The sequence below is a fragment of the Hemiscyllium ocellatum genome, chromosome 18, assembly GCF_020745735.1.
Source record: "Hemiscyllium ocellatum isolate sHemOce1 chromosome 18, sHemOce1.pat.X.cur, whole genome shotgun sequence".
Classification (NCBI taxonomy): domain Eukaryota; kingdom Metazoa; phylum Chordata; class Chondrichthyes; order Orectolobiformes; family Hemiscylliidae; genus Hemiscyllium; species Hemiscyllium ocellatum.
The window spans coordinates 15,898,033-16,019,928 of record NC_083418.1 but is presented as its reverse complement, the minus strand read 5'-3'; the positions used below and the strand labels follow the sequence as shown (position 1 = coordinate 16,019,928).

Below are 121,896 nucleotides of genomic sequence, written 5' to 3'. Positions count from 1 at the left end.
CTTTTTTAAAAAATTAACCTGTTTTTCTAATCAGCCTGTTCAGACATGTTATTATAGACCTCTGGAGTAGGTGAGACTTGAACCTGGGTCTGTCAGTCCAGGGGTGCGGACACTACTGCTGCACCACAAAAGTGCCCCATAATCTGCTCCTTGTTCAGGTGATGATTGCCACCTGACTTCTAATTTAGTTTTCAGCTGCTCATAATTCCTCCAAGAACACTTTCCTCGAATTATCTATGCCATTAGTACCCATGTGGATCATGATAATGAAATCCTCCCCCTCCCACTCCAACTTCCTCTCCAACCCAGAAGAGATGCCCTGAACCTTGGCACTAGGTAGGTATCAAAGCCTTTTGTACCCTTGACTTTTGCTGCAGACAACAATACCATTCTCCTAACTATGTGATCCCTGATTGCATTGATAATTTATTCAGCATATGGCGCTCTGAATCTCGACAGGTTATTCAGTCATTTTCCCTTCAGTCTGTGACCTCGTTCACACCCAAGAACAAGAACCTCATATCTATTTTAAAAGGATACTGCCTGTACTGCCCCAAAGCTAAATTCTGGATCCTCATACCTGCCATATTCCTAGTTGCAGCCTCCTATCCCTGACCACAGACCAAATTTAATGCAATTTATCTCAGGGGTGTGGCCCTTCCTGAAACAATGTCCTTAATGTGCCACTGTGTTCTCAAGATGCACTTACACTCATCATTGGGATATCTGGTCAGCATGGACTGAATGGTCTGTTTCCATGCTGTACATCTCTATGATTCTATGACTATGATGTTGCTCAGGCAGCCAATGTTTGTTGCACTGTGGTCCCTGTTAATTGCACCAATGTCCACCCTATCTCATGCACTGCAAATGCAACACATCACATGCCCAGCCATCTCCATTCTATTTATTTAATTAATTAGTTAAGTATCTTATAAATCAATTTCTTGACTGTACTGTTCCACTTAATAATGTCTCCTGATTTAAACAATTTGGCCAATCGAAGGAGATGGAACAAATATCCAGAAATCACCCATCTGCTTTCTTGTGATTTCACATTTAATCTCTGACAGATAGAAGCAGGTTGGATGCGCTCTATGCTGCTTATTTTTGTCACTGACAGCTGCTGTTCTTCTCACACGAGTCTCATCTTCAACTTGAAGCTGTCTCTTACACTGTTTCACAGCTGCAGAACCTGTTCTGCCTCCTGCTCTAATGAAGCTACTCTGTCAATTCCTTGTGAATCTTCTATTCCTGCTCTCACTCACTGCTCTGTTTTGTTGAAAAAGATATATCTGGAATTACATTATACTCCAGGATTAGAATAAAGAGCCCAAAAAGTCCGGAGTAACTTAAGAACCAACAGTTGTTGAAATAGTTGAAGTTTAGGAATAATTTGGATGAAGGATCTAAAACCAAATAATAAGGAATAGGATGGGCACGGGTTAAAAGATGTATTGTAGTTCATTCTCTTCATTGGGCATAAATTCCAACTTAGCAGCACATTCTGCAAAATAATTACTTTGGTACTTTGTCACTAGTATAACCACTGATAGTTACTTTGACCAGCATACATCCTTATTGACCTCTTCTGGAATTGAGCAGCAATGTAATGTTGCTGGAATTACCAATCCTGCCAAGGCCACCTACTTCCATTATATTTAGATCAGGCCATAAAGCTGTGGATAAGAATTATATGAAATCATCTGTTCAGTGTTTTTAAACGATCTCATAAATTGCAAAGGGACACAATATCGCAAATGTAAGATTGTAGGTTCGGCTAGAAATATCAAATTGCACTGTGGACCTGCCCTCAATATTTCATTAAGACCCATTAAATATGTTGTCCTGAGATAGCAATAAAGAAATGTGCATGAGCAGCAGTATAGCTTGTATGAAAACCAAAACCATAGAGTTCAGACAAGGCCAGACTTGAATAAAAGCAAAACTCTGTAGATGTTGAGTATTCTGTTTTTTTTTGTGATGAACATATTTGAACTCAGGTATATGAAATTGGCAGGATGAGGCTAATAATTCTTCCAAAATCAAAACTTGAACCTTTCATGTCCTGAAGTGCATGATAAACCCATTCATTAAATCAGAGCAAAAATAATGAGAATGGACCCTACAAAGTCATTGTTTGAATAGCATTTTTACTCCATTCATATCAGTTGCTTATTTATCCTTAGGCAGTTGATTAAGTACTCATCATTTTTTTGACAATTTGTTTCATTTTTCGACTGATTTCTTGGAACAGTTGTGCTGTGGTTCATCTTTTCTCGCTCCAGTCAGTTCTGAAGAAGAGTATCTAAACCTGAAATGTTAACTCTGCTTTCTCTCCGTATATGCAGCCAGAGATAGAATCCCTATAGTGTCGATGCAGGCCATTTGGCCCATTTGGTCCACACAAATCCTCCGAAGAGCATCGCACTCAGAACCACACCCCCATCTTATCCCTTTCACCCTGCAATTTCCAAAGCCAATCCACATAACCTGCACATCTTTGGATGGTGGGAGGTAACCAGAGTATCCTGAGGAAGCACGTGCAGACACTGGAAGAATGCACAAATTCCACACAGACAGCCCCTGAGGCTGGGACTGAACTCATGACCCTGGTGCCACAACCACTGTGCTGCCCTAATTTAGTGAGTTTATCCAGCACTTTATTTCAGATTTCTAGCATCTGTTGTATTTTCCTTTTATGATATACTAGAACCAGCGTAGAAAACAGAAGTTGCAGGTCTAGCATCATCTATGGAGAAAGAAACAAACACTATGAGTCTGCTATTATTTCTTTAGAACTGGTAATATGTTCTAGTCTAGTTCGAGAGGAGGAGCAGTGAAAAATAAAAGAGAGCAGTGGCGACTGAGAGGAGAGTGCATGTATGCCCTACTCAATGTAGTTCTCTTCAGTCAACTTTGATATGGAGTAATTTGCTCCAACAAAACTGAAGAAGTTTGATACCATCCAGAACAAAACAATCTGATTGGTAGGCATCAGGTCTACAAGCATCCACTGCCTCCACAGACGGATGCTCAGTAGCAACAATGTGAAGCATCGATAAAATGTACTGTAGAAATTCACCAAGACTTTTGAAACACCTTCCAAACCTGCAGCCTCTTGCATCCAGAAGGATAAGATCATGACCTGAAAGTTACATTCCAAGCAGCGCTTCATCCTCATTTAAAGTAAAAAATACTTTAAAACCTAGATGTTTTAAATTTTGAATAAGTGACATCAGTGCTTCTGAAGGGTTCAGCAATTAACTTGTAAATAGTTTTTCAGTTATAATGATTTCTTTGAAAATAACTTGTTAGAGATGAGTTTTCCAGAACTGATAGGTGGTTGTTTACATTCAGAGAATTCATTAGTGAGCAAGGTATATAGAGTAATACCCTAAGCTTTTTGATGGCGGTTTCTGGATTTGCTTTTCCAAGCTTGGGGGGAAACACCCATCCTGAAAATAAAAATGATTTAGTTTTAGCTTCATTTTGAGGTAAAAGTCATGGATAAAGAAAGCAGTACACCTGAGAAAGAGAAAATATAGTAAAACTAGATTGCTGGAGAATAAGAAGTTTAGTTGTTCCATTTCAGGAATATTTGGATAAAATCCTGATGATGGAGTGGGGGGGTTCACTTGAAGTCAAGAATATTTGAACTCAGGTGTATGAAATTGGCAGGATGAGGCTATCAGATTTTTCGGACTAGGAGTAGAAGTCACAATTAAATAAGGCAACAGAGATGTCTGAGAAGTGATTTTAGTTACACACAGGTGCTATCAATTCTAGAAGGAATGTAGACAAGTCCTGTGAGCCGGATGGGATTTATCTGAGGATTCTCTGGGAAGCTAGGGAGGAGATAGCAGAGACTTTGACTTTGATATTTGAGTCGTCATTGTCTACAGGTTTAGTACCTGAGGACTGGACGATTACAAATATTGTGCCCTTGTTCAAAAAGGGCAGCAGTGATGACTCAGGTATTTATAGACCAGTGAGCCTTACTTCTGTTGTAGGAAAGGTTTTGGAAAGGATTATGAGAGATAACATTTATAATCATCTAGCAAGCAACAATTTGACTTCAGATAGTCAACATGGTTTTGGCAACGGCAGGTCGTTTCTCACAAACCTCATTGAATTTTTTGAGAAGGTGACCAAGCATGTAGATGAGGGTAGGGCAGTTGATGTGGTATACTTGGACTTCAGTAAAGCCTTTGATAAGGTTCCACATGTAGGCTGATGGAGAAAATGCAGAGGCATGGAATTAAGGGTGATTGAACAGTTTGGATTAGAAACTGGCTTTCTGGAAGAAGGCAGCGAGTGGTGGTTGATGGAAAATATTCAGCCTGGACTCCAGTTACTAGTATGCCACAGGGATCTGTTTTGGGACCACTGCTGTTTGTCATTTTTATAAATGACTTAGACGCAGGCATAGGTGGATGGATTAGTAAATTTGCAGGCGACACTAAAGTTGGTGGAGTAGCGGACAGTTTGGAAGAATGTTACAGTTTGCAGGGGGACTTGGATAAACTGCAGAATTGGGCTGAGAGGTGGCAAATGGAGTTCAATGCAGCTAAATGTGAGGTGATGCACTTTGGGAAGAATAACAGGATGGCAGAGTACTTGGTTAATGGAAAGATTCTTGATAGTGTGGATGTGCAGTGGGATCTTGGAGTCCATGTGCATAGATCCCTGAAAGTTGCCACCCAGTTGGGTAGTGCTGTTAAGAAGGCATACGGTGTGTTAGGTTTCATTGGTAGAGGGATTGAGTTTGTAACCGCAATCATATGCTGCAACTATACAAAACATTGGAATATGGTGTAAGTTCTGGTCACCCCATTACAGAAAGGATATGGAAGCATTGGAAAAGGTGCAGAGGAGATTTACCAGGATGTTGCCTAGTCTGGAGGGAAGGTCTTATGAGGAAAGGCTGAGAGACTTGGGTCTGTTCTCATTGGAAAGAAGAAGGCTAAGGGAGATTCGATAGAGACATACAAGATGATCAGAGGATTAGATAGGGTAGTCAGAGAAAGACTTTTTCCTAGGTTGACGACGTCAGCTTGTACGAGAGGGCACAACTACAAATTGAGGGGTGATAGATTTAAGACAAAATTCAGAGGCAAGTTTTTTACGCAAAGAGTCGTCAGGCATGGAATGCCCTACCTGCTAAGGTAGTCAACTCAGTCACATTAGGGAGATTTAAACAATCCTTACATGGATGATTTTGGGATAGTGTAGGGGGACGAGCTGAGAATAGTTCACAGGTCAGCACAACATCAAGGGCCGAAGGGCCTGTTCTGCACTGTATTGTTCTATGTTCTCTGGTATGAGTACTGTACAAGGATGCTTTTGGAAAAGGGATATGTAAAGGGCTGTTTTGGGATTACAGAATCATATTCAAAATCTTTTGAGTTTCTACATTATTTAAATATGCAAAGAGTTGTTTGTTTTATTTTATCTTAATTTCTTTTGCTAAATAAACTTCTGTTTTGGTGTTAAATCTGCAGCATTGTGTGCATGTGTTTCAGCGAGAGACCACTGAGTTAAAAGCAAAAGGAACAAAATATGATTCATCAAACCAAGTTTCATTCGGGGATCAGACTTGTCCAGTAATAGCATCAGCTATGACTATATCAATATATAATTAAGCAGAGAATTATTATGCTCATAAATCAATGCCTAAACCATTAGAGGAGAAAACTGTAGACTTGCATTGGATTATTTCCCAGGACCATAGCACTTGAGATGAATGGCTATTGAGTTTCCATTGAAAATACTTTAAATGTTCTTGATATATAATCTTGGACTGCCTGGGCCTTGAAAAATTGGCTCTAAATCTACTGCAATTGCTGGATCATTCCAACCTTATTGTTGTTTGGTTTTGCGCTTGCAGACACTCATTCTGGTTCTGAGAGATGACAATAAATAATTCTCGTAACACCAGGGGTACTTCCCTGGGACCCCCCCTCACATTATTTGTACAGTTAAATCTGAAAACAGCGTGCAGGATTGCTGAAATTTATTTGGAGACCCCATCAATCCTGTCAGATTTTCTGGTGGCAAGAGAGAGGAAAAAAGAAAAATGAAGCATATGTAAGGTTTAGCAAAGTAAAGTCAGGCAAGGACCTTGAGAATATAAAGGAAGCTGAAAATAACTTATACAAGGAATTAAGAGGGCTAAAAGATACCATAAAATGTCTTTTGCAAGTAGGATGTATTAGAAGCAACAAAGCAATGTGAACTGTGTGTGTTGGAGATGTCAAATGGCCTGCTTATTTGTGGGCCAGTTGAGGTCCCTCAGTGGGCAACCAACCAGAAACATAGGAGGCCCAGACCAGATGTAAAGCCTGGCAGTAGAGATTAGCAGGGGGCGGGGGTCATGGCAAGGATGTGTTCGTTTGTTTTGCACTCCCTTCCAAATCGCTCACTATGGTGTCACTGCTAGGAGCAGAGAGCTATCAGTGTGGGGAACCAATTGACCTGAAACCAATTCCTTTTCCTTCAAAAGTTAATTCCTTGCCTGAGTGCCAAAGGGTCAGGGACCTCCCACCCAGTCCATTGTGCGCAACAGCCTCTAAAGAAAATCGCAGCATAAGTGTAGACTATGTAACCTTCATTTATCACATTCGTGAGGTAATGCTATTTCCTCATTCAAATAAGGTGGCTATTTTGTCAAACAAACATCAATCATGTGAGTACTGAACTGAAAAAAAGTAGCTAGGGAAAGGATAAGTCCACTCAACAATGTAAGGAGAAAATTTTTGTGTAGCCAGAAAATGTAGGTGGGGTTTTAACAAGTGCTCCACATCGGTATTCACCAAGGAGAAGGACGTGGAGGATTGTAAGGTTCAGGGAAGTATTTTTTAATATAGTCTGGGGGCCCTGGCTGACATTTTTGCATCATTGTTGGCAATGGGTGAGGTCTCGGAAGACTGGAAGGTAAAGACTGTTGTGCCCTTATTCAAGAAGAGCTGCAAAGAAAAACATGGGAATTATAGATCAGTAAGCCTAATACCTGTGATAGGTAAGTTACTTGAGAAGATTCCGAGAGATAAAATATCCATGCATTTGGAAAGACAGGGTTGGATTCAGAGTAGTCAGCATGATTTTATGTGTGGGAGATCATGCCTCACAAGTTTGTTCACGTTCTTTGATGAAGTGACCAGCAGGTTGATGAAGGCAGGGTGCTAGACAGATTGCATATGAATTTCAGTCAGACCGTTGAAAAACTTCACATGGTTGGTTGCTCTGAAAGATTACATCACATGGAATTGAGAGGGAACTGGCAAATTGGATACAAAATTGATTTGACGGTAGGAAGCAGAGGATAATAGTGGAAGGATGCTTCCTGTATATACTTCTAACTATGTTGTCTATACCTGACAGATGTTTCCTTCCTTTTCTTAACCAAACCTTCAATTTCTTTAGTCATTCAGTATTCCCTATGCCTACCAGCCTTTCCTTTCACACTAAGAGGAATATACTTTCTCTGGATTCTCGTTATTTTATTTCTGAAGGCTTCCCATTTTCCAGCCTTCCCTTTACCTGTGATCATCTGTCCCCAGTCAGCTTTTGAAAGTTCTTGCCTAATACCGTAAAAATTGGCCTTCCTCCAATTCAGAACTTCAACTTTTAGATCTGGTCTATCCTTTTCCATCACTATTTTAAATCTAATAGAGTTATGGTCGCTGGCCCCAAAGTGCACCCCAAAGTGCTCCCCCACTGACACCTCAGTCACCTGCCCTGCCTTATTTCCCAAGAGTAGGTCAGGCTTTGCACCTTCTGTAGTAGGTACATCCACATACTGAATCAGAAAATTTTCTTGTACACACTAAACAAATTTTTCTCCATCTAAACCCTTAACACTATGGCAGTCCCAGTCTGTGTTTGAAAAGTTAAAATCCCCCACCATAACCATCCTATTATTCTTACAGATAGCTGAGATCTCCTTACAAATTTGTTTCTAAATTTCCCTCTGACTATTAGGGGGTCTATAATACAATCCCAATAAGGTGATCATCCCTTTCTTATTTCTCAGTTCCACCCAAATAACTTCCCAGGATCTATGTCTGGGAATATCCTCCCTCAGTACAGCTGTAATGCTATCCCTTATCAAAAATGCAACTCCCCCTCCTCTTTGCCTCCCTTTCTATCCTTCCTGTAGCATTTGTATCCTGGAACATTAAGCTGCCAGTTTGGTCTATCCCTGAGCCATGTTTCAGTAATTGCAATGATATCCCAGTCCCATGTTTGTAACCATGCCCTGAGTTCATCTGCCTTCCCTGTTAGGCCCCTTGCATTGAAATAAATGCAGTTTTATTTATCAGTCCCACCTTGTTCTCTGCTATGTCCCTGCCTGCCCTGACTGTTTGACTTGCTTCTGTTCTCATCTGTTCCAGTCTCAAATTGATCTCTTTCCTCACTATCTCCCTGGATCCCCCCCCCCGCCACTTTCCTAGTTTAAATCCTCCCGAACAACTTGAGCTAATCTCTCTGCCAGTAAATTCATCCCCTTCAAATTTAGGTGCTATCCATCCTTCTTATACAGGTCACTTCTATCCCAAAAGAGATTCCAGTGATCCAAAATGTGAATCCTTCTCCCATACACCAGTTCTTCAGCCATGTATTCATCTGCTCTGTCCTCCTATTCCTGCCCTCACTAGCTCCTAGCACCAGGAGTAATCTAGATATTACTACTCTCGAGGACCTCCTTTTTAGATTCCTGCCTAACTCTCTGTAATCTCCCTTCAGAATCTCAACCTTTTCCCTTCCTATGTCATTGGTTCCAATGTAGACAATGACCTCTTGTTGGCCCCTCTCCCCCTTGAGAACATACTGCCCCCTCTCTGAGACATCCTTGATCCTGCCACCAGGGAAGCAACACACCATTCTGCTTTTTCGCAGCTGGCCACAGAAACGTCTGTCTGTACCTCGGACTAGAGAGTCCCCTAACACAATTGATCTCTTGGATCCCGACGTACCTCTCGTTGCATTAGAGCCAGTCTCGACAGCAAAAACTTGGCTGTTTATGCTATGTTTCCCTGTGAATCGATCACCCCCTACATTTTCCAAAACAGCATACTTGTTTGAAATGGGGATAGCCACAGGAGACTCCTGCAATAATTGCCCAACTCTCTTACCTTTCCTGGAGATAATCCCTCTATGTGACTGTATCTGCGACTTTTCCCCCTTCCGATAATTGCCATCCATCACATACTGTAGCTGTTGCAAATTCCTCATTACCTGTAATTGTCTCTCCAACCAATCCATTCGATCTGATAGGATTCGCAACCAACAGCATTTATTGCAGACATAATCCACAGAAACCCTTAAACTCTCAAAAAACGAGGGAAAGAAGCGGGATCCTTAATCAATGAGGCTGTCTCCATGTGGAACCGCAGGATTTGGGGAGATACTAACTCAATATTTTGTGTCAGTATTTACTGTGGAGAAGGATGTGGAAGATAGGGAACTTGGGAACTGAGTAGTGATGTCTTGGAAAGTGCTCATATTACAGAAGAGGTAGTGCTTAAAACACAAAAGTAGATAAATCCCCAAAATCTGATCAAGTATGGTCTAGAACTTCGTGGGAAACTAGGGAATAGATTGTTGGGCCCCATGCTGAGATATTTGTATCATTGATAAACATGGATGACGTGTCAGATGACTGGAGGGTGGCTAACATGGTGCCATTATTTAGGAAGGGTGGTAAGGAACAGCCAGGGAACTATAGACTGGTGAGCCTGATGTATGTGGTGGGTAAGTTCTTGGAGAGGATTCTGCAGGACAAGCTATACATACATTTGGAAAGGCAACATGACTTTGTGTGTGGGAAATCATTTCTCACGAACTTGATTAAGTTTTTTGCAGAGGTGACAAGATTGATGAGGGTAAAGCAAAGGATATTGTCTATCTAGACTTTAGTAAGGCACTTGACAAGGTTCTGCATGTTCGCAAAGTTAGATCGCATGGAATCCAGGGGTAGTGAACCAATTTGATGCAAAAACTGGTTTGAAGGTAAGAGTCAAAGGGTGGTGGTAGAGCATTGTTTTTTGAAGTGGAGGCCTGTGACCAGTGGTGTGGCTCAAGGATCAGTGATGCGTCCCTTGCTTCGTCATATAAATTATTTGGAATATGAATATAGGAAGTATGGTTAGTATATTTGTAGAAGACACCAAAATTGATGGTGTAGTGGACCGTGAAGAGGGTTAACTCAGATAAATGTATGATGTTGCATTTTGGCAAAGCAACCCAGGACAGGACTTGTATGGTTGGACACTGGGGAGTATTGAAAAGTGTGGTGTTGGAAAAGCACAGCAGGTCAGATAGCATCTGACGAGCAGGAGAGTTGAAAATTCAGGTATAAGCCTTTCAACAGTAATGCAGGGATGGGAAGGGGGCTGAGAGATAAATAGGAGGGTGGGTGTGGGGCTGAAGTGGGGGTAAAGGTAGCTGGGAACGTGGGGAGAGTGAAGCAGATGGGTGGGAGGGAGGATGGACAGGTGAAGAGGGTGGTGCCGATTGGGAGGGTTGGATCTGGGATGAGCTGGGGGGGGGTGGATATTTCAAAGTACTAGTTTGATGTCATGTCGTTGAGGGGTTCCAAGGTGGAAGATGAGGCGTTCTTTCTCCAGTTGTCAGGTGACTTGCATTTGGACATGGAGAAGGCCTAGGACTTGCATATCTTTGGTGGAATGGAAGAGGAGTTGAAGTCATCAGCCACATAGCAGTGGAGTTGTTTGGTGCACTCATCAATTTTACCTTCAGCAGTGGAGTGTGGTTAGCCACCATCAGGGCCACTACACAGGAAGTGAAAATACCTAGCATCATTCCCTGTAACTAATCCGTCTCCTTGATCTCACTTGGTCTTTTAGACTACAGGGGTTGTCACAACTTCACCTTTGCCAAATAATTTCCCGGGACTGTATCAAACCTGTCACAGGCAAACTATGGACAATCCCTATAACTATTCATCTGTTCCACTCCAGGCTTACGCAGTGCAATTGCTATATACTCCTTGCTGATACTTTTCAGTAATACCTTAGCATTAACTGCACTTGGCGAAAAAGCCATGCTTCCCACTAACCAAAGATTTTGGGTGGGCCTTGTATCCCTAAGTCTGACTATGGGTTTATCTTATTCACTGCTTTGCTTGATGTGCTGTTAATTAGCCACTTTCGGCACTGACTTGATTTTTTTCAGTAAATGCGAGGACAAATATTCTTTTGAACAACCAGCCTGAAGGTGTTCCATCTTGTTGCAATGGAATCGTTCAGACTTCTGGGCATTGCTCCAACTCTCAGCTCATTCCTTTCACCCTTCCATGTTGTATCATTGATTGATGGGAGAAGAGTTTCTCTGCAGTGAGAGCTTGTGGATAAGCTTTTAGTTATCAGCCACCTCAGGTGATTGTCTAGCTGTTGAATCATTGATTCTCCATTTGGTATCTTACTCATGTAAGGAGCAAAGTTTTAAGTTCCTTGAAGAGAATTACTTTCCTGAGCTTACTGTAAATGACAATATTCATTGATCAAGCTCAACTGTTTTACCTCGGTTCCCCTGGAGATTTTATCATTTCTGCCTGTAAGCCTTCAGGATTACTGTTGTATTGTCTTGGAATAGTTTCAGCATGATGAATTGTTTTGCTTATGATACTGTTTTGCTTAATGCCTTTTACCTGGCAACATGTCATTTATTTTAAAATTTAAGATATGTCTGTATGAGTCCACATAACTTAAAAGAAATAATATTTGGCTCACATATCTTCATCTTTCAATGCCTGAAAACAGATATAAACATTTTAAGATCTGCTTGTTTCATTGTATTCACGTTACTCAATCTGGATAAGGTACACTATATTCAAAAATAAACGGTCTGCTTGCAACCAATTCAGCAATCTTCAAATAGATTACTGTAGGCTACTAGAAAGGCAATTTGCTTATATAAAAATGTACACGAATGCAGAACTTACTGTTCTAGATCAAAAGTTGTTTGTGGCAAATCAGACCCCTCATCTACTTTGCCTCTTCCCCTCCTGGCTGACACTTTGATCCTCCCCTCTTGCCACTGAATGCATACGCCTGATTTCTCTCTTTCTGGCTGTTCCCATTTTTCCAATTCATCAGGTTCTAAATGCATTTCACCCTCTTTTAATCACACCCAATTCATAACAAGGGGAGGTCACGTTGACCCCTTTGATGAAATCTGATGGACACACTGGGCTTTTTCATCTTACAGGAAGCTGCTTGAGGATAGTGCTTGAAGTTCAAATCCTCTTTGCATCATGTTACTAGGGGTTTCTTAACTGGTGTCCATTGTTCATCATTACAATGCCTGTCATTTGCAGGAAAGAAAAACCTTGTTCTTTTTGGAACATTAGATTTTGACATGGGCTTTGGTTTAAGATTTCATTAGAAATATTTGATAGTGCAACACATTATTTCTGTAGAAGTTTGTAACACAAGCTGTGCATTGCTTCAAACAGGAAGCTGAATTTCATTTTTGTAAATTCTCTTGTATATTTTGAATATTTGTCATGATTATGATAGTGCTCTTAAATTAAATACATGATTGCTTTGTTTTGTTCTTTAATTGTAGATGAACAACAGAGACAACGAATATGGAAAGCTCTGCATGAAATTAGTTCTTTAACATGTGTAAAGTTTTATTATAGGCGAAATGAAGAAACTGCCTATATTAATGTTAGGTCAAAAGGCGGGTAAGTTGACAGGTGTGTAACTAATTTAATATTTCATTGAATGCACTCATACCTGTGATAGTTTAAAATGGCATATGTTTAGTTCAGCTGTATGGTAGGGCTAGAATATAAAGGGAAAATAAAACTAAATAGAGAATTTATTTGCTGATATCCAATGAATCAATACCTCCTTTCAACAGTGCAACAGGCATCAAATATAAAGCATTCTGGATATATCAAAAAGTTGAATGGATGAGCAACAATTGCTTTTTAATATGGAAATGTAGAATAATAAAACTAAGTAAGGAAAGTAATGATTGGCAATTTTTCCAACGTGGCTGTGTGGCACATGAACAGTCTGAGAAAATTAGTGAAAAGTGCATTGAGTTCAACAACACATTGTATGACAGTTCTAAATTATAGGTAGAGGGTGGCATTATGGCTCAGTGGTTAGCACTGCTGCCTCATTGTACGAGAGACTCGGGTTTAATTCCACTTTCAGGCTGGGTGGAGTTTGCACATTTTGCCAGAGTCTGCATAGGTTTCCTCCGGGTGCTTTTTCCTCGGCCAGTCCAAAGATGTGCAGGTTAGGAGGATTGGCCACGCTAAATTGTCCATAGTGTCCAGGGATGTGCAGACTAGGTGGGTTAAATGCATGGTTATGGGAATAGGGAAGGGGGGATAGGTCTGGATGGAATGTTCAGAGGTTGGTGTAGACTAGATGGGCTGAATGGCCTGCTTCTACACTACAAGGATTCTATGAACTAACCAGAGGGATGCATGAAATATCTAAAGATGTGATAAAAGTAATTTTGACATCTTGTATTTGTGTAAACATATGCTAGTCAATCAACAATCCATCTTGCCTTTCTTGTGGTCAAATAGCAGTTGAACTGAAGTTAAAAAAAGTTCCAAAACACTTGAGCTAAAGGCAGGTATCTGAAGTTATGCCACAAATCAGCTATGATCTCATTTAAAGGTGGAGCAGGGTCAAGGGACTGAATGACTTACTCTTGTTCGTATCTTCTAGTGGGTTGCAAATGGCATGAAAGAGTTACCAATCTTGAGGAATTTCACATCTGTTAGTTGCATGGACAGTGCAACATATTGAAGCAAAGAGTGAACAGTGGCAGCAGCATACATACCTGCAAGACACTGCCGCAATTGACAAAAGCTTCCACAGTAGGACCTTCCAAACATGAATTATCTAGAAGAGAATGACATAAGATCCATGGGAACATCTACAAGTTCCTCTCCAAGCCGCACACTATCCGACATTGGACCTCAGTTTATTTACTGTCCCTGTGTCAAAATCCAGGACCTCTGTCTAAACACTGGGTTTTCATACATTCCAATCACTGCAGTGGTTTGAGATATAATTTCACCACCACCTTTTTAGGGATGGGTAGTAAATACTGGCCTAGCCAATGATGTCCATTTCCCATGAGCAAGTAAAGAAAAATGCTGAGTGGACTCGCTCATAGTGTCTTAGTTGTATTTTTGTTAATATGGTAATTTATAATCAAGGTCAACCATGGATTATCTGTCAGTATGTGTTTAGTTTATTCTCATTTTGGTTTAATTGTATTGGAATAATCATTGGGACTTAACCAATAAAACCAAACAAATTTGTTCAGTAGCATTTAGCAGGATTCAGATTTCAGATAATTATTTTAAATCAGAGTATTTCTTCTATACTATTTTAAATAAAATCAGCAATTGCACGTTATTTCATGCTACAAGCGCACCTTTTAGTGTAAATAATTGTAACATCAAACACCAAAGTGGCTTACGGTTCTTTGTTCTTAAAACCGTTTTTAAACGCTAGCATGTAGTTTGGTATTGATTAGTTCTTCCAGTAACAATGCTTGAAGTTTCCAATGGCCAGATAATGATTTCTGCAGAATCCCCTTTAAAGGAAACATTGAAGGAATTTCCTGGGAAATTTCCTGGAATCTTTTAAAGTCGCCATTTAAATCAACATTGAGGCTCTGCTGAAATTATAAATAATTACTTAGGAAAAAGTTACACCTTATTTATTCAATGATTTAATTGATCCTGAGATTGTCAAGTTCGATAAACTACCTAAAGAAAATTCATGTCATCCGGCAGCATCAAAGACTGCGTAATCCCAATTTTGCTTTTACTCATTCATGGGATACGGAGGTTTATTGCCCATCCCTAATTGTCTTAGTTCATCACCTTTATCTTCTTGAACCTCTGCAGTCATTAGGGTATTGTTCAGAAGGTAGGTCCAGAATTTTGACTCAGTGGTGAAAGACAAGAGATTGAATGTGATTTGGAGGGATCCTTGCACTGAGTGGTGCTTCCATGCACAGGATCTCCTTACCTTTCCAGATAGTGGTTTCAGGTTTAGAAGATGCTTTTGAAGGAGCCTTAGAAGTAGCTTCAATGTATCTTGTGAATAGTACCACACTTCTGTATGGTGTTGAAGGGATCAAATGTTGAATGTGGTAGATGGGGTGCCAATCAAGATGGTTGCTTTGTTCTCATGTTGGTGGACAATTACATGGAAAAGTTTAGAAGGTTAAGGGCCAGGTGCACGGAAATAGGATTAATGTGGATGGACATTTTGATCGATATGGACCAGTTTGGGTAAAGGGCCTGTCTACATGCTGTAGGATTCTATGACTCACAGTTTCCTCTGCAAAGCAGCATGCTGAATATTTTTACTGTTATAAAAGTCATTTTTACTGTTATTGCTTCCAAAACAGACGACTTCAAATTTATCAACATTGTACTCCATCTGCCAGACCTTTGCCCACTTTTTAAATCTATCTATGTCCCCTTGCAAACTTTGAGTCCTGTGCACACTTTGCTCTACCACTTAGAGTCATCTGCAAACTTTGACACCCTACACATGGTCCCCAACTCCAAATTATCTATGTAAATTGTAAATGTTTGCAGTCCCAACACTGATCCTGAGGCACACCACTAGTCACTGATAGCCAACTAGAAAAGCACTCACTTATCCCCACTTTGCTTGGAATGTCTTATCTTTCCTGTTGTCACCTTTCTCAATAGAGCTAGATTTATTTTCATTTTCAAAATTCCTGTCTCTCCAACTATTCAGGAAGTTTCCAAATGGGGGCCTGTTACTCATGTTTGTTGTTCAAGTAATAACCAACTGCCAATACTGAGGCTTCCTTTGTTTTGAGAATTTTGTGATCATCCACGTGAGATTTTATTCTCAAAGGGACACTACTGTGAATTCATCCATCAGAATATCCCTATGGTGATCAAAATGTTTTCCACTTTTCATTGCCCAGCAACGCCATTTCCACTTCTAAAATTCCACATAGATTGGCCTTGTTTCCTTTTCAAATTTCTGTCTGTAGGCCTTTAGTACCACCCTATTGGCATTGAGAACAACAATTCACTGTGTCGTAGTCAGCTGATTGTTCATAGAGTCATAGAAATCTGTAGCACAGAAAAAGGCCCTTCGGTCTATTGTGCCCACACTAGAGTAATAGACCTGTGCAGCATGGAAACAGACTCTTCAGTCCAATTCCTCCATGCCAACCAGATATCCTAAACTAATCTAGTCCCATTTGCTAGCATTTGGCCCATATCCCTCTAAACCCTTCTAATTCATATACCCATCCAGATGTCATTAAACGGTGTCATTGTACCAACCTCCACCACTTCCTCTGGCAGCTCATTCCATACATGCACCACCCGTCTAGTTTTGGACTCCACTATCTGAGGAAGAGACCTTGGATATTCATCCTATTCATGCCCTTCATGATTTTATAAATTTCTATAAGGTCAGCCCTCAGCCTCTGACACTCCATGGAAAATCGCTGCAATCTATTCAGCCTCTGCCTGTGGCTGAAGCCCTCCAACCTTGGCAACATTCTTGTCTGTCTTTTCTGAACAGCCTTCCTAGAGCAAGGAGACCAGAATTGCACATAGTCTTCCAAACATGGCCTGAACAATGTCCTGTACAGCTACAACGTGACCTCCCAAATCCTATACCTTTATGCTGTGACCAATAAAGGAAAACATACCAAACACCTGTGATTCTATTTTCAAGAAGCTATTAACCTGCACTGCAAGGTTTTTGTTCAGCAACACTCGCCAGGACCTTACCATTATGTGATAAGTCGTGCCCTGATTTGCCTTTCCAAAATGCAGCATCTCACATTTATGTCAATTAACCTCCATCTGCCACTCCTCAGTCCATTTGATCAAGGTCTTGTTGGACTTGAGGTAGCCTTCTACTACACCTCCAGTTTATGTAATCTGCAAACTTACTAACCATACCTTTAATGTTCAAATCCAAATCATTTATATAAAGAATATCAGAACTGGTCTCTCCACCTATCAATTGCAACAGTCTGATCCTCATAGCTATGTAACATATGGCAAGGAGAAGTACCTGATTCCTCATTACTTTCTGTCACTCATTTTGAATTCTGCAAATTTGTAATCCATATAAAGCAACCTTGAAGAATATACCTGAATGGGCTTGTACCCATACTGGAAAAAATATTCATTTACCAATAACTTTTCTTAGGGTCCTTTATACCCCTCTCATTTGCAATAAAATATGTCTGTAAAATATGATTGCAATTGATTTCCAATAACATTATGTATTAAGTGTCCCAATTGTGTGAATTGCAAATGCATCAATTTTCCAAGTAGACTAGCTGTGTTATTTTTAATGCCAGTTTCATGGCATTTTTTTTTCTGTCATTGGCCTACTTACCTATATTCTGCTAGATACTACATTGTGCTAATAAAATGATTCTTGTTATTTTATAGAGGAATGATTGCTCTTTTCAAGGTGCTATCATCCCACAAATCTGAAACTGGTGAAACTTAAACTCCTGAATTCTCTTATGATCCTTATTTAGAAACCAGGATGCATTTTAGCCAGTCTATGCCTTATCTACAGTTTGAGGAATTCATCCACTGTAATACCATACAATTGAAAGATTCTAGCACAATACATTCCTCACAGGACTTAATGTCCTTTCTTTGATCCATTTTCTTTTTTATCTGAGTTTGTTGGTCAAAGTATTTGAAAAGTATTTGGGACAGTTCATGGCACACTGGCATTTTGAGTCACATCTGAAATATTGTATTCTGGATTACAAATAATTCAGTTCTACCCCACACAAACAAAATGTGAATGATCACCTAAGTACTGTAACTTCGTGTGCCACCCACAATATCTCCCAATCATATCTGAGTCGTATCACAATTTAACAAACAGTCATTCTTTGGGAGTTGGAGGTTCAGACTCACCACTTCTGTTACAGAATTCAGTTTTTAATGCAAAAACATTTTGGAAATCCTTCAGCCTTAGCCTTAGTGTGAACTGTCTGTGCTAACTTCTCTAGATCTACTTCCAGAGCCTGAGTTAAGGAAGACATGTTAAACCCTTCTTTTGGGCTGTTTTAATTTTTAAAATTGTTTCAGTTGCCCTAACTCCCACTTGTGGGAATACTGTGATCTCTCGTGATGGACTTTATTTAGCCATGGCTCTGTCAGTACACAGTGTAAAAATATCCAGAATCAATTTCTGCAACTATTGTCTCTCTAATATAAACTGCACTTTACATTCAATTATAGGTGTATCTATGACTTTCACTTCTGCAAAATAATTCCCTTAAAATAAAACTTTCCCAATTACTACTAGTCCAGACAAATCACACTGCAGTGAAATTTATACCTTTTAACTGGGATATACTCTCCATTTTTCCAATGTACCAACACTGGTTTTCATTGAAAAGTGCAGGGAAAACTGAATCCTTCTCAGAGAGAGTTTGAGTAATTGCTGTATCTCTTGGAATAGTTGTGAGTTTTGAAGCAAGAAAGTGTTATCTTCCCTTTTTGTAAAAGTTGTTGATCTCAACCACTTTGTATATTTGTCCTGCACTCAGTACTGTACCTCCAGTCTGTTATTTGTAGTAAAAGCTACAATCTGAACTTAACTTCCCTTTCCATACTCATTTATGCTTGCAATTAAAGGCATTCTCAAGTCAGATGTTCAGAAAATCAAAAATCTCTGTACTGGCTAAAAGAAATTTACAAACACACTTCAACGGAGTGTTTAGTTCTTACAGAAGATTTACAGCAGTGTGTTTTTAAATTCTAAGAGAATAATCTCAAATTTTCAAATGATCATATCCACCTGCCAAAATTATCTTCTTTCATTCTCTTGAATTTGATACAGGGGTTTTCTGATCTGCAAGTGTCTGACTTATGAACCTAATCTCATATCTTTAAAGATCCGATATTTCCTTTGTATACGAATGGTTACTTTATTGTTTGGCATGGTGTTTCACCTTCCATATGAAATAACTAGAGGCTGGTATCCTACCACCAAGTCACACTTTACTTATACATGAATAGGAATGGTTTGGAGAAATATGGGCTGGGTGCTGGCAGGTGTGACTAGATTGGGTTGGGATATCTGGTAGGCATGGACGGGTTGGACTGAAGGGTCTGTTTCCATGCTGTACATCTCTATGACTCTATGACTTGTCCTTGACTCTGATACTGCTTGTTCAGAGTCAGTTCTCAGAAAGCCATAATCTCAGACATTGCTCTTATTGTCAGCTAGCCCAGGCTGTCTGATTGGGGCTGTTAATCTTGTCCAATCAGGGGACTTATTTTCTGTGATATCCACCTGGATGACCTCATTGCAATCACTACATATCTCTCGAGTCTGAGGGCATAGACTGGCCCTTTTCTTGGAATCACTCCTGGGTAAATGTATTATTGGGTCAGGTTCCTCTGATTTGGCATCCACTATGGGACTGTGCAACACACAGGAGCTTGCCTCTTTTAAGAAGCACCTTTTCTAGCAGAGAAGACATTGTGGCATATACATATGTCATGTTGATGTTTGATTCAGAGGGCCAGTCAACACTGACAGCATGAACCCATGGCCTCTAGCAGCCTTTCCAAATGTTCCAAGAAACCAGGACACATTTTGCTCTCACACTGTTTGCAAATTTGCAGCTTTCAATATGGTTCACATGCTTGTTGAGGACCAATCACACTTACCCAAACTATGCATCACTGGTCCTGACCTTGCATTGACCATAGCTATTACAATTTCAGTGATTGATAAACCAAACTTCATTACTGTATCAAACTGTCTCTTGCTGGAGTCTAGTGTCTGGCATTGGCATTCCTGATTCTGTTTCGACCTCTCCACCAAGCCTGGAAAGATCAGAGTTAACCCAGTGCGGAATGTTATCCTATTAGCAAATTTGCCAGTGCTATCCCTGTACATAGGAACCTCAATTATCCAAGTAACACAGGCAGACGGTATTTTGTTTGGTTAATCAAATTCCGGATAATCAAATGCCAGATAACGTGGTTTAGCCGGGCGTTGGGACCTTATGATCTTGCCGGATAATCCGATATTCGGATAATCAAATGCAGGATAATCAAGGTTCCTCTGTAGTTACATGTGGGATGGACCTATAATCAAATAAGAACCATGACAGCTTGGTATTAGTTGGTATGTAGTATCAAGGCTATTCTGCAAGTCAGCCTTCAAAGTTTAGACTGCTCTTTTTGCCAGACCATTGGATGATGTGTGGTGTTGAGCTATCCTTATGTTGAATCCCATTCAACTTTGGTAAATATCCAAATTTTCTGCTGTAAATAATGGCCAGTTATCTGTGACTAAAACTTCCAGGACTCAGTATATTGAAAAAGACACAGGCAGTTTTTTTATCATCTCTGTGTTTTACAAACAAATTCTGTGCTCATCCAATCACCTTGAGTGAATGTCTACAGTGACTAAGAATATTCATTCCATGAAAGGACCCTCATAGTTGACGTGCAACCAAATCCATGGTTAGCTCACAGATGTGGGAGAGCTGTTGGTGGTATTTGTTGGCACCCTGAGCACTGCCACACCATGAATATGTCTGCATCCAGGTCTGGCCAGACTTAACCTCTCAATATCTTCATTTTGGAGAACCCTGAATGGCACTGGTGAGCCAGTAGTTGGAGGCAACCTTTGCTCAGGCCAATTATTCTGGCTTCCTGTAACAATATAGACGGACAGGAGGCTAGAAGAACACAGCAGGCCAGGCAGCGTCACGACATGGGGAAATCCTTATTTTTGGTATAACCTTTCTTCAAGAATGGAGGTGGGGGTAGGGGGGCTGCAGGTAAAGTTGGTGGGTTGGGTTATGGGTGGGGAGAGGAGTGGAATTGTGAGCTAGTGCTGGGTGAATACAGATGGTGGTATGGCCTGGTTGGTCGATGGGAGGAGTAAATCTGGTTGGTAACTGGAAGAAAGGGTCAGTAAAAGGAATGGATGGGAGATAGCAGGGCTGGAAAGGGTGCTGAAGGAGGGTTGGAAAGATTATTTGAAATTGGGGAATTCTGTATGAGGTCATCTGGACTGTAGGCTGCCCAGGCGTGAGATATGGTGTTGTTCCTCCAGTTTGCCATCTGACTCACTATGGCAATGGAGGAAGCCAGGAATAGACATGTCAGAGGGTGTGGGAAGGGAAATTGAGATGAGCGTTGACTGGGAAGTCAGACTGGCCCTTACAGGTCTGGCTGAGATGCTCAGCAAAATGTCCCTTTAGTTTACATTTGGTTTCGCCAGTGGAGCGAAGATCATATCAGGATGCAGTAAACTATGTTGGAGGAGAGGCACGTGAACTTGTTTCACCTGGATGGCAGTTTGGGGCCCTGAATGGAGATGAGGGAGGTGGTGTGGCTACAGGTTTTGCATCTTCTATAGTCGCAGGGGATTCCAGTAACCAACTGGATTCATTCCACCATTGACTAATCAGGTTGAACCCACACCTGAATGCACCTATCACTACCTCACTATTCTGCTCCTCTCCCTACTCAACCCTTGCACCCCTCCCCCTTTTACTGCAGCTCTCCCTTCCCACACCTCCATTCCTGGCAGAGAGTTACACCTGAAATGTTGACTTCGCCACCTCCTGATGCTGCTTGGCTTGCTGTGTTAATCCAGCCTCCTGCTTGTTTTCTTTGGAGTCCAGCATCTGGGGTTTGTCTCCTGTAATAATATGCTGTCCTCTGTGAGCTGGTCTGTCTGGGTCCAAGAAGATTTCAGTTCTAGTTGTGACTGCCCTTTGGTTTCCCCAACACCATCTTTTTCAGTTTTGACAGAAATGGATTTTTCTGCGTCCAAAATCTAATATTGTCAACTGTGACTGGGAGTGGGTCCAGAAAATTTAATACCATTATAGACTGTTCCATCAAGGATACCACCTACTATATCTGCTAATGGGAGGTGGTTCAATGCATCCATGTTCTTTACTTGGCCTCTGGATAGTGTTCTAACCTGTAACAATAAGCACTTAGTATTAGTGCCCACTGCTGAATGTGGCCCAAACCCATGGGCAGCACTGACCTGTCTTTTTTCAGTATGCCATAAAGGGTTTTCTGGTGTTGTGGTTCTGTTCGCCGAGCTGGGAATTTGTGTTGCAGACATTTCGTCCCCAGTCTAGGTGACATCTTTAGTGCTTGGGAGCCTCCTGTGAAGCGCCACTGTGATGTTTCCTCTGGCATTTATAATGATTTGTATCTGCCGCTTCCGGTTGTCAGTTCCAGCTGTCCGCTGCAGTGGCCTGTATATTGAGTCCAGGTCGATGTGCTTATTGATTGAATCTGTGGATGAGTGCCATGCCTCTAGGAATTCCCTGGTTGTTCTCTGTTTGGCTTGTCCTATAATAGTAGTGTTGTCCCAGTCGAATTCATGTTGCTTGTCATCTGAGTGTGTGGCTACTAAGGATAACTGGTCGTGTCGTTTCATGGATAGTTGGTGTTCATGGATGCGGATCGTTAGCTGTCTTTCTGTTTGTCCTATGTAGTGTTTTGTGCAGTCCTTGCATGGGATTTTGTACACTACATTGGTTTTGCTCATGCTGGGTATTGGGTCCTTTGTCCTCGTGAGTTGTTGTCTGAGAGTGACTGTTGGTTTGTGTGCTGTTGTGAGTCCCAGTAGTCTGGCTGTCAGTCCAGAAATGTTTTTGATGTATGGTAGTGTGGCTAGTCCTTTGGGTTGTGGCATGTCCTCATTCCGTTGTCTTTCTCTTAGGCATCTATTGATGAAATTGCGGGGGTATCCGTTTTTGGCGAATACGTTGTATAGGTGTTCTTCTTCCTCTTCTTGCAGTTCTGGTGTACTGCAGTGTGTTGTGGCCCTTTTGAATTGTGTCTTGATGCAACTTCTTTTGTGTGTTGAGGTGGTTGCTTTCGTAGGTCTTGGTCTGTGTGTGTGGCTTTCCTGCACGCCTTTGTGGTGAATTCTCCGTTCGGTGTTCTCTGTACCATCACGTCTAGGAATGGGAGTTGGTTGTCCTTTTCATCCTCTCTAGTGAATTGGATTCCTGTGAGTGTGGCGTTGATAATCCGGTGTGTGTTCTCTATTTTGATTTATTTGAAATCAAAGGCAAATCAATCCACTGGGTTTCGAAAAAATGTAGTATGACCAGTGCTGACTGTTCCACAAGTTGGACTGGTTTGAGGATTCCTTCATTTTCCAGCCATCTGTCTCTATTTTTGCCTACAAGGTAAATGGCATTGGGCAGGTCTTGCAAAATCATGGAACTGCTTCCTGGTCAACCTTGGCTCCTTTGGTAGTGCCTTGACCTTCCTGGAAGACTTCCAGGAATTAGTTAGGACTCCACTCAGGCAGCCATTGCCTCTTTGAAAAATACTGAGCCAATCTAGGTGAATTTCTCAATCAATTTCATCCCCTCAAGCTTGGACCTGAGCCTTTCACTACATCACTGGTAACTCAACCAGCTGCTTTTCAAATGAGACTTGAACCGAAATTGTACTCTTAATCTGTAGAGGTTCCCTGGTGTTGGTTCTCAGCCTTGCCAAAGTCTTGCACAAACTTGAGGACTTGGATCCAGAGCAAGTTTTGCTAAAACTAGTGCTACAATCAATGATACAATTGTGCTGGTATTTATTTCCATTAGAACCGCTGACCATTTAACTGTTCCAAGCCAGATGTAGGTGGATTTTCAAAGGAAGAACAAAGAACATTACAGCACCATTTCAGGCCCTTCAGCCTCCAAGCCTGCACCAGTCCAGATCTTCTATTTAAACCTGTTGCTGATTTTCCAATGATCTGTATCCCTCTTCTCCCTGCCCGTTCATGTATCTGTCTAGGTACATCTAAAATGACTTGGAGGTGCCAATGTTGGACTGGGATGTACAAAGTTAAAAATCATATAACAACAGGTCATAGACCAACAGGTTTATTTGGAAGCACTAGCTTTCGGAGCGCTGCGCCTTCAGTAGGTGTATAACATCATAGGACACAGAATTTATAGCAAAAGTTTACAGTGTGATGTAATTGAAATTATATATTGAAAAAGACATGGATTGTTTGTTAAGTCTGATATCTTTTAGAATGGACATGTTGGTTTCAGTTCTTTCATATGTAAATTCCAGAACCTCCTCTGCACCCTTTCCAAAGCATCCACATCCTTCTGGTAATGTCGCGACCAGAATTCCAAATGTGGCCGAATCAAAGTCCTCTACAACTAAAATTCTCAAATGAACTTCAACAATAGGTGCCATATTCGCCCAGATAATGCATTGAAGGTGTGAGGTGCCCTGTGTGAGGTTGTCTGTGCCCCAATGTTCAGACTGATTCTAATCTATGAAAGGGATTTACAGAATCGTACATGGATTCATGCAGTTTTTGAGCAAAATAAAATGTAATTCTGCAAGTACAAATTCACCCCCCAAACTTGTATGTGTGAATGTGAGTGGGTGTGCGATGGGGAGAGGGGTATCAGTGTCTGTGAGAGAGTGTGTGTGTGAGTGTAAAAGGCTATAAGTCTGAGAGGCGCATATGTGAGTGTGGGAGTCTTTGTGTGAGCGTATGAAAGAGAGCTTGTGTATGAGAGACGGTATGTGTGTGTGTGTGCGCACCTATGTCTATGTCTTAAGTGAGGCTATCATGAATGCCTCTACCACCTCCAGTGGCAATGCTTACCAGATATCCATACCGTCTGCATAAAGAACTTTCCACATATTTCCCTTGAACTTTTCACCACTCACCTTGATCTCATGACACTTAGTAATTGAGCCCCCTACTCTGGGGAAAAAGCTTCTTGCTATCCACCCTGTCTGCTTCTCATGATTTTGTAGACCTCAATCAGGTCACCCCCTCAATCTCCATCTTTCTAACAAAAATAGTCCTAATCTACTCAACCTCTTCATAGCTCCATACCAGACATCCGAGTGAACCTTCTCTGCACCCTTTCCAAAACATCCACATCCTTCTGGTAATGTCGTGGACCAGAACTGTACACAGTATTCCAAATGTGGCTGAATCAAAGTCCTCTACAACTAACATTACTTGCTAACTCTTGTACTCAATACCCTGTCCGATGATGGAAAGCATGTAGTATGCCTTTTTGACCACCCTATCAACCTGCATTGCCACCTTCAGTGTACAATGGATCTCTGTACAGTTTTCCCCAGGGCTTTTCCATTTACCATATAGTTCACGCTCAAATCAGCTCTTTCAAAATACATCACTTTTCATTTGCCCAGATTGAATTCCATCTGCCATTTCTCCGCCCAGATCTCCAATCTAGGTTCTGCATTCTCTGACAGTCCCCTCAGGCTATCTGCTACTCCATCAATCTTAGTGTCATTGGCAAATGTGCTAATCAGACCACCTATACCTTCCTCTAGATCATGTATTTCACAAGCAGTGGTCCTAGCACAGATCCCTACGCAACACCACTGGTCAATTCTCCAAGACTGACAAAGTATTCATTAAGAGTCTCGCCCATTTTCTCTGACTCCACAACTAACTGTGAGGGTAACTTTCCTCCTTTGTCGTTGAGTGGGCCAATGCTTTCTCTAGTTACCCTCTTGCTCCTTATATACAAATAAAAGAGCTTTGGAATTTTTCTTAATCCTGTTTGCTAAAGATATTTCATGACCGCTTTTAGTTCCTTGTTTGATTGGTCCTACTTCCCCAATATTCTTCCAAAGTTTCATCTGTTTTCAGTCACCTCGACCTTATATATGCTTCCTTTTCCCTCTTAGGTAATTTCAGCTGTCATCCATGGTTCCCTAATCTTGCCATTTCTATCCCTCATTTTCACAGGGACATGTCTGTCCTGCACTCTAATCAACCTCTCTTTAAAAGCCTCCTACATAACAAGTGTGGATTTACCCTGAAACATCTGCTCCCAATCCACATTCCCCAATTACTGCCAAATTTTGGTATAGTTGGCCTTCCCTCAATTTAGCATTCTTCCTTTAAGACCAGTCTCATTTTTGTCCATGAGTATCCTAAAACTTGTAGAATTGTGATCACTATTCCCAAAGTAATCTCCTCCTGAAACTCATTCTCCAATGCCAAGTCCAATATGTCCCCTTCCCCTTACATACACGTGTATAAAACCTTACAAATTCTGCTCTATCCAAACCTCCCAATACTAAGCAAATCCCAGTCAATATTGGGAGAATTAAATTTTGGGAGAATTAAAACCTTCCATCATTACCACTCTGTTGCTCCTACATCTTTCCATAATCTGTTTACATATTTGTACCTCTGTCTCACGCTCACTGTTGGGAGGCCTGTAGTACAGCCCCAATATTGTTGCTGTACCCTTCCTATTTCTGAGCTCTACCCATATTACCTCACGGCTCGAGTCCTCCATAGTACCCTCCTTCAGCACAGCTGTAATATCCTCTGACCAGTAATGCAACTCATCCACCCCTTTTACCTCCCTCTCTATCCCACCTGAAGCATCTATATCCTGGCATATAGAGTTTCCAATCTTGCCCTTCCCTCAACCAAGTTTCAGTCATAGCAATATCATACTCCTTCTTACTAATCCAACTCCTAAGCTCATCTGCCTTACCTACACTTCTTGCATTAAAACCAATGCACCTCAGACCTCCTGTCCCTTTGCGTTCATCATGTGCTCTCTGCCTACTCTTCCCCGAGTCACACTGACTTCATTATCTAGTTCCTTACAGTCTTTAGTTACTACCTGTTTACTGTCCACTAAGTTTGTTTGATTCCCAGCCCCTACCTAAGTAGTTTAAACCCTCCCCAACAGAATTAGCAAAAGAACCCCTAGAACATTGGTTCAGGGTATCCTGGATACCAGCCCATGCGTTTTACTCAATTTAGGTCTACAGGTGTCTCACGTCTGCATACTGGTAGCAGCCAGCCAGGATGTTGAAAACAATTTTAACCGATTCTCTCCTTATTTTTATTTGCTGTTTAGAATTCCAGCTCCATATCTTCTTATGCTCCAGCTGTTTCAATTTTAACATAATATCACTTGTTTCTGACTATTTGAAGTATTCAGACTCCTCTATATTTCCTCTGAACCCAAATGCTATGCGAGTACCTTAATTATTTCTGTTTTTATAGCTCTGCCATGCAATGTTCTCTCCAGTTTAGTCACCATAGCAATAATCTTGGAAACATTTAATCCTGCTGGAGCATCTCTGTCACTTGCACAAGCATCTCTGTCACTTGTGGGCGGCACGGTGGCACAGTGGTTAGCACTGCTGCCTCACAGCGCCTGAGACCCGGGTTCAGTTCCTGACTCAGGCGACAGACTGTGTGGAGTTTGCACGTTCTCCCCGTGTCTGCGTGGGTTTCCTCCGGGTGCTCCAGTTTCCTCCCACAGTCCAAAGATGTGCGGGTCAGGTGAATTGCCCGTAGTGTTAGGTATGGGGTAAATGTAGGTGTATGGGTGGGTTGCGCTTCGGCGGGTCGGTGTGGACTTGTTGGGCCGAAGGGCCTGTTTCCACACTGTAAGTAATCTAATCTAAAAAAAAATCTGAATTGCAGAAGCATACTGTAAGTGCATTGAAGATTAGACATGAGGATGCAGAGAAGATGGTACAAGTCTTATATGGATGTGCGGTGCATACAGTTGCTGACCATTGAGCATGCACTGAGATGCCGTTGCCAGTATCAAAGTTCGGAAGAGGAACCTATGAAATTAAGTGATAATAAGGTCTATAATAAGTGTTAGAGGTCTCATGCCATCACTAAAGTAAATTTCACCTGGCATCCAAAACTTAGTTGGAAGATGTGACTTTTTGGTTCTGATTTTGAGGAAAACATTACTTGACTCATCACATGATTCTCCCAAATTTCATGTCATTCAAGATTTTTGTTTGCTCCTCTAGTGACTTTCTGAACTTTGCTAAAAATGCCACTTTCAAAAAACTGAAAACCAGAATCTATTTTCCTCCATTTTCAAATTTAACTCCCCAAATTAAAATATTCAAAAAATCTACAACTTAGAATATTAATTTTCATGTTTATTTCATTTCATTTTCCTTTGTTGGATATGAGCATCATTAGTAAAATAGCCTTAGAAAGGTGGTAGTGAGTCCAAATACAGTACAATAAAAATAATTTGTAAGGGAGCGCTATAGTCTTTTGCTTCATTTTACAGGAAAATAATCCAGCAAGGTAAAGTTTTGTCATTAGTGTGAAATTCATCCAGTGTTACATTCACAAGCTTTGCTGAATGCTGAAATGTTGAGATTACTTTTGTACTTGACACAAATATATTGGTCATAGTCTTAATGGTCATTGAAGGGAAAGCTAATATTTCTACCTTTTTGAAGTGGCCTGGCAACATTTCTATTCAATACAAACCGTTAAGTGCGTTATTACATGATTTATTGTCACAAAAACTATCTTTTTGTCTTCAGTCACTTTCATCCCTGGAGGTGCCTTCACCACATGGTATGCAACAGTTTGTGATGGTCAACAAATGCTGCCTTTTACATTGATAGTCAGACAACATTACTGAATTTAAAAAACTTAGATGTTTACTATAGGAGCTATGAAAGGAGGTTGGTTCTAAGCACCACTAATTGTGCTGTGAAACACCTGCTGCCAACCTATCTATCTTAATAAGACACCAACTGGATGTACCAGTTTATTCATTGGTTCCTATAATTAATAGATGACATAAGGATATGTAGGGTGTAGGTTTGCTCGCTGAGCTGTAGGTTTGATATCCAAAAGTTTCATTACCTGGCTAGGTAACATAATCAGTGGCGACCTCCAAGTGAAGCGAAGCTGTTGTCTCCTGCTTTCTATTTATATCTTTCTCCTGGATGGGGTTCCTGGGGTTTGTGGTGATGTCATTTCCTGTTCATTTTCTGAGGGGTTGATAGATGGCATCTAGATCTATGTGCTTGTTTAATGGCGTTGTGGTTGGAGTGCCAAACCTCTAGAAATTCTCTGGCATGTCTTTGCTTAGCCTGTCCCAGGATATATGTGTTGTCCCAGTTGAAATGGTGGCTTTTTTTTCATTCATGTGTAGGGCTATGAGGGAGAAGGGGTCGTGCCTTTTTGTGGCTAGCTGGTGCTCATGTATCCTGGTGGCTAACTTTCTTCCTGTTTGTCCTACATAGTGTTTGGGGCAGTCCTTGCATGGAATTTTATAGATGACGTTGGTTTTGTCCATGAGTCGTACTGGGTCTTTTAAGTTTGTTAGTTTTTGTTTGAGAGTGTTGGTGAGTTTGTGTGCTGCTAGGACTCCGAGGGGTCTCTGGCTGTCATTTCTGAAACTTCTTTGATATATGGTAAGTTGGTCAGGGTTTCTGGCTGTGTTTTGTCTGCTTGTCGTGGTTTGTTCTTGAGGAATCTGCGCATTGTGTTTTTTGAGTATCCGTTCTTCTTGAATACGTCGTATAGATGGTTCTCCTCTGATTTTCGAAGTTCATCTGTGCTGCAGTGTGTGGTGGCTCATTCGAATAGTGTTCTGATACAGCTTTGTTTGTGTTTGTTGGGATGGTTGCTGGTGTAGTTGAGTATTTGGTCAGTGTTTGTCGGTTTTCTTTGTACGCAGATTTGTAATTCTCCCTTGTCCTTTCTTTCTACTGTGACGTCCAGAAATGCGAGTTTGTTGTCAGTTTCTTCCTCCTTGGTGAACTTTATGCTTGTGAGGGTGTTGTGGAATGCTTCGAGAGCTAATCAGTGACGCCCACCACAGACTCCGAAAATACAACCAGGAAATTGCGCGCCAAAACCGGTATTCAAACAAGCAACAAATCAAGAATGGACAGACGCAATAGAACCAGCCATAAATACCAAACAACGACAAACACAGATAAAGAAAAATCGGGACCTGAAGAAAAAACTTGACAAACTCACAAAGACAAATCCGATTACTCAGGGGCATGAATAAAGAACTTATCAGACCGGACCCTATCAGACACAGAAGAAGCGGTACTAGTCAAAGGATTACATTTCAATTACCGAGACGCTGACAAGAAGGATTTCCTAGCAGCATTAGAAACCACATTGAAGGACAACAATCTCACGGAAGAAACACAACAAACTATCAGACAGTTGCACCTACTCTGAGCTGAAAAAGGGAAGGAAACAAACTGAACACACAAGAAAAGAAAGCCCTAGAAAACCTCAAAAAAGACAAAAACATCGTTATATTACCTGCAGACAAAGGTCGGCTCACAGTCATCCTGAACAGAAGGGACTACATAGAGAAAGCCAATGCACTACTCGCAGACACCAACACCTACCAAAAGGTGGCGCAAGACCCGACCCCATAATTAGGAAACAAAAATATCTCCTAAGAAAATTACACAATTCCGGATAATTAAACAAGATGGAATTCCAGAAAATGAAACCCGACGGGACCAACACCCCACGATTCTACAGACTACCAAAAATCCGTAAATCAGGAGCCCCCCTCAGACCTATAGTCTCACTACCCGGGACACCAACTTACAGACTGGCCAAAGAACTACACGCGAGACTGAAGTACCTAGTAGAAGAGTCACAGCACTCCATCCACTCCACCCAGGAATTCCTAAAAATCATCAAAAACAACAAAATAGAGGAAGACGAAGCAATGATCTCATTCGATGTAACAGCACTGTTCACCTCCATCAACATCGACCTAGCAAAGGAAACACTCGCCACACTTTTAGAACAGACCATCATACACACACCAACCACCATCAATCACATTACCAACGAAAACATCATGAAGCTAGTGGACCTGTGCCTCACCACCCACTTCACTTTCAACAACATAGTCTACAAACCAATGGCACACCCATGGGATCTCCGCTATCAGGATTCATAGCAGAAGCGGTAATGCAAAGACTAGAACAAACAGCCCAACCAATCATCAAACCAAAAATCTGGGTTCGCTACGTAGATGACACCTTTGTCATCACAAAACGAAACAAGATAGAAGAGACATTTAACATCATCAACAACACCCTCACAGGCATAAAGTTCACCATGGAGGAAGAAACTGACAACAAACTCACATTTCTGGATGTCACAGTAGATAGAAAGAACAAGGGAGAATTACAAACCCGCGTACACAGAAAACCGACAAAGACTGACCAAATACTCAACTACACCAGCAACTATCCCAGCACACACAAACAAAGCTGTATCAGAACACTATTCCAACGAGCCACCACACACTGCAGCACAGACGAACTTCGAAAATCAGAGGAGAACCACCAATACGACGTATTCAAAAAGAACGGATACTCAAAAAACACAGTGCGCAGATTCCTCAAGAACAAACCACAACAAGCAGACAAAACACAGCCAGAAACCCTAACCACCTTACCATATAACAAAGAAGTTTCAGAAATGACAGCCCTCGGAGAGACTGAGACCCCTCGGAATCCTAGCAGCACACAAACCCACCAACACTCTCAAACAAAAACTAACAAACTTAAAAGACCCAATACAACCCATGGACAAAACCAAAGTCATCTATAAAATTCCATGCCCCAAACACTACGTAGGACAAACAGGAAGAAAGTTAGCCACCAGGATACATGAACACCAGCTAGCCACAAAAAGGCATGACCCCCTCTCCTTCATAGCCCTACAAACGGATGAAAAAAAGCCACCATTTCGACTGGGACAATACATCTATCCTGGGACAGGCTAAGCAAAGACATGCCAGAGAATTCCTAGAGGCCTGGCACTCCAACCACAACACCATAAACAAGCACATAGATTTAGATGCCATCTATCAACCCCTCAGAAAACAAACAGGAAATGACATCACCACAAACCCCAGGAACCCCATCCAGGAGAAAGATATAAATAGAAAGCAGGAGACAACAGCTTCGCTTCACTTGGAGGTCGCCACTGATGATGTTACCTAGCCAGGTAATGAAACGTCTGGATATCAAACCTACAGCTCAGCGAGCAAATCTGCATCCTAAACCTCATCCTGAGCTACAAACCTTCACCAAACCTTGCGTAAGGATATGTTCTCAGGAGAGATATGTTACCCTGAGAGTCTTCCTCTGAGGGTTAGGGTTCATGATGTATATTTGAGGTCCATAGGAAAAAGAAGAAATAGTGAACATTAGTTCTGACTGTAAAAAAATACAAACATCAATGAGAAGCACTTTGCTGTACTAATTGGTATATTGAAGTGAGCTGAATGAACTACTCTATATTTGAGTAGAGTGCAAGGTTAAGGACTTGGTGTGTGTGCTTCATGATTTTTTTTCTTTGGATTTTAGCAATTAATTCACTAATGTTTTAATTTCTCATATAGGAAAATGCATTTATTTCATTAACTCTTCATTTTCTTAGGTGCTTTTCAAATGTAGGGTACGGAAATAATGCAAGGCTATTATCACTGAAAATACCCCATTGTCTGCATTTTGGTGTGATAACACATGAATTTCTACATGCAATTGGTTTTCAGCATGAGCAATGCCGAAGTGATCGTGATAAATATATCAAGATTTTATGGGAAAATATTTCACCAAGTAAGTATGTTGAACATTTAATCATGACTGAAATGTTACTAACAATTTTATGTATGTTAAATTTCTTTTGAGTTACTCCCGATTTGTTCAATACAGGTGTTCTTTTGTTTTTGGCTGTTCTTTTCCTCTGTTTTTCCTCTGGACTTAATAAATTTGCACTGATTAATGAGAAATCAATCTGTGAAGCCAGGAGATAATGGGGAGTTTTAGCCTTGATGGCATCCTGGTTTATAGGGAGTTCAGATTTAAAGGGCAGATGAACAGTATTTTTATATTATATCATGTCTTTCCTGATAAAATCAAGTGTCAGAGTAGTGCCCTTGGCCCAGCTATCTTCTGCAGTTTCATGAGTGATTTTCCCAACATCATAAGGGGATGTTTGCTGATGACCGTCTAATGTTCAGCATGATTTGAGACTCTCAGATATTGAAGCAGTGCTATCCCTAATCCATTAAGAACACAACAACATCCAGGTTTGGGATGACAAACAACAAGAAACATTTGTGACGCATACATCCCAAGCAATGACCATTTCCAGCAAGAGATAATCTAACTATCACCACTATCAACATCCTGGGTATTACCATTGACCAGAAACTGAATTGGACACAAAAGTACTTTGGTTGTAACAGCAGGTGAGATCTAGGAATAGTGCAGTGAATAACTCACTTATTGACTCTCCAAAGGTTGTCCATCATCCACTAGGCACAAGTCAGGAGTGTGACAGAATATTCCCAACTTGCCTGGGAAAGTGTAACTCCAGAAGCCCACAAGAAACTTGACACCATTCAGGCATACTGGCCCACTTCGTTTCCATCACATCCACAAACGCTCACTCCCTCTACCACCAGTGCTCAATAGCAGCAGTATGTACCATGTACAAGATGCACATAGAAATTCACCATAGTTTCTTAGACAGCACCTCCCAAACTCCCGGTGACTACCATGTAGGTGGACAAGGGCATCACCTGCAAGTTCCCCTTCATGCCATTCACCACCTTGACTTGGAAAGATATTATTGTTCCTTCAGTCTCACTGGGTCAGAATCCTGGAACTCCTTCCCGAATGGCATTGTGGGTGCACCTACGCCAAATGGGCTGCAGCAGTTCAGGCAAGCAACTCACCATCACCTTTTCAAGGGCAACTAGGGATAGGTAATAAGTGCTAGCCCAACCAGTGATGCTGACATCCTATAAGTGAAAATTTTTTTTTTAAATATGGAGGGTGACTAAGAGATTCTGGTTTAATTTAAGTTTTCAATACACATTAATGCATAGATGATCATGGGGTGTTCCTCTTGCACTCTTTATTTAAAAGTCACATTTCTGACTTTACTAAGAATCAATTTGGTCTTGTGGCGAGAGCAAAATCCCAATTTGAAGCTTTTGGTTGTGGAGCTCCAGATGGCAATAGTGTCAAGGATTTCAGAGGACGCTTAAGAGACATCCACATTTCTGTAGGTCTGGAGTCATCTGTGGATGACACCAAGTGAGGACAACAGATTTGCTTCTCGAAAGAACATTGGTTATCATGATCTTGGATCTTAACCCCAGATCATCTATGGACATATTGACCTTTAAATACAGTGTATTCTTTTTAAGATAAAAGACTTGCAGACAGTAGTTGGCTGAAAATATAGTATATGCATATAGGGAAATGTTCCAGAATGTCACATCTGATGAGATGTCAAAGAAACTTCAAAGGAAGAAAATGCACTGCAAACTGTAATCTGACCTGAACTATAATCTCTTGGAATGATCTCAGACTATGACTTTGATGGTTAGAAAAAAACAGTCAGATTTGCAGTTTACCTTATTCAATAATACAATAGAATGGGGTTAACCCAGTTTAAACATGATCTCATTTACTTATGGAGAAAGTGAGGACTGCAGATGCTGGAGATCAGAGCTGAAAACGTGTTGCTGGAAAAGCACAGAAGGGCTTATGCCCGAAACGTCGAATCTCCTGTTCCTTGGATGCTGCCTGACCTGCTGCGCTTTTCCAGCAACACATTTTCAGCTCATGTACTTATGCCCAAACCTCCAATTAGTGTGTGGACTGGGGTTCTGTGAGGATTATAGTTTTGAGAACAACCTTTAAAAAATCACTGAAAGGGAAAAGACCCTTTCTCGCTCTGAGTTGCCAATCAGCCACTGCTGAAAGGCATTGGGACAAAAGAATTCCAAACAACCTACATAGCCAAGAATCTCAAAATCAATGTTTCAACTACCAAGATTAATGCTACTGGTAATGTAAACTACATTGTCCAACTATCCACTCTTAACCAACAATTCAGAGACTGATCTGAATATTTCATTTTAAACTCTCACATCTTTGGACTGAATTATACACACACAAACATATGTGTTCCGTTACTATTTTTTCGTGTTGTAATGAATGAATTCAGTCTGTTTGTTGCCTCAAGCAAATGTGGTCAATTTGGCTCCTTTTGTAATATATATTCATTTGAGTCTGGGAGAAGATTATCCACAAGTGAAGGAATTCTTTTAGAAATCAAAGAGCCAGGTGAATAACCAGGGAAATTGTGTTCACCCCTCCTCACTCAGGGGAGATATTCCATCTGGAACCATAAGAATTGGGCAACTGTTCTAAGGGACAAGTCTTAACATAGCAAACTAGATGGGTTTTTACAACATCAATGGTTGTTTCTTAGCACAATTATTGGAAGTAATTTTCAAATCTGAATGTTTTTTAACTCAAATTCAATAAGCTGTTTTAAACCTTTGTCCCCTGTGCATTAGCTTCTAGTTTACCAGTCCAATGAGAATTCCACTATACCTCTATCTCCCCAGTTGATTGCCCACTTGAGGGGCTGAACTGGTCAGAAAAGTTATACAAGAGCCTTACCTCCATGGTCTTGATGGAGGCAAAAATATGGGGACAGAGCTTGGTGGGGAGCAGTCAGTTCCCAACCACCAACCTGCCAGCTCAATGAAAGCCCAGAACCACCAAATTTGCCAATTGGGGAGAGCACACTAGTCTTCTTCCATCTATTGTCAGTTATTGTAGTTTTCTAGGTTGACATTTATGGATCAATGCAGAAAAGTTTTAATTAAATTAATTCTGGCAATGGTATTTTTACAGGATTAAAATATAATTTTAATCTCCTAAATACAAATAATCTGAACATGACATATGATTATGGCTCAATCATGCAGTATGGCAGGTGAGTCTGAGATTATTGTTTATAAATAATGCATTCATCATCCATCCATTTGATGGATGCAGATAATTTAATTTGTAAATCTTGGATTGAGCAATATAATTGTCATTTGTCTATTGGTTTTCAGGGGCTAATTCCCATGCTCTCTTCCAGTGACCATGTGCAGGCAGTTATCTAGGCCAGATTCCTTCCATGACTTGGAACAGATGAGCAAATTCAGTCATAAGCGATATTCAAGATTTCAAACCAGGTTTAAAATTCCCATTATGGACTTCATAGAATTTTTTTTTAATCCGCAAAAATACCTTCTAATGAATGGTTGAGGACCCTTAAGTTTGATGTCATTTTATTCATAATGAATGCAGACAGACTTGCCCAAGACCACACAGCGTTGCTCTGGACCTGTTTCCTACAAGCCTAATGTGGCATCTAGCTAGAATTTTACACAGCATCAGGAGGGCGCTAGCAGGAGGGGACACTGTGCCTTTTGCTCTCCATCTGTGCAGAAACTTTACCAGAGTTCTGCTTATTTGTCTGCATTGGGCACTCAAGGGCCCCTGATTTATCACTGACACTTTACCAGCAGAGGTGTTCGTCCATGCTATGTAATGAGTGCCAGTTAAACTGTGGTGACAAATCTACCAGTTCACTCAGAAATCAGCTCACTTACTCTTTGCTGATAGAGACATCCACCCCAGTGCCACAACCACAGGATAGGTCTCGGCTGAACACTCCACCTCTGCCCCCAAGCTGCAATCCCAACAGTGGTCGTAGTTCTCAGTGGCAATGTTGGAACTGAAGAACTGTCAGCCATCTAATTGGCAAGAAAGACATCCACATTGTATGGAAACAATTATCTTGATCTTCACAACAATTGTCAAATCTAGTTATGAATTTCTGGGGCAGTGGAGACAGGCTTGCAGCCAACTGTCCAGCTCGTGAGCAGGATCATCACCTCTGCATGTTATGAACTCAGCTAATGGTAATATTGGACAAGTTAGATCCCAGAATGAGACCAGACTGGATGAACCATTGTTTTATTTCTCTTGTTGAAGCTTTTCATCATGCATTCTTTGAACAATTTGCAAGAGTGAGTATGTCAAGAATTCTGTCAGCAACCAAATTAGGATTGATAGTCAGGCTTGCATTGTGAGAGACTTATATGTACTGGAGTCTATATATATATATATATATATATATATAGTCAGGCTATGCTCTTTGTAGACAGAGAGAGTATGTACAGGCACTGTGCCTGTTTCAATGCGACAAAATAGGTGGCAGCCATTCACTGTGTATTGGTTGACCAATCAGAGTCAACCTGCCTAGTTTAAAATATAGAGCTGAAAATGTGTTGCTGGTTAAAGCACAGCAGGTCAGGCAGCATCCAAGGAACAGGAAATTCGACGTTTCGGGCCAGAGCCCTTCATCAGGAATGAGGAGAGTGTGCCAGGCAGGCTAAGATAAAAGGTAGGGAGGAAGGACTTGGGGGAGGGGCGATGGAGATGTGATAGGTGGAAGGAGGTCAAGGTGAGGGTGATAGACCGGAGTGGGGTGGGGGCGGAGAGGTCAGGAAGAAGATTGCAGGTTAGGAGGGCGGTGCTGAGTTCGAGGGAATCGATTGAGACAAGGTGGGGGGAGGGGAAATGAGGAAACTGGAGAAATCTGAGTTCATCCCTTGTGGTTGGAGGGTTCCCAGGCGGAAGATGAGGCGCTCTTCTTCCAACCGTCGTGTTGTTATGTTCTGGCGATGGAGGAGTCCAAGGACCTGCATGTCTTCGGTGGAGTGGGAGGGAGAGTTAAAGTGTTGAGCCATGGGGTGGTTGGGTTGGTTGGTCCGGGCGTCCCAGAGGTGTTCCCTGAAGTGTTCTGCAAGTAGGCGGCCCATCTCCCCAATATAGAGGAGGCCACATCGGGTGCAGCGGATGCAATAGATGATGTGTGTGGAGGTGCAGGTGAATTTGTGGCGAATATGGAAGGATCCCTTGGGGCCTTGGAGAGAAGTAAGGGAGGAGGTGTGGGCACAAGTTTTACATTTCCTGCGGTTGCAGGGGAAGGTGCTGGGAGTGGAAGTTGGGTTGGTGGTGGGTGTGGACCTGACGAGGGAGTCACGAAGGGAGTGGTCTTTGCGGAACGCTGATAGGGGAGGGGAGGGAAATATATCTCTGGTGGTGGGATCCGTTTGGAGGTGGTGGAAATGACGGCGGATGATACTACTAGTTTAAAATATAAACCAAACCTGGCATCTGTCAGTCATCGTTAACGGGTTTATTTTCCATGGCACCACCTGTACCAATCAGAATCTGTCCAGGCAATAATCATACCTTACAGACAATGGTCCAGGCACCACCATCACTATCCCTGAATATGTCCAGACTCATTGGCAGGAGAGACCCAGCAGAGGTAGCAGCTCAGTGGTATACAGTTGGGAAGGAGTTGTTCTGGGAGTACCTAATATTGACTTTAGATCCATTGAAGTCTCATGGTTTCAGGTTAAACGTAGGCAAGAAAACCTCCTGATTACCACTCCCTGTCCTACCTCAGCTGATGAATCCGTATTTCTCCGCATTGAATATCACTTAGAGGAAGCACTGAAGATGGCAAGGGCACAAGATGGATGGGGGTATTTTAGTGTCCACCATGAAGAGTGGCTCGGCAGCAGTACTACTGGTTGAGTTGCTTAGGTCCTAAAGGACATAGCTACTAGACTGGGTCTCCAGCAGGTGGTGAGGGAATCAACAAGAGGGAAAAACATTGACCTTATCCTTACCAATTTGCTGACTGCAAATGTATCTGTCCATGACAATATTGGTAAGAGTGATCACTGCACAGTCCTGTGGCAACGAAGTCACACCTTCACATTGAGAAGAAAGTTCTTCGTGTACAAAGTTAAAAAATCACACAACACCAGGTTATAGTCCAACAGGTTTAATTGGAAGCACACTAGCTTTCGGAGCGACGCTCCTTCATCAGATGATAATGGAGGGCTCAATCCTAACACACAGAATTTATAGCAAAATTTACAGTATGATGTAACTGAAATTATACATTGAAAAATCGATTGTCTGTTATGCCTTTCATCTTTTAGTTTAACTTCTTTCATGTGTAAATCACAAAACCATTTTTTTAAAAAAGTTGCATTCTCGGGTTAGCTGTTAACAATGGTGATAGCTAGACAATATGTTGAAGGTGTTGGTCCCTGTGTTCTCTGTCTATGCCATGATGTTTAGGTTGATTCTAATCTAAAAAGTGAGATAGCAGAGTTTTACATAAATTCATGCAGTTTTTGAGCTGAGTCCTACATGAATACATGCAGTTTTTGAGCAAATTACAATGTAACCCTGCAAGTACAAATTCACCCCACAAAATATATGTGTGCATGTGGGTCTTTGTCTGTCTGTGCGTGTGTGTCTGTCTGGGTTGGGGATTGTGAGTGTGAGAAAGTGTATATTTGTGTGTGTACTGAGTGCAGAATGTCTTAAGTTTGTGAGGGGGTGCATGTGGGAGTGTGTGTGTCTGTAAGGGCGTATATGGGTGTCTGTGTGTGCGTCTGTGTGTATGTGTGCTCGTACACGGGGTGACAGCAGTCGGGACGGCCTACCCACCCTCCAGCTTCACTAACCACCCTCAGCACCTTTCGACCTCTGGTGCAGCCTGTCCCGGTACCTGCCCGGGGTGACAGCAGTCGGGATGACCTACCCACCTAGAGACTCCTGTTTATATTTGTACTGGGATTCCTACAGTTCCACTCAGTGCAAGATTAATCTTATTGATAAACTGGTGAATACATACCTAGACATCCATTCTCCATAAAAGTGTGATGCCAGACGCCTGTTTATAATATTTTATTAAATAAATTACAAAACAATCTACAAAAAACAGTTAACATTTACAGCTGTATACAACAGCAATTTTACAAGGGAGAGAAGTAGCAAAGCCAGACCCCAAACCCTACTGTTCAACCAGTTTACAGGGAGATGAGGACAAACCTCAAATCCCAGTTTCACTTATAAAAGACAGTGACAATGACATTTATACATAAAAGGACAATCCAGTTACATAAACAGTGCATACAATACAGATCCAGCAAGCCCCTGTCCCTCCCACCTTCCGGCCACTCTAAGGCAGCCCGCCCCACGCACCTTCCGGCTCTCAGTCCACCCCATGCCCCTTCCAGTTCTCGGTTCACCCAGACACACCTTTCGACCACCTCTAGGACAACCCGTCCCAGTACCGCCCGGGGTGACAACAGGCAGGACGGCCTACCCACCTTCCAGCTTCACTAACCACCCTCAGAACCTTTGAACCACCTCTGGGGCAGCCCGCCCTGGTACCTGCCCGGGGTGACAGCAGTCAGGATGACCTACCCACCTAGAGACTCCTGTTTATGATATTTGTATTGGGATTCCTACAGTTCCACTCAGTGCAAGATTAATCTTATTGATAACCTGGTGAATACATACCTAGACATCCATTCTCCATATAAGTATGATGCCAGACTCCTGTTTATTTTTTTTTATTTTATTAAACAGTTTACAAAAATCATTTACAGCTGTACAAGAGACAGCAATTTTACAAGGGAGAGAAGCAGCAAAGCTAGGCCCCAAACCCTACCGTTCAACCATTTTACAGGGAGATGAGGACAAACCTCAAATCCCAGTTCCACATATGACAAGACGGTGACAATTACACTTGTACATTAAACAATACTGTTACATACAAAAGTGCAGACAACACAGACCCAGCAAGCCTCCATCCCTCCCACCTTCCGACCACTCTAAGGCAGCCCACCCCTACCCACCTTCCAGCTCTCGGTCCAGCCCATGCACCTTCCAGTTCTCGGTCCACCCTGACACACCTTTCGACCACCTCTAGGACAGCCCACCCCGCTACCCGCCCGGGGTGACAGCGGTCAGGACGGCCTAGCCACCTAGAGACTCCTGTTTATATTTGTACTGGGATTCCTACAGTTCCTCTCAGTACAAGATTAATCTTATTGATAACCTGGTGAATAGATACCTAGACATCCATTCTCCATATAAGTGTGAGGACAGACTCCTGTTTATTTTTTTTTCCCCTGTTTATAATATTTTATTAAACAAATTACAAAACACAGTTAACATTTACAGCTGTATACAACAGCAATTTTACAAGGGAGAGGAGCAGCAAAGCCAGACCCCAAACCCTACCGTTCAACCAGTTTACAGGGAGATGCGGACAAACCTCCAATCCCGAATCCCCTGTTTGTTTATTTTTTTTTATTTTATTAAACAAATTACAAAACAGTTTACAATGAACATTTACAGCTGTACAAGAGACAGCAATTTTACAAGGGAGAGGAGCAGCAAAGCTAGGCCCCAAACCCTACCGTTTGACCATTTTACAGGGAGATGAGGACAACCCTCAAATCCCAGTTCCACATTTAACAAGACAGTGACAATGACATTTGTACATTAAACAATACGGTTACATACAGAAGTGCAGACAATACAGACCCAGCAAGCCCCCACCCTTCCCACCTTTCGACCACTCTAAGGCAGCCCGCCCCTACCCACCTTCTGGCTCTCGGTCCACCCCGTGCCCCTTCCAGTTCTCGGTCCGCCCTCACACACCTTTCGACCACCTCTAGGGCAGCCCGCCCCACTACCCGCCTGGGGTGACAGCGGTCAGGACGGCCTAGCCACCTAGAGACTCCTGTTTATGATATTTGTACTGGGATTCCTACAGTTCCACTCAGTACAAGATTAATCTTATTGATAACCTGGTGAATAGATACCTAGACATCCATTCTCCATATAAGTGTGAGGACAGACTCCTGTTTATTTTTTTTTTAAACTGAGGAGATTCTCATCTCCTGGTTATATTTTTTTTATTTTAAACAAATTACAAAACAGTTTACAATAAACATTAACAGCTGTACAAGAGACAGCAGTTTTACAAGGGAGAGGAGCAGCAAAGCTAGGCCCCAAACCCTACCGTTCAAACATTTTACAGGGAGATGAGGACAACCCTCAAATCCCAGTTCCACATTTATCAAGACAGTGACAATGACATTTGTACATTAAACAATACGGTTACATACAGAAGTGCAGACAATACAGACCCAGCAAGCCCCCACCCTTCCCACCTTTCGACCACTCTAAGGCAGCCCGCCCCTACCCACCTTCTGGCTCTCGGTCCACCCCGTGCCCCTTCCAGTTCTCGGTCCGCCCTCACACACCTTTCGACCACCTCTAGGGCAGCCCGCCCGGCGTGACAGCGGTCAGGACGGCCTAGCCACCTAGAGACTCCTGTTTATGATATTTGTACTGGGATTCCTACAGTTCCACTCAGTACAAGATTAATCTTATTGATAACCTGGTGAATAGATACCTAGACATCCATTCTCCATATAAGTGTGAGGACAGACTCCTGTTTATAGCTGACAGCCAGAGCTCGATGATTGGCCCAGGTTAACAGCCCCAGTTAGGGACATCATATTCAATGAGATCCACTTGGCCAATCTTATTCCAATCACAACATTCCTCCCCCTCGAAGTGCAGGCCTATTCTTTCTCTTGTAGATTCTCTGAGGATATTTTCATCCCAGATCCAGTTCCTTAATTCTGACGTGGACATGACTGTAGCATCTTGTACCTGGAGCATCTCAGGAGAAATTCCTCCTCTTATCGGTATCAAGATTACATTCATCTTAAAATCTGAAGTTTCTTTGACACTAGACAGAGGAGGAGAACCCCAGATTTATGACAGTCTTTCTGGCTGTTCTGAGGGGCCAGAAATGTTTTGCTCCAGGACCCCACCTCACCTAACCGAATATGTCCCAGGGCCTGACCTCACCTTGACCTTGCCTCATACCGACGCAGCACCACTTTTATGATGTTGAACCTCATACCCTGCGACTTGGAGGTGCTTCAAGGCATTCACATTTACCGCAATGTTCTCCTAGCTGATGTTCCAACTAGGGTGTTCCAACTGTAATTCTACGCACTGACAATAAGGGACCATAACTGAATTTGACCAGAAGCTATGGGCAGTACAGCCTTGTCTTCTTTAAGTAGCCCTAACAGGACTTTGTGAACCATTACTATTACAATATCTGTCTGTAATGATGTGGTGGAACTTTCTCACACCAAATCTTCCTTCTTTATCTGGGTGTATTTGCATTCAGCATCAGCCAAAGTCTGGGGAGCATATGCTATCTGATGTTCCTCTCCGTTGGAGCACCGGTGAGCCAACACTATCCCAATACCGTATGGGGATGCATCATATGTAAGCATCGCCTCTTGCTCAGAATGGTAATGGGCCAACACCTTGGATGACATTTATGCTATTTCACTTGCTTACAGGCTACATGACTAATTCCAAGGTGGCCCTTTTAGAAAAGCAGATGTAAGAATGCCAAAATGCAGACCAGATTATGTATGAATTTATCGTAATAATTCGCCAACCCAAAGCAAGATCTAAGTTCCAGTACAAATGTGGGAGCTGGGGCACCTTTGATCACCCTCACTTTATATTCCAATGGGTATAACCCAGTCTTATCAACTCATAGGTCACTTGGGGTTCTTAGAGCACATAAGTTTCTCTTCAAAGGTGTCTGCCTGCCTGGGACAAACGTTAAAGCACGATGTCCAAGTTTTCCAAGTTCTTTTTATTGGTTTTTCCTATTATTAACATGTCATCCAGGGAAATGCCAACCCGGAGCAGATCTTATAAAATGACCTTTGCATTATCTGCTGGAGAAGGGCACAGGCTGATGGCATACTGTTGGATTCCTCATCTAGTAGCAATTGCAAGTATACATGGCTCATGCCCAGCTTTGTGAAGGACAAACCCTCAATACCCCCCCCAGTTTTACGTACAAGTCCTCTGGATTGGGTATTTATCCAGCTGTGAGAAGCAGTTTACTGTTTGCTTAAAATCCCCAGAAAAGCTGAAGGATTTTGGGTAATCCAAGATGGAGGATTGGAAAAATTTCTGGCTGTAACAGCTGCTCCTTTTTTGAGGTATTTTAGATGTTGGAGGTGATTTCCTTGAATTCCATGAGCAGCAATTGCAGTTTTATATGTTGTTTCATTATTTTGGAACTTTGGAAAAAAAATCAAAACAACAACAGTTGTAAAATGGAGAAGAACGAACAAAGGAAGCACATGTTGAGGTCAGCGTAGGAGAGAGAGAGAGAAAGAATCTGACACCACAGTGAACCTGCACAGTTATTGCCTTTGCTGTTTGAATTCATGTATCACTGAACATCGGAATGCATCTGTGAAAATTAACATACAGTGAAATTCACAACTGATCTTGGAGGAACTGTGTGGGTGAAGTCACAGCACAGGCACAGCTAAGTGAATTGTTTTAAATGTGGTCTACAGAAAGTCTGCAGTAGTGAGCAGAGTGGGTTCTTCCTTGACTATATGCTTTTTGAGATATGTCTTCTGATTAAACTTAAAATATAAGCCATAACTATTAATTTAACCTGGGGCAGTGTTTTGTAGAGGAGTAAGACTGTTATTTTCTGGGTCTATAGATTGTGAAGGACCAAAAATGTAGAGTAGAGTGACTTGCGCTTCTTGTCAGATGTGAGAGTTTAAAGAGAGTTTAAGGGTTACTGTGTATTATATCTACAATAAATGCTGTTGGTTGTGAGTCCTATCAGCTCGAATGGATCGTTTGGAGGGACAGTTAGAGGCAATGAGGAAGCATATGTCAGATATAGACAGGATAGATTGAGTAAATCCTTAGGAGATTATAAAAGCACTAGGAGTATCCTCAAGAGGGAAATTGGGAGGGCAAAAAGGGGACATGAGATAGCTTTGGCAAATAGAATTAAGGAGAATCCAAAGGGTTTTTACAAATACATTAAGGACAAAAGGATAACTAGGGAGAGAATACGGCCCCTCAAAGATCAGCAAGGCAGCCTTTGTGTGGAACTTCAGAAAATGGGGGAGATACTAAACGAGTATTTTGCATCAGTGTTTACTGTGGAAAAGGATATGGACAATATAGAATATAGGGAAATAGATGGTGACATTTTTAAAAAATGTCCACATTACAGAGAAGAAAGTGCGGGATGTCTTGAAACGCATAAAAGTGGATAAATCCCCAGGACTTGATCAGGTACCGAAGAACTAACTCTGTGGGAAGCTAGGGAAGTGATTGCTGAGCCTCTTGCTGAGATACTTGTATCATCAATAGTCACAGGTGAGGTGCCGGAAGACTGGAAGTTGGCTAACGCGGTGCTACTGTTTAAGAAGGGTGGTAAGGACAAGCCAGGGAACTATAGACCAGTGAGCCTGATGTCGATGATGGGCAGGTTGTTGGAGGGAATCCTGAGGGACAGGATGTACATGTATTTGGAAAGGGAAGGACTGATGACAGATGGTCAACATGGCTTTGTGCATGGAAAATCATGTGTCACAAACTTGATTGAGGTTTTTGAAGAAATAACAAAGAGGATTGATGAGGGCAGAGTGGTGGATATGATCTGCATGGACTTCAAGAAGGTGTTCAACAAGGTTCCCCATGGGAGACTGGTTGCAAGGTTAGTTGTCATGGAATAAAGGGAGAACTAGTCATTTGGATACGGAACTGGCTCAAAGGTAGAAGACAGGGTGGTGGTGGAGGGTTGTTTTTCAGACTGGAGGCCTGTGACCAGTGGAGTGCCGCAAGGATTGGTGCTGGGCCCTCTACTTTTTGTCATTTATATAAATGATTTTATATAAATAAAAGCATTATTTATATGATAAGAGGTATAAGAGATACAGTTAGTAAGTTTGCAGATGACACCAAAATTGAAGGTGTGGTGGACAGCGAAGAAGGTTACCTCAGATTACAACAGGATCTTGATCAGATGGGCCAATGGGCTGAGAAGTGCCAGATGGAGTTTAATTCGGATAAATGCGAGGTGCTGCATTTTGGGAAAGCAAATCAGAGCAGGACATATACACTTAATAGTAAGGTTTTAGGGCATGTTGCTGAACAAAATGACCTTGAAGTGCAGATTCATAGCTCCTTGAAAGTAGAGTCGCAGGTTGTTAGGATAGTGAAGAAGGGTTTGATATGTTTTCCTTTATTGGTCAGAGTATTGAGTACAGGAGTTGGGAGGTCATGTTGCGGTTGTATAGGATATTGGTTAGGCCACTGCTGGAATATTACGTGCAATTCTGGTCTCCTTCCTATCGAAAAGATGTTGTGAAACTTGAAAGGGTTCAGAAAAGATTTACAAGGGTGTTGCCAGGGTTGGAGGATTTGAGCTACAGGGAGAGTCTGAACAGGCTGGAGCGTCAGAAGCTGAGGGGTGACCTTGTAGAGGTTTACAAAATTTCGAGGGGTATGGATAGGATAAATACACAAAGTCTTTTCCCTGGAGTTGGGGAGCCCTGAACTAGAGGGCATAGTTTTAAAGTGAGAGGGGAAAGATATAAAAGAGATCTAAGGGGCAACGTTTTCATACAGAGGGTGGTACATGTATGGAATGAGCTGCCAGAGATTGTGGTGGAGGCTTGTACAATTGCAACATTTAAAAGGCATTTGGTAGGGTATATGAATAGAAAGGGTTTGGAGGGATATGGGCCGGTCCTGGCAAGTGGGACTAGACTGTGTTGGGATATCTGGTCGGCATGGACGGGTTAGACCGAAGGGTCTGTTTCCATGTTGTACATCTCTATGACTCTGAGTGAACCGAACCATCAGGCTTCACAATCAGTAGACCAGTGCTGCCCAATCTGCAAACTGTTTAGTTTTGAAGTTTCCTCTGCTTTCCAACCTCTTAATTTTTGCCTCTACCTTTGCACATAAGGCAAATGGCACTAGGTGGGCCTTTCAGGATTGCAGAATTACTCCCTGGTCAACATGTAAGATGGCCTGAGCTCTTTTGATAATCCTTCGACCTTACTGAAAAATCTCTGAGTATGTAATTAGGACTTCACTCAGGCAGCCATTTTCTAATCAAAAAGTGTTAAGTCAATTGAGGTGAATATTTCTCAATCGTTTGCATCCCATCAAGTTTAGGTAAGAGCCTTTCACTGCAATCAGTGGTAACTGCACCAACTGCTTCTCATCAGAGACTCGTATCAGTCATACCTTTAATCTGGAACTGTTCCCTGGTAAACATTCTCAGTCTGGCCAAGGTCTTGCACAAATGTAAAGGCTGGAGTGTGAAAGATTCATTCTGCAACCACTGATACAGCTGCATTGGTATCAAACTCCATAAGAACTAGGTGACCATTTAACCAGGCATTTATTTTGATTGGTTCTGATTTGAATGTCGCTAAGCAATTTAACTGTTCTAAACCATGTCTGGATGGACTTTTCTGGGTGTGCATTTTCCTGAATACCAGCCTATGAGTTATCTTACTGAAGTCAGGCCTCGTAACCCCCTTTGCTGTCTCAAGTCCACATACTGGCAGCAACTATAATGATGTGTTGCCCTAAATCCTCAAGAATATTTCAGCCATTTGGCCAAGACTCGGCTTTGTTCTGGGGTTTTGCTGTGGCCTGAGTTAGTGTCACTCTGCTCAGGATATGCCCTGCATGATTGTCTGCATTTAAGTAGTGTTCCCCATGTTCAGTCGGACAGGCAAGAGTGATGACTTCCATTGTACTACCCTTTAGCTCACATGCTGCACTTTCTGCATTTCTAATTACAAAGCAAGTTGTAGTGCCTGTTTGAAGTCTAGTTGGGCTTCAGCTAATAGGTGCTTTTGCATGGTTTTGCCATTAATCTGACATACCAAACAGGCTCTCAGCATTTCATTCAGTGTTAACCCCAAATCACAAATCTCTGCCAGTCACCTTGACCTCATCAAAAATCCTGATACGGATTTGCCTGGTTCTCAAACTGCTGAATAAAACCAATAGCCTCAGAATTAGAGGAGGCTGCGGTCATAATATTTCTTAACTAAATCCATCAACACTTGAAAGGTTTTTAGTCTGGTGCCTCAGGGAAAGTTACACTCAAGAATGGAATATTCTGTAGGCCAACAAGCTGCCAGAAGAATTACCCGTTGCTTTTCCTCTGCCCCAATGTGATTTGCCTGGAGAAAATGCCACATTCTTTCCACATACTGGGCTCAGCCTTCAATGGCAGGATCAAATGAGTCAAACTTCTCAAATAAGGATATTATGCCAGAAATGCTTATCCTAACTCAAAGACGACTGTCACAAGTGAACTTTCTTCAGGACCGTACTGTCAAATGTTAACTCTGATTTCTTTCCACAGATCCTGCCAGACCTGCTGAGATTTTCCAGCAATTAGTGTTTTTGTTGTGTGAATGAAGTTGAGGTTAAAATTAGATGAGCCCATGATCTTATTGAATGATGGAACAGGCTTGAAGGGCCAAGTGGGTTTACTCTTGGCTGCTGCATTCACAAAACCTCATGTTTTGGAGTAGCTGGATTTTTAAAGAGACACTCATAATCTTCTGATTTAATTTCTTTATTCTTTATAAGCTTGTGGCTTTTCTCAGATCACTGTGGCTTTTGTAAACCTGAAGGTTTATTCAGGCTGTGGCCACTGTTACTAGTGTATTTTCAGGTGGCAACACATTATCATTGTGTGGCTGAGAAATCTTGAGCACATTCATCACCACCGATTCTTCTTATTGGACTTAGTCTAAGTTACTGATACCATGAGGGAAAGGGTGCCCACACAAATTCTTTGGCAAAAGAGGGCGTCAGTTCTGATAGAGTACAAATGATATTGCATAATATTTAATAAGTTGTTATAATAGGCTGAATCTTATGTTTTCTCTAGCATTCATTTTTTGGTGAGTTTCACTGAGGGTTTCTCTTTACAAGACCAAGCATATTTTCTCATCTCATCTTACCAAACTCAACTGTTTAACTACCTACCCCATCCCATGGTGCCCCTTTCATCGAACTCTAGTCCCATTCTATCATTTGTTGTACACAAAACAATTCATCACTGCCAAGATATCCTGGAATGGATCAGCATCCCTGGTACCAGTGGTTTCTTCAAAAGAAGCATCTTTTGAGTGCACTTCGGCATGTCCTGGCCATCTGGAACTGCCTTTCACGGTTCCTGATAGTTGCTCCACACATGGTGCAGAGGGGAGAATTGATGCCAGACTTTATGGTCAGGTATCTGGAAGCCCTTGCTCAGCAGCGTGCAGAGACGGATGTCCTCTTTTCCAGGACTGGCAACAAACGTCACAACACCAATCCATGTCAGCCTAATTCAAATTACCACCTAGGTCAATGCTGTTTTAGGTTGCAGCATTACAGCATTAGGTTACAGGAAAAGAAAAGTCAATAGGAAGCAGGCCAGTTTTCTGCACTCTGTCAGCATATGTGCCACTGTATTCTGTCTGATCTCATATTCAGTCCGTCTCTGCTACTACTTGAACTACCCCACAGCAAGCATCATGCTCTCCAATACTCTATTGCTTGCTCTCATCTACCCTAATGCTCCACAGTTCTAACCCTGCGGACACTATGCGCTGCCTACTCACTCTCTCATGGTACCATCTACCTTCACTAAAAGTAACTGCCATGCTACTTTTGTCTTCTCATATCATCTGGATATCTTTCATTTCCATAGGAAAACAGAAAGAGACAAGAAAGGTGATAGACTACCTGACATTGAGCTCCTGACCCTTTACAAGGAGATGACAATCCCAGGTGCTAACTGGCCATTTCTAAAATCCTGTACTTATATCAGAGGCTTTTTTGAGTTACTGTGCTTGGACTCCCTGAGCAACAGCTATCTCACTTGACTTGATTGAGGACTGCAAACAACCTTGACAAAGCTCCTGATGTCTGTGCTAAACAGCATGGCAAAGGAGTACTGTGAGCTTTGTATCTCCAGCTGAGAGACAAAGTGCAAAGAGACAAGGCAGGATGCTTTGCGCATCTAGATATGCCCAAAGTGTGTGAGCTCTGAGAAAGAATGCAAACAGCCCAATGATGCATCTTTATCCTGTCCTTGAGCTGGTTGCATGACTGAGAGTGAAATGCTTTTGCTGAAGCATTACAATGATCGCTGACATTGTGCTCTGAACTGTAACATTGAAGTGCAGAAGCATATTGTAAGTTGATCGGAAGTGCGTCAAGAGAATTGTTAAAAGTTGGCACATAGAAAATATCAATGTACATGGATGTAGGCTGCATCAGGTTCAACCTAAGAGTGAGTACACATTACTGTGAGCAACATGCACGTGGCACGAGAACAACAACTTAGGGACTGTAACCAAACACATTAGAACTCTTTAGAACATTGATTAGCTCCTCACAGGAACATTCCTTTATATCCTTATGAGTGAAGTTAATCTTTTAATATTAGTTCATCCTTTTAAGCACTAACGATCTTATACACCATAGCCCATATTAAACTCAATCTATCCCCTGAAGATCAAATTTAAAACAAGACTGAAATGTAATTAAGTTTATTATCCTTTAATGCAGATATGCCTTTTCCAAGAATAAGAAACCTACTATGGTACCAGTAAATGATTCAAACATTGAACTTGGACAATATCGAGGGCTTTCCACCTTGGATGTTTTGAAGATTAACAAGTTGTATAACTGCGGTATGTTTAAAATATTTACTAGTATCAGTAGGTTTTCTGTGTGGAATCAATAACTGGTGAAATTCTGTATTTTTATTCTGTAATTCTAAATAATTAATTGTAGTGCTCCTTGACGTTTAGCATTTTTGATCATGTACCATTTTACCAATATTGATAATTTTAAAAGCTGTTCAGTGTTTCCTACATGATGTAATGTCGTGGATGTGTCACCATAGTCTTACTAGACTATAGGGACTGCTCTCTCATCAGAGAGAGAAGCAACTGGTGGTGATTTAGCCTGAGGCAAGGGAAAAGGAGAGTCTTTCATGGTAGCCTCAAGCCAGTAATAGGGATTGAACCCCTGCTATTAGCATCACACCAGTCTGTAAACCCATGCTCCAGCCAACTGAGCTAAACCAATTCCCACATCTGATACAATATCCTTCAGGCATACAACTAAATGGAAGGTAATGTCATTGAACAGAGTTGTAGATCATGAGTGAAGATTTAATTCTGTATGCTTTTGTAAAACCTAAGCCAAACTCAGTCCCTATAATTTAACTTCAACTCTAATCGCCACCTCTTTTTAAACTGCTCATCTCCTCCCTCCCAATACACTCATGCACATGCATGCTCAGAGGCAGACAAAAAATGTAGATGTTTTGGATGGAGGAACGATGAGGTCTTTACACGCCACTATTTTTCAAATAGATGAAATGAAGAATTCTATGAGAACCTTCAGTTTTGCTGTTCTTCACAGTATTTATCTCATGATATGTCCCAAATAAGTTACACTTGCATTTGCAAATTCACTTTTGGCTAAATTTATTACTAAGCCAGCTAACTGCAGTTACTTAAACAGGTCTTATGATAGCCGTACGTGCGTGTCAAATGTGTTACTGTATATTATAACATTGTCTAAATAAACTACGTAGTTTATGACTTGATTCATTGATGTATGGAATGTAGCTGAGACATTTTTAACCCCACATGGCATGATTTGACATAGCTACAATGGTTTGGTTTTATATAATCAGATATATCTTTAGCCCTCAATGTTATTAGCGCTTGGCAGTACCTTTTTATAAATTAATCTTAGCACAAGCAAGTCACTGTCAACATAACAATAGAATCTTCTTCCCGAGAAATTGAGTATGAATCTATTTCCATAGCTGCATTTACTTTTCTGTAATCCATGCAAACTTTAATTGATCTATCCAATTTACGAATCTACACTGCTAGTAAACTCCATTTGTTTTGGTAAGGTTGAATTACCAGATTAATTCATGGATTAACTCTCTGTTTCCACCTGAGCTTTCCTGGGCTCACCCGATAACAATGTTGCTGTCTCAGTACTGATTCTCCTAAGTCCACATCATGTTCATGTTTGGTATTCAGGTGCATCTTTACACATTTCTACAATGTTACTAGATCTTCCCGTTAACCTTCCTTAAAATATGAAAACAGTGTCTAATTTTCTGAGTATTTCCTTATAGGCTTGTCAAATCATAGGAGGTTTTCTTCGTGAACTGTCTACTATTCCTTCTACCTCTCATTCCTTGTCTCTCATCCTACCACTACTCTTACCACATGACACACTTGCTCCTCCTTGTTCTCTTTCCTGCAATGTTAATGTGACATCACTGATCCTTCTTCCTACAATCAGTACGATCTGTCAGATAAGTAATTTTACTAACCTGCATAACTATCTTATATGGATCACTGAATTTTGTTTTCAGAGATTCATCTTGCAATGCTAATACTTCATCTCCTAGGAACATGGAAACAGAAGCAGCCCATTCAGGCTGCCATGCCAGCCTTGCCATTCCATACAGTCATGACTCATCAAACATTTCAATGCCTGTTCCAACTTCATAAGGCTGTACACTATTTGTCATCAGAAATCTGTCAAGCTCTAATTTAAATATATTCAAAGACTTATCTTCCATCACCCTCTGTGTGGGGAATTCCAAAGGTTTACAGCCCTGTGAGTACAAAAACATTTTGAATCTTAAGTGGTATATCACTTACATTTAAATTGTCCCTCCTGGTTCTAGATTCCCCTTTCAGTGGAAAGATCTTACTAGCATCTACTCTGTCTGAACCTTTTACTAATTTGTAATTTTTAATGGAAAAACCTCTCATTCTTCAAAACTCTGCAGAACACAGGCTCAATCGCTCTTAATAGGACAGTTTTGCCATCCTGGGAACAGCACTCATGAACATTCTTTGCATTCCCTCTGAGGTATTCCCTTCTGAGATGAGGAAACCAAAATTGTACACAGTACTCCAGTTGTCCAATCAAATTGTTAAATAATTGAAGGAAGACTTCACTCGTCCTAAACTCTCATTATTTCAGAAAAAAGCTAATAATCCATTAGCCTTCTTAATAGTTTGCTGCTAGTTAGCCCTCTTGACTTATAGACTAGAAAATCTATACTTTCCAACCTCTTACCATTCAAGAAATATTCTGCACATCTAGATAGTCTAATATTTTTCCACTTTATATTCCATGTACCATGTTCTTGCCCATCTATTAAGCCTGTTCAGATTTTCTAGAAGCTGCTTTACATCTTCCTCATGACAGGCATTAACACTTAGCTTTGTGCATCCACATACTTGGAGATATCACATTTAGTGCCCACTTCCAAATCATTGATATATATTGTGAACAAATAGATCCCAAGTTCTGATCCTTGTGGTACTTAACTCATCAGAGCCTGCCAATGTGAGAATAGCCCATTTATTCCGACTGTTTTCTGACAGTTAGACAATCATTAATTCATACTAGAAGTAGCTGCCTTCCTTGACACTACCTTGCAATCACACATCTGCTTTGCCTGTTCAGCTTTTCCTTACCGTGTGACCATCTCACTGCTGTCCACGATAATCTCCGCGTCGCAGATACTTCAGAAATCGATTCCCTGCTGCACCTCTGAAACACAATGCACTTCTAGCACATTGGGACATCTGTGACATCCCACATTTTGCAAGTGGAGCATACCATTAAAGCGAGCTCTGTTCCCATGACTTCTCTGAAGATTAAGCTTGTTAATTACTCCCTTTTTAGAAGGAAACTTATTTCACTTTAAACTCTCCCATTGCAATGCAAGGTTCTTCTCTTTAGTCCCTCACATTACTTTCATTGCCTTATTATATCTACCCAAACTTTCTCAGTTCAATTCAAGTGCAGCCACATGTTCAAATTTCAAATTTATAACAATTTACAGACAATTTCTTACAGCAGTTTCCTACCAACTAATGAACTTACAGTTTTCCTGTGATGTCACTTTTTGTTTTTCACTCTGTTGCATCCTCATTGGTCCTGCTGCTTCTCCATCTGTCAAAGTAACTGGTGTAGACCTTGCGCCTCAGCCCCTTTTATAACTTCTTTCTCTAAACCATTCTTGTTCAGGTCCACAGGTCCCACAGACTCACTCACTCTCAAGGTAATTGCTGTAAGCCGGTATTCATTAAATAATTAGCACTTCTGTAAATATGTAGCTACTTGCAGTATTATAATATTTTGTTGGAATCTCATTAAGTCCTAAGTGCTGACATGGCTGTCTGTAGTGACAGAATTGGAGCATTATTTTTGATCAGAAGATGGGATCATATTTGGTTCCTTCTGGCACAATGTCCTAATCCAGTATGTTTCAGAGAACAGGTGATGGCAATACAGGGCTTGGGAGCGTTAATGGAATAAATATCATGTTTATACCTTGGATTTTATTCATATCGAGAACACATATAAGGTCATCAACTCAGAAGCAAGTTTTCTTTTCAGTTCAGTTGAGAAAATACGAGAATTGAGTCAGAAACAAATACAGTTTCTGTCCTAGAAAGACATTTTCTAGGGCGTACAAAGTTAAAAATCACACAACACCAGGTTATAGTCCAACAGGTTTAATTGGAAGCACAATCTTTCGGAGTGGTGCTGTGTGTTGTGTGATTTGTACACCCAGTCCAACACTGGCATCTCCAAATCATTTTCTAGGACAGTTCACAGAATCAGTCACTGCAGTGGAAGAGTTGAAACAAGTGGAGCTGGAAAAGCACAGCATGGTCAGGCAGCAACCAAGGGGCAGGAGTGTCGACATTTCGCCCATAAGCCCTTCATCAGGATTGGGGTGGAGGGGAGGAATTGCTGCAAGATAAATAGGAGGTGATGGGGGGGGAAGATAGCTTGTAAGGTTATAGGTAGATGCAGGTGGAGAGTGATGGTGATAGGTCGGAGAGAAGAGTGTGGAACACAGAGGTGGAAGATGGACAGATGGAAAAGTTCAAGAGGATGGTTCCAGTTTGGAGGATTGGATTTGAGATGAGGTGGGGGAAGGGGAGATAAGGAAACTGGTGAACTTGACGTTGATGCCATGTGATTGGAGTGTCCCAAGGCGGAAGATGAGCTGTTCTTCCTCCAGGTGTCGGGTGATTAGGATTTGGTGGTGGAGAAGACCCAGGACTTGCATGTCCTTAGTGGAGTGGGAGGGGGAGTGAAAATGGTCTGCCACAGAGCAATGGGGCTATTTGGTGCGTGTGTCCTAGAAATGTTCTCTGAAACATTCCATGACTTGGCGTCCTGTCTCCCCAATGTGTAGGACACCACATCGAAAGCAACAATTACAGTAGATGAGGTGTTTAGATGTGTAGAAAAATTCTGCCAGATAATGAAAGATCCTTTGGGGGCTTTGATAGAGGTAAGGGGGATTGTGTGGGCGCAGGTTTTACACCTCTTGCAGTGGCAATGGAAGGTGGAGGGTAGGTTGGTGGGCCGGGCGTGGACCTAACAAGGGAGTCGTGGAGGGAATGATCTCTGAGGAATGCTGATAAGAGTGGAGAGGGAAATATATCTCATGGTGGCATCTGACAGTAGTTGGAGGAAATGGTCATGGATGATGCGCTGTATTGGTGGGGTGAAAGGTGAGTTCCAGGACCGTTCTATCCTTGTTGCAGTTGGAGGGGTGAGGGTCAAGGGTGGAGGTGCAGGAATTGGAGGAGATGCTCTGGAGGGTATTGTTGACCACGTGGGAGAGGAAATTGTGGTCCTTGCAGTAGGAGGCCATCTGGGATGTTCTGGAATGGAATTGCTCCTCCTGGGAGCAGTACTACAGAGATGGAGGAATTGGGAGTAAGGGATAGCGTTTTTTTCCGGGATGGGGGATGGGGTGTAGTTCATATAGCTGTGGGAGTCGATAAGTTTGAAGTAGATGTCTGTATTGAGTCGATTGCCGGAAATGGAGAGGAGAGGTTGAAGAAGGGGAGCAGGCTTTCCAAGATGATCAAAGGGCGGCACGGTGGCACAGTGGTTAACACTGCTGCTTCACAGCGCCAGAGATCTGGGTTCAATTCCTGACTCAGGCAACTGACTGTGTGGAGTTTGCACATTCTCCCCGTGTCTGCGTGGGTTTCCTCCGGGTGCTCCGGTTTCCTCCCACAGTCCAAAGATGCGCAGGTCAGGTGAATTGGCCAAGCTAAATTGCCCGTAGTGTTAGGTAGGGGTATGGGTGGGTGGCGGGTCGGTGTGGACTTGTTGGGCCGAAGGGCCTGTTTCCACACTGTAAGTAATCTAATCTAATCTAATGAACTCGAGGTCAGGGTGGGAGGTGTTCGTGAAGTTGATAAACTGTTTAACCTCATCATGTGGCACCAGGTGACGCTGATACAGTCATCAGTGTAGCATTGGAAAAGGTGGGGAATGGTGCCAGTATAACGACAAAAGATGAACTGTTCCATGTATCCAATGAAGAGGCAGGCATAGGTGGGGCCTGTGTGGGTGCCCATGGCTACCCCATTGGTCTGAAGGAAATGGGAGGGTTCAAAGGAGAAATATTGAGAGTGAAGACCAGTTTAGCACGGGTACTGGTTGGGTTGGCGGGAGGAAGAAATGGAAGGCTTGGAGGCCTTCGCTGTGATGGATGGACGTGTACAGGGACTGGATATCCATGGTGATGATGAGGTGTTGGGGGCCAGGTCACAAAAGTCATGGAGGAGGTGGAGGGCGTGGGGTGGTGCCGCTGCAAGAGATTTAAAACCTGTGTCCCTCCCGAGCCCCTCACCTCCATCCAAGATCCCAAAGGATCCTTCCACATCCAGCAGAGATTTTCCTGAACATCCAAACACCTCATCTACTGTGTCTGTTGCTGTCGATGTCGTATCCTGTACATTGGGGAGACAGTTCACAGAACGTTTCAGAGAACATCTCTGAGACACATGCACCAAATGATCCCACTGCCCTGTGGCCAACCACCTCAACTCCCCTTCCCACTCTGCCAAGGGCATGCGAGTCCTGGATGTCCACCATTGCCAAATCTTCGCCACCCTATGCCTGGAGGAAGAATGCCTCATCTTTTGCCTTGGAATCCTCAAACCACACAGCATCAATGTCGATTTCACCAGTTTCCTCATCTCCCTTCCCCCCGCCTCTTCCCAGATCCAACCCTTGGTACTGCCCTCGTGAACTGACCCACCTGTCCATCTTCCTTCTCACCTAACCGCTCCATCCTCTGCTCTGATCACCCAATCTGCATCTACCTATCACTTTCCAAACTACTTTCACCTCCCCCAGTCCCACCCTCCTATTTATCTCTAGCACCACACCCCCCATGCTTGAAATGTCGACTTTTATGCTCCTCGGATGCTCCCTGAACTGCAGTGCTTTTCCAAAGCCACACTTTTCAACTCTGATCACTAATATCTGCAGTCCTCGCTTTATCCACTGCAGTAGATGAGTTTATTTTGCACAAGCTGTCAAATCAGGAGAGTATGGTTTGAAATCTGCAAGTTATTAGAGTTCAGAAGGCTTAAGATCTCAGAGTTGCAGAAGAGTTTATGCTGGTAAGTTAGGAAAAGACTGGCAAATTGTCCCCAGTACAAAGCCAAGGAGCTGTTAGGAGTCAGATAAATATGGTCCTAAAGAGTTCAGGTATGAGTTGTAATTTCCCTGGATCTGAATTTATAATGGATAATATCACAAAAAGACTCAAAACTTTTTGCTGTGCAGTTTAGGATCTTTCCCACTGTGTTCTGAATCTAGATAGCCTGATTTTTCACTTATTCTTTTGCTTAAGTTTAGGAAGTTTTGCTGAAGAAAATCTGAAACCACATCTCAGTGACTCAGTTTCATCCTGGGATTTGGCTTGTTCAGTAGTACTATCAGCTGAGATCATAACACATGCAGTAACACCAAGCTGACCTTTAAGACCAAATTGATGGTTTGTTGGTCCTGTTCTTTTGTATGGCTGTGAAATATAAATGAGTTCAGCTACCAATAAAATGACAGCATTGTGTATATCCTGGCAGGACAAATACATAAATGTGTCAGTCCTCTTAAAGGCTGAGCTCCCACATCTTTAGGCATTAATCAAACTTCGGTTACAATAGCACATTGAATTGAATAGAATTTATTGTCACGTGTACTGAGGCACAGTGAAAAGCTTTGTCTTGCGAGCAATACAGGCAGGTCACACAGTTAGTTACACAGATAAACAACTAATAGGTAAACAGCAGCAAAAACAAAAACACAGATACAGGTGATTGTTAAGAGTTTGTGAGTCCATTCAGTACTCTAACAACAGTAGAGTAGAAACTTTCAAAACTGACTGGTGCATGTGTTGAGGCTTCTGTACCTTCTCCCCGATGGTTGAGGTTGTAGAAAAAACATTGCCAGTGTGAAATGGATCTTTGAGAATGCTGGTGGCCTTTCTTTGAAAGCGGGCCTGGTAGATGTGATTGTCCAGGCTAAGTTCACCATTCTCAATAACCATCTGCAATCTTGAATGGTATAGTTGCCATTCCAGGTAGTGATACATCCATACAGAATGCACTTGATGGCGCACCTGTAAAAGTTGGTAAGGATATTTGCCGTCATGCTAAATTTCCTCAGCTATCTGAGGAAGAAGAGACATTGTTGGGCCTTTGTAACCTGTGCGTCTACATGAAGAGTTCAAGAAAGCTTGTTGTGGATGACCACTCCCAGGAGCTTGACACTCTCCACTTGTTCCATCTCTGTGCTGTTAATGTGTGTGTGGGGGGGGGGGCATGAGTAACTTCCCACAAAAGTCAATAATGAGTTCCTTGGTTTTGCCAGCATTGAGAGATAGATTGTTCTCAGTGCACCATTTTTCCAGGTCTTCAACCTTCCATCTGTCATCTGTTTCGTCACCATCTAAGATTCGACCAACTATGGTGGTGTCATCAGCAAACTTGCAAATTAGTCTGGTATTTGGTGACGTAGTCATGGATATACAGCGGTACAGTAGGGGGCTGAGTACGCACCCCTAGGGGGCTCCAGTGTTGAGCGTTAGTGAGGATGAAATATTGTCCCCTGATTGTGGCCTGTGGGTCAGGAAACTGAGGATCCAGTTGCAGAGAGTGGGGCTTAGTCCGAGATCACTAAGTTTAGTAATCATTCTCGAGGGGGTAATAGCGTTGAAGGCTGAACTGTAGTCAGTGAATAAGTATCTTGCATAGCTGTTCTTGGTGTCAAGGTGTTCTAGGGAGGAGTGAAGGGCAAGCAATATGGCATCTGACGTGGATCTGTTAGTCCGATAGGCAAATTGGAGTGGGTCAAGAATAGTGAGGGGGCTGGAGTTGATTAATGCCATGACCAGCCTTTCAAAGCACTTCATGACCACCGGAGTTAGGGCCACTGGGCGATAGTCATTGAGACATGCTGCATGAGCCTTCTTAGGCACAGGGATGATGTTGGCCATCTGCAAGGAGAGGTTGAAGATGTCCGAGAAAAGACCTCTGCCAGCTGATGTGCGCATGCTCTGAGTGCACGGCTTGGTTCTCCGTCTGGTCCCATCACTTTCCTTGGATTCACATGAAGGAAAACTGATTTGACCTCTGATGCAGTGACTTTTGGAATAGGTTTGTCAGGACTTGTTGGAATAAATGTTACCTCTCTGCCGAAATTCTGCTCAAAGCCAACATAGAAGGCTTTGATATGATCTGGAAGGGATATGTCATCACCAGCTATCTTGCACGGTCTCTTTTTAGAATCTGTTAAATCATTCAATCCTTGCTATAGTCACCGGGTACCTATCTGGGTCTGTACTTTGGATCTGCATTAGTCCTTGGCTGTCTTAATGGCCCTGCGAGGTTCATACTTGGATTCCTTATATTTGAGTGGGACTACTGATCTGAAGGCCTCACGCTTGGTATTTAGCAGGTTCTGTGTGTCCTGATTCATCCAGGGTTTCCTGTTGGGGAACGCCCAGATTGATTTCCTCAATATGCAGTGCTCCACATTCTTGCTGATAAAGCCTGTGACGGAGGTGGCATACTGGTCCAAGGTATCTGTGGATTGTTTGAACATGGCTGAATCAGCCGATTCCAGACAGCACTAGAGTTAATCCTCTGCCACCTCTGACCAACACTGGACCTGTATCCGTGAGGGGGGGTCTCCTCCTTGAGCTTTTGCCTGTGAGCCAGGAGAAAAAACACAGCATTGTGGTTGGAGTTCCCAAAATGAAAGCGGAGAATGGAGTGGTAGGCTTCCTTCACAGTGGTGTAGCAGTGGTCTAAAATGTTCGGGCCCCTAGTGGGGCAGGTAATGTTCTGGTGGTACTTGGGCAACACCTTCCTTAGACTGGCTTGATTGAAGTCGCCAGTTACAATAAATAGGGCCTCTGGGTGTTCCCTTTCCAGGGTGTTAGTGGTGGAATACAGCACATCCAGAGCTTCCTCAACCTTTGCTTGTAGCAGTATGTACACAGCAGTTAGTACAGCAGCAGTTAAATTCCTTAGCTAGATAGAAGGGATGGCATTTGATGGTGAGGAATTCAAGGTTTGGGGAGCAATGGCTGCCCAGAGTTGCAATGTTCTTGCACCACAATTGTTCATAAAAAAGCAAACCCCTCCACCCTTTGTCTTACTCAAGGACGCTGTATGGTCCCTACGATGGATAGAAACACCATTAGCCTGAAATGCAGTCGTGAATGGATGGGTTGAGCCAGGTTTCTGTGAAGCAGAGTGCGCATCAGTCCCGCAGTTCACGCTGGAAGCTGAGCCGTGATCTGAGTTCTTCCATCTTGTTCTCCAGAGATTGTACATTTGCTAGGAGTTAGCTAGGAAAGTGGGTCTTAAAACTGCATACTCTTGGTCTTACGAGCAGGCCGGTGCGTGTACCCCGCTTCCTTACCGGTTTCTTACACTTGAGTGGTCTGGTGGAGTGGATTCTGACTGCTTCCAGTTCAGTGATCCTTCCTAGAACCCTGTGGTGCAGGTAGGTTGCAGTTTTGTGTATTTTTGCAGAGGGTCTGCTAAGTATCCAGTATAGCAGGAAATTTACTGTGTGGTCTTTTTTAACTGGAGGGAGAATGCTTAGGACCCAGTGGAGAAGGTAAGTTTCTGCTTGTGTTCCGATGTATCCAGTTAGTTCCTGGTTTCAGTTGCTGCAGATTTGCTGCTCCAGATCCAGCCATGTTTTTTGCAGAAGTGATTGGACTGCTCTCCAGATAAGTTCTGAGCAATTTTGTGTCAAGCAGGCGTCTTATAGGGCCAGGAGCGTTTCGTGTTGGTTCTCCTTCCTGGAGCAGGTCCCTTGGGTCCCTTCCTTTTCCAGCAGGCCCCAAACCTAGGGCTGTCATAGGCTGCCTCCAGCTGGCTTGGCTTTCTTCCAGGGTGGGGTCGGATGGGTGGTGGGCACCACGTGGTCTGCTGCCTTCATCCAGTAAGCTGGTTTTGAGGATTGGAGCAGCTTCAAACCTGTGAGTTTGGATAAAACAGAGTCATTAGTGATGTTTAAAAGTGTGCAATTAAATTTAAAGGGTGTAGAATGATTGTAGGAAATAGGAAACAGATCTGCATGCAGAAGCTCGCAAGGAGTCGACAATATCCAGTGCCATCTGCAGATCTGCCGGATTGAAGATAGTCAGGAAACCAAGCATGGATTCCTGGATCCAGACAACCAATAAGCTGGGCATGGATTCATTTCAAGGATATGAAGGGCCTAAATATCAGTTATCATACCTGGGAGTCACTAGCTGTGTAAGGGAAAAGTAATGAGACCTCCCAGAGTGTGGTTGTTCGGGGAAAAGAACCACAAAGACAACTACTTATTAAGACACCATGCAATCAAATACTGAAACAATTATTTAAACTTTATTGCATGTTGCACTAAATAAAATGACTCAAGTAAGCAAGCTAAGCCCCACACCACAACTTCACTATTGTCTGATTAATGGTAGAATGTAGCTACAATTCCGATCAACAGTGTCTATCTCTGGATTTCCAGGTTTCAGTCCTTATGCAATGTTATTCTTCGAAGTTCTGCTGCTGAAGAGTCCTGGAGTGGAATTTTTATGCAGTTTTCAGTGCTTCACGTTAGATGATCCTTCAGATTCTTTCATCCAAAATATTGACAACTCCTCTGGAGCTTTCAAATATGAAGCTTGCCTTTTTATCAGCAGTAGTTTTTCTGTTCCTTGTTACAACTGACATTGACTGTTTGAAGATACCGCTTTCCTGCAAACAACTGTTTAAAGTCTTCTGAAGGGCAATCATTTGTCCATGTGGCATAACACAATTTTCTTCAACTTTTTCTTTTCCCAGGTATGGCTAACTGCTTTCACTTCCAGTTGTCCTTGTCACTTTACTATGTATTCCAGACAGAGTTATTGCTGCATCTTTCAATCTACGAACAGTTACTAAAGTTCTATTGTTTACACTATCACAACTCCACTTTCCTGTCATTTCCCCATGACCCTTGAATCCCTTACTCTAAAAATGTATCTATACTTCATTTTCTTAACGCTCCAGCCCTCTGCAATAAATAATTCAACCGATTCACTGCTCTCTCAGAGTAGAAATTCATCCTTATGTCTGTCTTACATGGGCAAACCCATACTCTGGATTATGCCCTCTTGTCCTAGACCCCCCACAGGGAAAACTAATCTCTCAGCATCTATCCTGTCAAGACCCTAAAAATTATATGTTTCAATAAAATCTCCTCCCTTTACCTTCTCATTCTTCTGAACTCCAAAGAGTACAGGTAGCATGGTGGGTGTGTGGTTAGCATTTCTGCTTCACAACGCCAGGGACCTGAGTTTGATTCCACTCTCAGGGGACAGCCTGTATGGAGTTTGCGCACTCTTGCTGTGTCTGCATGTGTTTCCCCCCACAGTCCAAAGATATGCAGGTTAGGTGGATTGGCCATGTTAAATTATAGAGTCATAGAGATGTGCAGCAGAAAACAGACCCTTTGGTCCAATTCATCCATGCCGACCAGATATCCTAACTTAATTTAGTCCCATTTGCCAACACTTGGCCAGTATCCCTCTCGACCCTGCCTATTCATACACCCATCCAGATGTCTCTTAATTCCTTTAAATGTATCACCCTCCACCACTTCCTCTGGCAGCTCAGTCCATACATGCATCACCCTCTGCATGAAAAATTTGCCCCTTAGGTCCTTTTTATATCTTTCCCCTCTCACCCTAAACCTATGTCCTATATTTCTGGTCTCCCCCACCCCAGGAAAAAGAGTTTGTCTGTTTATCCTATCTATGCCCCTTGTAATTTTATAAACCTCAATAAGTCACCTATCAGACTCCAACATTCCAGGAAAAACAGCCTCAGCCTGTTTAGCCTCTCCCTGTGGCTCTAATCCTCCAACCTTAGCAACATCCTTGTAAATCTTTTCTGAACCCTTTCCAGTTTTACAACATCATTCCTGTGTCAGGAAACCAGAATTGCATGCAATATTCCAACAGTGGCCCAGCCAACATCCTGTACAGCCACAACATGACCTTCCAATTCCTATACTCAGTGCCCTGACCAATAAAGGAAAGTATACCAAACGCCTTCTTCCTGCAACTCTACTTTCGAGGAAGTATGACCTGCACTCCAAGATTTCTTTGTTCAACAGTATGGCCCAGGACCTTAGCATTAAATGCTTAAGTCCTGCTCTGATTTGCTTTTCCAAAATGTAGCACCTCACATTTATCTAAGTTAAGCTCCATCTGCCACTTCTCAGCCCATTGGCCATCTGATGAAGATCCCATTATACTCTGAGGTAACCTTCTTCACTGCTCACTGCACCTCTAATTTTGGTGTCATCTGTAAACTTACTAGCTATAGCTCCTCTGTTCAAATTCAAATCATTTGTATAAATGACAAAAAGTAGTGGACTCAGCACCGATCCTTGTGGCACACCACTGGTCACAGTCCTCCAGTCTGAAAAACAACCCTCCACCACCACCCTCTCTGTTCTATCATTGAGCCATACTGTTTGTTCTGTCTCTCACGGTACCTATTCTCTTTCTGTTGATTGTTTGCTTGTCGAGTGACTACTTCACTGTACACATTATCCACAAAGATGTCAGCCTTGTGTAGGTCACAATGTTTCCATCTGCAGCTCCATATCCAAAATATGAATTTCAGTAGCTACAGCTGAAGTCACTTCCTGCACACACAGTCATCCAAAGCACTGGAAGTGTCACTGACTTCCTATATAACACAGGAGGAATTTTTGCAAGGTTTGTGAAGGTTTGTAGCTCAAGTTGAGGTTTAGGGTGTAGATTTGCTCGCTGAGCTGTAGGTTTGATATCCAGATGTTTCATTACCTGGCTAGGTAACATCATCAGTGGTGACCTCGAAGTGAAGCGAAGCTGTTGTCTCCTGCTTTCTATTTATATGTTTGTCATATATGTCATATTTATATGACAGCCAGACTACTAAGACCCCCCGGAATCCTAGTAGCACACAAACTCACCAACACTCTCAAACAAAAACCAACAAACTTAAAAGACCCAGTACAACCCATGGACAAAACCAGTGTGTCTACAAAATTCCATGCAAGGACTGCCACAAACACTACGTAGGACAAACAGGAAGAAAGTTAGCCACCAGGATACACGAACACCAGCTATCCACAAAAAGACACGACCCTCTCTCCCTCGTAGCCCTACACATGGAAGAAAAAAAAACACCATTTCGACTGGGACAACACATCTATCCTGGGACAGGCTAAGCAAAGACATGCCAGAGAATTTCTAGAGGCCTGGCACTCCAACCCACAACACCATAAACAAACACATAGATCTAGATACCATCTATCAACCCCTCAGAAAACAAACAGGAAGTGACATCACCACAAACCCCAGGAACCCCATCCAGGAGAAAGATATAAATAGAAAGCAGGAGTCAACAGTTTCGCTTCACTTGGAGGTCGCCGCTGATGATGTTACCTAGCCAGGTAATGAAACTTCTGGATATCAAACCTACAGCTCAGCGAGCAAACCTACACCCTAAACAGGAGGAATATTCCACATAGTCGAGCTGCCCTAACATGAATTAGCTTTAAATTATACTTTACACGTTGACTGTCTTTAGTTCACTGAATATTAAATATATTCTTGGGACCTTACCTTCCTTCGTATACTTAATCTAAACTGAAGACCAACAGCAACAGCAGCTGCTCAACAACTAACGAACTCACAAGTTTCCTACCATGTCACTGTTGGATTTGTTCTCCAAGTCAGCCCAGCCCCAAATATTTAACCTGCAAGTTTTAATATTGTACAGACCATTGTACGATTATTTAGTTCTGTCCACAACCTACATACTCCACAATTTATCCTAAAGTCCTCGATTGCAGGACACATTTTCAGGTACATCTGGTGCTGTTTCTAGTAAACTGTTTTACATTTCAAATACAACAAAGATTAATCATCCAGCATGGTGATGAAAGAATGAGGAATATGGTGGAATACAGTTGTGGTTAAGTGGCATGCAGCACCTTATTAACGTCAAGTTTTGGGCTGTTAACTCACTCAGCATGATCCGACACAACATAATAGTGGCTGTCTTTAGTGTGTAAAGGAGTAAGGATCTCCACAGTATTAAGTGACTCTTACCAATGTTTTCATAGACAGATACAAGGACTTGATGCGATCAATTAGCTTTCTCCAACATTTTTATTCTCTTCCCACCTGCCAATGGTTATGATCATCAGGACTCAGCCAGATCTATCAGTAATTATGCTACTGACCTACAGTTGGTGATTGGCATTGTGAATAGAGAACTTAAATCGATGACTTATTTTCTTCCCTTAATTAAGTAATAATCAGCGTGTGATCTTCTTTCCCTAAGGTCATGAGACTCACAAGGGATTGCAGCAAATGTTTACCAGGCTGATTCTGGGGATGGCAGGACTGACATATGAGGTGAAACTGCATCAATCTCCAAGATTCATGCGTAGCAGTGAATGAATTGGCACACCAATTCATATGTGGAGAATCTCCCAACAACAGAGTAGAAACATTGGTGACAACACATTTTAGATGCTGTCTTGGAAAACATCTAGCTTTCTTCGAGATTTTATGTTGCTTGAATGAATAAAGTCTTGTTCAGTCCACAAAACTAACACAATCTCGGAGGCATTTGATCCAGCACTCAAATATTTTTCATATGCCTAAATCAAGTTTTTCCCAAGTGTTTTTTTTAATGTTACAAGGCTGTCAAAATACTGAGATCTAGAATACTTATTGCTTTTTGAACAAATTCAATCAAGAGGAAAGAGAGAATTCTTAATTACAAGCTTTGGAGGTTTGCCTACTTTTTACTCCATAAAAGTTTTTTATTTGAAACAGAAACCAAGAATTGAATTGATTGCTAGATAATTGTAAACGGAGGCCTCATGATTTATTACAAAAACAAGATTTCCAAAAACTAATATCCCTAAAAGATTGGTTTGGGAGTTTTTCCCCCAAAGAATCTTAACTTACAGTAATTAGCAGGTGGATCGCTGACCACATTGAATTGTTGACCTCATTTTCCAAGAAAACGCATGAGTTCCCTTCTACTTTGGTAAAATACTGTTATTTCAGAAAGCCTCCAATCAGTTCAATACCTTCCAGTTTTTCACATAGTCAATAAATGTAGGTACTAGCCCCAAAAATCCACATTAATGAATCCCTACCACAGCCTCTGTTCCCCAAATACCAACTCCATCTCCTTCTCCTTGAAACAATGTAAGAAAGAAATCTGAAACTCTAAAAATAATAAGAAAATAATATACAAAGGTAGATCAGCCTGCTTATTCCTATTCCCCATCATCAAACCACAAAGTCTCCTATAAATAAGAAAAATAAACAATAAAAAGGAACAAGGAATTTTTGGAAAACTCTGTGTCTTGTGCTAAACGAACACAACAAATTACATTGACCATTTTTTTTAAAAACTATCTTTTTATGAAGAGCAAACATACACTGGACAGAATGATAACCAACTTTCCCTTTAAATGTAGTTTTCCACAGCATGGACCTCCAAGGTTTATGCATGACAGTGAATGCATTGGCACACCAATTAGTGTGTGCATAATCTCCCAATAGCATTGTAGGAACATCAGTGACAAGACATTTTAGATGCTGTTTTGGAAAGCATCTAGCTTTCTCCTACATTTATGTAACTTAAATTAATAAATGTTGGTCTTGTTCAATTCAAAAAGCTAAAACAATCTCTGAGACATTCGATCCAGCGCTGAGATTTGTTTTTCATATGCCTAAATCAAGTTCTTCTCAATCTATGCTGCTAGGCCTAACTCTTTAACATCATCAGAGTAATGGTGTTGAAGCTGGGAATCATTGAGTAATCTTCTTTTGAAATGTTTCCAAGGTCACTATCAGCCACCATTTGAAGCATGGTTTATTAACACAAGTGAGCTGTCAGTAACAATATGATGGCATCTGATTTGTACTAAATGATTGTGTTAAGTAGAAGATATTCCACTGTTCAATTGAATCATAACTTCTCTGCACTGGTCATGAACCTTTTGTGATCTGTGCTCAAGAACATCTAGATTATTTCTCTGTAAATGGCTTGCAATATCATTTCCTATAAATAATAATATTGTACAATGTGTGTATGAAATATGTAGGTGTGATAATTGCCCCTTTAAATTGTATTTTTGCAGATATATGTGGAAGCATGTTGATAGCTGCATCTGGAAATATAACCTCTCCAAATTTCCCCAATTTTTATCCTAACAATGCTGACTGCAGATGGCTAATTAGGGCACGCCATCATTTTAAGGTGTGTAAAAGCTCAACTATAGCATCTATAAAATTAAGAGTTACAGGCAGAAGTCACAACATTTGTTAAAAAACGTTAACCAAAATTAAGAAGAAATATACAGAATTGATTGAGTTCACTTTTTTCTGAATTTGTGTGTGCCACAGAATGTTGTCATTGGAGTAATTTTGGCTGTCCTTGTAGTTCTGTTCTTCTTTTCAATATTTTCAGTGGCCTTTTTTCCAATTCCCAATAACTTCAGAAAAAAAGCAGAATGTGAGGTAAAATCTGTATAAAATGGATTACAGTGGCAACACTGATAAACATGAGACAATATAATAAAAAAAAACTGGATGGTGGGAGTGAAACAAAAACACAAATTGCTGAAGAAACTCAGCAGGTCTGGCAGCTACTGTGGAGAGAAAGCAGAGTTAATGTTTTGAATCTAATGACCACTTTTCACTGTACTGGTGTACTTGAGTACACATTTATTAAACAATAAATTCTAATTCTAAATCAGGAAAATGTATGATTAAAAGAGGATCCTGCAGGTGATGCACTCCCATACATCTGCTCCTGTTGTCCATCCAGGTGGTAGAACTTATGAGTTCAGATGGCACACTAGATTGGCACCCTATCCATCACTTCCAATATTCACTCGCTCCACCAATGTACAGTGTACTCATTTGAGAAACTCACCAGTGTTCCTTCAATAGTGCCTTAGTTATGAATACAAGAGATAAACAATGCTTTAATAACAGATTGTGTGAAAGGAATCATGCAGTGACACTTCATTAGAATTAGAATTCCGTCGTTGTAAATGTATTGCCTCTTTTCATCATCACCTGTCTCATTGATTGTCATTGTAACTGTAGTGCAAGAATGAACTTACAGAGGCTGCCCCTTCTCAGTGTCGTATCATGATAGAATCCTGTCTGACTTAGTGCATCTCTTTCCGTAATTCCTAGCATAACACACCTTGTTATCATTCAAAGTGGAAACATTGCATGTTGTAAAGCCTTAACTTTGATTGAACAACAGGAAAAGTGAAGAAAAACAGCCAGAACAATTGTATTTGCTTCTGAAAGTAAACAGATTTTGTTTGCCTTTTGAACAACCACAAATTAATAACCAATGAATGATTATCTCATCCAGTTCTAACTTATTGGAAACTGTTGTTAATTAAGTCCCGTCTGGCTTGTTGTACCTGATGCTGCATTATTCTGTCATGGTGAATGTGATGTTCCTCCTGCTCAATATCGTCTTCTTCCCCCTCAGAACACTGTTGCACTCTCCTAGCTCTTCGGCATCTTATCGCATCTCCTCTGTCTGCTCCAGTTGTGAAAAGCGTAGCATGGAAGGATTACATAGGATCTGGGATGAACTGCAAAGTCCCATCAGACCACTCCAAATATCAGAATGTCATGTTCAGGAGATGTAACATTTGCTCCATGGTGGCCTTGACGAAAGAATGAGCTTTATTGTTCTGCATGAGGATTTAGTCAGTCAAATACGATCAGCCTCTATGTAGTTATTTCAGTGGCAATGAACGAAAACAGTTATGTGCCTGATCAAAATTCACTCACAACAGTCATCTATAAGTTTTAAAAATTTTTTAGAAATTCATTTACAGGATCAGAGGATTGCTGGCTAGCCAGCATTTATTGTCCACCCCTAATTGCCCAGAGGGCGGTTAAGAGTCAATCATTTTGCTGTGACTAGGTAAGAATGGCAGTTTCCTTCCCTAAAAGACTTTAGTGAACTAAATGGGTTTTTCCAAGAATCAACAATGGTTTCATCAGATTCTACAATCTGCAATGGCAGGATTAAAACCTAGTTCCTGGGACATTATCTCTGTCTCTGAATTAAAAGTCCAGTGATAATACCACTAGGCCATCCTATGCTTCCCCCGGGAGGAGGTGGGGGTATTTGTGGTAAGCATTTCTGGCATCATGCCTATATTAAAAAATATATAATGGCGATTCAGAGAATCTCCTCATTTTGGGTTGGCTGGTCAGAGCTGACATGTCAACAAATGACTTGGTGACAGGATACCAACCTCCTTGGAGTTATTTCTTTAGTGACGAGAGAAAACCATACAGTCATACAGTCGTAGAGTCATGGAAATAAACTCTTTGGTCCAACTCTGGGAGGCACAGTGGTTAGCACTGCTGCCTCACAACGCCTGAGATCCGGGTTCAATTCCCGACTCAGGCGACTGACTGTGTGGAGTTTGCACGTTCTCCCCATGTCTGCGTGGGTTTCCTCCAGGTGCTCTGGTTTCCTCCCACAGTCCAAAGATGTGCGGGTCAGGTGAATTGGCCATGCTAAATTGCCCGTAGTGTTAGGTAAGGGGTAAATGTAGGGGTATGGGTGGGTTGCGCTTCGGCGGGTCGGTGTGGACTTGTTGGGCCGAAGGGCCTGTTTCCACACTGTAAGTAATCTAATCTAATCTAATCTAAACTCGTCCGTACCGACCAGATATCCTAACCTAATTCAGTCCCATTTGCCTGCACTTGGCCCGTATCCCTCTAAACTCTTCCTATTCATATATCTATCCAGATGTTGTTTAAACATTATAATTGTACTAGCATCCACCACTTCCTCTGGCTGCTCATTCCAAACACACAACTGTCTGTGTGACAATTTTGCCCCTTAGGTCCCTTTTAAATTTTTCCCCTCTCACCCTAAACCTATACCTTCTAGTTCTGGACCTTGTTTCTTTACCCTATCCATACCCCTCATGATTTTATAAACCTCTGTAATGTTATCCCTCAAGTTCCTCCATTCCAGGGAAAATAGCCCCAGCCTATTCAGTCTCTCCCGATAGCTCAAATCTTCCATCCCTAGCAACATCCTTATACATCTTTTCTGAACCTTTCAAGTTTCACAACATCATTCCAATTGGAGGGAGACCAGAATTGCACACAAAAGTGGCCTAACCAATGTCCTGTACAGCCACAACATGACCTCTCAACTTCTGTATTTGATGCTCTGACCAATAAAGGAAAGCATACCAAATGCCTTCACTATCATATTTGTCTGTGAATCCACTTTCAAGCAACTCTAAGTTCTCTTTGTTCAGCAACACTCCCAGGACCTTACCAATAAGTGCATAAGACCTGCTCTGATTTGCCTTTCGAAAATGTAGCACCTCACATTTATCTAAATTAAACTCTGTGAGCCACTCCTCAGCCCATTGGCCCATCTGATCAAGATCTCATTGTACTTGGAAGTCGCTATCCACTACACCTCCAATTTTGGTGTCGTCTACAAACTTAGTATTTCCTCCTATGTTCACATCAAAATCACATATAAATCCTGAAGAACATTTGCTTGCAACAGTCATCTTTGAGTTCATTTTTGACATTGTGTCTTTATTCAGGAAGCTTAACAGGTTCAATCCTGCAGTAGAAGACAAGGCCCAGTAGAGTCATAGAGATGTACAGCATGGAAACAGACCCTTCAGTCCAATCCGTCCATGCCTACCAAATATCCCAACCCAATCTAGTCCCACCTGCCAACACCCAGCCCATATCCCTCCAAACACTTCCTATTCATATACCCATCCAATTGCCTTTTAAATGTTGCAATTGTACCAGCCTCCACCACTACCTCTTGCAGCTTATTCCATATACGTACCACCCTCTGTGTGAAAAAGTTGCTGCTTATGTCTTTCCCCTCTCACCCTAAACCTATGCCCTCTAGTTCTGGACTCCCTGACCCCAGGGAAAAGACGTTGCCTACTTACCCGATCCATGTCTCTCATAATTTTGTAAACCTCTATAAGGTCAAGAATTCAGTGTTTTTTCCGGGTAAATGACATTGGTGTAGATGAAAACCAATGTGTAATTCTTCTGACTGCTTGTGGGCCCATGGCATTTTTGGTTATAAGGAACCAAATTTTCCCTGTGGCACCAGATACTAAAACGTTTCAAGACTTGACAGGTTTAGCTAAGGAATATTACGTCCCCAAGAATCCTCTAATTCTGTGACGCTATCAGTTTTCCTTAGCAGGTTGAGAACCAAGCAAATCCATATCAGGAATTTTGGCAAGGTTAAGACAACTGGCAGAGGCCTATAAATTTTGTGTTGAGCCTGAAAGAGATGCTGAGAGATCGTTTGGTATGTGGGATTAATGACATAACCATATAAAACTGACTATTAGCTAAAGCCCAACAGGATTTCTGACAGACACTATATGGGCTTTATTATTGGAAAATGCAGCAAATGGAGAATGTGAGCTACAGGGCATCCCAAATGAAGAGGAAACCCTTAGCTGTCCAACTGAGTTTGGGGAACACCACTTGAAGATAAACAATTGCAGAGCGTCACACAGAGCATATCCTGATCAGAGAGACTCTAGGTCAGCCCACTGTAAAATCCCAAAAACTAGCTGAAATTCAGCCAAATGGCTCAGGTTCTGGGCCTGCAAGCCATTGTAGTTGCTGGCAGTATGCAGATTTAGGCCTATGAGGCCTCACCTGAATATGAACAATATTCGCTGTGAACTCCAACCATTAGGTTTGTGCAAGACTTTGGCCAGACTGAGATCCTAAACCAAGGAACCATTACAAATTAAGGGTAAGACCTCTATTCCAGTGTCCGATGAGAAGCAATTGGTGCAGTTACCACTGATTGTGATAAAATGTTTGGACGCAAGTTTGAAGGGGCAGACTTGGATAAGAAAGATTGACCTTGATTGGATCAACATTTTTCGATTAGAAAATAGCTGCCTGAATGAAGTCCTAATTAAATACCTAGAGATTTTTCAGCACTGTCTACAGACTATTAAAAGAGGTAAGGCTACCTTACATCTTGTCCAGGAAGTAATTCTGGAAGGTCCGCGCAGTCTCATTTGCCTATGGCAGTAATTAGAGGACTGGAAAGTAAATAAATCATCAAACTGGTCATTTTGCAGAATAGGCAGCACCAGCTGTACTGATTGTGAAGCCTGATGGCTCAATTAACCTTCGTGGGGATTTTAAGCAAATGGTAAATGACTTCTCACAGCTGGATAAATACTCAATCCATCACATAGTAGACCTGTACACAGTAACTGATCGGGACATGCATACCTGCAATTGGGACTAGGTGAGGGGTGTTGGATGTATGCCACATTTAATATCCATTGTGGTTTGTACCAATATATAAGACTGCCATCTGGAGTATCATTAGCCCGTGCCCTTTACCAGCAGACGATAGATGACATTTTAAAAGGTTTACCCCAGGTTGCCATTTATGAATGTTAATATGTGGGAAGACCAATACAGAGCACTTGGAGAACTTGAACATCATGCTTAAATATTTGTCCCAGAAGGGAATATGTCTTAGAAGGGAACCGTATTTGTTCCAGATATCCCAAATTGTGCTACAAAGTGGACAGGACTGGATTATACCCATTGAAAGATAAAGTGAAAGAGATCAAAGGTGCCCTGGACCGGAACTTGGGTCTTCCCTAGGGTTGGAAAATTCATTCATAATCTGACCTTTATCTTAACACCTTTAACTTGCTGTTGTAAAGAGGTCAGCCTTGGAAATAGTTACATAACCAAGAAGTAGCATTTATCAAAGTGAAAAAGCAGATATTGTCATCTAAAGTATTGGCCCTCTGTGATCCCAAACAAGAGGTGGTGCTGACCTATGATGTCAGTGTTGGCTCACTGGTGGCCCAGTAGAGAGCAACAAGTGAATAGACATTTCGGGCCAGAGCCCTTCATCAGGATCTCCTACTCCTCAGATGCTGCCTGACTTGCTGTGCTTTTCCAGCAACACACCCTCAACTCTGATCTCCAGCATCTGCAGGCCTCCACTTTCTCCCAGTGGAGAGCAATGCCCAATAACGTACGCTTCTTGGACTTGGACTGGTGTTGAACACAAATATGCCCAGATTGAGGAAAGGTTGACGATCATCTTTGGTGTGAGAAAATTCAATCAGTATCTTTAATGGATGTAAATTTGTGATAGTAACAGACTACAAGCCCCTCCTAGGGCTACTTAAAGAAAACAAGGTTGTGTCACCCATTGCTTCTGGTCGAATTCAGCCGTGTGCCCTTATTCTCAGTGTGTACAGTGACAAATTAAAACGCTGTCCAGGAGGCCAAGTGGCAATTGCAGAAGCCTTGAGCTGCCTCCCACTAGCAGTTCACCATCAATGGTCCCCACTCTGACAGAGTCCATTCTGGTTTTAAACTTTCTAGGCACGCTTCTGGTCACCGCTGTTACGACACAGCAGTGAACCCTTCTGTTAATTAAATCAAACATCCAGAAAGGTTCACCTTGTCTTGTAATCTGTTAAAATATGAGTGATAAAGAACTCATAAATTCCACTTGTTAAAGAAAATAATATCAAATTATTCCTTAAGTCTAAAAGTGAACATCAAACAGCAACAATTCACAACTCTAAGCCCCCCCCCCCCTTTCTCTTAACTGCTTGTTATCTGCCTCCAACTCTATAACAATATAATGTTCCAATAAAAACCCATACTAAAATTACATCAACTTAACTTCGGCTGAAGATCTCCCTGGGCCGTCTTTCTTTGAGTGCGAATATTTTTCATATGAGAAAGGTACCTTTGATAGAGTGTTTTTGAATGGCAGTCTTTCTCGATGAGAGTTACATAGTGTTTTCTCTGGGGGGTGTTGAGTTTCTTTGAAAAGTAGCCAATTGGCCATTCAATTCCATCATCATCTTCCTGTAGCAGTATAGCTCCAACTCTATATCACTGGCATTGATTGCAACTTTGAAGGGCTTCAAAAAATTTGGTGTGTATCTAAATGCATCCTGGCATTCTTCTGTCATCAAAATTTTGTGTTCTTCTTCAGTAAATCTGTAGGCGGTACCACAATGCTGCTGAAGTTTGGAGCAAACGTCTGGTAGTGTCCGCTTAGTCCCAAAAATTGAAATATGTCTTTCTTCAAAGATGGTCGTGGAAATTCATTGATGGTCTTCAGGAGTTCCTTGGGGTCATCTTGCTTCCATGACCCATGTTAAATCCCAAAATTGTCACCTCTGCCTTCACGAATTTTGTTTTCCTCAAGTTTATTACCAGTTTTGCTTCTTTTAATCATTCAAAGAGATCTGCCAACTGTACCATGTAATCTTTCCATGACTAACTAAAGATCACAATATCATCCAAATAAACTGCATATTTTGTTAACACAGCCACAACTCTGTTCATGAGTCTTTGGAATATGGCTTCATTCCAAAAGGCATCACTTTGAATTGATATAGTGCATTTGGAGTTACAAATACAGAAACATCTTTCACTTTCTCTGATAAAGATACGTGCCAATAACCACACAGTAAGTCCAACTTTGTGATGTAACTGGCTTGTCCAAATTTCTCTATACAGTCCTCCAATCTTGGTATTGGTTATGAGTCCGACTTTGTTACTGTGTTGACCTTCTGATAGTCTACGCAAAATTGTTGAGTCCCATCAGGTTTGGGAACTAACACGATCGGCAAGTTCTACTTGCTCTGACTCGGTTTGATGATATCTTTGTTGAGCATCACATCCACTTTCTTCTGCACCTGTGTGACATTGAAAGGATTAAGCTTGTAGGGGTGTTGTTTTATCGGAACAGCATTCCTTAATTCTTCCTCATGCTCAATAGCATTAGTCCTCCTCATCTTATTCCTGATTATGTCCTCATACTGCTGCAAAAAATTGAGTTATTTGCTCCTGAGACAGAGAGTTCACTAATCTATTCCACTCTTCAAGGACTTCCTCATTGTTTAGCATATTTTGAGACACATCAAACACCATGACATCTGGATTTGATTCCTCATTCTGAGGAGCAGTAACTAACACCTGTTTCTCCAATTCCATCTCTCTGTTATAAAAAGGTTTGAACACATTCATGTGGGGATGGCATGATGGCTCAGTGGTTAGCACTATTGCTTCACAGCACTAGGGACCTGGGTTCAGTTCCCACATTGGTGACTGTGTGGAGTTTGCACATTCACTCTGTATCTGTGTGGGTTTTCTCCCACAATCCAAAGATGTGCAGGCCAGGTGAATTGGCCAAGTTAAATTGCCTATAGTGTTAGGTGTGTTAGTCAGGGGTAAATATAGGGTAGGGGAATGGGTCTGGGTGGGTTACTCTTCAGATGGTCACTGTGGACGTGTTGGGCTGAAGGGCCTGTTTCCATACTGTAGGGAATCTCGTCATCATGACATACCTAACGTAGTTTTTTTTTTCCCTGTCTGGCATCTTTATCAGATAGTTTACCTGACTTAACTTTTTCTCAATTTGATAGGGACCACTAAACCTGGCTTTGAAGGGATCTCCTACCACTGGTAACAATATTGATACGTCATCTCCACAGGAAAATGCCTGAATTTCAGAGTTTTTATCTGCCACCTGATTCACTCTATGCTCTGCCCTCTTCAGATGCACTTTGGTTAACTCACCTACTCAATTTAATCTCTCCCTCACCTTCAAATACATAATCCAAGTGTGTGATCTCAGACTTTGGTCCTGTCAATTTTTCTTTAATTAATTTCAAAAGCCCTTTCACTTCAAGTCTGAATATTAACTCAAAGGGAGTAAACTGAGTAGATTTGTTTGGGCATCTTTAATGGCAAACAATATGAATGGGATACCTTTATCCCAATCATTCGGGTAATCCTGATAGTACGTTCTTAACATGATCTTCAGGGTCTGATGCCACCTTTTCAAAACTCCCTGGGATTCATGATGTTACACCCTTAATTTAAAGTGCTGTATGCCTAAGCTAACCATGACTTCCTTGAACAGCCTAGCAATAAAACTTGATCTGATTGAATCTTTCTGGGTAGCCCATACTGCATAAAAAAAGCTACTAACTCCTCTACCACCCTTTTTTCCTTAAAACTCCGTGTTGGAATTGCCTCCTGAAATCTGGTTGACACATTCATTATGGTTAGCAAATACCGGTTCCCACTCTTAGTTTTCAGGAGGGGACCTACGCAGTCAATCATAACCTGCATGAAAGGTTCTCGAAAGTGGAAGTTGGCAACAAAGGTGCTGGTTTTATTACTTCCTGTGGCTTACGTACCATTTGGCATGTATTTCATGTATGGCAAAAGCTAGCCACATTCTTGTGCATTCCAGGCCAATAGAAATACCTTTGAATTTTAGCATGAGTCTTCCTCACAGCTAAGTGACTTCCAAAACATGTGCTGTCTGTATGCTACCAGCAACACAATCTGGTGTTCTTCTGTGCATTTCTCCTCTGCACTACTCTACCATGTTCTCCATTTTCGACTTGGGATTCTATCTTTAAGATAATAACTGTCAGGAACTCATTCTAATTCTTTCTGAGTATGTATCAGTCTTTTATTATCTCATCTTTCTGTTTTAAGTCCATTAGCCTTTCAGGACTAAACACTTCTCCCTGACCCTCTGCCTGTTCAGGTTTTTCCTGCACCATTACATCAGACATGGTATCAGCTAATTGAACCTCAACTCTTTTGTCTTTCTCTTTACTTTTTGCTTCGTGCTGTGACTTATAATAGTGGGATCTTGTTATTGCAGAGTCTGGAAAAAAATCCAGGATATTTTTCTTTTAATTCCTCAGTTCCCTGGTCTTCCTTTGGCTTCTCCACAACAAGGGGTGTCACTTCCACCTTGGATCCTGTTAAATCATTCCCAAGAACAAATTGTACTCCTGGAACTGATATTCTGTCAATCACTCCCACTGTTACTTCCCCAGTCTTGATTTGGCACTCCAATCTCATCTTACATTGGGAAATGCTAAATTTCTGTCCATCTATCCCATAAATTACCATTTTCTCGGCTAACAGGCCAGATAGAGTGCAAATACATTCATCTCTCAAAATTCTAACTTCTTTCCTTTCTCCCCCTGTTCTTCTTGAGTAAAGATATTATGCACTAGGTAATATTTTCAGAGATCAGGCATATCTCCATACTGAGCCTCTGCCTAGGCTGTGCACTGTCCTGCAGTTCCTCGTCTTTTCTTGGGGTTTCCTTTACTATGCCCACTAATGCCACTGGCTTAGCCTCCTATACCACAACTTTTCCCATAGTGCCTGTCTTCAACAACCAGCACTGTGACGTTATGTATCTCACCTTCTGGCAGTGAAAACTCCTTTACCCAGTGCCTTTCTTAAACCACCGGCACTGTAATTTTTTGTGACCCAATCCATTACAGTGAAAACACCTGAGGCCTTTCACCTCTCTTTCCACCCTCTTGGGCTTATTTTTTAACCTGTGGTAAACAATGACCAGTGTGCTCTAATCTTTCTTTTGTAGTGCAGGATCTCCTCTTCTCCCAATATCTGTCCCTCACAGGATGAAATTCTTGCCAGGAGCTAAATTTTGCCTTTTGCAGCAAGGCATATTCATCTGCCATCTCTACTGCCCCTCTCACTTCTTGAACTTTCTGTTCATCCACATGAATTCTTATCATCTCTGGAATTTCTCCAGCAGAATAATCTCTCTTAGAGCCTCATAGGTCTTATATATTTTTAAGGCCTACACCTTCCATCAAAATTACTATGTTTAATTCTTTCAAACTCAACATGAGTCTAACCTGGTTCCTTCTTTATGTTTCTGAACTGCTGACTATACACTTCTGGTACCAATTCATAAGTACTCAAAGTACCCTGTTTGACATCAGCATAATCTTTTGACCCCTCATCAGACAGCACTGCAAATATCTCACTAGCTGTGCCTACCAGCTCAGTCTGAACTAGTATTACCCCCAAGTTCTCTGACCACTCCATCTGCCTAGCCAATTTTTCAAATGAAATAAAAAAGGCTTCAACACCTTTCTCATCAAAATGTGGCAATATTTCCACATACTTATAGATAGTACTACCTTCTTTCTTCATCTCCATCCTGTTAACTTGTCTTTCCTGACTAATTCACAACTTCTGAAGTTCAAAATCTGTCTTCTTTCTTCTTTCTCTTTTTCTTCTTTCTCTCTTTGCTCAGCTAAGAACCTTCTTTCTTTTTCTTTTTCCTCACTCTCCTTTTCTTCTCTCGCTCTTTCTCACCTTTCTCTTCTCTCATGACTCTTTTTTCCCTTTCTTTATCTTCTAACTCCATTTTCCTCAATTGTAATTTAACGTTTTCTAACTCTACTGCACTTTTCTGTTTCTCTGACACACCTAAATACTTGACTAACTTCCTTACAATTTCAGCTATACTTTTGACTATCGTTAGACCCAATTCTAACCTATTTGTTAATTCTGAAAGTATGGCCTTCTTCTGTCTTTCTAAATTTTCTTGGCAACTTTGGGAATCATCTTCAAACCCCAGATCCTCTTTAACAATTTTAAAAAGCCATTTCTCTCACTTTTAATTTAACCAACCACAAGTAACCAAAAGTAAACAAATTGTCTCACCTACGTTTTATTTAAAGATCTAGGACACTAATCGGCAAGTGTTTAAATCTGCTGGGACTATTCATACCCCAAATCTGTTCAAACCTGTCCAAATCACAGAGTCAAGCTCCCAAACGGTTACAACATGGCAGTAAACCCTTCTGTTAATTAAACCAAACGCCCAGAACAGTTCACCTTCCCTTGTAATCTGTTGAAATATGAGTGACAGGAACTCCCAAATTCTCCTTGTTAAAGAAAACAATATCAATTGATTCCTTAACTCTAAAAGTGAACATTAAATAACAACTATTCACAACTGTAATCCCTTCCCCCGCCACTTTCTCTTAACTGCTGGTTACCTGCATCCAATTCTATAACAATATACTGTTCAAGTAAAAGTTCATATTAAAATTATATGAATTTAATTTCAAAGCCACACAGCGGCTGTTGTCATCCGTGTCTGTCTTCTTTTGGCTGAAGATCTCCCTAGGTCATCTTCTTTCTTTTAGTGTGAATATTTTTCATACGGGAAAGGTACCTTTGATAGTGTTTTTGAATGTTGGTCTTCCTCGATGGCAGTTACACTGTCGATGACAGTTGCTCTTCCTGACTTTCAAAATGCCTGCTTTTCTTATACCCCAAACATCAGATTGTCTCATTGGTTCAAGGTTGGCAAAAAACAATAAATTCAAACTCGATTGGATTTTCGTATTCTGGGACATAATTTAAACTGATTAGTTAAATTCAAATTGTTGTCAAAACAGCAACCAACTCAGGTATCTATTGCACAGCCAAGTGTTGCATATTTCCAATTTTCCAGTATACTGTGAGGCTGCTAGCTTGTCATATGACAGAAAGCTTGTAAGGTCTCAGTGCCAAACAGCATTCTCTTAAAGATACACTGTATGCCTTCAACTTCATAACACTGCTAACAATATACAACTGTGGACGCAAGAAGATCCATCCTAGCAACATTAGGGGTGGAATTAAAGGGCTATCATTTCTAGGATTGAAATCTTTCTGGATCCAGTGGGATCATTTCATTGTTGAGGACCATTATACTGTAGGGTGCAAGAGTGATTGTTCCAAGTAAATGATGGTTGCTGTTGTGGTTGAGTATTTGAGGGCGGCACGGTGGCACAGTGGTTAGCACTGCTGCCTCACAGCGCCTGTAGACCCGGGTTCAATTCCCGACTCAGGCGACTGACTGTGTGGAGTTTGCACGTTCTCCCCGTGTCTGCGTGGGTTTCCTCCGGGTGCTCCGGTTTCCTCCCACAGTCCAAAGATGTGCGGGTCAGGTGAATTGGCCAAGCTAAATTGCCCGTAGTGTTAGGTAAGGGGTAATATGTAGGGGTATGGGTGGGTTGCGCTTCGGCGGGTCGGTGTGGACTTGTTGGGCCGAAGGGCCTGTTTCCACACTGTAAGTCTAATCTAATCTAATCTATTTCATCTGTGTGGGTGGTCTTCCCACTTGTCTAGAGCTCCTCATTGGCCTTGTGTTTGACCATTATGTCCACAACCATTATAAAAGTAAAGTTAGTTTTATTGTTCTCTTCTTCCTTGTTGAATTTTGTGCTGGTAAGGATGTTGTTTATGAGCTGATGGGTTTCCTCTGGATGTACGTGTTTGGTAATGATATAGCGGATCCACAGTTTTGGCTGGATACTAGGCAGTGCTGTCCGTTCTAGACTTTGCATGACCACTTCTGCTATTAGTCCTGATACGGGAGGTAGCAAGTCCACATGAGAAGGCTTGGTCAATGGAATAACTGTAAGCACTGGTTGGGAAATTTAACTGGAGGCAGAGATGAAGTAAGAACAATTGGATTATTAAGAAGGCAGAGAGTGATGGTGGAGGGTTGTTTTTCAGACTGGAGACCCGTCACCAGTAGTGTACCACACAGATCGGTTGTGGGTCCTCTTTTGTTTGTCATATTTATAAATGATTTGGCTGAGAAGGTGTGGTTCGTCAGTTTGAAGACAACACCAAAATTTGTGGTATAGTAGACAGTTAAGAAGCTTTTCTAAAGTTACAAAGCAAATGCTGAAAAATGGCAGATAGAGTTCAATTTGGATAAATACAGGTATTGCATTTTGGGACAGCAAATAGGGATAGGATTTATAGAATTAATGGTAGTGCCTTGTAGTGTTGTAGAACAGAGATACCTAGGAATTCCGATACATTATTCTTTGAAGTTTGCATCACATTTAGACAGGGTGGTTAAAAAGACATTTAGCAGGCTTTGCCTTCATTACTTATTACTCCAGGTACTATGTCCTGTATAACCTCAACATGACCTCCCAACCCCTATACTCAAAGGACTGTGTCTAATTCTGGTCTCCCAGTTATAAGAAGAAGATGATTATGCTGATGAGGGTTCAGAAGAGATTTACCAGGATGTTGCCAGGAATGGAAGGTTTGAGTTACAAAGAGAGGCTGGATAGGCTAGGACTTTTTCACTGCAGCATAGGAGGTTGAGAGGAGATCTTATAGTGATTTGTAAAATCATGAGGGGTATAGATAGAGTTAATGGTAGATATCCTTTCCCTAGGGAGGGGGATTTCAATATTATGGGGCAAATTTTTAAAGTGAGAGGAGAGAGATTTTTAAAAAATTAGGAGGGGCACTTTCTTTACACAAATGGTAGTTTGCGAGTGGAATGATCTTCCAGAGGAAGTGGTGGATGTGGGCACAGTTGCAATGTTTAAAAGGCACTTAAATGAATACACGAGTAGGAAAGATTTGGAGGAACATGGGCCACGAGCAGGCAGTTGAAAATAGTTTAGTTTGGGATTACATTCAGCATGGCCTGTTTGGACCAAAATGTCTGTTTCTGTGCTATATGACTCTATGGCTCTATAACAAGGTGGTTGTAAATTCAGAAAAGAGAACATGATGAATTGAGATGGAGGTTGTAAGAACTAGATTTCTAAATGGAATTTTAATATTTGGCCTGCAACTCCACTTACTTGATAATAACATTGTTGTCTGCAACAGTGTAATCATATTGTTGCCAAGTTGGATAGAGTGCTTATTGATTGGGAGGCAGGAAGTTAGAATTTAGTGTTTGTAAAATATTAGGGAGGAAGCATTGTGTGGTCCCTTTAAAAGATCATGTGCTTTTCCATGCTTAGAGATTTAAAATGGATGTCCGTGAGCAACAACTTGAAAGTTTGCAAGTACACAGAGAGCACCTGAATTGAAAATTTGGATCAAAAGCCCATACAGTAGCAAGCCAAGTAGCAGTTTCTACCAAGACAAGAGGCTTTTGAATTTAGCTAATCAATTTGAACCAGGTACTTAGATACCAAGGAAATATTGAAATGTCATCAAGGGTTTAGAAGAAGGGGGTAGTTGGACAAAAACCCTATAACAAGCTGGCATCTACCAGAGCTCTCTTTCTTGAGGGAGAATCATTGGATCTCACAGCCTCATCTGTGTCTTAGAGAAAGCACCATCTAAATAGCAACTGTACCAATGACAGGGAAGGCATTCCTGACAGAAAAAATGAAAGATAAGGCATGCCCAAGAGAAGAATTGACAGAGAGGGCATTCCTGAAAGAAGGCACAGAACATTCCAGAAGACACGTAGCTGGCTATCATTTCAAGAGACCAAATTCTATTTCTTTTATAAATGAGTGGGAGTTGTATTTATTGGAACATCATACCATTAGAATTTTGCTTTCTTCAGGAATAGTTTCCAAAATGTCGAATCTCCTGTTCCTTGGATGCTGCCTGACCTGCTGCGCTTTTCCAGCAACACATTTTCAGCTCGGTTTGTTAATAGCTTAGTTAATTTGTTCAATGTTAGAGTTAGATAAATAAATTGTTACTTGTTGATTTTAAAGTGAGTGTCAGGGATTTATATTATTCAACCACTAGAACTTGTTGAAAAGCAGGTTACATCACTTTTCACACTTCTTTTATAGAATGAGGTGCACCTCCGAGTGTTTCGATTTTAGTTTAAAGACGGTGGGGGGGGGGTCAACTTGCGCTTTATAACAGACTGAGGGCTTGTCGGGATTTGTATAGATTGGAACTCATCTAGAGTACAAAAGATCACGGCAGATTTAAACAGATTTGGGGAATGAGTGTCCTAGATCTTTAAATAAAACTTAGGTGAAGAATGGAAAATCTGCTTAATTCTGATCATTTGTTGTTGGTTCAATCAAAAGTGGGGAAATGGCTCTTAAAATTGCTGAGGAGGTTTTGGGGGGTCAACAGTGCTTCCCAAATTTGCCAGGAAAGTTTAGAAAGACAGAAAAAAAGGTGACACTTTTAGAATTAGCAAATTAGAATTGGATTTAACTGTGGATAATAAGAAAGCTTTTTTGAAATTATAATGGAGTCAGCCAAGCATTTAAGTATATCAGATAAATAGTCAAGTGCAGTGGAGTTAGAAACATTTAAATTAAAATGAGACAATTGGAGTTAGAAAGTGAACTTAAAAGGCTGGAGTTCGAAGATAAAGAAAGGGAAGGAATCGCTCTGGCAGAACCAAAAGAAGAGGAAGTCCCTAACAGAAGAAACGGAAAGAATGTTCAAGTTGGAAAAGATGAATTTGGAACTTGCAGCAGAAAGGTTTCAAACGACAGAAGTAAAATTACAATATTGAAGTGATAGGCAGCATGGTGGCTCAGTGGTCAGCACTGCTGCCTCTCAGCACCAGGGATCTGGGTTTGATTCCAGCCTCAGGCGACTGTGTGGAGTTTGCACATTCTCTGCGTCTGCATGGGTTTCCTCCCAGTGTTCAAAGATATGCAGGCTAGGTGAATTGGCCAAGCTAAATTGCCCATAGTGTTCAGGGATATGTAGGTAAGGTGTATTTAGTCAGGAGAAATGTAGAGTAAAAGATAGGGAAATGGGTCTGGGTGGGATACTATTCGGAGGGTTAGGGTGTAAGTTTGCTCGCTGAGCTGTAGGTTTGATATCCAGACGTTTCAGTACCTGGCTAGGTAACATCATCAGTGGCGACGTCCAAGTGAAGCGAAGCTGTTGTCTCCTGCTGTTCGGAAGGTTGCTGTAGACTTGTTGGGCCAAATGACCTGTTTTCACACTGTATGATTCTATGGAAATCATCGTAACCAACAGCTGGGTAGGGAAATGTACAAATATGTCCAGACATTACCAAAATGTGATGAAAAAGATGTAGAAGCCTTTTTCATTTCCTTTGAGAAATTGGCTAAATAGATAAACTGACCAGAGACTGTGTGGATAATGTTAATTCAGACTGAGTTGGTTGGCAGGGCTAGTGAGGAGTTTGCAGCACTATCAGAGGAGGTGTCAGGAGAACATTCTGGAAGGCACAGAATATTTCAGAAGACACGTAACTTGGCTGCAATTTCGAGAGACCAAATTCTTTTTTTGTGTGTATGAGTGGGATTTATAACAGTAAACCATTAGAATCTTGCTTTATTCAGGAATAGTTGGTAGTTAGAAGCGTTTTTGCTTGGTTTGTTAATAGCTTAGTTAATTTGTTCATTGCTCGAGTTAAATAAATAAATTGTTACTTGTTGATTTTAAACTGAGTGTCAGGGATTTATTTTATTTAACTGCTAGAGTTGCTCAAAAGCAGGTCACACCACTTTTCGCGCTTCTTTTACAAAATATAGGACGAGATGCTCCTCTTTGGTTGTTTTGGTTTTAGTTCTCAGGGGCGGGGTGTGGTGGGGGAGGCAACCTTCAATTTATAACAATATGTAATGTCATTAAGAAGCATAGTCTGTCTGGACAAGTCAGACAATGTAGGAGTTTGAGGCCAAAATTCAAAGTGTTCAAGAGCTTACTAAAGAAAGTAGTGGCTGTTGATTTGGAGTTAGGGCTAGAACAACAGGAACTTAATCACTGGACTAATAAATATTTGAAGAGGAGCCAAAAATACCACCTGTTGGTCAAGCATCATGACATCTATCTCTCTGATTAGATTATGAATTGCTTTCATCATGTACTTGTGGATTGGGCATTGTTGTAAAAGTAGAGTTCAATTCACCAGTCACAATCCCTTTTGCAGTTAATTTGTGATGTGGACTGGGTGAACAAAGTTAGAAGTCACATGACACCAGGTTATTGTCCACAAGATTTATGTGAAATCACAAACTTATGGAGTGCTGCTTCTGACAAAGACTTCTCCTGACAAAGGAGCAGCCCTCCGAAAGCTTGTGAATTCAAATTAACTTGCTGGACTATAAACTAGTGCTGTGTGACTTCTGACAGTTGATTAGTGTATTGGTCCAAGTTCACTTGATGTTATGTCTTTCTGGAGGATCCTCTATTCTATCATATGGTAATTTCTTTTGTCATCTGCACTTTTTCCCCATTTCTTATTGCTTGTCTCCATGTTTTCTAAGAAAGATCTGCATAACTCTAATTCCAGTCAATCTGAAGCTTTGCTTCCTGAATTCCATGTGTCACAGGTATAAGTGACCTGTTCATAAAGGGTAGAGGCAGAATCAGGCCATTTGGCCTATCTAGTCTGCTCCGCCATTCGATCATGGCTGATATGCTCCTAACCCCCATTTTCTTGCCGTTAAATTAAAATCTGTCTAACTCCTTCTTAAATGTACTCACTGTCCCAGCATCCACCACATTTTGGGGTAATGATAATAATAATCCACAGATAAGACTATGACCTCTCATCCTGGAATGCCCCACAAGAGGAAGCATCTGCTCCACTTCTCTTTTAACCACACCTTTTATGATCTTAAGTAGCTTAATTTGATCTCTCCTCATTCTTCTAAATTCCGGAGAGTATAGGCTTAAACTCTCTTCATTCAATAAATCCTTCATCTCTGGGATTAATCTAGTGAACCTCCCCGAACTGTCTTCAATACCACTGCATATTTCCTCAAATACATGGACCAAAATTGTATACAATTCTCCAGATACAGTTTCAGGAATACCTTGTATAGTTGCAACAATACTTCCTTACCTTTATATTCTATTCCTTTAGCTATAAAAGCCAACATTCCATTTGCTTTCTTTATTATCTGCTGTATCTACATGCTAGTTTTCTGTGACTCACAAATGAGTACACCTAAATCCCTTTACATGGTGACGTGGTGGCTCAGTGATTAGCGCTGTTCCCTCACAGCACCAGGGACCTGGGTTCAATCCCTGCTTAGGGTGACTGTCTGTGCAGAGTTTGCACATTTTCCACGTGTCTGTGTGGGTTTCCTTCCACAATCCTAAGATGTGCAGGTCAGGTGAATTGGTCATGCTAAATTGCCCATAGTGTTAGGTTCTTAGCCTGCCTGGCACCCTCTCCTCATTTCTGACGAAGGGCTCCGGCCCGAAACGTCGAATTTCCTGTTCCTTGGATGCTGCCTGACCTGCTGTGCTTTAACCAGCAACACATTTTCAGCTCATTAGTCAGACGGAAATGGATCTGGATGGGTTACTCTTCAGAGGGTCGGTGTGAACTTGTTGCGCTGAAACACCTGTTTCCACACTGTAGGGAATCTAGTCACTGGTGCATCCCAAAGTCTCTCCCATAAAGATAATAGGTCACCTTCCTATTTTTTTGACAAATGCATGACTTCACACTTGTCTATGTTGAACTCCATTTGCCACATTTTGGCCCACTCTCCTAACCTATCCATATCCATTTGTAAGGTTCTTAATTCCACATTGCAATTTACCATTCTGCCTATTTTTGTGCCATCTGGAAATTTGGCTGTAGAGTCTTCGATAGCCTTCTGTTGGTTTGCTGTAGAGCATGTTGAAGGTTAAGACTGCACACTAAAGAGCTCCTTAAGGACATCTTAAAAATAAAAACAATCAAAGATTGGTTTTACACTTGGATAAATAAGAGGACAGACTCTGAATTCTCACTGCATAAGTGGAGATATTTGACCTTTTTTATACAGCAATTTGCAAATCATGAGGAGGATAACGCAGAAGTAGAGACAGGTTCACCACCAGCAGCTCAAGGTGATGCCCTAGAGCTTAGGGGTACATCTGCTAGCTATGGTGTGCAGGTGGAGATGTAAAAATATAAATCTCTATTTTTTTTTGCAGTGACTCTCAATGAAAGATCCTCTTTAGTTTGACTGAAACTTGTTTGTCTTCCATTGTAAAAATTTGCCACAACTGAGTGTTCAAAATACCACATTCCAAGATACAGTATTAGGTTCTGAAGACAAACTAAAGACTGTGGCAGTTACAATAAAGCTTCAGTGAGAAAAGCCCAAAGTCTAAGGCCATGCTGGCACAGTAAACCAAGAATCTGAAATCTGTTTAAAGTTGTTTGGGCTATATGCATTGAAGAAAGTTTGACATGAAATATACATTTATATTTTAAAATATGACTTGTAAATTTAAGTGTAATGAGGCTTCAGTGTCACGTAGAAATTGAACTGGACAGACCCTTTTGCAAATACTATGAATAAAGTTTTGAAATAAATTCTTCAGTGATCTCCAGCTTTCTCTTTAAGAACTATCATTTAGGCCATTGTAGACCATTTTCTATTTTATTGCAATTTCTATTATATTTCTCTTTAAATAGCTATTTTCTTGGTTTATGCCACACTTAGTTTTTCACACAGTTTTCACAATGTTCCTTGAGTAAGATCTCTCTACTTTATCCCTGTTCTTTAATTGATATAATGTTGATTGCAGGCAACCAGATATGCATAAAAATGGTCACGGCCAATGTACCAGAAGTGCTTGCAGATTTGGTGCAGGACTTATGCTTTGCTGTGTTAGGCCCAAAGCAATGTTAAAATGCATGTCAATTTCCAACTCCGTGCATCTAAATAATTTTTGTTTCACGTATCTAGCTTACCTTGGCAATTACTAGGTTATTGGATCAGGTCCAGCATGTGAATTGAACTTGACAAACCTGCTTTATGCAACACTAAAATGCAGAAACACAGCAAATAAGAGCAGGAGGTTGTCATTCAGCCCCTTGAACCTGCTCTGCCACTCAATAGTAATATGCCTGATCCGATATTCCTCATATCGCTTTCCCCGTAACCCTTGTTTCAAGTACTTATCAAAAAACTGGGCACATCACAGAATAATCGTATGAGCATCCAGTTTGTTCCGCCTATCAAAGTTTTATATGTTTCAGCGAAATCCTATTTCATTCTTCAGAATCCTGATGAATAGGGCCCAATTGACTCAATCTCTCCTTTTATGACAAATCTGCGACCCAAGAATCAAATAATCAGCACTACCCCGACAGCAAATAAATCATTTTTTAGCTAAGAAGACCAAAATTATATACAATAATCCAGGTATCTGTGCCACAGCTGGGAGAACTCCTTTCTCCTGTATTAAGGTCAATATACCATTTGTCTTCCTAACTGCTTAATGCACCTACATGTTTGCTTTCAGAGACTGATATACAAAGATACCCAGGTCCCCTTGTACATCAATCTTTTCCAATCTATCACCATTTAAATGATACTCTACCATTCTATTTGTTTCAACCAAAGAAGGCAACATCACATTTATCCACGTTGTTCTGCATCTTACACGTATTTGCCCACTCACTCAACTTGTATAAATCACCCTGAGTTATCACACTTGTTCAATGTGTTGGACCAAAGATCTTTGCTATTTCTATGAAATAGGCTATTGTCCGTAATTATGGTAAGCCATGGAAATTGGGTTTGATTATTTGATCTAATCTTTTTTACAGATTCTGTTGGAATTTTTAACACTTCAGATACAAGAATTTGCAGCGTGCATTGGTGATCATTTAACAATTTATGATGGTTCCAGTATTCATGCAGATATCCTTGAAGGACCAATTTGTGGTGCAGAGAATCCAGCTGTGATATCAACACGAAATGAATTATTTATAACATTCACCTCAACTCGGAAATTACAAGCAATGGGTTTTACTGGCAAATATAGATTTGGTAACATTCTTAATATGAACTCTCATGCTTTTTCAATTACAAAATATTTGTACATCAATATGTATTTTCCAACTTTTAATTTTATATTTTTTTAAACCTAGTTACCTGTGGGAAAATGATGAAAAGCAGAAAGGGAGAAATTGAGACCAAATCTCATCCTTCCAAAAACGTGCACTGTTTTTGGGTCCTGCTGGTAAAAAGAAATTATAAGGTTTGAAAGTAGCACTCTGAAAAATTTGATAATAATGAACCTTCTATTTTGTCATGATCACAAACAAGAGTGAATTTATAATTGAGTAGGTTTCTGACACTAAAATCTTCCAGCAAATTGGGTTTTTCAGCCATCAGTGGCAGCTCTAGACCACAGGCGATTTTGACCACTATCCTTATTTACATATTTCTGGTCTTGAACAGAGTTTGCTTCCATAATAGAAACAGATGAATGGTTTGAAGAGAGTATCATAGTAGTGAACCCATTGCTGCCAAAAAATAATATTTTGACTTTATCTTTGTGCTTCACATTTATTCTAGATGGCTGATGATCTGCATTTACCTGGCTTTCCTGGTCAGATCTATTGAAATGTTAGGATTCCAGTTCACTTGAAATGGATGTCATAGCCATTCAGAGAACCTTGCAGGTTAAGATCATTAACAGTGGGAAAGAGAAGTGTTTAATGTGGGTCATGAATGTGCTTGGTTTTAATTGCCATTTAGTATTGTTTTTGCCTGACAGATATAATTAAAATAGACCCATGAGGCCTGACATTTTGGACCGAAAGTGCATTTGCAATTGACTTCATCAAATTGTCAAAAATTGAATTTATTTTCTCACATTAGAGAACAGTAAATTAGCTATTACAGATATCCTTGCCACTGGCTGACTCTTGATTCAGGCATGACATCACGCAGAATTCTGTCATAGATCATTGTGTAACTGAACAACTTTATTCTCAACCCCCAAATTATTGAGCAAATAGGGAAGGATGTTAAATGAGATTGTAGGTTTCAGATTATAGAGTTTATTTTCTTTTACTCCCTCTTTAAGGCACTGATTAAATTTGATTGGCAAGTTGTCACCCTCCCTGAAAGATTGATAGCAGGCTCCTTCTTGCCCTGTCGTCATGCCGGTGTCAGATGTTACAGAACTCAAGCAGGTGCCAAAATTGCAACTCTATCCATCATTTTAAAATAAGCAATTAACAAGCTATTGATCTTTTTAACAGAACATGTGCATGCAACTAGCCACTGCATTTTTAGAGGTCAGACTGAAAAATGCGTGGGAGCTCTTCATGACATTATGAAGAGATTGCACAAAATCATAAGAAAAGACTTGCTTCCTTGTCGTGGCTCCATGTTACAGCAATTTCTGTGAACAGAAGTGGCAGTGCCAATATGCCATTGCGTTCTTGTGCAATCTTGCTGTTTAGAAGAATCCGTCTTTAGAAAGTGCTAGCAATTTAATCACCTTCCAGCCAACACAGTTTTAAAAGTTCATGCTTCAGAAACAGTGCCCCCAATTTGTCAATTTGCCTTATAGCGAATTTGGGTTACCAAAATGTGTGTTATAGCAGAATGTCCTGTATTAACTATTCAAATCTACCATAAAAATAAAAAGTGATTGAGGGTGCCAGGGGCCTTTAAATTTGTGTCCTTCACTGACTACCTGTTCATGGCATTTGTTATGATCCTAACTCAGACACATGAATGAGCACGGTGTAACCACACATGCTGCTAGTTGGAAGTATTGCTGTTTGATGCTAGAAGGTGAGAGTGAGCAAACCACTTACTTTCTATCCTACCTTCCTAACCTACCAAGATCTGCAAAATTCAACCGCAAAGGTAATGGGTGTAATATGGTATGTCAAATTTTGAGGATTTGAGTACAGGAACAGGAATATCTTGCTGCAATTGTACAGGGTCTGGTGAGACCATACCTAGAGTATTGTGCGCAGTTTTGGTCTCATTATTTGGTGAAGGCTATTGGAGGGAGTGCGACATAGGTTTACCACCCTGTTTCCTGGGATGGCAGGACAGACTTATTAAGATGTACATGGTAAATAAGGGAGTCAAGAATCCAGTGGTCACAATTTAAAGGTTTGGAATAAACCATTTATTGCTGAGATGAGGTGAAATTTCTTAACCCGACAGAGGTGAGCCTGTAGAATTCTCTGCTACAGCAAGCACTCCATGCTAAAACATTGAATGTTTAAAAAAGGATTAGATTTAGTTTTTAGGTCAAAAGGGATCAACAGGTATGGAGAGATAGCAGGAACAGGGCACTGAGTTGGATGATCAGCCATTAACATATTGATAGTTGGAGAAAGGTTTGAAAAGCCTACTGCTCCTATTTTCATTGTTACTATGTACCTCTGAAAAGTTTAAATTTAGGCTATGTCTCTGAGAGGATTTTCTCAGTGATAAGAAGTAGGCAATTCAGAAGAATGTTTGTAAGGCTTTTCCCTGCCCTGAATAAAATGGAAATACCTCAACAGTTTTTACAGCAAGATTTATCTCCCTTCTTGAAGACAATTCATGTTGTTGCATTCTTGAGATTTGGGGAGCTGTATGGAGTCTTAATGTGAGCATTAGTTTGGCAGCTTCAAGGACCTGAACTGGAGTACTATCAGACCAGAGATTTTGACCTTTTTCATCCATTTGATTGCTTTGCTTTAACTTGCCTCTTGATTGTGGTTGACCAGTGGATTCCACTGAGGACTAGGGGATAACCTGGAGAATATCAGGTGCCAAAATAGATTCACAGTTGAACACCTTTTGCAAATGCCCTTTGCAGTGTTAATGGGTGGACCTCAAGGAAACAAGGAAGAAATGCAACACCTTCTGAATGAAGGAAATTTTGTCCACTTGTCTTTAGTCCTAGTGGCTTCAAAAAACACTTTGTATGTTAGATTTGTCACCAAATTGTTGGAGTTTTCTCAGGTTTTCTACTGCTGAACATGATTCAATAGGGAAGCATTTGGGAAGCAGGATCATAAAATATAACAGCTCAAAGAAGAGCTTTCACCCTATTGTGCCTGTTGCAGGATTTCCAGGTTTTGATGGTTGCCCCACCACAGAGAGTGATCAGACAGAGATCTACAGAATTAAAATAGGCCTTTATTGCTAGTTATAGCGAGGGACTTCAGAGTATAAAAATGACATGCTGGAGACCCCAAAGGATTACATATATAATCTCAGATTCAGTCACAAGAAATTAACATTAACCAATTAAGAGGTGCACAGTTATCTAAATCCAATCAATTAGGCTTACATCATGCATCGAATATGAATATGTTTAACCTATCACTATATTGTTGTGTCTATCTAATTACAATATACAATTGGTGTGCCTCTACAATCGGCACATATGTACAATCAGGTCTGATTGTGGTATAGGCCACAATTTGTCATTAACATAACAATTTATTCAGGCTTGTGTATATGAGTCATCTTTCCTCTTGTTCCTAATGTTTTACCGAATTCTTCTCAGGGGCCAAAAGTTCAGAGAATAAGTAACCTCTTTGTGTAGCTGTGAACACTATCATTATTATTCCTTTGCTATCTTACGAATAGTCCCAGAACAAACAACCCCAAGGTAGAGTAAAAAATGAGGTCTGCAGATGCTGGAGATCACAGCTGCAAATGTGTTGCTGGTCAAAGCACAACAGGCCAGGCAGCATCTCAGGAATAGAGAATTCGACGTTTCGAGAAGGGCTTATGCTCGAAACGTCGAATTCTCTATTCCTGAGATGCTGCCTGGCCTGCTGTGCTTTGACCAGCAACACATTTGCAGCCCCAAGGTAGAGTCTAGATGACTCTTCATCAGAGCCAGAGGACAAACAATATGTTTGTTTAACTAGCAGTTTGTATCCTTGTGAGTGGATCCACATCTATCACAACTGTTATTAAATTATATTATTAAATATTGCTCTGCAAGATAGTTTTTTAAAATCCTTCAGTATCCATATCAGTTCCCTGCCAAAGCAGCTCGGCTCATCCCACTCTCTAATTCCCCATAATCCTTAAATACATTATCTTTTCAGATATATATTGAATTTCCTTTTGAAAGCCTAACTTCTATATATCCATTCCACATTCTCAAGTGCCTACCAGATCCTAATCATTCACAATATAAAACAATCACAATACTGTTAAGTTTGCAGTTCTTATAAGAGAAAATGAAAAATCAAATCTTAAAATCCTGAGTAAGAGAAGGGTGAATTTCATTGAGTTGGTAAGGGATTTGGTCCAAGTGGATTGAAATCAAAGGTCGTTAGGTAAGACACCATGCATGATGATCAGGAAATTCGAAATCTCTTGTGGTACTTTGATGGAATTGCATGGGGTTGACTGCCAAATGCCACAGATATAGTGAAGCCTGATGCTGCAACATACCCTTCCAGAATGCTTAAGATTGTGCATTGTTTCAGTAGAATATGTGGGGCGAATGTAATATAAATTTTAACCCCTTCAGAACCATTACCTTTAGAACCAATTGTTTATTCCCAGTTGCTGATTCCAATGCAGAGTAAATGTGAAGCTTTGGAAGAGAGACAGCTGAAGTGAAATCCAGCTGAGGAAGCTTGAAAGACATTCCAAAGGGTTGGAATATGAAAGCACCGTTGTGCTACTGAGACTTTATAAAGCTCTGGTTAGGCCCCATTTGGAGTACTGTGTCTAGTTTTGGTCCCCACACCTCAGGAAGGACATACTGGCTCTGGAACGTGTCCAGCGGAGATTCACATGGATGATCCCTGGAATGGTTGGTCTAACATACGAGGAACGGCTGAGGATCCTGGGATTGTATTCATTGGAGTTTAGAAGATTGAGGGGAGACTTAATAGAAACTTACAAGATAATACATGGCTTGGAAAGGGTGGATGCTAGGAAATTGTTTCCGTTAGGCGAGGAGACTAGGACCCGTGGACACAGCCTTAGAATTAGAGGGGGTCAATTCAGAACAGAAATGCGGAGACATTTCTTCAGCCAGAGAGTGGTGGGCCTGTGGAATTCATTACCACAGAGTGCAGTGGAGGCCGGGACGCTAAATGTCTTCAAGGTAGAGATTGATAGGTTCTTGATGTCACGATGTGGAAGCTCAGCTTTGAGCTTCTGGGCTTTTTGTGAACGCCTGTCCAAGAACAGAGAACCACCACTTGATTAACACATTTCAACAGTACTGCTTTTATTCAAGACTGTCAGTATACGAATATACAAACAATCCTGGGAGAGAAAAGCCACTTTAGACCACGCCGGGTACTAAAGGATGGATTCTCCCACCGTTGATAGGGAAAGTTGTTACATTTATACATAACTTCGTACGCAATACAGAGTCCCGTATCATTAAGCTATCGCACAGTGTAAAATTAAACAAAGCATACTTTATTGGAAGCTTACACAAAAAAGTGCTCTAAATCTAACACACATACAGATACCAACAGCCATCTGGTTAAGCTCTTAACATAGCCCTCATTATTCTTACTCTGCTTTTCAAGGTAACATTCAGATATCAAAAATTGCTCTAAACTACACATGTATTCATTAGTACAGCTCTAAAACAATGAGGCTCCAGTATTCCTCTGATGGTTGCCCTTTTATCTAGTGCTATGTACTATCTCATCCTCGGACCTGTGGGGAGGATTGTTTACCGCTAGGCTGGCTTCTTACAAATTGCTATGTTAGCAATTAGTTTCGCTTAGCCTGTAGCTTAGGATGCCGGGAAATGCAGCCAATATGCCGGGGCCATTTTAGTTAACATTTCTGAGCTCCATTTTCTATATGGTGACTATATCTATTTCCAACTTATCAACGAGGAATTCAGGGCTACGGGGAGAATGCAGGTAAGTGAAGTTGAAATGTCCATCAGCCATGATTGAATGGTGGAGTGGACTCGATGGACCGAATGGCCTTACTTCCACTCCTATGTCTTATGGTCTTATTCTTGGAAGGTTACTCATACATGAGATATGAGCCTGGGAAAGGACACTTTGCAATTTCTGCATAATGCCAATAATAATCAAAAGAAACGGAGAGAAGAAGATCCTCAATAAGCCAGTTCAGGAGAGGAGACTGAATGGGCAACCAGGAGACGGGACCTAAGACCAGCATTGACAATAGAACCCCCTTGAAGATCAAGGCACAAGTATGCGGAGAGTAGGCAGATCTGTGAATTTCCCAGTGGACACGCCACTGAGGAAATTATCTCACCAGTGAGAGTAACAGGAGCAACCCCAATGAAACCACAGTATCCCATAGCAAGGGTTGCTCCAAAAAGTATTTCTGCTGAGGAAATGGCACACGATGCTCCCATGGTGGTGTTGGAAAACAGCCCCTAACCATCTTGACCAGTGAACAGACACTATGGCATCTTCTTACTCAAGTCTGACTAGAAGAAGCCTGGCTATGTTCAGCAAATGGTAATAAATGTTCATCTAACCACCAAGAACAGCTGATGACATTCCATTATGAGGCATAAAAGGAAATAGGAATATCCAATGTTAATTTTCACTGCTGAGAAGGCAAAACACACCCAGCCGCCTACTTGCAGAACGTTTCAGAGAACACCTCTGGGACGCCCGGACCAACCAACCCAACCACCCCGTGGCTCAACACTTTAACTCCCCCTCCCACTCCACCAAGGACATGCAGGTCTTTGGACTCCTCCATCACCAGACCATAACAACACAACGGTTGGAGGAAGAGCGCCTCATCTTCCGCCTGGGAACCCTCCAACCACAAGGGATGAACTCAGATTTCTCCAGTTTCCTCATTTCCCCTCCCCCCACCTTGTCTCAGTCGAATCCGTCGAACTCAGCACCGCCTTCCTAACCTGCAATCTTCTTCCTGACCTCTCCGCCCCCACCCCACTCCGGCCTATCACCCTCACCTTGACCTCCTTCCACCTATCACTTTTCCATCGCCCCTCCCCCAAGTCCCTCCTCCCTACCTTTTATCTTAGCCTGCTGGACACACTTTCCTCATTCCTGATGAAGGGCTTATGCCCGAAATGTCGAATTTCCTGTTCCTTGGATGCTGCCTGACCTGCTGCGCTTTTCCAGCAACACATTTTCAGCTCTAATATTGTGAGGTCTCACAAAGTTCTGTGTCAATGTTGAAGACTCCCAGGGACACTCCTTCATGTTTGGATAAAATGATCCTGCCACCCCATGATGAATGGTGATTGTGATATAAAAACAAAGTGCAGGAGAAACTCAGCAGGTCTGGCAGCACCTGCAGACAAAACAACAGAGTTAATGTTAATTAAGTGATCCCTCTGCACTGAAAGAAGCTGCGAAAGGGTGGTATTTATGCTGATGATGGGCAGGGGTGAGGGGTTTGGGTTGAAGGGCGGGGACAGGAGTGAATAATCTACTTGGAGACAATACCAGTAAAGAGAAAAAAGAGAGGCAAATAAAGGAATTGCTGTTAAGCTGAGATGGAGATAATGGTGAGTAGAGTATTAATGACAAGTATAAATGATTGCCTGTGACACTGCGTGTAAGGTCTGCTTCAGTGAGTATGACAATGCCAGGCTGCTGCTTAACCGACCAGAAGGCAGCTCTCCCAATTTTGGTGCAAGCGCTCACATAAGAACAAAGAAAATTACAGCACGGGAACAGGCCCTTCGGCCATCCAAGCCTGCGGCGATCCAGATCCTCTATTTTCTAAAGTCTGTGTCCCTCTGCTTCCTGTCCATTTATGTATCTGTCTAGATACATCTTATATGACACCATTGTGCCCGCCTCTACCACCTCCACTGGTAATGCATTCCAGGCACCCACCACCCTATGCATAAAGAACTTTCCATGTATATCTCACTTAAACTTTTACCCTCTCACCTTGAACTCATGACCCCTAGAAATTGCATCCCCACTCTGAGAAAAAGCTTCTTGCTATCCACCCTGTCTATACGTCTCAATCTGGTCTCCTCTCACATCCATCTTTCTAATGAAAATAATCCTAATCTCCACAGCTAGCGCTCTCCATACCAGACATCCTGGAGAACCTCCTCTGCACCCTCTCCAAAGCATCCACATTCTTTTCGTAATGTAGTGACCAGAACTGTATGCAGTATTCCAAATGTGGCTGAATCAAAGTCTCACAACTGTAACGTGGCCTGCCAACTCTTATACTTGATACCCCATCTGATGAAGGAAAGCATGCAGTATGCCTTCTTAACCACTCTTAACAACCTGCATTGCCGTCTTCAGGGTACAATGGACCTGAACACCCAGAGCTCTCTGTACATCAATTTTCCCCAGGACTTTTCAATTTTCTGTATAGTTCACTCCTGAATTAGGTCTTCCAAAATGAATCACCTCACATTTGCCCGGATTGAACTCCCATCTGCTGTATTCTCTGACAGTTCACTTCAATATCTGCTACTTCTCCAATCTTAATGTCATCTGCAAAATTGCTAATCAGACCATTTATACCTTCCTCCAAATCATGTATGCATATCATAAACAACAATGGTTCTAGCACAGATCCATTTTGAGAAACTCCCTTCCATTACTACTCTCTGTCTCCTGTTACTCAACCAGTTCTCTATCCATCTAGCTAGTACACCCATGCGACTTCACTTTCTTCATCAGCCTGCCATGGGGAAACTTAACAAATGCCTTACTGAAATCCATGTATATGACAACTACAGCCATTTCCTCATCAATTAACTTTTTCACTTCCTTAAAGAAAAGTTGGTAAGACATGACCTTCCCTGCAAAGAAACATGTTGCCTACCACAGATAAACCCATTTTCTTCCAATGGGAATAGATCCTATCCCTCAGTATCTACTCTAGCAGCTTCCCTACCACTGATGTCAGGCTCACTGCTCTAAAATTACCTTGATTATCCTTGCTACCCTTCTTAAACAAGGGGTCAATATTAGCAATTCTTCAGTCCTCCAGGTCCTCACCCGTGTCCAAGGATGCTGCAAATGTGAGGTGATTCATTTTGTTAAGGCCCCAGCTATTTCCTCTCTCACTTCCCTCACTAACCTGGGATAGATCCCATCCAGATCTGGGGACTTGTCCACCTTAATGCCTTTTAGAATACACAACACGTCCTCTCTCCTTATGCCAACTTGATCTAGAGTAATCAAACATCTATCCCTCACCTCAACATCCATCATGTCCCTCTCCTCGGTGAATACTATGCAAAGTACTCATTAAGAATCTCACCCATTTTCTCTGACTCCACGCATAACTTTCCTTCTTTGTCTTTGAATGGGCCAACCCTTTCTCTAGTTACCCTCTTGTTCCTTATATATGACTAAAAGGCTTTGGGATTTTCTTTAAAGATATTTCATGACCCCTTTTAGCCCTCTTAGTTCCTCATTTCAGATTGGTGCTACTTTCCCGATATTCTTCCAAAGCTTTGTCTGTTTTCGGTCGTCTAGACCTTATATATGATTCCTTTTCCCTCTTTGCTAATCTCATAATTTCGAGTAAAAAATGAGGTCTGCAGATGCTGGAGATCACAGCTGCAAATGTGTTGCTGGTCAAAGCACAGCAGGTTAGGCAGCATCTCAGGAATAGAGAATTCGACGTTTCGAGCATAAGCCCTTCATCAGGAATAAGAGAGAGAGAGCCAAGCCGGCTGAGATAAAAGGTAGGGAGGAGGGACTAGGGGGAGGGGCGATGGAGGTGGGATAGGTGGAAGGAGGTCAAGGTGAGGGTGATAGGCCGGAGTGGGGTGGGGGCGGAGAGGTCAGGAAGAGGATTGCAGGTTAGGAGGGCGGTGCTGAGTTGAGGGAACCGACTGAGACAAGGTGGGGGGAGGGGAAATGAGGAAGCTGGAGAAATCTGAATTCATACCTTGTGGTTGGAGGGTTCCCAGGCGGAAGATGAGGCGCTCCTCCTCCAGCCGTCGTGTAGTTGTGTTCTGCCGGTGGAGGAGTCCAAGGACCTGCATGTCCTCGGTGGAGTGGGAGGGGGAGTTAAAGTGTTGAGCCACGGGGTGATTGGGTTGGTTGGTTCGGGCGGCCCAGAGGTGTTCTCTGAAGCGTTCCGCAAGTAAGCGGCCTGTCTCACCAATATAGAGGAGGCCACATCGGGTGCAGCGGATGCAATAGATGATGTGTGTGGAGGTACAGGTGAACTTGTGGCGGATATGGAAGGATCCCTTGGGGCCTTGGAGGGAAGTGAGTGTGGAGGTGTGGGCGCAAGTTTTACATTTCCTGCGGTTGCAGGGGAAGGTGCCGGGGGTGGAGGTTGGGTTGGTGGGGGGTGTGGATCTGACAAGGGAGTCACGAAGGGAGTGGTCCTTGCGGAACGCCACCAAGACAGAACCCCACTGGTTCTCACCTACCACCCCACCAACCTGCGCATACAACGTATTATCCGCCGCCATTTCCGCCACCTCCAAACGGACCCCACCACCAAGGATATATTTCCCTCCCCTCCCCTATCAGCGTTCCGCAAGGACCACTCCCTTCGTGACTCCCTTGTCAGATCCACACCCCCCACCAACCCAACCTCCACCCCCGGCACCTTCCCCTGCAACCGCAGGAAATGTAAAACTTGCGCCCACACCTCCACACTCACTTCCCTCCAAGGCCCCAAGGGATCCTTCCATATCCGCCACAAGTTCACCTGTACCTCCACACACATCATCTATTGCATCCGCTGCACCCGATGTGGCCTCCTCTATATTGGTGAGACAGGCCGCTTACTTGCGGAACGCTTCAGAGAACACCTCTGGGCCGCCCGAACCAACCAACCCAATCACCCCGTGGCTCAACACTTTAACTCCCCCTCCCACTCCACCGAGGACATGCAGGTCCTTGGACTCCTCCACCGGCAGAACACAACTACACGACGGCTGGAGGAGGAGCGCCTCATCTTCCGCCTGGGAACCCTCCAACCACAAGGTATGAATTCAGATTTCTCCAGCTTCCTCATTTCCCTCCCCCCACCTTGTCTCAGTCGGTTCCCTCAACTCAGCACCGCCCTCCTAACCTGCAATCTTCTTCCTGACCTCTCCGCCCCCACCCCACTCCGGCCTATCACCCTCACCTTGACCTCCTTCCACCTATCCCACCTCCATCGCCCCTCCCCCTAGTCCCTCCTCCCTACCTTTTATCTCAGCCGGCTTGGCTCTCTCTCTCTTATTCCTGATGAAGGGCTTATGCTCGAAACGTCGAAATCTCATAATTTCACCTGTCACCCATGGTTCGCTAATCTTGCCATTTTTATCCCTCATTTTCACAGGGACACGTCTGTCTTGCAATCTAATCAACTTCTCTTTAAAAGCCTCCTACATATCAAATGTGGATTTACTTTCAAACAGCTGTTCCCAATCCACATTCCCGAACTGCTGCCAAATTTTGGTTTAGTTGGTCTTCCCCCAATTTAGCACTCTTTCTTCAGGACCACTCTTGTCTTTGTCCATGAGTATTCTCAAACTTATAGAATTGTGATCACTATTCCTAAAGTAATCCCCTACTGAAACTTCAGCCAACTGGCCACACTCAACACCAGGTCCAGAATAGCCCCTTCCTGAGTTGGACTATTTACATACTGCTCTATAAAACGCTCCTGGATGCTCCTTACAAATTCTGCTCCATCTAAACCTCTAAACACGAAGTGAATCTCAGTCAATCTAGGGAAAATTAAAATCTCCCATCATTACTGTGCTGTTGCTCCTACATCTGTCCATAATCTGTTGACATATTTGTACCTCCAACTCATGCTCACTGTTGGGAGGCCTGTAAGACAGCCCCAACATTGTTACTTACCCTTCCTATTTCTGAGCTCTGCCCATATTACCTCACTGTCTGAGTCCTCCATAATGCCCTCCTTCAGTGCAGATATATTCTCTGACTAATAATGCAAGTCTCCCCCCACCCCCCACCCAGTTTATTTCCCTCTCTATCCCACCTGAAGCATCTATATCCTGGGATATTTAGTTGACAATCATGCCCTTTCCAAAACCAATTTCCAGTAACAGCTATAACACCATTCTCCCACATACTAATCCAAACCCTAAGTTCATCTGCCTTCTCGCATTAAAGTAGTTGCACCTCAGACTACCTGTTCCTTTGCATTCATTGTCTGCTGCCTGCGTACTCTTCCCCTTAGTCACGCTGACTTCATGCTCTAGTTCCTTACAGGCTTTAGTTACTACCTCCTTATTGTCCACAACCTGGTTCCCATCCCCCTCCCACATTAGTTTAAATCCTCACCAAGTGTTAGCAAAAGCACCCCCAAGGACATAGGTTCCAGTCTGGCCCTGGTGTCGACCATCCAATTTGAAATAGTCCCACCTCCCCTAGAACCAGTCCCAATGTCCCAAAGATCTGAACCATCTGCACCATCTCTCAAGCCATGCATTCATCCTGCCTATTCTTCCATTTTTACTAGCTTGTAGCACCCGTAGCAATCCTGAGATTACTATCTCTGAGGCTCTACTTTTTAACTTGGCTCCTAACTCCCTGAATTCTGCTTGTAGGACCTCATCCTGTTTTTTACCTATATCATTGATGCTTATATGCACTACGACAACTGGCTGTTCAAACCCCCCCCACCCCCCAAAATGTTCTGCAGCCAATCTGAGACTCCCCTGGGAGGTAACATACCATTCGGGAGTCCTGTTTTCAACCGCAGGTCGACCTGTCTACTCCCCTTACATATGTTGATAAGGTAGACTTCTCAGGATCCGTCATCACAGCTGGCAACAGCTGTGTTGATGTTCTTGTTTCCATTGCCTAGGTTGACATCAGGTAGTCCGTCCAATTTTATTTCTTTATACATTGTAGCCGATTGAAACAACTGAGATGCTTGCAGGGCCATTTCAGGGGCATTTGAAACATATTGCTGTAGGTCTGGATTCAGTTGTCTAGGTAAGGAACAAGATTGGGTAAAGATAGCTTTCTTTCCCTAAGTGATACCTTAGTGGACCAGTGAGGGTATTTCACAACAAATAACAGATATTCAGCACTAAGCTAGCTTTTAATTCCATGTTTTTATTGAATTCAAGTTTTGCCTTCTGCCATGTTGGAATTTGAATCTAAGTCCAAGGACATTAGCATGGGACTCTAGATTATTAGCCTAATGCATCATCACTATGCCAGCATATCTCCAAATGCTAGCTGAGGCTTCTGTGATATAATTAGCGTCTGATCTAACTATACAACAAGCTGCCAACTGTACTGTCCTTTCTCCAGACCTGACTCCTATTCAGTGCCTCACCACAAGCAGATCTGCTTGAAACTATCTTTTGAATTATGAATCAATCTGTATTGGTGGGTGTAATTGTGAAATCAAATAGCAGTTCTCCTTTCCTCTTCATGCTATTTCTACTCTTCCTCCACTTCCTGGATAATCCCAGTTCTTGAGTTTCTGAAATGAAAAAGGTGCATGAACTAGTTTGGTTATGTCAAGCAGAGTAATTATACTACCACATTCTATGATTTGTATGTCAAAGTAGTTTGAGAGATTTGGGATAAGTAAGATGGAAGAAGAAAGTTTAGGTCTTCAGAAAACATCATCTTCAGCTGCTTCAAGGTAGTAAACATGCCTTAGCAATGTTGCTTATGGCCAGCTCTTTAGTCCCTATGGGGATTAAAGCATATAGGAACTGTTTTTCCTCTTCGCTGAATTCCTGTTGCCTTCTATTATGTGGCCCTTCTCCTGCAAGAAGAAAGTTTTGGAATATTGTACTCCTCTCCTTCTACCACAGAAGATTCAGAACATCTCTCCTTCCTTCCACTACTTCAGAAGAGTTCTGAAAACCTTTCAATATTCTATCACATAGTCAGCTATAGTTTATTCTTCCATAACACAATATTGAAAACTTTGTAAGTACTACCAACATCCACAACTACGTTTTTTTTAACAGCTGCAGTTTAATCAATGCTAATCAGCCACAATATTGGGTTCCTGCCAATGAGTGCAGATAAGGAACAAGTGGGGGAGCTGATGATTGACCGAAATCAATTAAGTGAGCATGCAGCACAAAGTTTGCATATGCATTTTATTGAATGTTTTGAGGTTATCTCTGTGCTAATTTGCAAGGATTATCTGTGTGTGTTATCTGTGAAAACAGGTTCCTTAGTCATTAATGGAAAATTGTTGCAATAATTTTAATTGTGAAATAGAAAGTGCATGTGTGTCATTTTTAATGTCCAGATGAATATTTTTGGAACAGATTCCTGTAAATGTGGTGTTAAGTTTCAACACTCCTTATTAGCATGGATTTAATTTTTTTCTGAATTTTTGATGCAGTGATGGTTGAAAAGAATAAACTGACATAACACATTATGATTTTGTTCATTCACAGATGACCTTGAACTTGGAGGAATTATTTCTTAAACCCAGTTCAAACTGTATAAACAATAGCTTGGTCATTCATGATACTGGTCAATCTCCTCCAGCCATTGCAGGAAAATATTGCAATAATGTGCCACTACCATTAAACTTGATGTCCACTGGACGTGCAGTTGTCATTGAATTTCGACATGACCCATCAAAATCCAAAAATAGATTTAAAGTTTCTTACAACAGGATTGTAAGTAAGTGTTCAAAACATACACTGATAGAAACTAATGCATTCTTGTTTTTGTTGCAGGAATCAACACTTACTTTATCCTTTCATGCAAGGCAACTCAATTAATAATGTTCATAAAACTATTTTCTTCTCACCATCAACTGAAGAGATTTAGGTTTTACTTGGTTGGAGTATCACAGATAACTTGTGCAAGAGTCCTTTGCTACCAGTTATTGTCAAATATAAGCTTTGAAGTGTATGTCAGTGGAAAGAAAATCAATTCTAGGAGACAATGCCTCATCCAATATTGCTGAAAATGTGTTGCTGGTTAAAGCACAGCAGGTTAGGCAGCATCCAAGGGACAGGAAATTCGACGTTTCGGGCCAGAGCCCTTCATCAGGAATGAGGAGAGTGTGCCAGGCAGGCTAAGATAAAAGGTAGGGAGGAGGGACTTGGGGGAGGGGCGATGGAGATGTGATAGGTGGAAGGAGGTCAAGGTGAGGGTGATAGGCCAGAGTGGGGTGGGGGCGGAGAGGTCAAGAAGAAGATTGCAGGTTAGGAGGGCGGTGCTGAGTTCGAGGGAATTGATTGAGACAAGGTGGGGGGAGGGAAATGAGGAAACTGGAGAAATTGAACTCAGATTTCTCCAGTTTCCTCATTTCCCCTCCCCCCACCTTGTCTCAATCAATTCCCTCGAACTCAGCACCGCCCTACTAACCTGCAGTCTTCTTCCTGACCTCTCCGCCCCCACCCCACTCCGGCCTATCACCCTCACCTTGACCTCCTTCCACCTATCACATCTCCATTGCCCCTCCCCCAAGTCCCTCCTCCCTACCTTTTATCTTAGCCTGCCTGGCACACTCTCCTCATTCCTGATGAAGGGCTCTGGCCCGAAACGTCGAATTTCCTGTTCCTTGGATGCTGCCTAACCTGCTGTGCTTTAACCAGCAACACATTTTCAGCTCTGATCTCCAGCATCTGCAGACCTCACTTTTTACTTATCCAATATTGGTAAACTTCCAAAGATGTTATTGGATTGTCATCAGAAAGGAACATTTCAGCAGGTTTAGCAGCAACTGTAGAGAGAAATCAGATTAACGTTTCGGGTCCAGTGACCCTTCTTCAGAACACATTACACTGTGAACAACACATTCAGAACAAATTACATTGCTAGTTTGCAGACCTGTCCAGGCTCTTGAACGTGCTTAGCTGGGAATGCATTAATGTGCAAGTTATAGCACGTAATCTATATTGAATAGACTAGCTGTTGTATAAGATAATGGTTCTGATTGGGCTAATGTGTATGTTACATTAGTACTACGCATTCTAAACATGTCATACAAGAGTTATGGATGGAGACTAGGAGTTCTATTCTAGCCAATATTGCAAATGTTGTTCTACTATTTCTATCATGTGATAAAATGTCTTGTAACTAAGAACAATGCTCATTTGTATATACTAAATGGTGATGTATGCTCCATCACTAATCACTTAGTAAGTCCAAGACAAAACAAAGAAGGATTGGTGGCAGTGAAAAACCTCAAAACAACTTCATGCACTACATTCTGATAGAGATGGAAATTCCCACAAGTTCCACCATATTTGTAGCTATGCAAATCTGACCCCCATCTCAAGGAAAAGAAATTTAAAAAATAGGCAAGTGAGCTTATCAGTGAGAGAGCATTAAAGAATGAAGGGATGTCCATAAGTTGCAACTGAAGGTAGCAAAGATGAAGTTATAGATCCCTAAGGAATTAGAGAATAAATTTATGAAGTACAACCAAAAAAGACGGAAAATAAGGAAGTGTAAAAAGTGAGTTTTACCTATTAGAATGAGCATTGCTACCATCAACGTTTGACTCCATGAGGTGGAGATTCAAGCAACAGTGAAAGTATCAGAAGATAAATTTGGACTGCAGCTACAGGATCAAGATAGCCTCGGAATTTAAAGCAATGTAATGAATCAGTCCTGCAGATGATGAAATGTCAAGATAATTTGAAGATTTTAAAGGGCTGGGACACGGTAATTAAGCTACAAATTTGGCTGAGATTTAAAAGGAGCATAATGAGAGAACAATTTAAAAACGTGCGTAGAAGGAAATTCTTCCTGTTTCAAATCGTAAAAGGCAGATAAACATTGATATTGTCTAGGAAGAAGCAGGAAACCTCTACCTCACCAGCAGAAGGCAGGAAAACCGTGGGAAAATTAAGACCATAAAAAGGGTGGGGAGTCCCTGAACAAAGTCTGAATAAGCAAAACAGCTATGTAGTTCTACAAAAAGCAGATTTTAAATGCTTGAAAGTGGTGAATTACCAGACAGTAGGTAATACAGTTTAAATTTTATTGAAGTATTTAATACAGTGTTACAGAAAGATACATTTGGCAACTAAGGGAAGTACTGTGTCACAGAATCTAGCAAGATCTACAGTAATTCACTTTAAAACAGCATTAATGAATTTTTAAAAAAAGCTTAAAGAACAGCAGATTACAAGCAACATTAAAATGGTATAGTAGAAATTGTCCTTACAGTAGTCAGATAAACATGTACATTGAGAAGAAATGAAGAAAAAGAAACAATGCATGCAAGCAAAGTCAAAGTCAGAGAACGACTGTATTGACCATGAGACTGGACTTAATAGTGACAGTTCTCATGATTATGCATTGTCTCAAATTTAAGCACTAAAGGTGGAATCTTTCCAGCCCCTGAATAAAGTGGGCCATGATGTCAGATTTGGGGAAAATCAGATCAGATGTCTAAAAAGACCTTTTCCACTGTCAAGACCAACATGTTGTTTGTTCTAACCAAGCCCTAGACCTTCAAGACAGATGTCTCAGTAGTGAGTTGCAAGAGTCATAAACATGAATTATCACTGTCATTATCATCCTCTTTATCATTTAATCAAACCTTATTAATATGCACCCTCCCATTTTCCCACCTGCAACAGAGAATCTAGACATCAAGACTCAAACATGCAAGTCAGAAGGGGTACCTCATGACTCCAGTTTGCCTTTTGCTTTCTCCAGATGTTCATCTAGGACAACCAGAACCAACATCTAAGGACATGCTCCATGGACAGTGACAGCCCACACTCAATGTCCACATAAACTGATATCTGATCTGTGCCAGACTCTCTGTATCATCATGGCACATCTCTAATGCATGGTATATTAAGCCCTTGAACCTTGATGCTACACTTTGGAGTTGACCAGCATCTTGACCAGTATGCTTCTGCAAGCACTGGTTACATGCAAGGACAAATGCCTAGATCATGAATTGGACCAGGCTACATCTCAGCTGCTTGCTGGCCGTCTTAGCACTCAATCACTACTGCAACACTCATAACGCTTTGCCTTGCCTAGCCGTCAGTTTTGACACTTTGCCTCTCAGCTGCACTTTAAAGGCTCACTGTACATCTGACTTACTGTGCAGTTTTACACAAACATACAACCAAGCTGCTTGTCATGCTTATATGCAGCCATTAGTCCTGTAGTGCACGCAATCATGAATGGTACAATCCTATGTCAATCTCACACCAACAGCACATGGCAGCAGACTACATGACAAACACAATGCATGTTTCAACCAAAAGATCATTTCATGAAGCTGAAGGGGAGAAGTCCTCATTCAAGATAAGGGGGCTGCTGCCAATCAGGGGCTCCTGGTGTTGTCAATCAAAGACTGTGTGAGATCAGAGTTTTTGACTCATTCAGATATCTGCTTGTCAGGGTAAAGCTGTCCATCAGGAGAAAGTGAGGACTGCAGATGCTGGAGATCAGAGTCAAAATGTGTGGTGCTAGAAAAACACAGCCAATCAGGCAGCATCCGAGGAGCAGGAGAGTCGTCATTTTGAGCATTCCTTCATCGGGAATATGAGTTCTCCATCTCACTATAGTGTGGGGAATTGGCTGCAGTCAATCTTGCAGGTCCAATGCAAGAAGTTACGGGATGCATGAATCATTTAGGGAGATGTACAAATATCAGACAAGGTTCTAGTCAGTCAACTGTCGGGCTGCCCATTAAAGTCAGTCGGGGGAGCGGGCACTGTCAGTCCTGAGTGTCATGGAGGCTATCATGGGACACTATAATAGTAGGGAGATGAGCAGAGTCAGTGCGGGAATTGGAGGCAGCAACCTGGGATGCATAAGAGACAGGGGATGGTGGTATTCAATATAATAGAAAGGGAACCAGTAGTGCATGGGATTCTGCTGGAGGGGTGATGATTTTCTGTAGTCATCATCACAATGGCCTCAGTGAATGAATGGTGCACCACGATGCTGGTAGGACCAGACATTAGTGATTGAACCGAGAGGGTAATGATGAGAGTTGGAGTCATAGATCAAACAGGTTTAGTAGAAATGGGCTGTCCAGGCAGTACTAATTGGAAAGGAATATGGCAGTGCTGGAGTAGGGAGTACCTAATGACCATGCTGAGCCTGGGATGTGCGTTGTCCAGAATACTTTGCTATTCATGAACTCTTGATTCCTAGATGTAATAGGGAAAATGGCAATGACTAAACCCTAAGTGGGCAGTCATTTTTTGCTTACTAGTCAAAAATGCTGGCTCCACATCTGAACAACAGGAGTCTCTTCTAGGTGGAATTACATGAATCATGCCCTAAAGAAGTTCAGGTAATTTGCAATTTTGCCATTGCTACATGTACAATGTATGGAGTGAACATTTGGTCAGTTATCTCTGTAAAAGAATGTAAATAATAGCATAAACTTAAAAAGGATTATTGTTCGACTAAGTGAATGAGCAAATTTATGGTAGATGGAGTTCAATGTAAGCAGGTGTGAGGTTGTCCATTTTTGGACTACAAAGGGATAGATCAGGGTAATTTCTAGACAGTATGAAGCTTATTACAGTGAATGTCCAAAGAGACTTGGGCATTCAAGGTGCTGAGATCGTAGGATCCCAACAGTACTGAAAGAGGCCATGTAGCACATCAAATTGGCACTGAAGAGCATTCCCCCCCAGACTCAACAAGGCCGTTCCCCACCCCCTCCCCCATCCAATCCCCACATTTACGATGCCTTAACCCACCTAGCCTACAAATTCATAGACACTATGGGACAATTTAGCATTTCCGAACTACCTAACCTACACATCTTTCGACTGCTGGAGGCAATTGGAGCACCCGGCAGAAACACATGCAGACAAGAAGAGAACATCCATACTTCACACAAGCTGGAATCAAACCTGGACCCCTGCTGCTGTAAGGTAGCAGGCTAACCACTGAGTCACTATAGCGCTTTAAAATGGCAAGGTCTTTAATAAGTCATGAACAAGTGCAGAAAATAATCAAGAATCCTAATGAAATGCTGGCCTTTATACTCAGCGGGCTGGGATTACAAGGATGCAGAAGTTATGCTGCAGTTACACAAAACACAGGTTTCTTTTATTCAATCACAGGATGAGGGTATCGCTGGTTAGACCAATAATCATTGCCCATTCCTGATTGCCCAGAGGTAGTTAAGAAATAATATGCTGTGGGTCTGGAGTCACACTTAGGCTGGACCAGATAAGAGTGGTAGCTTCCTTTGCTAAAGGACATTGGTGGATCAGACAGGTTTTTCCAACAACCAACATTGGATTCATGGTCATCATTAGATTTTTAATTTCAAAATTTTCTTGAATTCTAATTCTACCATCTCTTATGGTATTTGGATTTGAACATGAATCCCCAAAATATTCCTGGGTCTCTGGATTAGCAGATATTACCCCCAGTTCATTACACCTCCCTGTTTGGAGTACTGTGAGTAGATCGAGGCACCAATACTTGGAAGGATATTTTGGCTTTGCAGGGAATGCAAAGATGGTTGACAAGCCTCCCACCTGGACTTGCAAGGTTAAGTTATGAGGAAAGATTTTTTTTCTAGAATTTAGAAGGTTAAGGGATGATCTGATGAAAATTTTAAAGATATTCACAGGGAAAGACAGGGTATATAAAGTAAACTATTTCCATTGATTAAGGATTTTATCATTAGGGGGCATAATCTGAGATATAGATCCAGACTGTTTAGGAGAGATATTAGGAAGCACTTCTAATCAAAAGCGTGGTAGAGAAAACTCTCTTCCACAAATGGCAATCAATGCTGGAGCAATATTTTGTTTTAAATCTGAGATAGATAGATAATTTTTGTTAAACAAAATTATTAAGGGATATGGGCCAAAGCCTAGAAAATGGAATGAGGACATAGATTAGACACAATTTCATCAAATGGTTGAACAGGCTTAAGGAGCTGAATGACCTACTCCTGTTCCTATATTCCTAAACGTAAACAAGGACTCTGCCCCTCACCTCTCTGTGGCAAGGATTTCCAAAGACACTCAATCTTCTTGACAGAAGAAATTCCTCCTTATTTCAGCCTCAAATTGGCAGCCCTTTATTCCGAGATTATATCCTCTGTTTATAGATTCTCCCATGAGGGGAAACATCCTCTCAGCATTTACCCTCTTTACCTCCTTAAGAGTCCTACGTATTTCAATTACATCATGTCTCATTCTTCTAAACTCCAGTGAGTAAAGCCCCAACCTGCTTAGCCTTTGCTCATAAGACAATCCTTCTAAACCTAGTGAATCTTTTCTGAACTGCCTCCAATAAAATGGTATCTTTTCTTAAGTAAGAGAACCAAAACTACTCACAGTACTCCAGATGTGGTCTCAACAGCATTTTGTATAGTTGTAGAATGACTTCCCTACGTTATACTCCATCCCCCATGAAATAAATACCAACATTCCATTAGCCTTCCCGATTACTTGCCACATTTGTGTGGCGACTTTCTGTGTTTTGAGCAGCGAATATCCAGTGGTCAGCTTACTAATATTGCTATCTGTGGCAGTCAGATTAGTGATTGTGACATGAATATGTTTGCTACTTTAATTTTCAGTGCTTTAGCCAATGTCTGTAAGTTCAGTTTCATTTATTCTTTGAGACTTTTTAGTAAATGATACAGTTAAGTGACTTGCTAGGTCATCTTAGAGGGCAGTTAAGAGTCAAACACGTTGCTGTAGGACTAGAATCACGTGTAAGGCTAGACCAGGTAAAGACAGGAGCTTACCTTTCTCAAAAGTACAAGTGAACTAGCTGAGCAATTGACAGTAGTTTCATGATCATCATTAGACTTTTAATTTAGTTTTATTGATTTCAAATTCCACCATTGACATGGTGTGATTCAAATCTGATCCCCAGACTGTAGTGATTGTAACAAGGTCAGCCATATAGACCTCATAGAATGTGAGTTCCTTGATTAGGGCAGTTAGCCCTATCCAGTCAGAGAGCCCAAGCTGACAGATATATCAGAAGTGTCAGAGGTTCTGGTCACTCTGAGAATTGGCTTTGAAGAAACCAGATCAGTGTCAAAACTATGCACTTCTAAGTGAAGGATGATTTGATGATGGATACCGGCCTCAGTGGTAACAAGATAAAAAAAATATGATTCTGAAGAAATTTTCTTGCAATGGTCCCCTTTGAATTGGGGTAAGTATTTTTGGTATCATTCCATTATTTGGGAAGCTTGACGAGTTCAATCCTGCCTTTGAAGACTGGGCTCAGTCTGTGGAAATAATATGTTATATTTTCTGGGCAGTTAAATTTCCTGTTAGACCTGAATTGAGTAAGAGAACTCATAGGCCAGTATCCAGGAGAGTGCATACTCTGGAAAGTTCACCTACATTTGGCTTAAAACCGTTAAATTGCTTAGCGATATGCAAATCAGAACCAATCAAAATAAATATCTGGTTAAATGTTCATCTAGTTCTAATGGAGTTTGATACCAGCGTGGCTACATGAATGATTCCAGAATCAGTCTTGTACAAAATTCGCTCTGGACTCCAACTCTTAAGTTTGCATAAGACCCCAGCTAGATTGAGAACTAGTAGTGGGGATTCTTTACAGATTAAGGATACAAATTCACTTCTAATGTCTTCAGAGAAGCAGCTGGTTCAGTTAATGATTGTAGTAAATAGGCTTATGCTCAAGCTTGATGGGACAAAAATGATTAAAAGAGATTCACCTTGATTTTTCAAATTGTCATGTTAAATTGCCCAAAGTGTCCAAGGATGTGTAGGTTAGGTAGATTAGCCATGGGACATGCAGGATTACAGGGAGAGGGTCGGGAGGGTGAGTCTGCGTGGGATACATAACAGAGGGTCACTTTAGACCTTCTGGGCTGAATGGCCTATTTCTACATTGTGGGGATTGTATGATCAAAGACTATCAAAGGAACCAAGGCCACCTTGTGTGTTGACTAGGAAGCAATTCCACAATTCTGCAAGGCCTGCCCAGCACCATTTTCTAGACTGGAAAGTGAAAAAATCCTCAAACCAGTTCAGTTTGTAGAATGGGCAGGATCAGTTCTACAGATTGTGAAGCCTGGCAGGTCGGTTCGTCTTCATTGAGATTTCAAAGAAACAATAAGCCGCAGCTGGATAAGTACGCAATCCCTCACATAGAGGATGCATGAGCAAAGCTTGCAGTCCTTTAAGAAGTTGGACGTGAGTCATGCATACTTGCAATTACAATTAGATTAGGATTCTGAGAAGTACATACAATTAATACCCATGAAGATTGTACAAACATGCAAGACTGCCATTTGCCATCATCAGCCAGTGCCATTTTTCAGCGAACGATGAAAAACATTTTACAATGCTTACCTCAGGTCACCATATATCGGGATAATGTGCTACTAACAGGGAAGACCAATAAAGAACACTTAGGGAACTTGAACAAAGTCTTTAGACATTTCTCCAAGTCTGGCGTATGACTTAGAAGGGAAAAATGTGTGTTCTAGGCATCCCAAGTGACTTACTTGGGATATACAATTGATAAAACCAAGATATACTCGCTGCAAGATAAAGTGAGAGAGATCAAAGCTGGTGCCCCAGATCCCACATCTGTACCAGAGTGTGGATCTTTCTTTGGATTGATGAATTACAACGAAACGTTCATACGTAACCTGGCTTCCATTCTGGCACCCTCACATCTACTATTGAAAGAAGGTCAGCCTTGGGAATGGTCTCGTAGCCAAGACATAGCCTTTCATCATCTTACATGTTGGAATATTATGATCCCAAGTGAGATGTGTTACTAACATGTGATACCTCCCCATATGGTATCGGGGTGGTGTTGGAGCAGTGATGACCTAATGGAGAGGAGTTCTCAATAATGTATATTTTCCAGACATTGGCTGATGCAGAGTGCAAATAAGGCCAGATAGAGAAGAAAGGTTTGGCTGTCATCTTTGGTGTGAGAAAATTCCACCAGTACTTTATAGCTGTAAATTTACAACAGTAACAGACCAGGAAATGCTGCTGGCCTATTCAAAAAGGACAAGGCCATGCCACCCATAGCTTCAAGTCAAATTCAGCAGTGGGATTTCATTTTAAGTGTATTCAATTTCAAGTTGGAACACTATCTGGAGGCCCAGTAGCAAATGTGGATGCCGAGAACCACCTCCTGTTGGGAGGTACACCACTGGTGCTGCCAATGCTGGAAGTGTCCATTCTGGTTTTTAACTTTCTGGATACCCTCCAGTCATTGCTGGCAATATCTGAATGTGGACACAAAAAGATCTGATCCTGGCAAACTAAAACAGTTGGTGGTGATGGGGGCAACAAAAAGGGCATCAAAATCAGAATCAAAGCTTGTCTGGAGGACAGCATTTTATTATGTGGAGTGGGAGTCCCAAGCAAAGATTATCGCCAGACACAAGCTGAACTTCACCACGGTCTCCAAAATGAAAACATTGGTGAGGAGCAATGTCTGGTGGCCAGGATTGGATGCAGGCATAGTTGGTAAGGCAGTGACCAGAGTGCAACAAGGACAAAATTTACTGCCTGCTGCTCCCCACATTTGTGGGAATGGCAGGGTAAACCCTGGACTATGTTACATGTTGACTATGCCTGCCCTTGCATGGATTCAATGTGCTTAGTCATCGTTGACATCCACTCAAAGTGGTTGGACGTGCACAGAGTTCATTCGCAAACTATGGGGAAGACAGTAGAAAAGCTGCAAGCATCTTTTGCAACACACGGACTCCTGGAAGTGTTGTTTACAGACAACAGGTCATCATTTACCAGCAGGGAATTCAAGTCGTTCCTAAAGTTGTTTGGCATTCAGCATTTAAGGACAGCTGTATCAATAGTCTGGTAGAAAGAGCAGACCAAACTTTGAAGGCAGTCTTTAAAAAACAGCTGACTATCTGGATGCAGAATTGGTTGGCCCATAGAAGACAGAGGGTGGTGGTAAATGGAAAGTATTCAGCCTGGAGCTCAGTGACCAGTGGTGTCGCACAGGGATCTATTCTAGGACCTCTGCTCTTTGCGATTTTTGTAAATGACTTGGATGAGGAAGTGGAATGGTGGGTTAGTAAGTTTGCCGATGACACAAAGGTTGGCGAAGTGGTAGATAGTGTGGAAGGCTATTGTAGATTGTAACAGGCCATTGACAGGATGCAGAGCTGGGCTGAGAAGTGGCAATGGAATTCAACTTGGAAATGTGTGAAGGTCGTATTTGAGTGCAGATTACAGAGATAAAGGCAAGATGCTTGGCAGTGTGGAGGAAAGGAGGGATATTGAGATCCATGTCCACAGATCCCTCAAAGTTGCCACCCAAGTTGATAGGGTTGTTAAGAAGACATCTGGTATGTTGACTTTCATTAGCAGGGGAATTGTGTATAAAAACCGCCAGATTATGCTGCAGCTTTATCAAGCCCTGGATAGACACCAAGAACATTGTGTTCAGTTCTAGTCACCTAATTATAGGAAGGATGTGGATGCTTTAGAGAGGGTGCAGAGGAGATTTCCCAGGATGCTGTCTGGACCGGAGGGCATGCATTATGAACAAAGGCTGAGGGTGCTGGGTTTTTCTCATTGTAGTGAAGAAGGGTGAAGGCAACTTGATTGAGGTGTACATGATAATGAGAGGCATAGATAGAGTGGATAGTCAGAGACTTCTTCCCAGGCAGAAATGGCTATCACAGGTGGACATTATTTTAAGGTGATTGGAGGAAGGTTTAGGGGTGATGTCAGAGGCTGGTTCTTTATACAGAAAGTGATAGATGCATGGAATGTACTGCCAGTGGTGGTAGCAGAGTCAGATACATTACAGACATTTAAGCAACACTTGGATAGACACATGGATGATAGAAAAGTGAAGGGTGTGTAGTTTGATTTTAGAGTTAGGATAAAAGGTCAATACAACATCAAAGGGCCTGTCTTGTGCTGTACTGTTCTATGTTAAATATATGCCCCCAATCATTGATCCCTCCATTAAGGGGCAAACTTTCTTCCTGTCTACCCTATGTATGCTCTCTAATTTTAGACATCTCAGTAATGTCTCCCCTGATTTTAGGAGAACAATCTCATCTATACATCTCTGTTCATAACTGTAACTCTCCAGCCCAGGCAGTATTCTGGTAAATCGCCTTTATATCTCCTCCGGTGCTTTAAGATGTGGATTCCAGAACTGCACACAATACTCTAACACGACACACAATACCTATATAATGATACCGTATTTTCCTATATAACGTTGCCCCATTTAATATCATTTCATAATAATATTAATAAGTTATTAGATCCTGCAGTCTCCTTTACTGTCATATGATTCATTTTAGTGTTGTTTTCTGTGTGGTCCACATGGTACAATTTGAAGTGGCCTCTCACACTTTTTAACCCACCCAATTGTGGCCTTTCCCTCTTTTTGAACCTCTTAATTATGACGTTTCCCTGTGATCAAACTTTTGACTTGTGACATTTCCCAATCCCCAACTCACCAAATCTCTGCGTCCCTGGTCCATCTTCTCAGTTCTTCCCTGTCCTGAATTTGCATTTCCATCCAGATCTCCTCTGGTCTTACGTTAAACTCCAGTTATGAATGTCTGGATCCAAATGATGGAAAAGTTACTAAGTGCAGCTAAAATCTATGGTACATTTGTAATGGACCAGGGCAGACCTCCTCAAAACATTTTAAGAAGGTATCCCACAACCTAACTTTTCCATTTGTTTTAAGTAGATGTAAGGTGAATATTCCAGGAGCGACACAGCTGGTTAAATCACTTGGTTTTAAACAAAACAGAATTTATTTACACACAAACAAAATAAAATTGAATTTAAAATAACATAACCATTTGAAAACCCAAACGACACAAAAATGCAACTTAACAAAAAGCTATTCCGATTTCCTGCAGCATCCCATAATACACCCCTTGGCAAAAAGGTAAATTCAAACACAGGTTCTTACAGGAGAGAGAGTGCAAAGACGCAGGATCAACATTGAGCAGTTTCTTTGACCAGCACTCTCAACCTAACTGCTTGCTAAAACGAAACCAAACCCTGAACTGGGAGAATAGGCCATTCCTCTATCAATTGTATAATTGTTTTAAAAGAAAGATTTAAGAGCCTTCTCAAGTAGATATTTCCAGACGTATCAGAAACTCTGGCTTTATGGCCCCTTTTTTAAAAAAACAAGGACAACATAATCTTTTTTAAGGGAGCAGCATCATCACACCTTTAAATGACCATTGAAGTTGCTCGTCCTGGATCATTACTCAACTGTGGAGACCTCACACATATATTAAAGCAGCCCAAGCGCCATTTGGTCTTGCACTTCCATAATTTCAGAGCACTTGCATCAAATTGTATCTGGATCTTGAACAGGAATGTCAAGTTCAAGAGAGGGAAGAAGTGAGAGGCTGAGTTGGGGAATGGGAGATTCAACAAGAGGGTGTGTCAAACACATGATAGGACAAATATTCAGGAACAAATCAAAGGGTTGGAACTAGGGAGATTCCACAAGTCAGAGGATCTGTAAGAGGAACCCAGAGAATCAAGGAGTGCGAGGTCGAAGAATAATTCGTGGCAAACAGTAGCTACAATAAGTAGTAAGTTACATTTCCCTTATATTTTAAATTTATTTTAGTTTTATGTTATTTAATTTACCAATATAGGTATTTAACATTGTCTGGTATTTCAACATATTTTAACTTTTTGTTTCCGATAAGAAAGGTTCTACACAACTTTACCCCAGTACAAACATTCCTTTCTATGGGAGCCTTTGTTTCAATTTAACATGCAATTTTGAGGAATGAATCCAAAACTTTAAGCGGGCACTCAATGTATTTGGCTCCCATGTTTCAACTGGCTGAATCTGTGTATTTGCTTATGAAATCAAGATAACTTAAAGAAAAAACTGAAAATATCCAAACTGCCTCTCAAATAGGCAGCATAAAAACTGTCCACATATTTGTCTCCAACGGTTGTCAGAAGTAAACCCGGGTTCGAATCCAACCAAGAAGCTCACGTACAATATTGAAATGATTTGGAGGCCTGAAGTTCATTCAAGATTGGTGATAGATGGAAGCCCTGTACTACTATAGCTGAGTTACAATTTTGCAGAAAATTAAAGTTGAGACCAATTTTCATTTATAACCTTAAGTTAAACCGATGCAAGTGCAAGTCATTTTGGCGATTACAGCGCCAAAACTTTAAATGCTGTTTCTGAAGTTTGATTTTTCTATAACATGGGGTTGCACAAGAATACAACCTTCATATTATAGAAGAACTGACTGTCTTTATGTTTATGATTTTTAAAAAAGTTGCCACAGTTGTATTCTCCCAGTAAAGTGGAGATAACTGGTAGTTGTTTAGCCTGATAGTCACCACTCCTCAGGTGAGAGGAGAGATTCAGAATAAGAGTCCTTCATGGTAACTTTCGCTGGATTGTGATACAGAGTGATGTCAATTGTGTGGGTTCAATTACCACACCAACTATCCAGCCAACCTTCATCTGATAAAACATTACTCTAAATATACAGTAAAGCAGATCAGTTAATGTCTGAAAGTGAAAGTACAATTAGTTATGATATAAAACGATAGTTCTGTTCTCATGCGATCTCGCATTATTAGAAAATTGCCCCATTTAAACTGATGGAGTCAGAATTGCATGACAGCCAATACAGGTAAAGAGAGTTTGTGTTCTGCAAATAATAGTCTAAATTTTTCAATCACGTTAAAGCCAACTCATGTTGAAGAAACATGCATTATAGCAGAACCAACTGTAGACAAAATTACCCTTTCTGATGCTGATGAACCAGTTGAGCCTTTGCAGTTTTTTTCTTCTTTCTCAGATCTTCAGCAGTTTTTACATATCTCTGCTAATGTGTATTACCAAGTTCAAGTGATTCAGATGTTGGAAATTATTTGAACACAGATCCTCTTGCTTTTACAGATGAGAAACCGCCTATGGTAATTGGATCCTCTCATGAGGGGCATGACAACAATGTTGCATTTATACCATTCATGTTATTACTATTTTCATGGAGAGCATAATTTTTTTTAGATGATCAGAATATAATTTATTTTTACATTTTGTCATTTCTAAATCATATAAAATTAATGTTAGCATATTTTGACAATGTTCAGTTTAGATGTATTTCTATTTTAATGCAAATTCTTCCATGGCTTTCAGAAAAATCCTGAATATATACGTACAGATCTTGGGGTGAGAATAGTGTGGTTTAATATGAAATCCCTATTTATCCAAAATCCATATTCATTTGAAGTGTTTCGCAGTTTTAACTGCACTCATTTTTAATTGTTAAAAGCTCTACTCAAATGATTGTGTCGGGTGGTAAAATTTTATATAATTTTCTGAACTTTAATTCACAACATTATTTCAGATTATGCTGTGCCAAACTAATCTGACTGGTAGCAGGAGTGGTGCTAAAATATAGAAATGGAAGGATCAAGGGAAATTTTAACCAATCTTTTTTTCAAGTTGGGTGGCTTGTGAAATGTTTTAAAATTCTTCAAACTGAACCCAACTGACTTCAAAGCCACTGACATTCAATTTAATGGAGGTAAAATGGGACAGATAACCACCCCATTCAGGGAGATGATTTAGTCATTCAGATATTAAATCTAGGCTGTGCGCCTTATTGTGTTTTCTGGATTTAACTGGGCAGCTAAACGGAGGTAGAAATGTTTATGTTTAGCACTGTGCATCTCTAATGGAGACTGTGCCAATATCAAACAAAAATACACTTGTGGGGAGTCAAGAGGCATGTCTCCAAAATTATCTGTGTAGTAACCTTTAGAGCTATTCACATGTTGCCGATTCAAACTTTTTTTTCTTCTTTATTTGCTATAATTGATTAACAAGATTTATATTTCACAATTAGTTATTTTATTTTACATTATTTTCCTTTTCACAAATCTCAAGGTAGGGGGATAAAATAACATAATTGTTTTGCATTCCTTTGGCTCCAAATTAAACAGGGTGTTTAGTTCCTAAGGATTTTACTACTTTTGGTCAAATTAGAAATTGTCACCTTGCAGCAGCCTTAGCAGAGTCCACGTGTACTGTAAATTAGCGCCATTACTTTGATTTACGAACATTGTTAATTTGATTTTGTACAAATAGACGTTTGTAATATTTCAGTTATAAAATTATTTATTATTAAAAGGTCACTTTAAACAATGATATGGTCTTTATATTTTAAAGTTTTCAAAATATACATAAGTACAAGAATCTGGAAGTTTGCTCGCTGAGCTTGAAGGTTTATTTTCAGATATACATTCTGAATGAAATATTTAAAAAAAACAAATTGTGGTAGCCACTTTGCAACATTAAAGTTGATGTATGCCAAGGATTGTACCTGAAGACTTTTCTGATCAATCCAGCTTAGCATGATAATCATCAGTGGTAACATCCATCAAACTAACAATAATCTAGCCATAGTATGGGTAAGTTGTCTGAAATTCCTTTCATGGTAGGTATTTTAGTGTTATCTGCAAATTTGGCCATAGTACCTTCCATCCCTGCATCCAAGTCTATTAATTTTGATTGGAAATAGTCGAGTGCCAACGATTGAACTCTGTGGTTCCCCACAAGGTACAGCTTGCCAACCAAAAAAAGACCCTTTTATCTCAATTCTCTGTTTTCTGTTTGTTAGCCAATCCTCTATCCAAGCTAATATATTATTCCTAATCCCATATGAACTTACTTTTGTTTTGACACAGTGTAAAATCTCCTGCTTAATTGAAACCAGCAACACAGAAATGATTTACCCTGTGCAGTAATCTGTGAAATTTCAAGAGGCGAAAACTATTTAAAGTAAAAATTAAAAAACTTATTTCTTAAAGTATAACAGAGAATAATCAACTAACAACTATTTACAACTCCTTCCCCTAACCTATCTTTTGCCTTCCTCTTCAACAACACTAGTCCAATAAAACTCCTGATTAGGATTTACAAAACAAAACTTCTTATCTTAAAACCAGGAAGTCCGTATTTCTGTCTTTTTTCTTCTTGTTGGGGATTCTGCTTCATAGGTTACTGATCAATAAAGGTACCTTTTAGAAAGATATTCTATGGGCAGTTTGCAGATGTCATTGGCTTGGTAGTTCTCCTCTCAACTGTTTCCCCTGTCTTATACCACCAAAGTTTCAGGTTTTGTCATTGGCTTCTAAGATTATCAATATATTTAATTCAAACTGGATTGGAGTTTGTTTTTTTTGGGGGGGGGGTGGGGGGGGAGTGTTATAATTTAAACTGATTGGCCGAATTCAAATCTATTTTTGACTCCAGGCAACCAGCTACGCCAAACTACTCCAGTAGCTGGGCCACATAGAACATAGAACAATACAGCACAGAACAGGCCCTTCGGCCCACGATGTTGTGCTGAACATTTATCCTAGCTTAAGCACCTATCCGTGTACCTATTCAATTGCAGCTTAAAGGTCACCAATGATTCTGACTCTGCCACTCCCACAGGCAGCGCATTCCATACCCCCACCACTCTCTGGGTAAAGAACCTACCCCTTACATCCCCCCTATACCTTCCACCCTTCACCTTAAATTTATGTCCCCTTGTAACACTCTGTTGTACCCGGGGAAAAAGTCTCTGACTGTCTACTCTATCTATTTCCCTGATCATCTTATAAACCTCTATCAAGTCACCCCTCATCCTTCACTGTTCCAATGAGAAAAGGCCTAACGAACCATAAGCCTTCTTACAAGCTCTATCCATCTGAGTGGCAACTTTCAAAGAGCTATGAACATAGACCCCAAGATCCCTCTGCTCCCTGTATTCCGCATTCTTATTTGTCCTTCCAAAATGGACAACCTCACACTTGACAGGGTTGAACTCCATGTGCCACTCCTCAGTCCAGCTCTGCATTAAATCTAAGTCCCTTTGTAGCCGACAACAGCCCTCCTCACTGTCCACAACTCCACCAATCTTCGTATTGTCTACAAATTTACTGACCCAACCTTCCACTGTCTCTTCCAAGTCATAAAAATTACAAACAATGTTACATTGTATCTTATTCAAAACACTTGGTGCTGTCACTGCTAGCTTTTAACTCTTTTAAAGGTACAGTACACCCACATCTTCATAACACTTTGTGTATTAACCTTTTGTGTGGCACTTTTGTTAAATGTTTTCTATGGTCCAGATATACTACATCTACAGGCTCCTCATCACCTGTATTGCTTGTTTCAGGTAGTTCTCATTTAAAGCATGTTTTGGCAGCACATTTTGGCTTCAACGTCGCTGAAGAATTAGGGAATGGCATTTTTGCTTATCTTTGTTCACAGTAGCGTGATTCCAGTGGCAAATGCTTCACATGCTTCGTTCTGCTTGGGAATGATGTCAGCACTGAAGTCCCCATGCTGTTCTGCGCAGCACCTATAACAACTTCTTCAAGATAGAAGAAAACAGGCAAAGCAACCAATTCTGGATGTCTTTTTTAAACCAACACCCGAAAAAAACAATTGGAAGACAAACAACAACAGCTATCCACTTCTGCAACTACAACTGCACCTAAAGATGGTGATAATGATGACCCTCTATCCCTACATTAACAATATATTTTCAAAGTATTGTATTAAATTTACCATTTATCATTTATGCTGCTAATTTTACAGTTTTAAATCTCTGGTCTTCCACGGATTTTCACCCCTACAGGTCATGAATTTTTGAGTTCCTCCAAATGAACAGTCTCTCTAAGAGCATTATTTGTCTGATCTATTTTCTTTCCCCCGTCAGCGTCTCTAAGTTACTTAGAGTCATAGAGATATACAGCACAGAAACAGATCCTTCGGTCCAACTCATCCACTCTGACCAGATACTCTAATCCTGTTTGCCAGCACTTAGCCTACATCCCTCAAACCTTTCCTATTTATTTACACATCCAGATGCCTTTTAAATGTTGTAATTGTACCAGCCTCCTCCACTTCCTCTGGTAGCTCATTCCATACACACACCACCCTCTGCATGAAAATGTTGTCCCTGAGGTCGCTTTTATATCTTTCCCCTCTGACCCTAAACCTATGTCTTCTAGTTCTGGACTCCCCTACCCCAGGGAAAAAACCTTGTCTATTTATCCTATACATGCCCCTCATGATTCTATAAACCTCTTTATGGTCACCCCTCAACCTCTGATGCTCCAGAGAAAACAGCCTCAGCTTATTCAGCTTCTCCCTACAGTTCAAATTCTCCAAAACTGGCAATATCCTTGTAAATCTTTTCTGAACCCTTTCAAGTTTCGCAAAATCTTTCTTTGATCCTTTCAAATGATGCGTACTTTGACCAGGTTCTTTCTTTAGATTCCTAAAACATTGTCTGTATCCATCTGGTATTTGTTCATATACACTTAAGGTGGCTTTTTCTCCTTATCATATTCCCCAGATGCATTCTCTGATAGTGACACAAACACCTCATTAACTTTACCTACCAATTTTGTTTGAAACAGCAATTTCCATATGGTCAGTAGCCATTTCACTTGTCTAGCCACTTTCTCAAATGAAGTGCAAAAGGTTTCTATGTCCTTCTTATTGAACCTTGGCAACGCTTGGGCATATTTAAATACCTCCCACCAAGCTACAGTGGGTTTGCTCTTCATCGCTGTCTACATGACAACTCCCACCTTTTACCTTTACCTCCACTATTTTAAGTCGACTTTCACTTTTCAGTGCCAACATTCGATG

At 41.5% G+C, this 121,896-nt stretch overlaps 1 protein-coding gene across 1 annotated transcript; it reads left to right on the top strand.

The window, feature by feature from the left end:
* The first annotated feature begins 6,909 nt into the window (after positions 1-6,909).
* Positions 6,910-65,413, top strand: LOC132824535 (high choriolytic enzyme 1-like). Its single transcript, XM_060839168.1, has 6 exons — positions 6,910-7,021; positions 12,595-12,715; positions 32,310-32,488; positions 35,594-35,675; positions 50,093-50,217; positions 65,293-65,413. Exons 1-6 carry the CDS (start codon positions 6,910-6,912, stop codon positions 65,409-65,411), a joined length of 738 nt encoding a protein of 245 aa, XP_060695151.1. The 3' UTR covers positions 65,412-65,413.
* Positions 65,414-121,896: the final 56,483 nt, after the last annotated feature.

Excerpts from the sequence above, each read along its gene's own strand:
- LOC132824535 (XM_060839168.1), top strand. The coding sequence starts at position 6,910 with ATGGGTGAGGTCTCGGAAGACTGGAAGGTAAAGACTGTTGTGCCCTTA. Across the intron at positions 7,022-12,594 it reads AAGCCTAATACCTGTGATAG|ATGAACAACAGAGACAACGA; the intron begins GTAAGTTACTTG and ends CTTTAATTGTAG. Across the intron at positions 32,489-35,593 it reads ATGGGAAAATATTTCACCAA|GATTAAAATATAATTTTAAT; the intron begins GTAAGTATGTTG and ends GTATTTTTACAG.